Genomic DNA, 144,179 nt, shown 5'->3' with positions numbered 1-144,179 from the left:
TTCCTCATAGGGAAGGTGCTCTAACTGCCTAATCCTCTTGGTTGCACTCTTTTGTACGTTTTCCAGCTTTGCAATTTCTTTTTTGACATACGGTGACTAGAACTGTCCAGAGTATTCCAAGTGAGGCAGCACCATAGATAGATAGAGAGAGAGAGAGAGAGAGAGAGGGAGAGAGGGAGAGAGGGAGGGGGGGCATAAGCCCTTTGGGGGTTGGGCGGTATATAAGTTTAAAAAATAAGTTTAAAAAATAATAAGTTTAATAATAAAATAATAAATTTAATAATAAGTTTAATAAGTTTTAAAAATAAATAAATAAATAATATTGGGCATTTTATTTTCAATCCTTTTCCCAATAAATCCTAATTTAATTTTCTTAATAAATCCTAATTTAGAGTTTGCCATTTTCACTGCTGCACCACACTAGGTTGACACTTTCATTCTACTACAACCCCAAGCTCTTTTCCCCTCTCAGTCTCAGCAATTCGGGATTTTTTTGTTCCAATATTCATCCGTTTCATTTACCAATATTGAACTTCATTTGCCACATTGTTCTCCACTCACCCTATTTGTGAATATCCTCTCAGAAGTCTTCTCAGTCAGGCTTAGTTTTCACTGTCCTGAATAATTTTCTGTCGTCTGTAAACTTGGCAACTACACTACTCACCCCTAGTTCCAGATCACTTATGAACAAATTAAATAGTACGAGCCCCAATACTAATCCTTGTGAGATCCCATTGCTTACTTCCATAATGAGAACTCTTTCTCCTGCTCTTGGCTTACTATAATTTAACCAGTTTTTAATACAGAAAATAACCTGTGCTCATTCTTAAACCAGGAATGACTAAAGCATAGATTAATACAGAAATAATCCTGATCTAAGAAGTAGTGTAGATTACACAGTACACGAAACTGATAGCCAGTGTACTGTAATGGTTAAGAGTGTTGAACTAATATCTAAAAGACTCAGGTTCCCTGAGTACCATAGAAACTCACTGGGTGATCTTGGGCTAGTCATACTTTATTTATTTATTTATTTATTTATTTATTTATTTATTTATTAAATTTATTTATTTATTCAATTTGATAAACCGTCTTACCCTACCTCACACATCATTGTGTCTGCGTGGTGGGGAGAGTGGGCGCCTGATCGCTACGTGCCCAAAGAACGGAGCAGACCAGCCAGACCTACCTCACACATCATTGAGAGGATAAAATGGAGGAAAGAGAATTATGTAAGCTGCTTTGGGCCCCCATTGGGGGGAAAAGGCAGGGTACTGAACAAACAAACAAATGAATGAATAAATGTACCCCCAGATAATTATGACATCTGCTTCTCAAAAAGCAGAAAAGAATCTAGGAATACTCCTTAGTCCCAGAACAGACCCCACCCAGACTCCACCACAACTGCCCCAAACCCCACCAGCTTTCCCTATCCCAGAGGCACTGAGGTAGGATACAAAACCCACATAAACAAAAATTGGGAACCTGGACGATCGATGCCAGTTTGGAATCACTTTTTTAAAAAGTGGCTTTAATTTGAGATGTGAAAAAAGGTGAGAATATATGTATGTAGAACATTTTGATCCAATTTTGATTGTTTAAAAAACAGTCCAACATTTTTCCCCCCAAGTCTTAAACGTTCTTTGCAGGAAGTTTGATTTTCTTCCATCACAACCATGGCTTTGACAGGAGTGGATTTGTGGCTGTGAAAAAGGGCAGAACTGTTTTCTTTGGACAGGATTTTTCTGTGGGGTCAGCATGTACTGTGTATCGGCTTTAGTTTCACATTGTTGGGATTAGAATCATTATGTTTAGAGTTAATAGCATGTTTTATTTTATTTTATTGTCTTTTAAACCTTTTTGACTTGCCCAAAGCCTGAAGGATCAGACTGGATAAAAATTCAAATATATACATAATGAACCAGTTCAGATTTATTAAATAAATGCACATTTTGTTACTGATTTCAGTGATACGTAGATTATGCTGTAAAACCGTAGAGAATGTAATGAAGTTTCTTGTAATAGTTTCTAGTAAGTAATTTCCAGTAGCTTTGAATATCTAATAGTCCTGAATATTGAATTTGACTGAGTGGGGGATTACCTCAGATCAATTTCAGTGAAACCTTTTAGTAAGCAGCTATGTTTCAAGTTATATAATACCCCGGTTGCTTTTCTGGTTTAGTACTTATTACAAATATTTGATTTAGAAAAACCTGATAACACTGGTAGGATAATAAAGCCGACTAAAGAAAAGGAAGTGTCCTTCATGGTAAATGCATATTAGATCTGTTCCTGCTTTCAAATACCCATGAAATAAAACTCCAATAAGGACAAACTTAGCTCCCCTCCACACAGCAAATGTATAACAGGTTGTAGTCGGAATAAAGTAACTTGTTTTTCCTGTTTTCATGTTCACATGCAGCCATGCAGGCAGGTTGAAGCTGGGTTGCTGTCATGTCTTCCCATAGAGACACTTCTCTTCTTTTTAATTTGCTTCCCACCAATGCGTAGCTACATGCACAGATGGACCCCCACAGCCATGCTGATGTCTCACGCTACGACCATCTGCACCTGCAGATGTAAGTTGCTTCTTTTTTTTTTAAGGAAAATGGCCATTCGCTCTTCAACCCAGGATTTTTGAAAAGACTCGCTGATAGCACGATTCTCAAAAAGACCCTGTTTGGGGAAAATAACACTGTGCAGACTCATTTTAGGGGCGGGATCTGTGTGAAGTCTCCTTCCCAAAACAGGTGTCTTGGGCCAGCTTGTGGACAGTTACCTGCACTCTGAGGACTCAGCACCTGCTAGCGCTGGGCACTCAGAAGTGGCTCTGCATGAGGAAGCAGAAGCTGACCACACTGTTCAACCAGAGAGGCTGTTTGTGAGGAACTTCAGGGAGCAGAGTCAGCTACCAGCCCTTCCTCACCTAACACCACGCAGCTGAGGGAACCTGCACAGTCCTCCATCGAGCCCTGAGATGAGCCAGCTGTGCAAAGGAGGCTGAATGTCAAGCGCCGGATCTGTAACAAATCAGACTCTGCAACTTGAAGGTTTAGAAGTCTTTACTGGCAGACATCAGTGGCTGGGAGGGAAAAGCCAATTCTGCTGGCACATTCAAACAACTCCAATATATCAACCCCTGTTCGCCTCCCCCCTCCCTTTTCCCTGATTCTATCCCACACTACAGGAGGTGCAAAAGACAGGCATGCAGGATGGACTCAAGGTCAGAAGACTGAGATAAAGCCACCTGACCCTGGGTGCCTTTACTTGATTACCTAGGAAAAGTGAAAGCAATTTTCCATCACCCTGCTCATTCCCCATCCACCTGGTGCTTCTCTGCTTGATGCCAGGCTCCTGCCTGACAAGGAGACAGCAGCGGCGGCAGCAGAGTCAAAGGAAGCATGCTAATTTCTCTGCAAAGCCTGCATCAGAGGAAGACAAACTCCTTGCAGGATCTCTGCTGTAGCAATCAAGCTTCTCCATATAAGCCTTACTTTGAGCTTGGTTCTGCCTGGGTGCAATGAGTGCACTTCCTGCTGTATCTTCCAGTGCTTGCTGTAGCTCCCAGTCTGCCTGCCTGTGCTCTGGACCTGGGACTGTCTGCCCCCACCTGCATAGCTGACAGCTGCACAAGGGTTTTTTTACTGTCCTACACCCAAATTTATTGGCCCGTGCAGAACGAGCCTTAAAGACTCAACAGGAAAAACCAGGGGCATGAAACTGAAGAAGGGGGTCAGGATCAGGTATGATAAACATTCAGAAAACAGTTTCAGGTCAGTAGCTGTGTTGTCTAGTAGTTAACATGAGTCCAGTAGCACCTTAGAGACTAACATAATTTTCCAAGGGATTTGTGAGTCAAAGCTCACTTGGACCAATACAAAGTCACTCAGTAAAATAGTGTTGGTCTTGAAGGTGCTACTGGATTCAAATTTTATTCAAAAAACAGATAATAAACCCACCAGAACCAGTTGAATCCGGCCGTGAAAGCCTTCAACAAGATATTGGAAAGTTTCACTAAAATTTGCCTCTCTATCAGAGGACTGGTAAGTAGTTATTGTTAACAGCAATTTTTATAGAGAGATCCAAGAGATACCCAGACAATTACATGGGTGTTAGATTGTCCCAACTGAATTGATGAGAAGGATTATCAATGATAGAATTATGAAAGCAATAGAACAATAACTCTTGCTGGAAAAGAATAAAGACACCCATGAAAAGGGAAGTCCTACCTAACCAATAATTTGAAAATATCAGCAAATATGTAGATGGAACAACCCAGCAGACAAAGTACAACTGAATCTCCATAAAGCCTTTGACTCAACCATTCATCAAAGGCTCTTGAGTCTATTCAGCACACTTAGGATGAGATAGTGGGTCTTTTTAATAGAATGGAAAGTGGTTAAAGACCAGGAAGATGATGACAAAAATCAGTTTCTGATAGCTGCTAGGAATAACTGGGATACCTGTATGGACTATCCATTTGTACAGTTGTGCCTCCCCATCTGGCACAGTGGTGAGTTCCAGCGAAAAAAGCACCTGCTTCCCAGTGACATGCTGTATGTTTCATGTACTAACAACAGTCAACCACAGTACCCATATTTAAATAAACCATAGTTGGTTTTTAAGCCCATTGCTTGATGTATAGCATAATATCTAAGAGAATAAGTTATAAATTGGGAGGTTCAAATCTCACCTTGCCGGAAAATCACTGTGGTCCTAAGCATTAATCCCCTGTTGAGAATATTGGGCAGGGGAGAGGATACTGGCCTACCTTACAGAACTGTTTAAGGATGAACAGTTAATTGTGTGAAGCACTTTGAACACTAAATTAATGCAGTATATGAATGCTGATTACAAAGGAGCAAGGCCAACTGATTTCCAAGAAACTTGCTTCCAACAAATGCTTTCAGAATCTAAGATTATTTAAATGGTCAGGCATAAGCATTGTTGCATGACTTCTTAGCACCTGTGTCTCAGTCATGGAAAGATGTTAGGGAATGCTGGCGACAAAGTAGTTATCATACTGGGCTAGTGAGATAATACAGAGCAGTGTTTTATTACATGACAAAAAGGGGCAGGATCCACATCAACAATAACAGCTGTCAGTGCAAAGCCTCTGAGTAATGCAAAGAATGCCAAACATGCTGCCCAGTGTTTATATTTTTAAGAGCTGGGTTTAAAGGGGCTATCTCTTCGAATCTTGGGGCACAAGTATATCCAGACAAACACTGCCATTATAATGACAAATATTCTCACTATACAGTGAAGATTTATGCACTGTGCTTCCATAGTATTCATCAGGCTGCATTGCTTCACATCAGATTGCTTCTCTTTGGACAGGAATGTTTTGTTTTGGCATGGTCCTTGCACCAGGGGCATAGCTACAGAAAATGGCACCCAGGGCAAGCACGGAAATTCTACCCCCTCCAACTCCCATCTATTAGATAACTGTACAATAAAATTGGCTTATTTCTCACTTCTTCAAATATTCCCAATGCTGAGGCAGTGTTGTGTAATGGTTAAAGTGCAGAATTAGGAATGGATCTCTGGATCTCCAGTCTGCCATAAAACTTGCCAAGTTACCTTGGTTCTGTCACTCCACCAGACTAGCATACATTCACAGGCTGGCTTTGAGGATAAAATGGAGAGAAGAAGAACAGATGTTGAGGTCTGTGTTGACATATGGCCAATTATTTTGCTGCATTTAATTTCAAGGCTTTAAAAATTGTTTTATTTTGGTTATGAACATTCCCAGGAGAAACACAATGTACATGTGGATTCATCAACCAAACTTAGGTCTTTATTCCAATCCCCCCACCCCCCACGATATGGGAGAGAAAAATGGAGGAAAGGGAGATAAAGGGGGGAAAGAGAGATAAAGGGGGGAGAAAGAGGGAGGGAAGAGAGAAATGGGGAAAGAGAGAGAAAGGGGGAAGAGAGGGAAAGGGGGAGGAGAGAATTTTGGCAGTGATGAGAAGAAGGTTGCTTCCATCTCCATCCTCCCACCACTGCTACAAAAAAGCCTCTGGTTGTTTTAAAATTAACTAACTTTCAGGCGAATGGCACTGCATCTGGGAGGAGACTGGGGGCAGGCACAGTCTCCTCCTGGCTGCAGTGCCACTCGTAAGTAAGTTAATGTGGCAATCAAGAGGGGAACATGGGCCATTTTTCTTTCCCCCACTCCCACAGCTCCCCCCCCTCCCCGGTCCTCACAACAAAAGCCTCTGGTTGATTTAAAGTTAAGATTAATTTATTTCCAGGCGGCAAGGTCAGGCTAGAACAATCAGGGTGGGACCTCTTCCTGCTCCTCCCAAGGAGCCCCTGGGGCTTGGTCCCCCCCCCCATCCCAGTTGCGTGTCTGCTTCCTACAACTCTGGCAACAAAAGCATAGCAGCAGTTGGATGCACAGCCTCAGGAACAGACAAACTGAGTGGAGTTGCAGAGCAACAAGAAGGAGGCATTTCGTTGTTCCAAGAGGATAAATTAAATTAGGCTAGCCTAATTTTTACCTCATTAAGTCTCAGAAGCTAAGCAGGATTGACCCTGGTTAGTATTTGGCTATAAGACTACCAAGGAATACTAAGGTCACTATGCAGAGGCAGGCAATAGTAAACCCTTTTGAATGCTTCATGCCTTAAAAACCTATGGGGTTGCCATATCAGCTATGACTTGACAACAAACAAATTAAATCATGCAGTGGGGAGTGGCTTGCCTTTGGCACTCCAAGGCAGCCAAGCACACTTACAGAGAGGGCCTAAAGAGATGTTTAGCACCAAAAAAAGGAAGGCATAATTGTGTTGCAGGCCCAGATTTTATGTTGTACCTCCAGGAAGGCAGATTTGCAGAGGAAGTGCAGAAGAAGGTAATGTTATACATGCACTCCTAGGAGCTCTATGTCTGAAGCCTTATAAATACAATGGTCATAGAATGGTATTTGATAATGCCAGAAAGACATACAGTAGAGCAAAGTTCCTGCCATATTTTTATCATAGGTGCTTTATGATGCAAATTATGTATGGCTCAATGTGGTGGCAGCAGCAGATTTTTTAAATTTTTATTTAGAATGTTTTTATGCCACTTTTTAACCTGATCAGGATCTCCAAGATGACACACAGAAAACCATTAAAACATTTAAGACATTAAAAACATTAAAAATTATTAAACAATTCAATTAAAACACATAAAACAAACAATACTAGAATCAGGGAGGAGGGCTAATAATTGTTACTGGGGGTATGCCAAATTAAACAAAAAAGTCTTTACCTACTGGCAGAAGAAACCAGTAAGAGAAGAGAGATGAATTTCCCTGGGGAGGGAGTTTCAATGTTTTGGTGCCATGACCAAGAAAACCCTTTCTTGGGTCACTACCCATTTAGTTTCAAATAATAGTGCAGCCGAAGCAGGGCCTCTGAACATGACTGGAGTAAATGGGTAGGTTCATATGGGAGAAGGTGGTCCTTCAGATATGTTGGTTTCAAGTAGTATCAACCTTTAAAGGTTGATACTAGCACCTTGAATTGAGCCCAAAAGGAAATTGGAAGATGGAACAAGTCTTGTCGATGGAACAAGACTGGAGTGATACGGTCCATTCAATCCACTCTGGTTGCAACATTCAGTACTAGCTGCAGCTTCTGGACATCTTCAAAGGCAGTCCCACACAAAACACATAGCAGTAATCTAATCTAGACCTTACCATGGCATATAGTGGCAACATCTGTTCCATTCAGGAAGGACCTCAGTTGACATTCCAGTCAAAGCTGGTAAAGGGCAATCCTTGCCATTCCTGCCACCTGTTTATTCAACAGGAGGCCTCGGTCCAGGAGCACCCCTAAACTATGAACCTGCTTCTTTAGGGAGAGCACAAACCAGCCCAGAACAGGGAATAACCCATTTCCTGGATCAGGCTTTCTGCCCACTAGTAGCACTTCTATTTTGTTGGGATTGAGTTTCAGCTTGTTAGCTCTCATCCATTCCAAAAATGTTTCCAGGCACCTATTCACAGTTTCCACAGCCTCTCTGAAATCCTTTGGTAGCACAAAATAGAGCAGAGTATCATCTGAATATTGGAAGCAACTCAGTCCAAATTTCTGGATGATCTGTCCCAGTAGCTTTACATAGATGTTGAAAAGAATGGGTAACAAGATGATATCTCGGGGAATTCTGTAGACAAGAGGTCAAGGGGCACAGCAGCAGACTCCAAACACCTATTCTAAAAACTACCCTTCAGGCTGGACTACTGAAGAACAATGCTTCCCAATCCCAAAAGGAGAGCCAGAAGAACAGCATGATTGATGATATCAAAAGCTACCCAGAAGTCCATGATAACTGACAGGGTTGCACTCTTCCTGTACCTCCTCTGGTGCATGTCATCCATTAGGGCAACCAATGCCATTTCAGTCCCATAATCAGGCCTGAAAACAGATTGGACTGGATCCAAACAATCTACTTCATTCAGGACTCTGAAGTTGATCAGCCACCACTCATGCAATGATTTTGCTCAAGAATGGTCCATTTGAAACTGCACAGTAATTATTCAATTCTCCTGGGTCCAGAGTTGGTTTCTTTCGAAGTGGATGCACCACTGACCACTTTAAGGCAGGAGTGACCACCCCCTCTCTCAGGGAGGTGTTTACTGTCTCCAAGACCTAATCTGTCAGCTCTCTCTCTTCTGGGCAGATTTAAGCAACCAAAAGGAACAAGGGTCATGGAAGGTCTCAAGCCAACAGGAATCCTGCTCACATCTTCAGATGGCATAAACTGAAAGCTATCCCACACAACAGAACAAATTGGCACCTCTTGCTGCTAATGTAGAATCCAACTTGGAATGGATGTGATATATTTTATCTGCAAGGTATTTAGCAAAATGACTGCCACAGACTGGGGAGCAGCCCACCTTCTTGTGTCAGCCAGAACCCAATAAGTCCCTGAACATAGTGTGGATGCAATGGTGGTGGAGAAATATTGTTTCTTTGCAATCACTGCCACAGAGTAGGTTTTTAAATGAGATATGCCTTGTTTGATTTGTCCTGATTCTTTCTCCACTATCAGTCTAGCTGTTTCCCCGTCTTTTCATTATTTGCAGCCCCTTGGTAAAAGCAGAGGAATATGTGTTTATACTTGGAACATCTTAACTTTTCGACTTGAATAGAAGCCAACAAGCAGATTGTCCTGGGAGTTAGTCATGCCCAACACAATGGTGTTCCTGGTATTGATCAGCAAGGTATGTGCCTGGAGAAAACAAGTCCTCATCTTCATGGATTTCCTTAACAGCATTCCACTAGCTCCATTCGGCCCGGGATTCTTTTCATAAAAGAGAGATGAGGTAACTAGGGTTCTCCATTTAGGCTTCAAAACAGTGATGTAATGCTACTTGAGACTTTGTACAGACCCAAAAGTGTGTAGAATTTGGCACTAGCTATGGGATGCAGGAAACTAATTTGCATTTAGCAGTGGACTGAAGGCTTTAAAAAAAAAGGCATTTCCAGCACAGAAACATTTCAAAATATCTGCCTGGTATATTGGATATGCTTCATATGAAACTTGCAGAAATGAATGCAATCTATTTAAATATGCCCTTTGAAACAGTGTGTTTTTGTGACTTGGATGGTAAGATGGTAGAAGATGGGGTTCTTGTACAGAATCTCTTTCTTGTTCAGACTCATGGAAGCCCTTTTTGCATATTTTATATCTTGAACTATAGACTGCCATTACATGAATAGATATCTGCCTTCAGACAAAAGCTACAGAATATTGTTGTATTATAAATTAGTAGAGAGCTATTTAACAGCATTTTTGAAGGATAGATATGCACTCAGTCAGCATATAGCAATGACATCATACTTCCCTGTCCATGCTGTAGGTAGCAGTGGACATGGGAGTAACATGGACTGTATGGGATATATGCCAAAAGATGCATCCAATAGCAGTAGGAAGTAAATTTTGCAAGTACCTATTTTGCTGGCTTCCGACAGCTTTAATGTATAAGCACAAAGCTGATGTCTCAGTGTATCATTGGTGCAATAATTATTTTGGAATTCAAAATTATCAATAGTTTTTAATATACAAATGTGCTGTCCAATCAGAGCCTTGCTGTCAGATTTCATCCTTCCCTGTTAATAGCGTAGTCCAAGAGACACCTGAGACTGTGTCATGTTGGTTATGCTACTGACCAGGCATGCTACTGAGGTATTTAAGAAGCCATAACTCTTGTCAATCAAATGAAGATCTAAAGGGCTGACTGACTGTCTCTTCAGATCTCCATTGTGTCAGGAGACAAATATTCCTTAGATGTATTTAGACTGGTTGCCTCACTGATATCATCCAGTGTGTCACTAAGAACCAGTTCTCTTGGTTATGGCATTATTAGAGGACAATATTGAAGCCTTCTCATTGATATAGATATCAATTAAAACATCAGTTCTAGGTATTATAGGTACTTCATTATTATAGATTTTACAGGATAGTCATCAATAGATACCTTACCTGGATGACTCAGGTTAGGCTGATCTCATCAGATCTTAGAAACTAAGCAGGGTCAGTTACTTGGTTAGGAGACCACCAAGGAGTAACAGGGTTACTATGCAGAGGAAAGCAGTGGCAAACCACCTCTATCATTATTCTCCTTTGGGTTAGTGTCCTGGTGGGTTGCCATAAGTCAAGTGCAACTTTATGGCATTTTACACACATACATAAATGTATGTGCATACACATCTAAAGGCAATGAAATAGATATGTTGTGCCTTTTCTGTATAGCTGGACAGCTCAGGCTTTGTAGAACTGAATATGAAGTAGAAAAGATTAGGATCCATGAGCATCCAAATGTGATATGTTAGGGAAAAATCTACGTCATCAATATGATTTATTTTACAGGTCAATACATTCCATGGTGCAAGTGCGTGTCAGTGCATCATTCTTACTAGTACAGTGATAGCAACATTCCTTCATGCCATGCTCTGTTGAATGTGTGAAGGCCAGGGAAAGGTTGGTGTATGCCTGACTGAAGATTTTCTAGTGGGAAAACATGAGGTCAGCTTTTCTTCACCAGCATTTTCAGCCTACATCCCTGTCCTTCAAAACTGCCTGATAATGCAAGGTATTGAATTTGATATCGTAGACAGCTTCATCAACATAAAGAAGGAATATTTTTCTATATACTGTTACAGATTTTAGATTATTAGCAGTGGGCTCATGTTCAAGAGGTTCAGTGATTAAAGAAGTTTTTTAATGTTATCGGACATATTCATATTAAAGCTCTTTCTTGCAATTGCAAGTTCAGAGAATTGAAGGCAAAAGCTCACATGAACATCTCCTACCCACACAAAGCTTAATTTGTAGAAAATGTAATGCCAGTGATCATATTTGCTTGGAAAGAAGATCTTCTGATTTAACAGGATTTTTTTTAAAAAAACCATAATCCTAAATCTGCAAGTATTCAGTAATAAAGGACTGCATTCTGAATCTACTCAAGAGGTATCAAATTATTGAATCTCATAATGGATGTGGCTTCCCTCTCTCCCTACATTGCTAAACCATTCCTGAGCAAATTAGGTAGGCCCTGTCAGTTAATGACATGTCAAAATGGTCTTTGGCCAATGATCTATTTATTTATATTCCACCTTTCCATCTCTGGAGGAAAGACCCTTAAGATGACTACTACATAATAAAAATGATGATCCATCATTAATCATAGACCAACTATAAATGCAGGATAACCTTTCCTATCAAAAGATAAAAAATTATCAGAAAAGCTAGCCAGCTGACAAAAACAAGTAAATTGCCATACAAACCAAACTTAGGCTGAAACCATGGCAGTTGTAAAACAGCAATCAAAGCCAACTGACCACCAGAATCGAGTTCTGCTGAGTACAATAACCAAAGAACCTCTACCCACTGAATTCAGCTGTCATAATTCAGACAATGAAACTCAGCCCAAGGACTTGAAAAAGTTAGGATCATATAGTTAGGATCATAAAGATGGAAGCCACCATAGGATCATATAGATGGAAGCTACCAATGACATAATCAGACTCCAAACCATTTAAGGTTTTAAAAGTTAGATGCAGTCTGCTCTTTAGAGGTTCTATTGATAACCATTACTATAATCTTAAAACCTAATCTTAAAACCTAATCTGCACTCCATTTCATTATGTAAGAGAACTATTGCCACTTCTTAGCTGTATTAACAGCAAAAGCAAATTTAGTATTAATACAGCACATTTTCCTCAAAATCCCTTTCTCTTTGTCCTCCTCATCTCCTTGCCAGTTTTGCCCTTTTTCATGTCCAGTTTTGCCCATTTCATGTCCTTCCAGCTTATTTTCTTTCATAACTCATAACTGAATTCTATCTCTTAGTTTCCCTGCATCCTATGCCCTTCTTGTTAGTGAGCTTCCATACCTCACCCTCTTTGCCTGCCAACTGTCCCTTTGTCTGCTCCTTTGTTGGCAATGCATGCAATGTTTTCCCACTCAAAACAGTTCATTTGTGAAAATGTTATAGTGGCAAGGCAGCTATTGTATGGTCGGCACCATACAATCATTAAGAAAAACTTGAACACTGACTCATGACTAGTATTCTTACTGACTTCAAAAACTTCTGAGAATTGGTGTCTGAATTGGCCATAGTAGATTCCATTCTGTGCAAATTCATTAGAAGCCCAGATGATATTTGTTATATTTTCTCGAAAGCTCCATAAAAATCATCTGCATATTCCATTAAAATCATCAAGTTATCAATTCCCCCATTTAAAGTCCATTCCTACCTCATTTAAATTTTATAGAACTGATATAACCACATACACACCCCACTAACTTAGTATGTATCATAAAACATCAGTGACAGACATCAAATGGGTATTTAATTCCAGCCATTAAATAAGACATTGTCTTCACTATTCTGCTGTAGACTATGTGTGTGTGTAAAGTGTCACCAAGTCACAGCCAATTTATGGTTACACCATAGGGTTTTCAAGGCAAGAGACATTCAGGGGTGATTTGCCATTGCTTGCCTCCATATCACTAGTATTCCTTAAGAGATCTTCCATCCAAATATTTGTCAGGGTTAAGACTGAAAGTGTGTGATTGACTCAAGATCATCTAGCAAGTTTCCATGGCAGAGTGGGAATTCAAACCTGGATTTCCCAGATCCTACTCTGACATCTGGCTCTTACATTCTCCTGTAGCACATCTCTATAAGCCAAGCCACAGTCTGCCATGAATAGAAAGCAGGTGCATCAAATAAGTTGTCTGTTCTTTACACTGTGATGTGCACAAAACATCTGTTTAAGAATGCATGAAAATGATAAATGAAACATTTGATGGACTTCTCTTTTTCTGATTTGTGATACTCATCTGAAGTAGATCGGATTTAATAAAGTTGGACACATGGGATAAAGATTACTAGATCTTGACATTTATTTTATAGGTTGATTGTAATCCAGTTGTAAATGTGACTTTTTAAAGTCCTCTATGGACTCATTAACATTTAAAGCTCATCATTAATTAATTAACCCAATGACATAATTTCTTTATGTGCATTTTTATACAACCCTCAGCTCAGATTCTTCAAAAGTCAAACTCCTTTGAAGTTACCCAGGATACTGTATTTGATCCTAAACCTTTCTTTTCTTTCTCTGTCTTTCAATGCCCCATTAACAAAAGCACAAGATGGGTGGTACATGAGGGTCAGGGGGTGTGTTTGGGAGTGACATCAACTGAGACAATAAAAGGGCTCCTTAGCTACTTAGAAGTTCTATTTTAAAGTTACATTTAAGGAGTCCTCTAGATCAATTAAACAGACTTTAAGTCAACTGCTGCTGGAACCTACCTGGGAAACTCTTTGGTAAGAGCCTTCTATTTTATTTCAGAAAATCAGAAGCAAGAACCTGCCTGGAAAACTCTTTGGTAAGAGCCTTCTATTTTATTTCAGAAAATGACCTTTATAAGTGCCTGCTTTATGCAGAATTAAATTGTAGTAGTCAAACATTGCTTGAAAACAATTGTATACCAGAGTCTAAATTGTTCATTAAGCTGGTGAGCTCTTTAAAGCTAGCTGGAAAATGACTAAATGTATGATTGGAATAGTGATCCCAATTGTCTAATGGAACAAAAATTGGGAATATGAAATTGTATTTGGATGAGGTTCATATAAGAATGTAAAGCATCTTCAGTAGTTATTTTATGCTGCAACTGTGAAAATAATACATAGCACAGGGTTTATTTAAAATGCTAGTGTTTCATTCAGCAATGTCACTCCATATTTAAATATGCTGAATACTTTTAACTGAAGACTGTAGGTAGTTTTTGATTTCATGATACAACATATAAGAATTGGGATCAAAATTAACATTGTTTTGCTTTCTGCTGCATCACTAGCAGTAACATTGATCACTGTGCAAATATTCAAACTGCTCTGTCAGTGAAACTTACGATGATAGCAATGGGCTTCCGTTAGCAGAGTTATTTCAAGACTGGAATTTCTGTGCCAATAACTTTAGTAAAGCAAAATGAAATTAATTTCCCCTACAGCTATGGTGTTAGAAGTTCGAGGGGGTGGAAAGGAAAAAAGAGACCCATTTTTACTTATGTCTCATTGTATCTGTATGCTAAGGGAGGTGTGAACAAACTGGACTAAGGATAAAGCAGGGCCTTTAGTTTGTCCTGCCATAGAAGAGAAAGATAAACTAATAACATGAGGCACAATCCAGCCGAAATTAAGAATGTTTATATCCCATTGATTTAACTGAAGGAGTCAAACAAACATTCAGTTCTCTCCTGGTAAAATCAATGGAACTTTTTAGTATGTAACCAATTATTTTAAAGCTAATTTACAGGTGAAGAGTTAGCCAATTCTAAAAGTTTGTATTAACAATATTCTAAGATCCAAAGTCACCTGATCAAACTGGTAGGTAGACAACAGAATCCGAACGGATCTAAGCAGATTTCAGCATATAGTGGCTTTCCCATATGATGTTCATTCACAACTGGAATAGGATGTTTGAGAACAGTCTATTTCAATCCACGCATTTCATACACCCACAAATTTGCTGAAGGGAACTGAGCAATTGTGTGGTAGACATAAATTGGGGTGCAAGCTGTGCAAGTGATGAAATTTCACAGTTAACTCAGCTCTGAGCAGCTTCACTCAGCCCATATTCTTAACACATTACTATCTTTGTGTCAATAAGACCTTACATAGGCTTGTCCACAAAATTATTGGTAGTATGTTCAGGACAGATAAAAAAAATCATTCAGCAAGTATTTCTTCATACAACACAATCATTGAACAGTGGTGGGCGAGACTGGCCAGGGCAAAGAAAATTGACAGAAACGTTATATGTGAGGGAAAGGTTCACTTATAATTAGCTTTCAGAAAAAAACTGGGGTAAACGTGGACTCAAAAGAACTGGAAAAAAATCAGGGGAAAACCGCAAAAAAGTGAAGTAAAACTAAAGGGGCAAAACTATGTGTGGAAATCAGGGGATACATGGGTGCAGTAAGGGGCCAGAACTAATGAAAAAAACAACTCAAGTGGAAAAGCTGATAATTAAGTTCCAGACTTTACAAGATCTGGTGATGGCTTAGATGGCTTTAAAAGGGGATTAGTGAAATTGCTGGAGAAAAGGGGTGAAAACTAGACAAAAAGTCCACATTCAAAGGTTCTGTACATCTGAATACCAGGTGCTTGGAGGAAACAGTAGTGGAGGGTTACTGCCTCTATGGCCTTCAGTGTGGACTTTGCAGAGGCATCTTCCTTGGCATTGTTGGACACAGAACACAGGACCAGTTGGATTGTTGCTCTGAGTCAGCAGTACAATTGTATTCTTAAGCATCTTCATGTAAGTCACTTTATGAATGACTTTATTACAAGCCAGTGGGGTACAATACATCATCACTGTTGTCATGCCTGCTGCGCTTCAAGATACATCACGAAGGGCTAAAATAAACATAATGCATACTTACATATAACCTAATGTGACAGAATGGTGATTATGAAATATAACAATAATATATTAGTTGGAGCTATGGAAAAAATCACTATATTTGGTTGCTGAACCATTTGCTGTGCAGGAATAAGGAAATACACGGTACACAGAACATGACTAGAAACATTTATGCTGGATAAAACCTGTTTGTAATCTTGTTGCTTGTATCAGATAAAGTGCATTTACACAATGACATCAAGGCTATATATTGCTATCCTCAAAACATGGAAGATGAGGCAGATGTTAAAGGACTTGGTCAAGGTACAACAAAAAATCAACCTGTTCTTTATTGTGATACTTATATCACTAAAAACTTTCCTTTGTCTAACCCAATACCACCAAGAGTTCACAGAATAATGCGTTTCTTTCCACCCTTACAGTTGGCATGACTTCAACCAGAGACATGGCTAATATAGTGATCATTTTATGGGCAGTCTGCTTATTTGCCAGTTCTGATGGGAAAGCCATGATGTAAGTGGAGAACATTGCTATTTATTTTTTAGGAATCTGAAAACATTAAAATTATATCTGAATCTCTATTGTTGGATTACTTTTCTAATTTCTGACAATTTCTAATTTTTAATAATCTCTAATTTCTAACAAAGACTAGAATCATGGGTGAAAAACATATTTTCAAGATTAGCCAGTGAATAGTTTATGTTTACTTATCTGGAAGAGGCCTCATTAAAATGCAATAAGCCTTTCCTCAGAGTAAACCTGCATAACTTAAATAACCAGAAGTTTGGGTACAATGGTATGCTGTGTTTAAAATAATACTAATCAGGTATTTTTTGTTTTGAGAGGTTAGGCAGCCTGGTCTAACCCAATGTCATCAAACTTTGGAAGTTAAGGAGGGTCAGTATTTTGGGAAACCACTAAGGAAGATTCTACAGAGGAAGACAATGGCAAACTACCTTTGTTTCTCACTTACCTTGAAAGCCCCATGCTGGGTTTGCCAAAATTGGGTGCAACTTGACGGCACTTTACATATACAGTTTGCTTTGTTGTGGCTTTAGACTGCTCTTGTGCATTCTTTCTCTGCAATATCTGAAAGCATAAAGCCACAGAAATGCAATCTTATATTCTGTCCCTGGACTAAAGTTTCTTGAAATGTATCTCTCCAATCATGCACATGATACATATGTGATAAAAATCAAGCCCATGTTAAATTTTAATTTTTGAGAATACAGGGCTCCTGCTCTTTAATACTATGTAGGACAGCTCTTTGCTTTGGGGAAGAGATACTGTTTGGTTTCAGTTACTAGAGAAAGGGGAGGGTTTGCTTCCTGCAGAGGCACAGGGAGAGGCTGCTGTGCACATAGTCTAAGAAATTCTGCTTCTGTTGCGAAGGCAAGGCATATGGCTGTGTTGTACCTGATGAAGCTCAGCACTTTGCTGGTCAAGTCAGCAGGTAGGACAAAATGTGAGACTTTCCAAGAATGCAAGTGAATACCGGGAAACTAATGAGCAGGCACCACAATCCCAGGGTCATGCTGGGGACTGCTGATTTAGATTATCCTCTCCTTATCATCACACATGATAAATGAAAGTCTCTGTACATTAAATATAAGTCCCCAACATAACTGTGAAAATCTCCATGCGATCTGTTAACAACACAAGGGACAGGCCAAACATTTTATCATGCTATTCAGTAAAAGTAGACTATTAAAAGCTATAATCCCACCTCAACCATTTTCTTTACAGGAAGAGGTCTGTGAGTGAAATGCAGATCATGCACAATTTTGGGGAACACCTTCATTCGGCTGACAGGCAAAACTGGCTCCTTGAGAAACTACAGACTCTACACCATGATGGCCAGCCTGCTGAAGAAGCAGCAGCAGTGGACGCTAAGCCTCGTGAAGTCAGAAGTTGGAGACTGATGCCTGATCACCTGCAGACAAAGATGCAGAAGAAGCAAAATGATTGGAACAAGGCTTATAGAGGTGTCACACTCAAAGCTAAGCCCCAGTGAAAAGAGCCATAATGTTGTGTTGCCAATTAAGGACATATAGTAGTGAGCAGATAGGGCATTTTATTATTTATAACTGCTGAGATGATGTCCAAGGGCATATTCACGCAATACTACTTATTGGGGATTGGGTATGCTTACATTGCACATCTTATATTCATAGCCTACATATGGTGGGGACTTTGATTCATGCTGCTTTTTGATTTGTCCTCAAGGTTGACAGGGTGAATTATAAGACTAAAGGATACCATGCAGTCTTTATTATTGGCTTCCTGGTGCAGAGGTAGATTGTCAAGGATATATCTCTTTCTTAGAGGGATTGCATCCACTTTGAGCTATGCGATGCTACTGAACCTGATACATTGGTAGCTGCTAGAATGACAAGCCCATATAAATCTTAAGACCAAGACCCACTTCATGCATTACTATCAATAATGAGATGGATAGAACCAATGTCCTGATGCTGCTTAGGTGACTCATCCTGACTTCTGGATGATACACATAGTTCTTTCCAGTAGACAAAACAGGATACAGCAGCAGGGGATTGGTCTGGCACAGGGGTCTGCAACTTGAAACTCTCCAGATGTTCATGAACTACAATTCTCATCAGCCCCTGCCAGCATAGCCAGGGGCTGATGGGATTTGTAGTCCATGAACATCTGGAGAGCCGCAGGTTGCAGACCCCTAGTCTGGCTCTGGCAATACCCAACAACTGGAAAGGCAAAGAGGTGCCAAGAATAATCCTTACTGATCTCGTCTTGATTGCTGAAAAAAGGTGGCAGGTAATCTTCTCCTGGAAGCCAGGAAAAGTGGAGACATAGATTGATTTAGGCATTCTCACCCCTCACAAGAGGACGTGAATGCCAGGACTGAATACCAGTTGTTTTGACTCCTGAAAATGGCAGCCCTCTGCTGACCCTCATGATAATGAGTGGCAGCAGCCATGAAAGATTGATTCTACTCATCCCTTCTTTAAGACCTAACATGTATCAGCCATATGGAACAAGAAGCAGTAATAAATGTCAAATATCCTTTGGAATTGCCCCTCCATGACAGCCTAGATATTTGTTTAAATTGACAACTGTAACCCATAAAATAAAAATGTGTAGCAGTTGTACAGGACATAATTCTAATTATTCTAAAATAAGTGTTCTATGGATTGTTGCCCTGTAAACCATTTACTGTAAATTTTTGACAGCTTATGTGTCTGTACATATATCTAAAGGTTTGGGGGAACTGCTATAGGATAACATTCAGACAATCAGAAATACTATTAACGAAGAACTTTTTTTGGTGGTGGAGGGAAGAACATGAGATGCAAAGAATAGTTTGGAAGTTTATTTCAGAGCTCAGAAAAGTATTTAGGAATTAGGAAAAGTGATTTAAAGATCACAGTTCCTTGGATTGTACAGGGGGAGGGGAGGAACAGAATAGTTAAACTGTTATATGCTATATATGTTACATCAGGCCTAAGAATTGCAACAGCAGATGAGACTGGAGTTCAGTGCAAGCATGCCTTGTTTTCTTAATGCTGAGTAAAACTCTGTGCACATTTTCTGCTGCACTTATAGAAACTTCCCCATTCAATTGAATAGGACAGCCTTTGCTCATGAAGAGCTCCAAATGTTTATTGAAACACCTGTGTGCCGATTAAAGCCAAAGAACTTGGGCTAAAGGCAAAAATACCAGCTGCTGTGAGGTCAAGGCAGGTAATGTATGTATGATTTGATATAAATGCAGTCTCTGGTGCCTTTTCAAAAACACTATTTTCGAAAATAATGGAAAACAACATACCTGAATTTGATTACTCATAGCATGTATACAGAAAATGTAATCATTCAAAAATATAATATCTCAATCACTGTGAATTTAAGACAAGAAACTAGGGAGGAAAATCTGGGACAGATTCTCTGGAAGATAAATGTATAGGATGTCACATTTGCTACATTTTGATGTTGCATTTCAAAGACAAAAATGCCCAACACAATCATGAGAATATTTTTCAAAATGTAAATAATGTGACAAACAGCTTGATGATTCAGTACTAAATCCTATTAAATAATACTGCTTGTTTCAATAGACATTTTATTTCAATGTGCTTGGAATCAATCTGAAACCAGACACTTTTCTGAGTAAACATGTATAAGATCAGGCTGACAGCAGGGATCAATATGACCTCAGCTGGGGCTAAGCTACGAAAGGAGGTACAGACCATCGTCAACATTTACTCAGTAGTGAGGAGCCAGATGTTATCTGGGACAGAACCCTACATTTATCCTGTGGATCAATTGTCATATTATAGAAGACACAGCTGTAAATAGTGTCACAAACTGGACTTGTCAGTGATTAAAATATTAGTGCATAGGGGAAAAAAGGACTAAGGTGAAGGGCAAAAACCATTGTTTTGGACATAAACATGTTTCCAACTGCTATTGTACATTTTTAAAAATTTGTCTGGGAAAGATCAGAACACATTACTACTTTTGATAGTAATTTAATCCTGTCTGGATAATTCTATGTTCTTGTGTCATGTTTTCCTGCCACTCCATTAATTGTGAACAGCAATATAATTAATAAAACCATTAAAATGCATTCACCTTATTGTGAATTAGAAAAGTATGTGCAAGTACTAAGTGGAAATTCTTTGTTTGTGAAGACCAAGGGAAATTCTGTCTCTGTAAATCCCATTGGTGGTCAGAATATATTGTTGATGTAATGTAATAGACATGATCCTTCAGACAGGCATTACACTGATGCAAACCCTTGAAACCACAGACAACTGCATTCTATTAAGATTGTGCGATGTGTCATGTGCAAACAAAGGTCTGAGATGACATAGGGTATGTTTGGGGAATTACAACCTTAAAATGCACTTTCTATTTATTCTTTTGTTGTATGTTTATGTCCAACTTACAAAAATGCAGCTTTATTTCTTTGGGTGTGTGTGTGTGTTTGTCTTGCTTATACCTTGCCAAATAAAATGGACCAAATAGCTCTTAAAACAGTAGTGGTTGAAAAGCAAATATTCTGGTCTTCCTGTTATTATTTACATGGGTATTTTCCACTTTGCTCAAGATGATGAAACCATTGTCTTTTAGTATATATCAACACAACACAATCAATTTATGTTGGCTTAGAAATACCAATGATCCTAGAAGAACATTGGGAGAGGGGAGAAGGTACTAACAGTTCATCCTGTGCAGAGTTACACCCTTCTTAATTAATCTGCTTCAGTTCTAACTGTGGCTAACCACTAATGGCGAAAATGGTGCTCTGCTAGAGACAACTATGTAACCTCAAGCCCAGTTCAATCTTCGTTATTTTTGCCTCCAATATCAAGTTTACCAGAATTGTTCCTAATGCAGACCCTGTGAAAGAGTCATTCCCTCCTATCCCCTCCTCCTGATGCTTTTGCCTGAAAGTTGAAGACGAATAAGGGCTTGTGCTACATGGTCCCTTCCCTCTCCTATATGCTCCCTTTCCCTCTCATCACTGAGGTTGTGTCCTTCCCTTTTCTATCCATGGTTTGTAGCACATCTATTTGAGAGGTGTGTGTCTGTGTACTGTCCAACCTAATCTCCCTGGCCAGCTGTCTGTAGCCCTGTCAGGAGTTTTTATCTATTCATGGAATCAGTGATCAGGCTCCTGGGTAAGATATTTGACAGTATGAGATATTTAAAAGGAAAAGCTCTATCTACCAAAATACATTCTCATATCACTAGAGCATATGGACATTGGAAAACTATATCAAAATGCTACAAGGTGTTAAGGAAATAAGAAAAGTAAACAAAACATATGAGGCTAACAGTCCAATCCAGGTTGGGGGGGGGGGTGCGTTGTGGGAGAGGCAGGGGTCCACACTGGCAAGTTTTATTTATTTATAAACATTTATACCCTGCCTTATACCAGCATCTCTAGGTGGCTTACAGAGGTTAAAAACAATTTTTAAAACACAATTAAAATAAATAAGATATAACAATTAAAACTGCAATAAAAATAGCATTAAAATAGCCCCACTCCAATCACCCAGACCAGCAGCTGTAGAACAGGTTTCCAAGACAGGCTAGCCAAATGCCTACACAAAGAGAAAGGTTTTCACCATGTGACCCAAACCATAAAGGGTAAGCACATGACTATTCTTCAAGGGAAGACTATACCACAGAGAAAGCCCTCCTGTGTGCCCCACTTCTTGCCCCTCAGTGGGGAAGGTATCACCAGGAGTGCCTCCTCCTATGATCTCAGTGCCCAGGCAGGTACATAAGGGCATAGACACTCCTTTAGGTATGCAAGGCCCAAGCCAATTAGGGCTTTGTGCATCAACACCTTGAATTGGGCCTGGGAGTGAATTGGGAGCCTGTGTAGTTCTTTAAGAACTGGCGTGATGTGCATCTGGCCAGATGTACTGGCTAACAGACTAGCTGCCACATACTGCACTATCTCCCACTTCTGGACTGTCTTCAAGGATAGCCTCATATAAAACATATTACAGTAGTCCAATCAAGAGGTTATCAGAGCATGTGGTACTGTGACCAGGTCTCCTTTGTCTAAAAATGGGTGGAGATAGTGAACCAATCAGAGCTGGTTCTCATCAAAGAATGGGCTCTCATCAAAGTCCAGCCAGATCCACAATGTGATTTCCACCACCTGCACTTAAGCCATTATCCTTCCTGCTTCATTGCCCTCAGATCCCCAGTACACCATGGGGCCTCTGCCAGCAGGTCAAGGATGCTCAGGAGTGATCATGTTGATGGCCCTCCTGATCTCACCATTCCATAGCACTGGCCATGTCACCAGGAAAACCCCCCAGAGTTCTCAGGAATCCTTGAGATTCCATCCTCCTCTGGACCATCTTAATGTTTGCCCACCATTCTGGCGTAAGTAGTACTGACTGTCCCTGGCTGCCTTGCACTCTGGATTGGGCTGTAAGTTATATAGTCACCTTGGCATTCCCTTCTTTGGAGTGGATGCAAGCCCAAAAGAACTTTGAAATTAGGGGATGGTCAAGGCAGATTTCACTCCATTTGCTGCCTTTGTTCCCTGGAACTTTGCTTGCACACTTCTGACAGGGCATCCAGAATTTTTAACCTAACTGTCCCAGCTGGGAGGGTTAATTTTAACCTATCATGTAATTTGGAGTGAATCCCGACATGTACCTTTTTCTCTAGCCAAATTAAGGTACACAGCCGAAACCTCTTAAGACCCACTTACTATATCCAGATAACCATCTATCTTGCTTTTTGCTGGCAGTTAGACAAACGATTATATCATTCTGAATATTTGTTTTCACAAAGGAAACTAATCTCCTCTTAACTAGCAATCACAGACATTTATAGTTCCATATCCAGAGAAAGTATATTTTCTCTGAGATCAGGACTTCCCTGAGTGTTAACTGAGGTATCTCTGTCACATCTCTTGAGCCACAACAGACTGCACTGATACTAGGCATGGAATATTTTGTTTAAAGCTTATTTTATGCACATATTCCTGGAACAGGAATAAGCTGAGCTGGGAAGTTCTATCAGATCTCTACTGAAAATGATTTACCAAGGCCTGTTGAGGTCAGTAAATGTTTATTTAAATTGACTGAAAAATAACTTCTAGCATGTGATTGAGGGAGGATACCCCTCCATGAGATGCCAGCTTTTGTTAAAATGATCTCCATGGTTCTTTAGTATTTCCACACATTCCTGTTTTACATATGGGAGGAGTTCATATTTGGGAAATGACAGTGCCATGAAACTGTATTTGAAGATGATGGGGATGGTTGTCTAGATTTTGTTTTAGAAGGCTTCTTGGATAGTGATAGTTAAAATGAACAGATGTCCCATCAATGAATAGTAGATGTGGCCACTGTGATCTTCTGACAGCTTGACTTTAGCATTTTGCCATGTTGCCCATCATACTATTATTCATTCGACAACTCAAGGTGCCCACATTCATGAAGATGTTTCATATTAAACTAGTGATATTTGTAGTTTAAAGAAAATAAAATGAAGCTCTCATATACCCTGTTTCCCCGAATATAAGACATCCCCTAAAATAAGACATAGTAGAGGTTTTGCTGAAGTGCGAAATATAAGGCATCTCCCGAAAGTAAGACATAGCAAAGTTTTTGTTTGGAAGCATGCCCGATGAACAGAACACAGAAAAATAAGACATCCCCTGAAAATAAGACATAGCGCATCTTTGGGAGCAAAAATTAATATAAGACACTGTCTTATATTCGGGGAAACACGGTAGTATATAATACAAGTTCTGCATTTCAGTCAATGGTTACTAGGTTGTTGAATGCTTCCATGGCCAGAATCAATTGGCTGTTGTGGGTTTTCTGGGCTCTGTGGCTGTGGTCTGGTAGTTTTAGCTCCTAACGTTTTGCTCACATCTATGGCTGGCATCTTCAAAGGTACTTCAAAGGTATATTGCTATGACATACCTCTAAAGATGCCAGCCGTGGATGCAGATGAAAAATACCAGACTATGGCTGCACAGCCTGGAATACCCACAACAGCTAGTTCTTAAAAGCAAAACAGATTCTGCAATGATTATTAGTAAGCTACAATAAATGTAACATGAACAAATGAAGAAGCTTTATCCTGAATCAGACTACTGGTCCATCAAAGTCAGAATCGTCGACTCTGGCTGGCAGCAGTTCACCAAGACCACAAGCAGAGGTCTGTTAAGACAGCTACCCTAATCCCTTCAGCTGGAGATGTTGGTGATTGAACCTGGGATCTTATTCATGCAAAGCAGATGCTCTAACACTGAGCTATGGCCCCTCCCTATGTCCCTGGATATTACTGAAAGGGGGCATTAAAAAGAATTATTCTATCACACTTATTTTGACCAACTATCTGTGAGGTACTCCATCAGGCAGATGGAGTATAGCTATCACCAATGCCTTCCTTCATTTCACCCTTACCTAGCTATATGTGATCTACTTTTATGATGGATGTGAAAATTTGACTTAATTTGGAATAATCTAGTTTATCTTCTCCTGACAAATTTTAGAAAGGAAAAAAGAATCACAAAAAATAATAATCATGCCACCAGAGGGGGCTATTAGAGTTTGCAAAACCCAAATCCAAGCTAACATGTGGTACTGGATCAGTAGGTGTTCAAAAAGTCATGAGATTCGGCTGGCTTGGCTATATGAGATATAGCAGATGTGTATTCATCTGTGATATACTGGTGTGGATTAATCTGCACTCTCTTGCAGTATGTTTGGGGTTTCATAGGTCCTTGGCTTTGTAAATAAACTGCTCCACTTCAGTGGCGTATCTGCCTGGGAAAAGAGGTACCCCTTGTCCCTGGGTGCCACTAATCTGGTCACATGGGGGTTACAAAATTGGGGGGCCCCTAGGTCTGGCGCAAAGACAACGAGGCAGCAGGAAGTCCTGCTGCTTCATTGTCTTTGGGCTCCCTCAGCCCTGCCCACATCATCATTAACGTGGGCAGGGCCAAGAATGCTGCCCTCTCTCCCCTGGAGCCCAGTTTCTATCCTCCCCTCTGGGGAGAGTAGAAGAGACTGCGGTCCTCTGAGAGATGCTTTTATAGTCACTGAGGCCGGGGGCAGGGCTTGGGGGCATGGCCCCAGAGGGAAGGGCAGAAGCAGGGCGGAGTCTGGGGGGGGACTCCGGGGCGGTGATAAATTGTCTCCTGGCACCATCTCCCCCCTCCCCATACGCCTCTGTTCCCCTTACTCCTTTGTTTCAGTTTGATTGGTAGAGTATCCATCTTTAATTCTGGTACACATCTTGATATTTCGAGCTCTTTACATGGGGCTTTTTTGTTGTTTAGAATTTTGATTATATCTGTCATTATCAACCCAAAGCAGGCTCGAACTCTGAAATCCTATACACGTTTATGTGGGAGGAAACCCTGCTGAAATGCTAGGGTACATAGGCTTGAACTGTAAACTATATACTTTTTAAAGAAAGCAAACAAACCAGTGTACTGCACACCAAGGGCAGTCAAGGTGACGCTGAATGAATGGATGCTGGCGATTAGGGCGTGCCTTGTGTGACTTGTGAATGAGACATCACAGCCCTGTCCACAGAAGCAACTCGTCACCTTAACCTAATACTCTCACGTGCACAAAGGCACTTCCATCTCCCCACAAAGGCTTAGACAACATTTAAGGAAATAACAGGAAAAATAAGTAAAAACAAAAGCGCCCTCTCCCATTGATAACCAGGGGACCGGAGAGGAGCACCACCGAAGGCTGGACAGAAGGGGCAAGCGTGAGGATGACGCCGCAGCCGCACCACCCCAGCCTGACTGGGACGGGAGCGAGCCGGAAGGGATCGCCGCCGTCGGACCCATCTCTGCCCGCTTTCCGCCTGGCTCGGGCTGACCGGGCCGCCTTGGGAGCGAAACCGATATCCGCTCTAGTCAAGTGAGTAGCTTTCATGCCCAGCACTATGTTCTTCCCCTCTGTGAGCCGAAGTATCGCGAGGTTCTCTACTTTTCCTTCCTTCCCACGGCCAGGATTACGTTCTCGCGAGAACAGGAACTAGGGGTTGACGGGGCCTAGTAGGCGCAGTTACCGATAGAGGCGGGGGAGCGGAAGCCCCGGCGTTGGGCGCAGCAGGTGAGGTTTAGCAGTGGTGCGTTGCGCGGTGGAAGGGCAGGGGAGGTGAGACCCAGAGGCCCGCGAAGCGAAGGGCGGCGGATGACGACGGTTAGTTTTGCCCTGCGAACTGGTATGTGGAGTAAGGCTGCGTAGGAGGCACGGAGCGGCTGCGGGACCCCTCGTTAGAAGGCGCCTGTGCGGGCGGTGGCCTCTGCTGTTAGTGAAGGGGGCAGTTAAGCAAGAAGATCCGGTGCTGGTTCTGGGGCCGTGGGGATACAGAGGATGGTGTGTGGCGTCGGATGGTATGTGTTTGGCTAATGCTCAGCTCCTTGGTACAAATGACAGATTCCCCACTGCTTTTGAGAAAAAGGAGGTCCAAGTAACTGAACGTGTGAGGGTGATAATAAAGGGTGGACGAAAAAACAGCGTCGATGGAAGAAGCTCTCTGCTACGTCAGAGGATTTGTGGCATTTATTAGGAGGAATTCTTCTCGCTTCGCACACCTGGTTGCAGTAGGCAGCCTTAAAAGGCTTTGTCGTGTCGGCATGCCTTCCGATGAGTAACTCGCTCTCCTTGCGACATCATGCTGTCTTTCGAAGGGGGACACACATGTGTTGCCCCGTGAAACCCTAGTCTGGGACTGTTTACACACTGCTACAGTCAATGTAGTGGATGTGCAATTACTGGTAGGAATGGTACAATATATTGGTGTGTAGTCAAAGCAATAGGCCGTTTCAAGCTGCAAATGTGCTAGCTTCTTCTGATGATTGATGCCTTCAGAACATCAATATGACAGCAGGTTTTAACTCTTTCAGAGAGCCAGCATGGTATAATAGTTAAAAGGGGCAGACTCTAATCTGGAGAATCGGGTTTCATTCCTGACTCCTCCACATGAAATCTTCTGGGTGATCTCGGGCTAGTCACAGTCCTCTCAAAACTCTCTCAGCCCCACCTGCCTCAGAAGGTGCCTCAGAGGGAGAAAAGCAGATAAAAACCACCTCTTCTTCTTAATTGGAAACATGCCATTACTCTTATTTCCTTGCTGTCATTTTTCTGTCTGTTTTCTGTTGTATTTCTTAATGCCTGAGTAATTCTTGCAACTCTCTTTAGCTGCCCTTTGTTTGTACTTGACTGTTCTTGAAGAATTCTATCTGGTACTTCTGATGTCACCTCTTTACTTAATTCTGCCGAGATGGAACAGTACTTCTCTAGTAGATGATACTGACTCAGTCCCTATATATCTGAAGCTTTTATTTTGCAGTCTAAAAACGTTTTAAATAGTAAACATTTTAAAAGTACATAAACAAGTTGTAAACTCTTCTGTACTCTTATCCTGTAATACAATACGAGATGTTAGAATTTTGTCTGAGTTGGTAATGTTCAAAGAAATTTTCGTATTCATATAGTCTGTCAATAAATAGTAGATTGTGTTTCGGTTTCTGTCTGTCTCGAAAGTTTATACAAAGCTAGATGCCTGATTTCTGAAAATTCTGACAAAATGAGACTCCATTGTATCCTCTCTACTGCTAAAGTCTAGTAAACAGATTCAGAGCATGTATTCTTTTTCTAGCAGTTTTATACAAGAAGTCTTCATGTTTAATCATTTTGTTACTTCCTCAAAACTAGTACTATCTTTCTTTAAAAGACTTAAGGGTAGACTGGCTAATAGTGTCTTATGGTTCCTTAAAGACTGAGAGGGGGGAAAAACAAATGGTGCAGAAGGAAACAGATCCTCTAATAATTGTTACAACCCCTATGGGTTTTGCATGCAGCTTTGTCAGGGGGAATCTTTTTAGTACATCCCCAAGTGTGCATTAAGACAGAAAATGTAGGAATTGTAAAAACCATTCAAGATTTCTTTCCCCTTTGCACCATTTGTTTCTTTGTATTCATTTTAGATTTGAATGCCCCCCACTTTTTGCTTCTTTAAATACTAAACAAAAAAAAATACTATAAGTCTTCATAGACTTCATCAGACGTGTGAAGTGGATTCTAAGTCATTAAGATTTTTATATACGATGAGGACGATGTGCAGGTGAATGAGCCCCTCATTACTAGGCCCTAAAATAGTGATGCACTGTTGCCTGAGTGATGGAATTGGCATATGAGCTTGTTGCGAGGTCTGGACACTGTCTTTGTTGAGTAATGCATGTTGCTGGTGATTAACCTGAGATTAAGAGTTGTGTGGAGGTAGCTTTAACTCTGCCACCCTAGACTTGTTTGAGAGAAGTATCACTGTCAACAATGGTCTATGGATAATGACATCTTAGAGTAATTGGGAGATGGAAGTGACAAAAAAATGTTATTTCACTCATGTGAAATCTGTCAATAATGCCCTTCTGCAGTTTGCATAGCCATAGGGCATAAAGGTCTGTCATTATGCAAAAGAATAGGACACAAATCTGAGAGACAATGGAAATATTCAGAAACCTCTGCGAGAGCTTCTTATTCTTCCAGGACACTCTGTTGCTAACTTGTAAGTTGTTACTCTTCAACAAAGTAAGGGAGGGTGCACTGGAAAACTGCTGGATTGGAATTCCTCAGTAGTTAGTATTATTAGACAATGTTGTTCAACCTATTGGCGTTAAATGGTATAATTAAGTAGATTATAATCACCATTTAGAATTAGCACTGTGTTTTTCTATATGCTGTGGAAGCTTGTGTAAAAAAGTGAGTTGGGAGAATACTGCTTTCTGCATAGTTTACTGCTTTCTGTATAGTTTACAAAGTTATCACATGAACCACTGAGTGCTAGCTTGGGATAAATCTATGAAACATCTTGAAAGTTTATCATATTTTAGAACATTGAGAACTCTGTGACTAATTGAAATATTAACAGTCAGCCAAACACCATCTGTGCTGAATTTTGAAAACATCTTAATATCTGTAAATAAAACCTTTCTTATTAACAATATTCCCTCCTATCCTATTCCATTGCAGTGTTTAATTAAATTCTACTATGTATTTGTTGAACTTTGAAACAGAGAGAGAGAGAAAGAGGGGGTGGGAATCACTTTGGTTCCCTAATCTGGTTCAGATATACCTTTCTTTTAAAGATGTACAGGGTGGAATGACTGAAGAGAACCCCCAGAAAGATATATAGTTATATAGTAGAGCTGACCAGCTGCAAAAATCATAAAAAAAGAAGACCTTAGGAGAACTGGGGAACATTCTTTGCCTTTGGGTATAAGGGAGGTGGGGATTTAACCTCTTGTTATCCCCTGCCTTCAAACTTAAGAGAGAAGCCAGCTTTAGGGAATTTTACAGTTCAGTGTTCTCTGATTCTGTGCAGGTGTTAGCCACCCCCTCCCCCAATGTACTGGTGGTTGGTCATCAAGGCCATCTAATCAGGCCTGTTAATTCTCACATTTCAACTGTGAACCTGACAGGAGAGGGAGAACTCATTCTCATTCTATACTCTTTGTCACCAAGGATTACAAGAGATTTGTGAATTAATCTACCATTTCCTGGACCTTCTTTGTTCTCGAATGCTCCCTTCGGGTCCTAGTGTTTACCTAGTTCTGTCTCCAAAACACTAGGACCCAAGTGGAATATTTGAGAACAAAGAAAGTCCAGGAAATAGTGGATTAATTCACAAATCGGTCATCTTTTGGTGAGAAAGTGTTTAGAAAATCTGATGGATATTGCCCAGTGACTGGTTGAGGAAGTCAGGAGGTTATGGTCAGAGTTTTTCTATATGTTTAGCAGAAGAAGAATCCTTATCCTCTTTACCCTTTTCTTCTCTTCCCTACTTGTTTCCAAGATGGGGTATGTGTGTGTGTAAAATGTTATGATGTTTCAGAACTTATGCTTTAAGAACCAGCTACACTGCGTTAGGACTTCAGTAAGCAATATGGCTAGTCAGTTTTGATATTTTGTACATTTCACAGCTACTAAACTATATGCCAGTGATGGTGAACCTTTTCGAGACCGAGTGCCCAAACTGCAACCCCAAACCCACTTATTTATCTCAAAGTGCCAACACGGCAATTTAACCTGAATACTGAGGTTTTAGTTTTGAAAAAACGGTTGGTTCCAAGGCATGCATTACTTGGGAGTAAGCAACTGTACAACTCTTCCAATGGGTGAATCACGACCCTAGGAGGGTTTACTCAGAAGCAAGCCCCATTGCCAGCAACTGAGCTTACTCCCAGATAAAGGATCACATTTTAGTTCTTCCCATGAAAATCAGTGGGGCTTAACAGCGCTTAACAGGGTTACCTACACTGCTTCCCCAAAACTAGGTCTTGGGTTTAATGCTAGTAGAGCCCAGCAACCCAGGCCAGCCTAGATGTGTGTGTGGGAGGGGGGGGGGGACTCTGTTTGCACGTGCCCACAGAGAGGGCTCTGAGTGCTACCTCTGGCACTCATGCCATAGGTTCGCCACCACTGCTATATGCCATGTTTTATATATTTTTTAAAAAATTCATCAGTAAAGCCTTGTTTTGCTTTATGGTATGTGTTACTTAGGGAGTAACTGAGTTCAAAGCCAGGTACATCTTGGTTATGTTACTGCCCCAAGACAGGGGTAGCCTTGACAATACTTGCATAAAATAGCTAGACTGGCTGCTACTGGCAGATCCCTACTTTTTCCAAGTGTTAGACAATGAAGTTTTGTAAACAGTGTGGCATTTATTTCTTCTAGATTAAAAAAAAACTAAGTTAATCTAAATGAAGCTTTGGTAAAGTTGTAAAATGAGATCATATAGGGTGCCACTGACTACACGCTGTAGTCTTTGTCAGGAAATCAGAATTCCAGACTTGTCTCCTTACTTGATTTGTTTTTCCCAGTTGCTGTCAGTGCAGTTTTCACTTTACTTTCTAAAACTGTAGGTTCCTTTACAGAAGACTCTTCTTGGTAGGAATCTATCATCTTTTCATCTCTTCTGTATAGTTCTTTAGTATATTGTTCCCACCTTTTCTTTATATTGTCCTGTTCAATTAATATATTTCCATGTTGATCTTTCAATATGCCTAACCATGCTTTAAATTTTCCTTTGATTCTTGGATCTTGTGGAACAAAGCTCTTGTTCTTTCTTTTTTGTTCTCTTCTATGCTTTTACACTGGCTATTATAATTGTTGTCTTTGCATCTGAACTGGAACACTGCAGTTAGACTTTTGATTCTGTTTCTGTCACCTTTTACTTTTGTTTCTTGTCTCTAGCAATTTTAAGGTTTTCCTTAGTCATCCATTGAGGCTTTTCATTTCTTTTTGCTACAGGAATAGTCTTTGTGCATTCTTCTCTGATAATATTTGTAGTTTCAACACATAGGTTTTCTGGTTTGCATTCACTTGAACTTAGTAATTCAAATCTGGAGTTTTAAACTTTATTCTAACTTTTCGATATTAACAATTCATGGTCTTTACCACAGTCAGCTCATGACCTTGTGTTAGCAGAGAGAATAGAGCTTTTCCATCTTCTGCTTCAAATTACTAGTCGTACAGTGGTGTCCAAGTGTACAATTGTCTGTTTGGTTGTTTGAAATGTGTTTTCAATGGACAAATTGTTGTCCTCACAAAATTCTATGAATTGTTCTCCTGTTTCACTTCTTGGTCCTAGCCCAGATCTGCCAACAATTCTTAATTCTGCTTTGTTTTCTACTTTTGTATTTTAGTCACCTATGATTATCAGTACATCTTGTTTAAATGTGCGATCAGTTTCCTCCTGTACCCTTGCATAAGAGTTGCATAAGAGTTTTCAATTTCTTTCTCAACAGCACCTGTAGTTGAGGCATAAACATGAATGATATTGTTTTTCATAAGCTTTCTCTGACATTTGATTCATATTTAGTCAGACTTTGCATTATAACTCCTAACTGCCTGTGCAACATCCCACCTCACTTTTAAAGCAATTACTGTTTTTGCCATTCCCTGAGTAAACCATTTCTGACTGAAATGTTATCCAATCCATTTTAGTTCACTCCCAGTATTGAAATGTTTAAACCTGTCTGTTCTCTTCCACTGATGTGGCCATTGATCCCTGTGGGGGATGGATGTATCTTAATATGGTGTCTCAGCTGTGACAGTTTCATCTGGAGTGTCTCAGCTAGGAGTTTAGCCTCTTGACTGAGTCTAGAATCCTTATGATACTGCCCCCAACTTTGCTGACACATAACTCCCCTTACCATGGTAAAGTGTGCATTAAAGTTATATACTGAGTTATGAATTTGGTATTTTATATTATTGAAGCACAAAATTTGTTTAGATGTGGTAGTAATTATTGCATGCATTTCAGTTTTCCCCAGATTTCTGTATTTCTGGGGAAAGCCCATTTTTTTAATAGCTTAAAAATGTCTGGAAAAGTTACATTAATCTGGAAATGTTATTTATGCCCTGCCCTCATCTCTGTGATCACATTTTCTACACCAAGAGGCAGGTGCCGGGGGAAAAGAGAGATGAAGGAGATTCACCAGTGCTTTCTGTCAAGCGCTGCATAAAGCTATCCTGACAATGTAACTATTACTTTCATGGGGTTTTTATTAAAAATATACTTCTTCTACCTGTACTTGTTTATAACCTGTTATCTAAAACTAGAGATAACCATACAAGGCCATGTCATATTTGTCAGCGTAACTGTACTGTGGGATTCAACGCTCAACTTGCTGTGTTGGTAACTCAAAATATACTGGGGTTAGTCCACAGTTCTAAAAATATGAGGCTAACCTACCTTTTTGGTGTGTGGGCATTTGCTCGTAGATGTGCCACCCTTTGCAGAACAGCTTTGTGCCTTCTACATAAGACAAAATGTAGGTTTGCTATTTGACTGGTCAACATTCTCCTTTCTGTTAGTTAAATATGGTCCAGTACTTAATTCTTTCCAGCAGAAAAAAATTGAGAGAATTGTGCTAGTTAAAAAATTGGACATGACCTTCCAGACACTTCACAGAGCTATGTGCCAGGTCACATATAAAGGTCCTCATTCCTAAATGCTTAATAGTATTTGTACTTTTGGAAATATTTCTGGACTTCCAATTTTACTTCAGTTCTTGATCCCTCCTTTGCTGTATTTCTTTTACTGCTTCTTTATTTTGTCTAACATTGTTTACTCCTCTGTGGATCAAGCACATGTCTGTTTGGTGAATGCACAGAGTACATTTGGTCATGGTGGTTTGGTATAATTGCCATGATTAAGCTAATTCATTTTTATCATCAAGTCACAGCTGACCTTTGATGACCCCATAGGGTTTTCAAGTAAAATGACATTCAGAGGTGGTTTGCCATTGCCGTCACATCACGATCCTGGTATTCTTTGGAAGTATTCCATCCAACTGTTAACTTCTGAGATCCGATGAGATCAGACTAACTTGGGCTATTCAGGTCAGTAGCTGTTTGAAAATGGGCAACATATTTCTGATTGGTTAGCTTCAACAGTAATCAGTCACGCTCCTGCATTTCTGACCAACTGCAGTTTCCAGTTACAGTAATTCAACTACACATTTACAGAACATGGATCAGCGTGGCCAGATTGGCTGAGTCTAAGAAATCAGAGACTTGGGGAACCAGGTCAAAGAAGCTCTTGGATGCTGTGCTAACCTGCTTTTCAAACTGCAAGGTTGGGTCCATGAGCATCCCTAAGCATTTAGCCCTACTCTACAGAATCTAACTCCATTCTACCTCGGCCAGTAAACATCAGCTTTCTTGACCAGATTACTTCTGTCTTTTCTGGATTCAGCTTCAGCTTGTTCTTCCTCAGTAACCTGTTATGTTAGATTTCATACATCATAGTGATTCAGCCTAATTGCCTAATATGATTCCAGCTTCCTGTGTGGATTTAAAGAGAAAAGCATGTAACTCTCTTGGACTGATAATATGTAGGGAGGGGACTCTGTGCTTATTAGCCACCCCTTATTATTTCTGTACATATAGAAACTAGGTTGTTGGAAAGAATTCCTTGACTTTCAGCTTCTAATATACAGAGTTCCATTTGCTTTTTTTCCCCAAAATATCAAAATTGGTTTACTGTGTATGTAGAGAAATCTTTCTGATTTCCACAACTCCCCCCACCCCCACCCCCAGTGTCTCTTGGACTTCCAGCAGTGAAAAGAAATGTTTTCTTCATAATCAGGTATGAAATCTGTTGTGCTTCTGGACTGCTGATGTCAGCTGTGTTTTGTGGGGAAGAAATTAACAAGCACTTCTAATATTGCATCTGTTTGTTTTGCATGGCATGTTTAAAGGTCAATATTGCTCTTTTAATGTAGGTTATGAGTGCTGGCTGTATGCTTTTCAGAGCAATAGTGTGAGGAAGCTTGAAGTGGAATGGCAGGACGGCCTCATCCTTATGACAGTAACTCCAGTGATCCAGAGAATTGTGATCGAAAATTGCATAATAGACCCCGTAAACTTTATAAGCATTCAAGGTAGGTAGTGCATATGATGTCTAGCATCCCTAGGCTTTCAGTAAAATGCATTCTGAAAGTACTATATTGTGGATAGTTCTGTTCTGAAAGCAGATGGTATCCTCTGAAAGTAATGGGAAATTTCTTGAATGAGTGTCTTTCTTTAGATAACACTTTTGGATTTGTTAATTTCAGTTCCTGTTTGCTAAGTTTAGAGTACAATCCTAAACAGAGCAAAGCCCTTCTAAACTCATTGACTTCACTGGTTTATAAGAATTTAATTTTGCATATAGTTTCAATGCTAGTCACTAGAAAACATAAAATTTAAAACTGAGTTGACTTTGATTACTGCTGTATGTTATAGTGGCTTCTTCCTAGACGGATAGAATGAGTTTACATGGAACACATTCCTCACCATGTCATAACTGTATGCATCAAGTCGGTTTTGTACATTTAATCTATTTTTAAAACATTTTGCATTTACTCTGGATTGTTAGATGTCTGACAAACTTTTTTGGTCACAATTCTTCTTTTAATGTGACTTTGCTGTTATTAAAAATTTACACATTCATATTTGAAGGCATTTGATGACAGCAATCAATGCTTCATAGCACATTGTATATGTAAAAGTTGCTAAGCAAAGTAATCTCATATTTAGACTGCCTACTTCATCTTAGCATGTAATGTCTTTTGGTCATGAATTTCACTGTGCTTCAAAGTGAACTTTCCTGCTTAACATACTTGTTGCAGAGATGGAAAAATAAGGATAGGATGTAACTAACTTATCAAGTATCGCCTGAATGATAAATGTGAGACTAGAATTTATAATGTCCTATTTTATCCTGAGCACTGTAACATCATTACTTCAGTACTCCAGGAAAACCCATTAGTACAAGATTCTTGTACAATTAGTACAAGATTCAGCTTGAGCCACCATATTATAGAAACTGCTTTGTTTGCATTTCATCTAGCTGGCCCAGGCCAGCTGGAAATGGCCTTTCAATCAAGTTTACTTTGTATTAAAGTAAAAATTTATCAAACACAGATGATGATGACAGTGGAGAATGTTCTCCAGGTTGGGAATTTGCTATTTCTAGAAAAGTCCATTGATTTCTGAGACTAAAAGTGATTTAAGCTTGATTTAAGCATGGTTTCAGCTACTGGAGATAGGTATGGTGATCTGGGATCACCCAAGTTTTTTGGTATTTTGTTAGCATTTTAGACACAGTCAAATTGTTATTGCCCTGAGTCTAAGGAATAGGGAAAATTGCATTTTTCAAGTTTTTAGTGCTTATGCATTTTAAAGCAAATGTTAGACATTTGTCAGTTATTATATTTCAGCCATTTGCTAGAACTGTTGAATCGTACTCTACTATGTCAGATGCAAAATTGACATGTATTAAATTTTGATTTAACATTATTGTTTTTCCTTCAGAGATATTTTAACATAAAAAGAAAGTTGAACTTTTGATATCTATGCTTGAAACAAATGATGCGCTGGGAGGGCCATGATTGGATTTTTGTAGTATCTGTAAACTGTATTATATCTGTTCAGACCCCAGTTTGAATCAGCAAGTAGAGGGAAAGGGTTTTAACCCTTCTACTGCTATATGGTTTTACTAATTCCCGCTCCCCATGTGAATCTGCAAAACAATGAGCAAGTTGCCATGTTAAGTTCTGATGTGTCTCTAACTGAGCTTAAAGGATGCTGAAGGATTTGCAGTCTCCGTGTCTAGCTACATTCTGAATATCATGCATATTGTTGCGCAGCTTAGTGGGAAACTTCATGCCTCCTTTAGTGGCCAAGTACAGGCATTAGGTCAGTGATTTTCTAACAGAATCTAAGATATTAGAATGTTTTTCATTGAGGCTTCTCTCTTGTCAGAGCCATGTGTTTATTTCTGCATCCATGAGAACCAGCTACATGGAATGCTTTCATTCAAATTAAAGCTCATATTTTTCAGATTTCAATATATACCCTATTGTGTGCTAAAGGCCATGGTGTATGGAGAAGTGTGACTGTATGTGCATTTCTGCTTAGTCTGCGGAAGGTTCCAGGTTCAGGAAGTAAATATGAAAGATCTCATCCTGAGACCATGGAGAGCCATTGCCAGTCTGAGTAGACAGTACTGACGGGTGGACCAATGGTCTGATTCATTATAAGGCAGCTTCTGTGTGGCTTTGGATCCTGCACATGTATAAGCAATTGCAATAATTTATTGATGATTTTCAGAATAGAATAGAATAGAATCTTTATTGGCCAAGTGTGATTGGACACACAAGGAATTTGTCTCCGGTGCATATGCTCTCAGTGTACATAAAAGAAAAATACATTTGTCAAGAATCATAAGGTACAGCACTTAATGATTGTCATATAGGTCTAGTAAGCAATCAGGAAACAATCAATAGTAATGAAAGCATAAAATGTAAAATCTTAAAATAAGATAAAATGTCAGCACAGGCTATAGTCATACAGTCATAAGTGGGAGGAGATGGGTAATAGGAATGATGAAAAAAGTAGTGCAGTAATTATATAATAAATATATAATAAATAGTTTGACATTATCGAGGGAATTATTTGTTTAACAGAGTGATGGCATTCGGGAAAAAACTGTTCTTATGTCTAGTTGTCTTGGTGTGCAGTGCTCTGTAGCGACGTTTAGAGGGTAAGAGTTGAAACAGTTTATGTCCAGGATGCGAGGGGTCAGTAAATATTTTCACAGCCCTTTTTTTGACCCGTGCAGTATACAGGTCCTCAACGGAAGGCAGATTAGCAGCAATTGTTTTTTCTGCAGTTCTGATTATTCTCTGAAGTCTGTGTCGATCTTGTTGGGTTGCAGAACCAAACCACACAGTTATAGAGGTGCAGATGACAGACTCAATGATTCCTCTGTAGAACTGTATCAGCAGCTCCTTGGGCAGTTTGAGCTTCCTGAGTTGGCGCAGAAAGAACATTCTTTGTTGTGCTTTTTTGATGACATTTTTGATATTAGGTGACCATTTTAGGTCATGAGATATGATGGAGCCTAGAAATTTAAAGGTCTCTACTGTTGATACTGTGTTGTCTAGTATTGTGAGAGGAGGTAGGATGGGAGGGTTTCTCCTGAAATCTACCACCATTTCTACGGTTTTAAGTGTGTTCAGTTCTAGATTGTTCCAGTGGCACCACGAGGCTAGTTGTTCAACCTCCCGTCTGTATGCAGTTTCATCGTTGTCTCGAATGAGACCAATCACTGTTGTATCATTGTAACATTATTACATCATGGATCATAAAGTTAAGTATTGTATGTTCCTGCCTTCTTGGTGCATGATTTAGTTTACATATAGTATTTGAAATAGAAAGGAGATGTCAAAAGTGTTTTGTATTTTCTTCTACCAGTTTCATAAATCTTTTTGAATTTGCATATAAAAATAAGCTACTGCTTTCATGAGATTATCAAATGCCTCCTTTTTTTTAATACAAAGAAAGTAGTTTTTCTATGTTTGCATATAAAGGAAGCCTCTTGGATTAAAATCTGCAACCATGCTACTGATCAGAAATCTGCCTCTGACCAATACGGGCAATGCCACAAAACTTGGAGGAAAGGTCCCCCCCTTTCAAATCTGGGTGTGCAGCTATCCCTTCATCCCTCTCCCGATACATCCTGGAATTTAGCAAAACAGAGAAAGAGAATGAACCCCCTCCTAGAAAGCTGTACTTTAAAAAGGGGAAAGATGCAAAAAAGGGGGTGGGAAAGGAAGAGATAGAGAGGATTTGGGAATGGGAGTTTGTATATGTGTGAATGACAGAGAAAGAGGGAGGCAGACAGGGAGAGCAAAAGCAAATTATCAATCTTTGGCCAAGGGGGGAAGAAAGATAGGAGGAATTACCCTCCTCAGTGGGTGCCTTTAACCTACCAACAGTTTTCTAGAGCCCATTGTGTTTCTTTGTTCAATGGGCTTTACTGCTAGTTTTAAAAATATTTGGTTCAAAAAATTGTTAAAGTGAGACTTTTGCAAGTATATCAAAAGTTCTTCATGAAGCAGGCAGACTAAGGCCATTTTTGCATAGTGGCAAGAAACTGCTCTCTGCCAGCATAATTCATGCCGGTGGACGCAAGAGACCGTTCACACAGTCTTGTGCAGGCAGCGCCGAGGCTGCTGTGATTCGCAGAGCTGCCCGCAAGTCGTCCCGTTCACCTATCTCTCCTCCCTGCGCAGCTCTGGACAGCTGGAGGGACACGCCCACACTGTCCTCTGACTCTCCAGGGAGGAGAGGTAGGTGAACGGGAAATTGGACTGGCCAAAAGTGGCACCCTCACGCCGGTGTGCTTCGCACCGCACTGGTGGGAAGATGCCACTTTTGAAAAACCTCGCTCAGGGAGTGAGTTTCAAAAGCGGCATCTTTGCACCGCTTGGAGGGGGGGCGAGCACAGTGCTGTGCAAACAGTGCCCCAGGGATGGTATTTTTACTGTCCCTGGGGCGCTGTTTTCTGCCTGTGCAGAAACAGCCTAAGAGTACAAAAGCTAAATATGGTAGGTGGAGAATATTTGTTGTTTATCTAAGTAATGAGCACATAGTAGAGAAATGCTTTCAGTTTAGGGAAAATGTTCCTGGATTTAATATCTTATTTCCATAGTTCCTTTTCTTTCTTACACTGTCTGAGGTAGGAAATATGCCCTGTACTTTCAGTCTTTCTTTTTAAAGACTTTTAAGGTATGCCTTTATGAATAATCTTTTAATAGTAAGGGACTGTATAGGTTGTTTGCTGAAAAGTTGTACACTGTATGGATATTTTTTAGTTTTATGTGTTCAAAATTTACTGACTCATGTAGCCATCTCAAATTGAAATCTTATTGTAAAGATAAGCTTTTATATACTGCAGCACAGGTGTTGCAGTTAGTTCAGGAATAACTAAATGTTCATTAAGTTTTGTTCTCTTCTGTAATCAGTGACCTAGATCAGGGGCTGATGGGAATTGTAGTCCATAACATCTGGAGTGCCAAAGGTTTGCCACCACATGTGGTAGTGTAATCAAAACACTGTAATCAAAACACTGCCATGCTCAGAACATATATAGCTGCCCCTGCTTGTTTACACATGCAGTTTTAAGAGTTGATTGTATTTATCTTATTTTGTTTTAAATAGTAATGGCTGAGCAATTTATTAAAAGTGTTTAGGTGTAAAATACCCAGAAGGTAATCTATAGAATGCTAAACGAAGACCTGTCTTGAATGGCCATAAAGTTAGGCAGGAAAGATATGTGACAGAAGAAACCGTTTTCAGATGTTGTGTTAGTTTATTGAAACATGACAAGCTGGCAGGACTAGAAATAGCTTCGCAGATGGCACTTGGCAATACACCAAGTAGATCTCCTCTTATGCATTCCTTATACTGTCCATCAACTACGTTAGCCAATAGCTGCTGAGAGATGAGAAGATGGTGAGCATGAATTCAGCATACAAGAGGCTGTGAGGTCAGACGTCAGTACAGCACGGCTGAGTCAGTGGCTGTAAAAAAATGAATTGAATTAATATCTAGGGGGCTTGTGTCTCTGGGCCTTTAATAGACTGAATAGCCATGGGAACTGATGCTAGAAAGTGAAGCTGGCTAACGGTGCAATGGAATACTGGGAGGAGGATGAAAATAGCAAATATGCTGAACTTAGCAAGTAATGCCAAAGGATGCTGAGCTGGCTTCCGAATCTGTCGCCTGGAAAGGAGCAGATTTCCTTTGTACTTTGGTCTCAATATTTTCCCCATGTTTTTGCATTTCTTCCCTACTCTACACAAAAAGCAGGTGCGTAACGGGTAATAATCTTTTAATCTAGGCACTGTTTAATGGGGCAGGAGTACATCTGTTCTTTGTGTAGCTTGATTAGTTGAAATATCGGACAAAGAGCAGATGTAATGTAATTTTTTTGTGTACAATAAGTGACTGTAATGTAAGCACAATCGTTTAGACTTTATTGTGTTTTCCAATAGATTGAACTGACAGGAATGTAAACTTTTAAATGAATTCAGCTTCTCAGAAGGAGGTCGGTTTTAGTTAACTGCTGGCTTTCTTAGCAAAAAGAAGAAAATTATTACATCATTTGAAAGGTTTATAGGTGAAGCTTTTATAGGTGCAACATTAATTTATAATTACTTTATCAGGAAAAAATGGCTATGTTGAGTTTTTTTAAGTGATCGTACATTTAAACTGATCATTTGCAATTCTTCTCAGTCACTGACAATTAAAATAAAGGTTTTTGCTTCAGATCTGATATTTTGGCAGATACTGCTTTTTTCCCTTTTATCTGGTTGGTAAATTATGGTTGATCTGTAGAACTGGGTTTTCATTCTTGTAATTTAAGCCTTAGTTATTATTTCATAGTGAAAAGCATGATAGCGGTAGTCGGACATGCTGAGAAATTAAATATATTTTCATACAAAAATAACTTGAGATGAAGCCAAGCCTTTCAAAGTTCTGATTAGTTTGAAACTTGGGCCCTCCCTGTGTTATTGTCATGAAGAGACCTTGAAGTTGATTGTGTTGTCTGTTTAGGAACATTGAAGTGATTGTGTATAGTTGGTCACTAAGTGGTTCCATTATGACTACACTATTTACCATCATTCTGACACACTGACTACCTTGCTGTCTGTTGGTGTGCTTTAGTGTGGAGATGAGCAGTCATCATTCGATGTGGCAAGTTAATGCACATGAATGGCTTATAGCTTGGAACAGCTGACACATGAAAATAATTTGAAAGGATTCTCTGGCATTTGGACTTTGCGAGTTGTTTTAGGTTCATGTTGTGGACCTTTTTTACTACTTGCAAAGGACAGTGGGCTTGGAGGGTGAGAGTGTTACAATGATTTTATTCTTTTCTGTCTGATGATGTTCAGAGTATTGTAACTTTTTTTAGCTTGGATTTGTGTTTTCCTCCATTTTATCCAGCTTTTATGTGAAGCCTCTTGTTGAAATCGTCTGTTCCTTTTTTGGAGCTGAGTGCTGTCAATGTCAGTAACCCATCGCTATACATCTTTTTATCAAAGGTGGTCATCAACAAAAGCACTGCATTAGGGCGATTTGATAATTCTGTGCCGCCTGCATTTTCTCTCCCGGTTCAAATAAACACACCAAAGCCATAAAGTAAGCTGGCTCCCACATGCTAAAAGTCCTGGGATTTCTTTGGAGCTGCCAAGCCCACCTCTCACTCAAAACCTGTTGGCTTCAATTGAAGAGGTAGGTGGGAAAGGAAGCCTGGAGCAGGAGAAAAGAGATTCGCCAAATCTGTGGCTCCCAACTATAGCTGTGCAGTTCCTAACCCATTCCAGGCTTTCTTTCCCACCTCTCTGCTTAGTCTCTTCTCTTTTGGTGCAATTAAGTGTGCTAAGAGCACTCCACCTACCCGCCATCCCTCTTTTAACTTTGGGAGAGGCTCAGAATTGAAAGGTGCACAATCTGCATTGTATGTGCTTGGCCCTTCTTAGCCCAGAAAGAACATTCCCAGACTGTGTGCATGCCACCTTATTATTGCCATTGCCTTCTCTGCCACCATCTCCTTTACTTCCTTTTATCTTTTGACCTGTTTTATAACAAATGTAAGTGGCCCTGTTTATAACAAACTGCTTTTGCTACAGTTAATTGGAAAGTGTATTCAGTAAAACAAGTGCTGGTTATTAGGCAAAACAAATGGATTTTACTTTTTTTTATTTCTAACCTTTGGGGATTTCTAATGATTTTTAACCTGCTGGTAAAAATGTGTGTGTGTGTAATGTACCATCGAGTTGCAACCAACTTATGGCAAACTAATAGGGGTTTCAAGACAAGTGACTAACAGAAGTGATTTGCCATTGCCTTTCTACTGGGGGCGGGGAAGACATCTTGAAGTGAGATATGCTCTTCACCACTTGCAGGGAGGTAGGAACCAATTAGAATTCTTTGCCGTCACTTCCTGTGTGGGGCTTCTGGGTTATCTTCCTTCAGTATTTGTTCCTACCTTGCAGGGTGTGCAGCGTCTGAGCTGAGCTCCTCTTGCGCCATTGTTATATGTGTGCTGTGAGTTCCTTTCCTACCCGTCCAGTCTAAAGTGCTAGTAATTGTTGTCTCCCAGTGTGAATTTCTGTGTGTCAGTTAGTGGTGTGTATTTTGTGTGCTCCTTAGTGTGTGTCTGTATTTTAAAAAGCGGCAGGAAAGGAGCACCATGTCCTCGGGTTCCTTCACCCCCCCCAAGGGAAAACTTCTCCAGCTCGGCAGCTGAGAGGACCAGAACAAAAAGCAAAAAACAGGCTGAGCGCTTCTCTCCCGAACGGAGAACCACGGGACAGCAAGCGCAAGAGAAAAACGCGGCAGGGCGCAAGGAGGGACCTCCCGCTCCCAAGAAGAAGAAGAAAACAGCAAAAATGTCGCGTGGGAGCTGTGTGCCTTCCCAGGGCGCTGCCGCACCGGCCGGCTCCCAGCCGAGCACCTCCAACCCTTCGCAGGATTTGGAGTGCTTGGCAGAAGGACCGACGGGCCAGGAGGGGGAAGGAAGCGGACCGCAAGGCGCCCGTCCGACCAGGCAAGTCCCCAGGCCAGATCCTATCTCAGGGAGGGAGGAGGAAACATCGCTGCAAGCCGGTAATGAGCACTTAGCAATCATCAACCCGGGCTCCTCCCTGAGAGAAAACGCGGTTCCCGCCAATTCAGCAGTCTCAGCCTGGCAAGCGGCTCCCCCTGCTGCCTTTGCTGAGGTACTGCGGGTGGAGATAGAAAAAGTCTTCAAGGCTAGGGAACGCAGGCTGGTGCATCACAGAGAAGCAGCACCTTCTCAAAGCTCCCTAAATCAACCCACAACCAACCCAACCAGAGGGGCTCGGGTGGGACGCCACAGGGACCCCATTGAGTTCCCAGAGGAGGAGGATGACGGGTCAGAAGGGGAAAATGAAGAGGAAATGGGAAGATTCTCAGAGGGCGAGGAAACCTCAGAAGAGGCCTCTGACCAATCTACCAAACTGTTTAAAAATGAGGATTTGCAAATGCTAATAAGCAAAACTGTCTCAGCCTTAGATCTGAAAGATAAAGCAGATGCTGAAGACCCAGATGACCCAATGGGGGAGGGCACCTCAAATAAAACTATCAAGGGCTTCCCTAAAGGGAAGGATAATTATTTCCCAAAAGATTCTGAGGGGGAAAAGTTTTTCCCAGTTCCTGAGTATTATGTTAACCGCATTAAGAGGGAATGGCTTAATCCAGCGGGCAGGAAGGCACTCCCCGCCTCCTTCAAAAAGACATACCTACTACCCAACCCCTTCCATCACATGTTGCGGAACCCGCCGGTGGATGCTCCAGTAGTCACTCTCCACTCTGGGGGGCTGGTAGCCAAGGAAGGAGAGGGATCCATTAAGGACCCTCTGGACCGCAGATCAGAAGCGGCGCTGCGCAGATCACATGATTGGCTAGCAGCAATAATTAAATCCTTAATCCCGTCCTCCACAGTTTCCAGGGCGTCAATGGAATGGCTCAAAAGAATTTTAGAGAGGCTAGAGGAAACGGCCCTGAGGGAGGGAGTAGAGAGAGTCTTAATAGCCAATGCATTCATAGCAGATGCCACCATGGATGCCATAGCCCTAGTGGCCAGGACAATAGCTTCCAACATGGTGGCAAGAAGAAACGCCTGGCTCCGCCCCTGGCAGGCAGACACAAATACAAAACATGTAGTAGCAGCCTATTCTTATTTCGGGAGAGCACTATTTGGGAAAGAGCTAGACCAAGTGCTTGTGGAGACCAAGGACAAAAAGAAGGCTATGCCCAAGGTTGTCAAACCAGAAAGGTCTCAGGGATTTCAGAGAACAACATTCAGATCCCATAGAACCCTCCCTAGAGCTCCCAGGGACAGTCCACGCCAAAATTGGCAAAACCAGAGCTCCTTTCGGAACAAGCAAAACTTTCGCCCCTTCAACAAACAAAACAAAAACTTCAAAACAGACCACAACAAACAATGACGATTTGGACCCGCCTGTAGGGGGTCGCCTTGCCAAATTCAGTCACCATTGGCAGGGCACACATGTGGACAGATGGGTGCAACAAGCAGTACAGGATGGTTACACAATAGAACTGGTAAAAATACCAAAACCACACTTCGTCCACTCTCCACTGTCAAAAGACCCCCAAAAGGCAAAAAGAACCCTAAAAGCAATAGAACACCTGATACAAATTCAGGCTGTAGAGGTAGTGCCGATGCAGGAGAGATCGTCAGGAATTTATTCACATTTCTTTACGGTCCCCAAAAAATCAGGGGACTGCAGAGCAGTACTGAATCTAAGGTTCCTTAACAAATTTGTCAAAGTACCAAAATTCAAGATGGAGACACTGAAATCCATATCGCTGGCACTACACCATGGGGACTTTCTCACGTCATTGGACCTAAAAGAAGCGTACCTACACATTATGATTCACCCAACACACAGAAGGTTCCTCAGATTCGCAGTGGGGAGAAGACACATGCAGTACAGAACTCTCCCGTTTGGGCTGGCAACGGCCCCGAGAAGATCTCAAAGATCCTTCTGGCACCTATAATACTGCTCAGGGAGACGGGGATACACATCTACCCCTACCTAGACGACCTGCTGATATGTTCCAAGTCCCTACAGCAGGGGACCAAAGACGTGGAAATAGTACAAGAAGTGTTACAACGACACGGGTTCCTCATAAACCTAGAGAAAAGCTCGCTTACTCCAGTGCAACGGTTAGATCACTTAGGGGCCTCTATAGATACTCTAGAGGAAGCACTGTTTATTCCAGAAGAGAAAATAGCAAAAATCCAGCAAGCAACCAGGAAAATACTTGCATCACGCCAACACTACCTGCTACAACTGGCGAGCTTGCTGGGGATGTACATATCAGTGATAGACCTGTCCCAATGGGCAAGATTTCACGCCCGATCACTACAACTATTCCTGAGACGATTCCAGACAGACATCATCCTGAAGAAGGACAAGAGAGTGATTCTACCTATAGCTGTCAAGAACAGCCTACACTGGTGGATGTCAAGAAAAAATCTTATGAAGGGAAAACGGTATCTGCATACACAGAGACCGCAAATCTACACAGATGCCAGCCTCTCGGGCTGGGGGGCAACCCTGGACCAACAATTCGTACAGGAAAACTGGTCGCAACAGGAATCAAAACTGCCAATAAACCTCCTAGAAACAAGGGCGATCTCCCTGGCACTGAGACACTTCCAGACAAAGTTAAAACAAAAACACGTGGTCGTGAGAACGGACAACGTCGCGGCAAAAATGTACATAAACAATCAAGGAGGGTCAAGGTCTCGACAACTACACCAGGAAGCCTCCAAAATACTTCAGTGAGCAGTAGAGAACCTGCTTTCCCTCGAAGCGCGTCATATCAAAGGGAAACAGAACAAGAAAGCAGATTGGCTGAGCAGACAGCAGATCCAGGAAGGAGAGTGGCAGCTGAACCCACGAACTTTCAGACAGATTACAGAAATCCTAGGTCAACCGATGGTGGACTTATTTGCGAACCCGAGCAACACTCAGGTGGAGCTGTTCATGTCCAGATTCTACAACAGCAGAGCAATAGACACAGATGCCCTGACAGCACCATGGCCGCCGGGACTGTTGTATGCATTCCCACCATTTCCCCTACTCCCCAGAGTGCTAAAGAAAATAAGGGAAGAAAGAGCTATGGTGATTCTGATTGCGCCTCGCTGGCCCAGGAGACCCTGGTTCTCGTCGCTCCAAGAAATGAAGATAGCACCTCCAATTCCCTTGGACCCAGAGCCCGATCTCCTACGACAGGGCCCGATCAGTTTCCCAGATCCAGAATGTCTGCAGCTGACCACGTGGCTTGTGAAAGGAGAAGACTAATGGGCAAAGGATTCTCTGCAAAAGTAACCAACACTATCTTAGCCGCGCGAAAACGGTCCACGATTAATATCTATAACTCGTCATGGAAGGCATTTGTGAGGTGGAGCAACGCACATTCAGTGAACCCAGAACACCCTTCTCTACAGAACGTTCTGGAATTCCTACAACGTGGCTTCGATTTAGGCCTTAGAAGCTCCACCTTGAAGAGACAGTTGGAGGCCATAGCAACGGTTTGTCCATACATAGACGGTTCCCCTATTACTAGGCAAAAGGACATTATGAACTTCCTTAGGGGGGTCAAGTTGTCTCAGCCATCAACAATACACAGATTCCCATCGTGGAGGTTACACGCGGTACTAACAGCACTCACAAGACAACCGTTCGAACCAATTCAATCGGCAAATCTAAAATGGGTGAGAATGAAAGTGCTATTCCTTATCGCCATTACGTCAGCAAGGAGAGTCTCAGAACTGCAAGCCCTATCCACGAACCCAAAATTGTGTATCTTCCACAAGGATAGAGTTACACTGAGACTAGACCCAGCATTCATCCCTAAAATAAACTCGCATTTCCATCGGAAACAGGACATCACGATCCCAAATTTTATGCCAAATCCTAGACACCCAAAAGAGCAATGATGGCATACGCTGGATGTCAGAAGGGCACTAAAAGCCTTCCTCATGAGGTCAGAACCCCTAAGGAAATCAGAAGCTCTATTTGTAAACATTCAACCACCAAAAACGGGGTTTCCAATGTCTAAGGCAGCCATCAGCTCGAACCTGAAGGCAACGATCATAGAAGCCTACAAGGCTAGCGGGCTGCCCATACCTTCAGGCATCTCTGCGCACTCAATCAGAAGCGCGGCAACAAACGCAGCATTAAGAAACCACGCTTCAGTGGAGGAGATTTGCAAAGCAGCAACGTGGGCGTCAATATCCTCCTTTGTAAGACACCAGACTCAATTCCATTGCGGCATCAGAAGCGGCATTTGGTAAAAGAGTTCTGAAAACAATCATTGGAGATTAAAGAGACCCACCCTAATTAGGGGACACTGCTCGGGGAGGTCCCATTTCAAGATGTCTTCCCCCCCCCCCCCAGTAGAAGAGTCCATTGGATACTCACCGTGAAGGGCTTTTCTACTGGAGGGGAGGGAAGACATCTTGGCCCTCCCTGGTCTCTATTTATCTCCAATGACGTTCTTACAGTTCAAGAATGTATACAGAAAAGGGTAGGATGGATTCAGAAATTAAGTCAGCTCAGGTTATGTTCAATGTTGTTACAGTTGTGTTACTTGTTTTACGTTGAGTCTGTTATTCCTGGGGGGCCTCTTTCTCTTACTGCTGAGTCAGAAGGGATACTGAAGGAAGATAACCCAGAAGCCCCACACAGGAAGTGACGGCAAAGAATTCTAATTGGTTCCTACCTCCCTGCAAGTGGTGAAGAGCATATCTCACTTCAAGATGTCTTCCCTCCCCTCCAGTAGAAAAGCCCTTCACCGTGAGTATCCAATGGACTCTTCTCCCTCTGAACTTGAGGACACGTGATTCCTACTGCTTGTTATGAAGGCAGGAACAAGAATTCTTTTTCCTGTTTCCTGTGGGGATTGCCATCCTCTCAGGGTTTTTCCTGCCTGTAGGGAGACCAGACATCTTTGTGACTGTGCTGTCTATCCTTATTAACATTCTATTTTACCATTAATTTATTCTTCTACCAATCTTTTAACATTGACTCTAAAGTCTCTTATTTCTTTTTGCTGTTCTGAGGCTTAGGGAAAGAGAGGGGGAGGGGCACAGAGCTTCAATTCAGATGGAAAAAGAGAGAACGACTGTGGCTAGTCCTAGCCATGAGGGATTCTTTTCAGAGGAAGATCATAGAAGCTCCTATGGTCCCGGAAGGGACAAAAATGGCAATTCCAGCAGGCTCGACTCACAGGACTGCCTTAGCCAAGGAAAAGGACCTCTGGCCACCATTTTCTGCCACTATAGGGAAGCACGCAAGATAGACAGCATCCCCCAAATGGTGGCTGAATTTGTTCCCACAATTGCTCAAGCAACTGGGGAAAAGAGCTGCTTGCAGAATGAGATGGGGAAACAGGGTGATCAGTTGGCTCCTGGTGGTTCCCTGTTCATTGGCAGTCAGCTTGCTGCATTATTTATATTTATTTATTTATTTATTGGTTAGGTTTATATACCGCCCTCCCCCGGAGGGCTCAGGGCAGTGAACAATAAAATAGAGCACATATGCCAACTTTAAAATCTGTTCAGTATCAAATAATATAGGCTCTAATAAAATAAACCCACCCCATTAATGCAGCATTATTAAAATCCACATAAAAGATGGCGGCTACTATCAAATCCCCTTTAAAACCAGAGGGAAGGGGCGGCAGGATCCATTTGATATTATAAGGAGGGAGACTGGTATTAGACTGGTAACTGGCATTAGACTGGTAACTTTTCTATGAGGGGGTCCTTTACTCTTCCCATTGACTTCGTGGATTTTATTAAGGAGACCATGGTACAATGGATGAAAACATTTTGCAAACAGAGGGGGATAGGAACTGAGATGAGGAACCCTGTATATCCATCTTCCATTTCTAGAATTTTTTGAACAAAACAATTGAAGGTGGAATGGGAAAAAAAACCTATTGCCAGCCATCAATTTCCAGGTTTTATTTAAAAACTCTATGCTATACCTGGCTATGTAAATGAGAATTACAGGTACCATTAATGGATGCTCCAATCATGGCCCTACAGTCATCCAGACTAGTGACAGAAGATAGAAGGGTCACGTCAGAGATGTCCTTGACAGAATCGCAGACCAGGTCACCAAGAAGGTGCATTAGGCCATGGCCTTGGTGATCAAAGAGACAACTTCTGTCTCTTGTTTCCACTCATTGTTTCCAGAGTGTCAATCATATGTGCCAGAAAGATGACTCAACTTTTATCAGACTCCAACTGCAGACTTTAGGAAGGAGCCAATTGTCTTCTCAAAATGGTTTCCTTTATGGCAGATGTTACATTGGATTCTTTGTTGTTTTCATCCAGAGCTCTAGTATAACAGCTGCCACCTGTCATCTCTTGTGGTTGAGATTGCGGGTGGTTACAGCCTATAACTTTCAAGGAAACAAGCTTTTTGGTGAGGTTCTTACCAAGATCCTGGCAGAAAAAAAAGATAAATCAAAGGTGATGCCTAGATATCTCAGAAAAATAGGATATTCCAGAGCAATCCTTCCTTTCACTCCCAACATATGCTACCGAGATTCCACTTGGATTTTCATAAAAACAACTGGTCCCAGTCATGACAATCCTTCAAGAAAAAAGTCATTTAGTAGGAGATTCCAAGCTAAAGGTGATTAACCTGATACCTACAACATCAAACAAAGCATGACTTGGACACTCCACCAGTGGGGGGTGGCGACTGTACCTCTTTAGAAACTCATGGATTCAGTCTCACACAGACAGTTGGGCATTAGAAGTGGTGTCAATACATTATTTCATACAGTTCAGCACCCTCCCACTGTAACGGATAATTTCCCCTCAAAATTAAAAAATATACTAAAGAGAGAATGGACCTTAAAAGTTGTACAACATCTTCTAAAGATTCAAACCATAGAATCAGTATCCAAAGAAGAACAAGGAAGAAGAATATACTCTGATTATTCCAGTTCACCTGCAATAGCTACAATTTTGAGTGGAAGGCAGGAATGTTAAATTCTGAGCTCTACTTCTTGGACTCTGCCCCCAGGGTGTTATTCAAGATGTTCGTCAGTCAAGTGGTGTGACTAAGAGAACAGAGTGTGCATGTACACCCCTACTTAGATGGCATATTAGTGAGAACCAAATCATGGAAGCAAGCTGAAGGATACTGGCGTGTCTACAGGACCATAGCTTTATTGTAAACACACCAAAACGTCTATTCACCCCATCCCAGAGGATAGAACACCTGGGAACCATTATAGGTACCAGACTTAACAGCCTAATTGTATCAGAGAAAAAGGCAAAGAAAATCAAAGAGCTGGTGACAACTGTTATATGCAGCAAAACATCCACATTACTGACTCTGTCCAGCCTATTGGGACTGCTAATATTCAATTTAGATGTGATCCAGTGGGCAAGACTTCACTTGGCAAAACTGCAACTGATTCACCCATGACAGATTCGAATCTCCAGAGGAGAAATCTTCTCTGTTTCAGTTCCCAAAGATGTGAAATGCAGCCTAGTGTGGTGGACCAAAGCAAAGAACATTGCACAGGGCACTATCTGATCCAGTCATGTCATCAAATCATAACAGATGCCAGTCTGTCAGGTTGAGGACCAGTGCTGAATAACCTACCAGTTTATGGGAAATGGTCAAGAAAAGAAACAGAGCTACTTAAAAATCTACTGGAGCTGGGAGAAAACTAGCTTTCAAACATTTCCAGAAGATATGCAGATCCCACAAATTGGTTTGCCTGAACAATATTGCAGCCAAAGCTTAGATAAAAAACAGGGAAGTTTAAAGTTGTAGGCCCTACACAAGGGAGTGCTTCTACTTCTGATGTTACTGCAGAACACATCAGAGGGGTGAACAACACCCAAGCATGTTGGTTAAGGCAACAAGCCGTTCAACAGGGCAAATGGCAGTTGATCATCACTGAACTAGGCCATCCACTTGTGGACTTATTCACATCCTCTAAGAACCACCAACTCAAAAGGTTTTTCTCTTGTTACCCCTGCCAAACAGCACAGACAATAGATGCTCTGACATCCAGTTGGCTGAGAGGATTGATGTATTAGTTTCCTCTGATTCCAGTTATCCCCAAGCTTCGGAGAAAGATGTGATGGCTCTGTTCTGGCTGCATTGCCTGTAGTTTTCCACCCTACAACAATGGTTATCAGCCCCTCTGATTCAGCTACTACCTGTAAGGGACCTACTTTTTCAGGGTCCAATTTGGCATTTAGAACTAGAGCGATTACATTTGACTGCCTAAAAATTGAATGGAAACATCTCATAGAAGCTCTGACATGATCAGTGCTATGTTGGCAGCTAGAAAGGTCTCTACTAACCACATCTACAATTCAACTTGGAAGGCCTTTATAAGATGCTGTAGGAGGAAGAAAGGTGATCCATTACACCCAAAGGTATCAGACTTACTGGAATTTCTGCAGGATGGAATTAGGACAAATCTTTGATCAGCATCCTTGAGAAGACAGATTGCAGCCATAGCTAACTACTGTGGTTCCAAGAATAGAAAAATGGAGAACAACCGAACATCCTCATACAATATGATTCCTCAAGGGTCCTACCTGCAAGTCCACAGATTTTCTCCTGCATCCTAAATGCCCTTACAAAGTATCCATTTAAACCCATCAGCGAGATTCCACTGAAATTCCTGAGGATGGAAACAATAGTCTTGGTCACTTCAGCTCAAAGAATTTCAGAGCCTGAAGCTTTATCAATCGCCTCATCACTATGTAATTTGCACAAGAACAAGGTAGTACTGAGAACTGACTCAACATTGGTGCCTAAAAAAAATTCTACCTCTCATAGGCAACAGGAAATTTGTTTACCATCGTTATGTCTTCAGCCAAATCATCCAAAGGAAATAACGTGGCATATCCTTGACATCAGATGTGCATACTCAGAACTCATTCAGTTAGAAATCTGAAGCAGCGTTTATTGCAGTCTCACCTCCTAACATGGAACACAAAATCTCTAATGCCACAATCAGCAGATGCCTCAAAAGCTGTTGTCATCAAGACATATAAACACAGAAGCTGGAGTCTCCAGCAGGCATTACGGCACACTCTATGAGGAGTATGGCTATCAATGCAGCACTAGCCAGGAATGCTTCTATTGAAGAGATTTATAAAGCAGCCACTTGGTCCTCGGTGTCAGCATTTATAAGGCACTATAAGATCAATACCTACAGCTCAGCAGATGCTGCATTTGGATGGAGCATGCTTCAGCATGTACTAGAGTTGGACAAAAAATATGGATACTGCTATGGGAGGTCCCAAAGATGTCCTCAAGCTCAGAGTGAAACAGTCATTGGTTACTTACCTGTGAGTGGTCCTTCTCCTCTAAGCAGAGGACATCTTGCCCTCCCTTGTCATCACTGATACTATGAGTGATTATTCCTGCCTCTTTCTGTACTTATTCCGTTTCTAACTATTGTTGAATTCCTTTCTAATTTAGGTGTTTGCATAGTGTTTTCTTAATTTCTGGCTAGAATTCTGCAACTGAGAGAAAGAGGGTGATCCCCACAGGAAACAGGAAGGAGAAGTTCTTGTTCCTTCCTCTAAGTGGTGGAAATCACCAAAGATGTCCTCATTTGCTCAGAGGAAAAGGACCTTTCACAGGTAAGTAACCAGTGGTTACACTCTGCATAGCAACCTTGGTATTCTTTGGTGGTTTCTATCTATCTAAGTACTAACAAAGACCAATCCTATTTAGCATCTGAGATCTGAGGAGATCAAATCCAACCAGAAATTGTCCCCTGTTTCCTCATGCAGACTTGCCTATGTCAGGACTTTTTCTGTGGCACTGTCTTCATTATAGAGTGGTATCTTCTGATGATGCTGGAAGACTTTATTTCTTTTTCATTTCAAGTTATATAAGGCTGAGCTATTTTGAGCAGACCTTTAACTGTAGACAAGATTATGTTGTGCAGCAGTGTTTGCTGACCAGGTCATGTTTTCATTGACTTCAATTCTTTGGAGCTGACTATGGCTAGCTATGTCTTCATCCATTAATTCTAACCACAAATAACAAGCATACCCTGGATTAAAACTGGCTTGGCATCATCTTGCTATCATTAATATTGATATTATCATGTAGCTAACTGTATGTTTCCAAAAGAGAGAGGGAGAAAAGTGCATCAACTTTTGTTCTCCCAACTGAAATTGTCTTAGGTTATAAGCATTCCTCCTAGGGGCAGTACTTTTCTGGTCGTCCTGCTAATGCATCCTTCATATGGATTTATATCATTTTACTCTTCCGCAATTAAAAACCAGACCTCCTTGGTGCAGTATCTGTTATTCTCACCTTCCTGGCCAGACTGAACAGAGCTGGCCATGTCTAGTGGAATTCTCTGTAGCCTGTCATTATTATGCTACTATTACACCTTCTCACTGAAGTGTGATTGGGACTTCAGCGGGGCCTGGTAGTAGTCAGTAGCAAACATGAGGCAGCGAGAATTCTGCAACTATATCAGAGTTGATTCTCACTTGGGGGAAAAGGCAAGAGAAAAGAGCCAAAAGGTGGAGTGGTTAAGAGTGGTGGACTCTAATCTGGAGAACCAGGTTTGATTCCCCACTTCTCCACTGAGTGGACAACTCTTATCAGGAAAACTGGGTTCGATTCCCCACTCATCCATATGAAGCCTCCTGGATGACTTTGGGCCAGTCACAGCTATCTCAGAATTCTCTCAGCCCAAGTGGAGGCAGGCAATGGCAAACCACCTCCAAATGTTCTCTTGCCTTGAAAACCCAATGGGATCATTATAAGTCAGCTGTAACATGACAGTAAAACCACTCTCACACACACTTTTGTGGAGGTTGAGTAGGAATTTAGCAAAAGGAAGAGAGTCTCAGATGGGGACTAGTCTTATAGGCTGGGATCAAACAAGGGAGAGGAACTGAACGACACATTTGCCCTAGCTTCAGTTTAGTACCATTGTCGTTAATATTCTTTGCATGTTAGGATTATTTCTGGAACATTTTCCACAGTTATCATTTTGATACTTAAGCTGTAGTTCTTGGAGTGGAATCAACAAATGTGTCAATTTTAGGGAATAAATTAGTTTGAAGGCTTAGCTTCTAGTTGCGATATCTTTTTTATTTTGTTCAGGAGGGAGTTCTAGTAGCACATCTAAAACTTTTTGTTACCCAAAAAACTTGTCAGACATGCTTCCTTTTAACACTTAAAAAAAAAGAACTATCGATTCCTCCATGTTTTTAATGTGTGTGAATTTTGCTTGTTTTTGAACATTACTGAATAGATTGGCATCTTGAGGGTTGTTTGTGTAATGCTTCTGAGCAGGGATATCTTTCTTTTTCTAATTCTGAAAGTTGTTCCAGAGCCTTGCCTTGCACATTCATGAAATCGTATTTTCCCTTTGATCAAATACTGTATTTCTACATCCTTCATGTTCAGCAATCTAGAGTTGGAGACATTCTTCCTTCATGTACATTCACTATTCGTTCAAAGCAGCTTATAGATTTGGAAAATGACTTTCAGAGAAGCAGCTTAATGGATAGTGCTGGGATGGGCAATAACAGTCATAAGTAAAATGGGAGAGCCAGCATTTTTCCTTGGCCCAGAATCTACTGATACAGGATTGTCAAGAGAGCTAAAATGAGTTCCAGAAGAAATGGGATGTTAGGGGAAATGGAGTATAAGTTAAAAATCAAAGCAGGTGATGGTGGTAAATTAGCTTTTCATGTTTAAAATACAAGCTGATATGTATAAATACACTTCTGTTATTAGTTATGTTAATATGATTACAATAAATAAGCATGTAGTTAAGTCATAGATAATCGAGTATGGAGGAAAATTATATTAGAAAATTTTCAGTTTTTTATCATTTTAAACCAAGTGATTCTGCTATTAATGGCACTAGAATCAATTAGGCTGTAATTGCAACAGGGGGCAGGGCACATGGTGAGCTCCGGAGCAGTAAGCATGCGTGCTCTGGGCCGGCTGGGTGGCCGAGCCACAATCGGCCTGATCGTGCGATGCACACAAGTTCAAGGGGTGGAGCACGCTCCCTATATATTAGGCAGCACTCGGTTGCTCCGGCCTTCTTCGACGCCTGGTGCAAACTGACCCACCCACCCTCCCTATTTTAAAGGGAAGGGTTTGCTGCTCTATTTGTTGCAGCCTCGGCGGTTTGGGCGGAGGAGCGCATCCTTGTGGGGAGGCCGAGCTTGCGAGCAGGACCCCCACGGTTGGGGGCCTTCATAAGAGGCTTGGGGTGGGGCAGACTCATGGCACATGCCGCGGAGGTCTCTGCAATTCGAGCCTGACACCCCAGCAGTTAGGGGGCCACAAAAGGTAGGCACCCCAGTGGCCCAGTACCTCTCTGTCCTCCCCAATAGGGATTGGGGTTGTTGCTGGGGTCAGCCAGGGGTGCTGACTGGCTGCTAAACGGATGTGCTCCTCTTGCTTGCCCAGCTTCTGCCTTAATAATAAAAAGGGCTGCAGCCCATTTTAATTCCAAGACATGTCCTGTGGTTATTCACCAGATGAAATCTCTGCACATCTGGGCAAAATACATATTAAATTGGATAGAACATTAGAGGTGTAGTCACATGTTGTTAATGTTGATATTGTCATTATGTGTAATCATTATGCATAATGTTTCACAATACAAGAAGGTTTGACCTTGCTCCAAAGAGCTTAAAAATTAACAAAAGCCAGCATAGTGGGGATCTCTCTGTGGAGTAGTGATAAATGGGGAAAGATTATGCATTCATTCCAGTCATGTGCTTAAGCTTTGTTTCACTGTGAAAGAATGTGTTTTTGTGCTAAGAGATTCATGGAAGGTGAATTAGTTTGGCATCAGAGTATTGGATAAATGTGGTAGGGTTGGGGTTGGGGATCTGACATTAGAAGACCCAGTAGGAGGAGATGGCTAGCTGAAACAAAGGGATTACCACCATTTTTTGCTGAGTGGTAGAAAAGAAGGGCCATGTCTGTTCAGTTCTATAAAGGAAGCAGTGATATGACTTCGTGACCAACAACGCGGTAAAAGAGGAGAGTTAAATCAAGGTTTTGTGCTTTTTCTAATGGATGGCAGTATTGTCAGTGGATGTGACTTGGGTAAAGGTGAAGAAATGTCAGATATTCTGTGAGTGAGGATATTAAATTTGATATGGCAATAAGACATCCAAACACATATATTAGATATGCTATCTGATCTTTGAAGTTGATCTTTCCGCTGATCTTTGAAGTCGATCACCAAGCACTCTTTGATGTCAAGACTTGAGGAAGCTGCCTTTGCTTCACCACATCTACATCATTATCCAGAGGACAGTCTTCCTTCAGGCTTGGAATCAAAGTCTGAGGACATGTTGATGCTTTCCCTAGAGAACAATATCAGGGATCCTGCACGGGTCTCACTGTAGAAGGTCTTAAACTCTAAGAGCAACTAATCTGGATGGCAAAGACCCTGGACATTTACTATGCTCAGGTGGATCCAAAGGCTTTGGGATTGATAATGAGTGTGTTATAAGGGGCCAGTTGACCTCACTTTAATCAATATATATCTGAGTGCATGTGGGTTAGGCCATCTTCTAGCCAAGCTTCCAGCAAAAAAGTGAAGAATTTGTATAAGATAAACCAGAAAGGGTCAGAATTCCTCTTCCACCATCCCATGCCCAATGTGATGGCCATTGTGGTACTCCCTGTATGTTACAGATCTGGATCCTATTCCTTCCCTATGGATAAAGAGGGAAGGAAATTAGACACTTCCAGGAGAAAAGTATATTCTTCTGGTTCTCTTGACCGTAGAGCATCCGATTTTATTGCTGAGATTAAATGTTATCAAATTTTCCTTTGGGATCACATGACACCATGTATTGATTCCTTACCAGTGGACAAAAAGACTTTGGGTAAGGAATCAGATTGGGTAAACAGCAACTAAACACTGCAAGACATAGGCTGACAGTTCTAGCAGTACCAAGGCATCTGGAATTGTCTTGAGAAGACATGTTTGTCTCAGGACTTCCTCCCTACCCCCCTGAAGACCTTTCCTTTGAAGGCAATACTCTCCTCAGTAAGGAGACTGATGTTGTCCAACAATTCCATCAACTTGAGGGGTTCAGATCCAATACTTTCCCCAGCAACGCAGGAGATGTTCCCAGTATAGACAGGAGGAGAGACAGGGAAGTCAGTCTCCCAGGGATCTGCCGTCCAGGAGAAAGCAGGTGGTGTGACAACAGACACTGAAAGCCATTTTCTTGACAGATGTTGTAGTTCAACAATCAGTAGGTTCTTTCTATAATGGAGTTGGTTACTGTTTTCAATTTAAATCTATACCTGCTTGTTTGAATGCCCCACCTCTTTCCAGGTTTTTCTCACTTGTATTAGCAGCTGCTGGATTTTATTCCAGATATTTTCTTGTTGATAAGAAGGGTGGCTGTAAGAAAGTGGATTTCAGACTTCTCAACGTTCCCAAATTTAGGATGCTGTTGCTTTCAAACATCCTCCCTTTTATTTTTGAAGACATCTCATTTGCCTCCTGGGGATGCCTATCAATGGCTTGATACCCCTTCATTTGCATTAGCTCTGGGAGCTATACTGATAGAGGCAAGTGATGATGGAATTGTTGATGATTAATTCAAGATCCTTGATTACTCTATCTCAGTGGTATTTACTCCACGACTCACAGAGAACTGCATTCTCAATTGTCATCAACCAAAACAGCCACATTTACTTCCCTTGCATGATGCCTACGGCTTAAGGAGGCTTGCCACATACCCATTCCTCTGGTGACATCTGTTTGAAGGTGGAGACCCTCTGCCAAACACAAGCCCAGCTGGACAGTGGCCTCTCTCACTTTCCTGGAACATAGTGCTCAGAAGAGCCACAGGTGTCTTCTGAGCTGCTAAGTATTACTGCCCTAGCTGATAGTTTGGCATTTTGAAAATTTGCTAAATATGTTGCCGGTTATGCTGGCCATCCTGTTAGTTTGGATTTGTGGTGAACTCATACAATCACAAGACAAGCCTTTAGGTAGGGGTTACACAGTGTCCTAGTTGCTGCCTCTTAAAAATCATTTTATTTGGGTTCATTGCCTACAATTAAAGTTCCTTGGTCTTGCTAAAAGGGTATCCCATGTCATCTCTGGTCATCCCTTTTTCTGTTTCACATATTAAAGAATGAACCTGTGGGAACAGGGATGTGTAGGAATATCAAGCAGATCAATTTACTGACAGGCTAGGGTGGGAGGGGAAGAGATGGGCCTGTTCCTTAATCTTTCTTTTCCTTTCCTGGAAAACTGTCAGTTGTATTTAGAATATCCAAAACACGCTGTGCTTAAAGTAACACACATTTATATAAATACCTGATTCAATTAGTGTTTAAATTCGTATGTTTGTATCTAGTACAATATTTGAGTAGTTTCCTTCTTTATAGGAAGAGAGCTTTTTCATAACTTCAGTGCATCTGACTAATTTACTGACAATCAGGAAGTGAAGTTCATGGTGTTAGCTTAATATGAAGGGGCTTTCTTTTTTTAGGCCTTGAATTATACTAATATTGATTGGGACCTCTTCAGAAACTTCATGCAACTGCCATATCTGGTTTGAAAATAAGGGCAGGGTTGGGAAGGGAGTATTGTGTTCTGTGTTTACTGACTGTTGATCTTTTGGGAAGAAAAATGTTTGCAAGAGGAAGAAACAAATTACAGGTCAGCATATTAAGGTATGAATGGCACCTGCTTATGAAGTTTTTTGAAATAGTCCTAGTACATAATGTCCAGGCATGCAAATAAGCTTGGAGGGATTGTTGGGTCTGTTACTGATGTCACAATTGCTGCAACTGAGAATGGAGCTAGGAGAGCAGTGAATCTTGAGCTCTTTAGCACTTGTATATGCCAGATGCCAAGGCACTTGAAGGGAAGGGTAAAGTGCATTTTGCTATTACCTTTCCTGGTGCATTTTGTTTGCTGGATGAAGCCACACTGACTTATTTGAAGTTTTGCATCTGCACAGTTCTATATAGTCATTGTAACACTTCAGTTTTGACTATCTTTTCACTTTGAAAAAGCTGGTGAGCTCCTTATTTGTAATGGTTCAGTTTTGACTTCAGTTTAGAAGTGTATTTTCTGTTTTCTTTGGTATAGTATTGTAGCATTTTAGTGCCAAACAATAGAGAAAAATGTTGGGGAAGGTTTTTTTTAAAAACTAAGTCTCAAAAATCTTGAACTTCCCTTAGCTAACTGAATTAAAGCTGGCATGTTTTAGAAGTAGTAGTAAATTTTATTGTATTTAGCCAATGGCCTAGAAAGGCATGTTTTAATAACAAACATTTCATATCTTAATGTGTTATAAACACTGAACACTTTGTTTACGTGCCTTGATAAAAGTGGATGTGCTTCAGAATTTTATTTGAACATGTTATTGTAAGTTTTAAAGATCGTAGCAACATAATAATCTTGCCACTAAAAATAAACTTTTCCTTAGTCAGTATGTTTCTCTCTAAACTGATATTCAGATGCAGCAATTGATAATGGAATGTTACTTTGTTTGGAAAAGATGCTTATCCTACAAAATTGGACTAAAGTATTAATAATTCACGTACCACTGTATATTGGAATAAGTTTGATTGGTGCTTAAATATGGATCAGAATGTGACCTTATTTTTTCTATCTTTCTAGTACTTCTCCTCGCATTGCTAAAGGAGATTGCAGCAGAATGAGTCTCCATGGTGCTAGTGGTGGACACGAAAGGTCACGAGACAGACGTCGATCAAGTGACCGATCACGTGACTCATCACATGAGAGACTGGAGTCTCAGCTCACTCCATGTATCAGAAATGTCACTTCACCAACAAGACAACATCAGGGAGGTATGTACTGAGAGAGTTTTGCCTTAGAAATATGGTCTTGTACCTTTTAGTACCTTTTAGATGAGGCAAACATTCCTTATATGTTTAGTAAATGTTATGTGTTTCATAGATGACGCTTATGATGCTGTATTGTGTTGACTAAAGTGACATTACAAATACTGCTTCACTTTCTGTTGTGTAAGAACCATCAGAAGTCAACATAAATTCCCCTTGAGAAGCTTAAAGGCCGATGTGAAAAACCTTATTATTTTTTTCCTGTGTTTGTGATGCAATGTAGTTTGCTTTTAGGGGGCTTCTGAATGGCAAATAGGCTTGTGTTTCTAGAACTGGAGCCCTTCTGTGGGCATGCAGCCTTATAGGACAGCAACCCACTGGGATTTTTGCTGATAAAGTGTATGATGAATCAGTCTCTAGAATACTTTAGTAGAATCATGGAAGATGCCTCCACATATATATCTTCCTTTATGAAGGAGTAGGTGTGCTGCCAGGTCACATATGTCAGATTATAACATACAGTGTGGTTCCAGTCAACTCAGTACTTTTCTTTCAACACTTTCTCCTGTCATATACTATGGTTATCTTGCCTAATGTTGAATTGAACACTCTTGTGGCCATAACTTGATACCAGAAGATAGTAACAGATTAAATCAAATAGCACATACCTCTTGCAAAAAGGTAACTGTTAAGTATTTTTTTTAAATGAATATACTTGTGTTGCTTCCAGAGAATGTGGTAATTAAAAACAAACCCTCAGAGTTGATATTTTTGAACCAACTTTTAGAAGCTTTCCAGTGGTTTGCTAGTGAACTGACTATAGTTCTCCTGGAGGTGGAGGACATCTCGCTGGGTAGTTCTCTATTCAGGAGGCAGGAACTTCACTGATTTTTCCCCTCACTTCCTCTTGGCTTGGGTCACTTCCTCCTGGTTGCCAGTATTGTTCCTGCCTTTAACAGAAGAGCACGACTTCTTAATCGTTCCATGGCTGAGTGCTTGAGTGACGAGTGAGTGCGTTTTCGTCTTTTTCCCTCTTGTGGTTTTTGTTCTTATTAGTCTGCGGTTGTTTGCGTTGTGGTCTTCCCGATTGCGTGCTTTTTTGTGGTCTGTGTGTCTGCGGAGATCAAGGGAGGCTGCGGAACGGCCAAGAAAGCTGCAGGCGCCATTTTAAACAGCTTTTGGGGCCAAAAGCAGACAAAATGGCCGATAGGTCTTTTTCTCCCGCCAGGGAGACATTCGCCTGGTTCTCTGTGGAGGCCACAAGGGCCAGAATGGCCAGGGCTTCCTCACCCAGGAAGCAGTCCAGGAAGACCCAGGAGAGGGGGCAAACAATCACCTGACCCTTCCAGGGTCAGCGAGCATTGCTGGAAAGCAAAAGCAAACCAAGAAGGGAGCCAAAAATAGTTCAAAGCGCAAGAAGTCCCCCCCCTCCACCTCGCAAGCAGAAAGAACACCGCAGAACCAGCGCTGCGCTGGAAGACGCAGCCACCCACATTACAATTCCAATGGTGGAAAACAGGCAAGATCCTTCTGATACTGTTCAGGCTAGGGGCAGGGGTAAAGGGTCTCAATTCCCCCCCCCCCCCAATTAATTCTATGTTACTTTCAAGTGATTTCAATGTTTGGAGCAGTATTTCCCTTTTTGAGTTTGCACAATTTCTCACCCAGTCTATCAGGCCAGAATTTTCCATGTCCCAACAGGGACAGATTCCCCATAGTAATCAGTCCACTGTTCCTCCAGTAATGGCTCACAGGGGAGATCATCATTCCTCACATACTTCCATGGAGGAGGAAGACCCGAGTGAGGGCAAGTGCATAGATGATGCAACTCAGTTTTCTGATTCTGAGGAAATCCTCATGGAAGAGACTGATCATGCCCCCAGATTCTTTAAAGCTGAGGACCTATCATTACTCATGACAAAAACAATATCAGCTTTGGATCTTCATGATCCTGCTGACGCTGAAGACCCAACAGGTCAAACCCAGGGAAAACCTACTAAAGGCTACCCCAAAGGGAACCAACGTTACTTTCCTGAGGCAGGGGACCCTTTGAAATTTTTTTCCAATACCAGAGTCTTTTGAAAAGAAAATCAAAAGGGAATGGCAGTAAAGCAGTTCCCCCAGCTAGCAAGAGATTTTACCCAGTGCCGGGTTATGTTCATAGTCTACTGCAGATCCCCATGGTAGATGCCCCAGTAGTCAATTTACAGTTGAGAAACCTGGTTTCTAAGGATGGGGAAGGAAATGTTAGGGACTTCTGAGAGAACAGAACACACTGATCCTAGTTGCACCCTTCTGGCCCAGGAGGCCATGGTTCTCCACCATCAGAGAGCTGGCCCAGGAGGAACCATTTCACCTGCAGAACAGTCCAGACCTATTGTTACAAGGCCCAATTTGGCATCCAGAACCAGAACACCTACAGCTGACTGCCTGGCTCTTGAGCAGTCAAAACTGAAAGCCAAGGGTTATTCAGAGGACGTCGTAACAACACTTTTAGCTTCCAGTTGAGGATCCATTAACTGCATCTACAGTTACACCTGGAAGGTTTTTGTCAACTGGTGTAATCAAAAGGACCCAGATCCAGAGATTCCTCAAATAGGTGACATCTTGAAGTTTCTCCAGGACGGTTTTAAGTCAGTGCTTTTTCAAGAAAAGTTTTTGGATTCTCGGGTTGATTCAGAATGTTAAAATATTAATATAGTTATTGTATGAGTATGTGTTTGTACTGTGTGGTCATTCTGGTACTGGCAACTGGGAGGAAGTGGCCCAAGCCAAGAGGAAATGAGTGAAGTTCCTGCCTCCTGAATAAAGGAAGAGAACTACCCAGTGAGATGCCCTCCGGCCTACCAGGAGAAAGGCCCTTCAGGGTAAGTACCAATGGACCGTTTTCATGCTATTTAAAAAGGTATACAATAAGATGCTCTCATTGAGATAGTGAATGTTACTTAGCAATTCCCTAGCACCAGAGGGGAAACGGTTCTCTGTGCTGAGGTGATTACAGAGAGTTTGGGACAGCAGTAGAGATCATCCAGCTAATAGTGGAAGATCCTCATCTGTGACAGTAGTAGTGTCTACTGATGTCTGTGTTTCTAGTCTGTAGAAGTGGTGCACAGAAACATCTACCACTGTTCAGGCTGCAGTATCCCACTTCCAAGCCATCACTGGCAATATAGGGATGGTTTCCTCCTCTCCACAAGGACATATATTGAGCATTTGCTGCCACCATATCAAACCCATTAGTACTGTGAAATCCTTGGGTCCATCTGGCTTAGCACAGTGACACCCATTTTATTCTATTCTTAATAATACAGTAACATGTAAAACCTTTCTTTCGTTGCAGAGAAAGATCACAGTTCATCTCGGCCAAGTAGCCCTCGTCCTCAGAAAACCTCTCCAAATGGTTCCAGTTGTAGTCTTGGGAACAGCAGTAGAAACAGTAGCCAGTCAAGCTCAGATGGGAATTGCAAGAATGCTGGAGAAATGGTTTTTGTGTATGAAAATGCCAAAGAGGGAGCTCGGAACATAAGGACCTCAGAGAGAGTAACTCTGATAGTGGACAACACTCGATTTGTTGTAGATCCTTCTGTATTTACTGCACAGCCAAATACAATGTTGGGCAGGTCAGCATGGTTTTTGCATAGTTTGAAGACTCTCTCAATCACTGTTTAAGGACCGATGTTTTCAGTTTCATATGTTTTTCTTTTGTTCTACTTAAAAACATCCCTTTGCTATGATAACAATATTGTGAACCTTGTATCCTGTCAGACATTTTAGCCCATTTTCCAGGGACAGGTCCTACACAGAATTCTACTAATGGCTGTTAAAATTGTGCTGTTAGTCTTTTAAGATAGTTTTTGTTTCTGATTAATGGAAATTAGTTACCTGTTTTTTAAATCCTAAACAAGTATGCCGTTGGTTCAGTTTATTTAGAGGAAAACCCGCTTTTGACTGTTTCTCTTCCCCAGTTATATTTTAATGTATGCTTCTGCCAGTGTCAATTTGAGTATACTACCCATGATACTATAGTTTTATACTGAATTGCCAGATTTACTCTTGGGTAGTGTTTGGTAGTGGGGATACAGATAGTGCATCACATGTACCTACTGCTTTACGTTACTCTTCAGCAAGCCTGGGAAAACACTGTATTTATGTGTTTTCCCCATAACACATGTACCCAGTTTGGCTTCCATTGACTTTTATATCGGCAGTTTATCTCTTGCATCATCAATATAAAGGCCATTAAGTGCTTCCTTCAGCTCTCAGTCTTCAAGAGGTCTCTGTCTTGGCCTACATTTGTGAGACATTTGAACTATAGTTTTATTAGGATGATAGCAAGATCAGGTCTGGAAATCATAAGCTGAAATGTCTATTCTCTGACTTTCATTTTTAAAAATGTTGTAACAGCCTGATGAAGAGCCAGAAAACCTTGTTGCTAGATCCTAATGAAAGAGATTACATGATTTTTCTCTTGCTGCACTACAAGATAGCTTTTAAGATAATTTAATGGAAATTCTTAGCAAGGTTGGAAACAATCAGACTAAGGAAAGAAGCAAAGTGTTTGTATTGTTAGAAGATATCAGTAATTTAACTGAAGGCATGAATCCATCTGTGGAATTTGTTGTAGATCAAAATGATTATGTCCTAGGAGAGTTCAGTTAATTCTCCTGCACAGTCTGCTTGGAAATATTTCCATTTATTAGTAGAGATGCACAAATTCTTTCTAAATAGATGGATTTAAAGTTCCAAAGGAGGGTGAAAGACTTATCCATTTTCTTCACAGATCCAGTTTGCTAACTGAAATGTTATCATATGCACCTAATTTTTTATATAGGATGTTTGGATCAGGAAGAGAGCATAATTTCACACGGCCCAATGAGAAAGGAGAGTATGAAGTGGCTGAAGGAATTGGCTCCACTGTGTTTCGTGCTATTCTGGTGAGATAATATTACATGCAGTTTCCACTGAGTTCACAATTCAGTATACATGAGAGGTTTTTAATTTTTTGTGGGCTGAACATTGTTCTCATCATTTTCTGAGTCTCTGCAGGTTCGTAATGGAGTCTAAATGAGGATTTTTCTGCAGGGCAGTGCTTTGTTGTGGATGGCATCCCTCGGTTTCATTCTTATATAAATTGAATGACCTTTTCTGTAATTGGGAAATTCTTTTATAGTTCAGTTACGGTTCCATCTGTGTATGCAGAGGGCTTAGTGAAATACACGGGATATAAAATATTGTATTTATTTTAAAATTTGTTTGGTTGATTTTAATGATAAAGATCCTATGTACGAGCTTATTTTTATGTGCCTTTTGTGAGACAATGTAGCAATTGAAATAACTTCTTTCAAAGTATTTTGTTCCATATCCCAGTGTTGAGAGCACTGACTCCAGGACAGCGGTTTTCTAACTTCTTGTATTGCATTGGCTCCCAGAAAGCTCATGGCACAGTTTCCTGGCAAGCGTTCTGAAGTGCACATAGTTCATGAGTGGGTGGGGAGTAGTACTGGTCAGGCCTATTGGATCTCATTGTTGCCCTGCATGAGTTGTCAGTATCCTAGAGTGAACTCAGTGCTCTTGTGGCTGTCTCTTGTGTGGGAAATACAGCAAGCGTGATCAGAATTTCTGCAGAAAGCCTGTCTGCCACTATAGATAAATAATAAGATTTCTGCTTACCTGCAGAGACTTAGGCATCCAGTTGGTTTCCAGAATGCACTGCAGGATCTGATACCTTCTAATGGTTCATTAGATCCACTGCCGGATGACTGGCACTGCCAGCTTTCTGAAGCCATCAGTGAAATTGCTCTGGGATTTCTCCTTGCCTTCATTCCATATTAACCCCATGGCATACTGTGGGACTAAGGGTGGAAAAAACAAGAACATAAACATCTAGAGTGAGCTTGGTGGTGTGCTCACAATGAAGCTACAGGAACATCTTATAAAGCAACTATGAGGTCATGAAGGTCATGAAGAAAGCCTTTTACTTGGCCTACATTGCATCTGATAGGACTCTCCAAGCTCAGTTATTTAGGTTGATTAGATCTCTCATGCCTCTTTCTGGGGACTTTCAAAATGCTTGCATTCTGGCTAATCCTGTGAGACTTTTGCAAACTATTTTGTGGATAAAATCTTGTTAAGCTATCGCTATTTCCCCCAAATTTTCCAATAATGTGGCAGTGAGTTCCACAATGAAACCATTTGCTGTGTGAAAACTATAGTAGTATGTATGGCCAGAGAGAGCCAAAGAAGAGAATCTGAGAAAGGAAGAGGGGCACGCACATTGAATAGGGAGAGACCTTAAAACAGGAGCCCTGTACTAGAGCATAGGGTTTAATTGTGAGTCCTGGGTGTACAAAGTTGACTGCTACTATATGCTGTTTTATTTATGTGAGAAACAAGAATTATCAAAGAGGTTAACTAATGGTGAAATTTCATTTAAACACAGTCGATGTTTTAAAATGACTCAAAATCCTCATCTTGATGGCAGACAGCTCATGTGGGTTACCCACAAAGGTACACAGGCCACAGAAATTTAGGTCTTGTAAGCTGACTACAACTCTTTGCATTACTCTTGACGCTAAATATCTAGTGTAGTCAGCATAGCCAGTAGTCACAGGAGAGGGCTACTACATCCTGGATTGGCTTAAATTACTGGATGTTTTCCAAAGAGAGGACCATATGCAGGTGTAATAGTAACATGGGGTTGGGTGCAGTGAATACATCTTGCTAGCAGTGAAGCCTTCTGCTGGTGCAGGGTGCCTTGCTCTGGTGGAAGATGCATATTGTAACGCAAGATGGATTTGCTGTGGTGGAAATGATTATAGGATTTGACCTCTAGTTTTGTTGCTAAGCCACAGGCCAATATTAGGATTTGGAAAACTAAAAATGCACTCAATACAGGATAGAAGTGGTTTCCCCAGTTTTATCGTCGTAACTTATCACCATTTCTGTTATTTATTTATTTTTTAGGATTACTACAAAACTGGGGTGATACGTTGTCCAGATGGAATATCAATTCCTGAACTAAGAGAAGCTTGCGACTATCTCTGTATTTCTTTTGATTATAGTACTATCAAATGTAGAGATCTCAGTAAGTATTGTGCATCAATTGATGTTATATGTTCACATACTTAAAATATTTATCTGTAACTAAAATACATGCAATACATTACCTTTTTATTAGGGTTTAAAATACCTGTGAAAAATAATTGTAAAGCTTTATAAGCTGTGATCTAACAAGTACTTATTTCAGTCATGAGCTAGTTAGCTTTCATTTTTACATTGTGTGAAGTTCCTTGTGAATTTTTAATATGCCCACATATGTACATTTGATTTTTTAAATGAGAAAAATTTCAGTAATCATATTCCTCCTTTTCTCCTACAGCAGCACCTATGCTGCAATACAGACCAATGAGTAAAAGAATAGTAAAGCCTTTCAAAGTGATTTTCTGTGTCTGTCTTGACACCGGGCTTGATTCTTGCTTCCCTATATTTATTTGAAGAAATGGGTGATTTCTTGAGCAGTCAGCTCCTTAGGCTTCCACACAATGCTTCCAAGGATATTCTCTCCTTTCTCAAGCTTTCTATAATAATGAGTTGATGCCTATGATTTCAGGTGCTCTTATGCATGAATTATCAAATGATGGTGCTCGGAAACAGTTTGAATTTTATCTTGAAGAAATGATACTCCCTTTGATGGTAGCCAGTGCTCAAAGTGGAGAAAGAGAATGTCATATTGTAGTTCTCACTGATGACGATGTGGTTGATTGGGATGAAGAGTACCCTCCACAAATGGGAGAGGAATATTCACAAAGTAAGTTAACTAATACTCTTGAAAATGAATTTGGGGTACTTTCCATGGATATCGCTACAAACGGCGTTCATTTTCGTTTTTAAAAAGCTACTGCAAAGTTGCTAATAAGCAATTACTTCCACAATGGAATACTAGTTGAATTATGTGGGTGGATTCTGAACGTGTAAGAATCCTGTTCTGTATAGAAAATCTTGAGCTAAAGATTTTACGCTTTCATAATTTCTTTGATCCCTTTTAACTTTTATATTTAAGCCATTGATTCAGTCTTTTTCTAAATTCTGTCAGCTAATTTAGAAGATTAATTTAAATTGTAGAGTACTTCGGTGGTTCTGTACAATCAACAGTGAAAAAGTTGGGAAGATTTCAGTCCTTGAAGGGGGACATCAAGAATACTTTCCAGATTCTATGCAATTAATAATTAATCAGTGATTTAAATGCTCTTTATTTTGCTCTGACCAGTTAACACAAAGTATGAGGGTTCAAAGAAAATGGAAGGAAGTGTGATAACAAAGCTTTTCACAGTTCAAATTATCATTTATATTTGTGTGCTATTTTTAAAACACTGGATGGATATAAGAGAGATTCTTCTAATTCGCTGATATGCAACACAGCAAGCATTTTATGTCTTATGCTGAACGTTTTGTTGATAATTTTTCTTGTGGAAACAGGATTAAAGGCTAGAGTACACATACTCAATAAATGTATTCTTTTCCAGTTATTTATAGTACAAAGTTGTACAGATTTTTCAAATACATCGAAAACAGAGATGTCGCCAAATCAGTCCTGAAGGAAAGGGGTCTTAAGAAGATCCGATTAGGTATAGAAGGTAAGGAATTTAGATTTGCTTCTCGAACCAAGCTCCTGGGAAATTGTGTTCTTCCTCTGCACAACTGAAACAAGGGGTGATGTGGAAAATTTTTATCCATGTGAACAATTATTATGAAAAGCTCAATTCATTACAATAAATTTCTTTGGGAGCAACAAAGCCTGATCTTTTGTGTGGATGTTTATCCAGAAGGTTCTTTCTGGGACTAGTACGTGGCAAGCAACTCCATCCAAATGGTCAGGCATTCAGCCATGGTGCCGCATCTGTGGTGCCCTGCCACTCCCAGAGAGACATCCTGGTGGCATGGTGAGACTTACAAAGAGAAAAAGCTTTCTTGCCACCAAGAAGCCTTTATGGGGCTGTATAGCCTTATGCTGCCTTTCTCCTGGAAGCGGAGGACATCTTGTGTGGGTGATTTCACACCCCTTTCTCAGGGAGGCAGGAACTAGCTTTTCTCACTTCCTGTCCTTCGACTCTATTTTGCCACACTATTTTTCCTGCCTCTGAAGGAGGAGCATAGACTTTGAGTGACTCCTTAGCTTGTGCATTAGTTGTGTGATTGCCAGCTGTTTAGTCCTCCTTGCCCCTTCAGTTCCCCCCCCCCAGTCAGTCAGGGTTGGGGAGAGAGAGAGAGTCAGTTGGGGCTGAAAGAAAATTCCTGCCTTTTTCAAACTCCGAGATGGTGGCTCGCACCTTTTCGCCGGAGAGAGAAGTTTTCACAAAAACGACAGCAGAAGGAACTCAAGCTGCAGCCTGTGGAGAGAAGGAACACCTGTCAGGATGCCACCAGGTTGACCCAAAGGTGGGCAATGGGTCCCACCTGGGAAGCCACCAGGCTGACCCAAGGCTGGGAAAGAAGGCTCTGGAACTCAAAAAGAGGCGCATGGAGGAGCAACGTAAGGTGGCTGTTCCTGAGCACCCTGCTTCATGGAGCTCGGTTGCAGAGAGCATCCCGCTTCATTGCAACCCAGTAGAAGGGACGGACCTTGATTGCTCCAGCAGGCAAGATCCAGATGGACCCGGGGGGCGGGGGGAGAGGGGAACACTCGGGCTCCAATCCCCAACCCAGCTTACTTGGAAGCACCCCCATGGATTGGCAGGGTTTTTCTCCCAGGGACCTGGCAGCCATTAAGGAACTGGCTCATTACTCCACAATGGCCAGAGCTACGTCTGGCTTAGACGTATCTTGAAAATGCTACCCGCTGAGGAGCAGGGCATTAGAGAGGAGATAGAATGGGTCCAGATAGGAATGTCATTCCTTGCTGATGCTATCTTTGACTGCCTGCACCATGGCCGCAGCAGTAGCAGCTAGAAGAAATGCCTGGCTCCGGGCATGGCAGGTGGACGCACATTCTAAGGTAGTGGTGATAGGGGTATGCATTTCAGGGGAACATGCTGTTCAGTAAGGAGTTGGAGCAGATACTAGTACCGTGGTGGCGAACCTTTGGAACTCCAGAAGTTATGGACTACAATTCCCATCAGTTCCTGCCAGCATGGCCAATTGGCCATGCTAGCAGGGGCTGATGGGGATTGTAGTGCATAACATCTGGAGTGCCAAAGGTTTGCCACCACTGTTCTAGTAGAAACCAAGGCTAAGAAGAAATCCTGAACCAGATTCATCAGATCCAACCGCCAGCAAACATCTTCCAGACCTGTCTGTAGAATGCACAGGGTCCTTCCTTGTACATCCCAGGATGGCAGAAGACTGACATGGCAACCACAGGAGCCTTTTCGTAGATGAGGAAATTTTCATCCCTCAGGGAAACCCAACAAGTTCCTCAGGGTAGACAAAAACCCCAGTGCATGACTCGGGGTCGCTCCCGGTTGGAGGTCGCCTTTTTCACTTCCAAGGTCATTGGATAGGTAGCAAAATGTAGATGGCTGGACCAAGGAGGTATTCTCCAACAGATACACCATAGAATTTTCCCATCTCCCTAGGCCACACTTCATCCTATCCCCGCTGAGCTCATAACCAGACAAGGTAAGCAGAACCGCCTCAGCAATCGATCATCTCTTGGAAATAGCGGCAATAGAACCAGCGCCAACACTAGAGAAGTTCTGCGGTGTCTATTCACACTTCCTCACAGTGCCCAAAAAGAACAGGGACTAGAGAGCCATATTGAACCTGCAGTTCATGAACCAGAGTTGTACTACGGACTGATCCTATATTTAAGCCTACGGCCAGCTCCTCATTTCACCTAAGTCAGAAAATCGAGCTGCCTACCTTCTGCCCTCGGGTCTTCGCATCCCAGGGAAAGACTTTGGCACAACCTGGACGTACGACGGGCCCTCAAGGCATTTATTGTAAGAACTCAGGACATTAGGCAAACAGAAAGTCTCTTTATTAATGTGGCACCACCAAACCTGGGTTGCCAAATGTCTAAAGCAGCAATCAGCTCTACACTCAAGGCTTGTATCATTGAGGCACATAAGGCAAACAACGTATCAGTGCCTGCAGGAGTTACGACACATTCCATATGAAATGCTTCTACAAACGTGGCACTCGGGAATCATGCATCAGTAGAGGAGATATGCAAAACGGCGATTTGGTCGTCACCCTCCTCATTCATCAAGCATTACAAGCTGCAGACCTGGGCAGCAGCTGAGAATTCCTTTGGTAAGAAGGTCTTAAAGCACAACTGGGAAGAACAATGAGGACACCCCCCTCCCCTCCCCATATTAAGAGGACACTGTTCTGGGAGGTCCCACACAAGATGTTCTCCACCTCCAGAAGAATGGTCCATTGGATACCCACCGTGAAGTGCCTGTCATGGGGTTTTTATCGCCATCTGTTCTATATTATTGCTCTGCCTTTTTTTTTTGTAGTTTTAACTGGTGCTGCTGTTTTGTCTATACTGGTTTATATTGCATTGTATTGTTTTATATGTTTTTATTCTGCTGTTTGCCGCCCTGAGCCCTGTCGGGAAGGGTGGGATATAAATCTTAAAAATAAATAAATAAATACTGAAAAATCATGCTAGGGCTTATTTTCAGGCAAACACAGTATATTCTCTCTTGGATGGTTGATGGCAAAAAATTTAAGATCACCTTAGACTATTTCTTTTACTTTTTCAGGTTACCCCACATATAAGGAAAAGGTCAAGAAGCGGCCTGGTGGGAGGCCAGAGGTCATCTACAATTATGTCCAAAGACCTTTCATACGGATGTCATGGGAGAAGGAGGAAGGGAAAAGTCGGCATGTTGATTTCCAGTGTGTAAAAAGTAAATCTATTACCAATCTGGCAGCAGCTGCAGCAGACATTCCTCAGGATCAGCTAGTCGTGATGCATCCGACACCCCAGGTGGACGAGCTGGATATTCTGCCCATCCATCCTCAGCCCGGCAGCAATGATGTGGATCCGGATCCTGGACAGAACCTGCCACTCTGATTCAGCTGCTTGTTTGAACAAAAGCATGAAGATGAAGATCTGTATTGAGCTCATACTGCACTGCAATTCCAGCTTCCCTCCATTGTGTAATGAACATAAAATGTATTAGGATATTGCAGTATGGACTTAACAAAAGACCAAAGTGGGATCAGATTATGGCTTTTAGGAGTACAGGAGTAACATTGTGAGGTTTGGGTATATACCTGCATTTGTTTACTAGTAGGTTTTGTGGTATTGGTTACTTATATGTGGACTGTTCTCATCCCAAGGCTCTCTCAGAAATAGCAGGTGTCAGCAGCTACTGTTCATTCAGTATTTTGTTACACAGTGGGCAAACCTAAAATTAATAGTGGCACTTTATAAATGGTGAACAAACAGAATTCTCAAAGCCATTTTTATAGTCATGCACAATGTTGACTCTAACAGAGTGCTTCTATCAGACTTCCTATTCAGCTAAATGTACATAGTTTGTTCTGAATAGAAGTGATGAATCTACTTAACTTTGTTCTCTTATGAATGAGCACAAAATTAATTCTTGCCACTTGGGTTTTATAGATTGTGAGGCTGCAATTCAACAACCTTTTTTTGAACTTCCCCAGTAAAGGCTTTTTTCATGTATGATGTGAACCATGTTCAAGGGTCAAGAGCAACTGCTAGGGACTTTATCTAAATATTTTGCCTTACCTTAAATCTGTTCACAGAAATATTTATTTACTGAGGGGTTTTTTTCATAAGTGTCATGGAATAGGAAAATGCAAACTGTTCACTCTGCATTTATTAGCTGATTGCAAACTCAAGTTTTTCATTCAAATAAAAATTTCCATTATTTTAATATTATCTGTGGAAAACATATTTTATATATACTCTTAATATAATTGAGTGTTCATGACTGTGCATTTTGAACCTTATGTCAAACCAAACCCTGGGAATGAATGAGATTACTAGGGGAAAGTGAGGAGGAGGAGGAGGAAGGTCTCCAGCTCCTCTGCTGTGTCCTTTTTTCACAGCAGAGAAGATGGAACTTAGAGACTCCCAGTTCACAAGTTTGTGTCCTGAGACATGTCTATGTCATGACACATTTTTGTTTCTACAGGCAAAAATTTGGGACTGACTCAGGCATAAGACTTTGGGGGTTTATTTTCTCTTCCCAAACATTGCCACACTCAGTTCTGCCCATTTGCTGTAACTATATTTAAAAAGCTGATACATCAAAATTTTTAGACATCTGTGTTGTACAGGTCTGTAATGTATTTGTATACAGGCAAATCCAGCACACGTTTCCATTTCCCTGGGCTTCTGCGTTACCAAGATGCTAAACTATCAAGGATTGTAGTAGGTGCAAAAAATCATCCAAAGGCACAAAATGAGGTGGAGAAATATTAAGTGAAGAGACAAATATCAGTTACTGTGCAGTAATAAGCAAGGAAGACAAGTAGGTTCTTCTCAGCTTGCTTTCTGCTTGTATTGGCCATCTATCCAGGATTAATAAACACTCTAAAAGCATGAATGAATTTGGAACAGTTTTAACCGTTCTATCTCTTCTGGAAGAAATTAACTGAATGTAGATGGAATTAGGTGGTCCCCAGCCTTGTCTTAGATTAAATGTGTGCCATCTATTGCCAGAAGAGAGAAAGCAATCTCTGATCAGTGCAGGGAGAAATTAAACCTTGGAAATAAGGTCTATAAAGTGAGATCCCGTCACATAACATGAAATGTTGCACTGTGCTATTTTCTGCTCATGATCTGTTGCCAAACTTTTCTCTCTCTCTCTCTCCCCGCCCCCTCTCTCACACAGAGAGAGAGAGAGTACTTATATTTTGCCAAATCCCATGCTCCTACATTCTGCTTGTTACAGACATCAATCATTTGAGCATACTGGGAAAGAGGATGGAGCTTCCAAGCCAACTTCATTCTATCCCTTTGTGAAAAAACTTGTGAATTCCATATTACCAACATTTTAAAAAATCCAGGCATGGCATTGCTGCTGCTGTATTTGCAAAGTGAGCTTGGGACGGCTGGTGCTGAATATTGCAGCAATTGTGATATCTGCTTAGTGATCTAAGACAGGCATGGTGGCTGGGTCATATGGACCTGCTATACAACTGTGTTTTTGATGGGAAAAATCAAACATTGTTTAGCAATGGTTCAGACCAAAGATGTCCTTTCCACTTGAGAGCCAGTGTGGTGTAGTGGTTAAGAGCAGGTGGATTCTAGTCTGGAGAACCAGGTTTGATTCTCCACTCCTCTACCTTAGTGGCAAGGCTTATCTGGTTAACCAGATGTATTTCCGCACTCCTACATTCCTACTGGGCGACCTTGGGCTAATCACAGTTCTTTGGAACTCTCTCAGCCCCAACTACCTCACAAGGTGTCTGTTGTGGGGAGAGGAAGGGAAAGGAGCTTGTAAGCCACCTTGAGTCTCCTTAACAGTAGAGAAAAATGGTGTATAAATGCAAAACTCTTCTTCTCTTGTGTCTGTAAAGCTGGACGGGATCATGTCATCCTTCCAGAATGTGATAACTTTTTTCCTCAGTGGAATGTGTCTTCTCTTATTTTGAAGAGAATCAATCACATGAGTGTGTGGTTTTCCTATGAAACTGTAAGGCAGACTGAGCGAGTGAGTTCAACTCAGTGATGATGGACCAGCGGAATAGGAAAGGTCAGAACTGTGGCAGCAGCAATTTCATGACTGTTGCCCCGTGTAAGAAATTAGACATTTGTGAGGGTACTATCACAGAAGCCTTCGGATGCAGTAGACTGCTGGGGGCCAGGAGCTATGAGCTGTGTATAGCAACTGTGCCTGACAGGTAATTATAAATATTTTATCTAGACTTGACTGCCCAGAATGGGTTTTTGTTTAGATTTTTTGCATTTGCTGCTATTTCCAATCTCATTTTTGAACTTTGTTCAGTATCTAGCTTTCACTCACACATAAATCAGAATTTAGAACAAGGGAAAATATTTTATTTTAAAAATATTCAACTGTCTAATACATTACACTTCAACAATATTTATAGTAAAGGATCTTACAAGAAACAGCTTTATGATACATTAGTATAAGAATATCCATTATCCACATGGGACCTCTTCTGTAGTGTAAAAACACACCATACAGCTGAAATGACTTTGCATAAAAAAAGCTACCAGTGATGCCAGTGCTTGGTTTGCACAGTGATTTTTAAGTCAACACAAGAACAGAATTCAAAATATACAATTAGTGCAAGCTATACACAGGCTAACCAAATCAATGATGTGGGAACATTGTAGCAGGTTGAGCTCCACTTGGTCTGAAATTACGCATAGAAGAATGACTGTTCTCTTGATATGGCTTTTATGAAATTAAAACATCAAGGCAATTCAACAAACTTCACAGATTGGAGAACTCCACCAATAATGCAAATGAATATATCCAGATGTCAAAGGTATTGGGCAGTATTTACAAGGGCCATGGCAAGTCACTAAAGTCTACAGGGCCCCCAAGACCTGCATCAGCTTCCAGAAGACTCATGATAACTGCCATTGCTGCCTCATCATTGCTGGGGCTGCTGGAGCCTTGGTCATTGTCTATCATATCGATGCCTATATGAGAGTTTTCTCCTGCAAAGAGAGCAGAAATGCTAAAGATATAAAAAGAACTGAATTTTCGATACTTTTGAGAGCTGCTGCACCTATTCAATCATGCAAATTTAAAGATTTATAAGAAGAGGAGACAGGAATTTCCCATTGTCTTCTCCCAATGCAAATCCTCCTCTTTGTCCCCTATATTCCACTATTTTCCCCAAGAATAAAACCTCGGTGGGCTGAAGCAGGAGGGGCAAGTCTTACTCCATGAAGTCTGCAGATTGTAGGAAATGTAATGGAATGCTTAAATTGATGACTGAGAAACACACAAACTAAGGAGAATTTATTGGCAACCATTCCCTCCTGACAGCTGGGTATGTTATATTTCAAGAAAATGACAGTGTTGTGTTTTATCCATAACTACCTTAACTCATGAACACCTAAATGTTGCAATCCATTTCTTTAAGGCAAAAGATGGCTGATTTTTATGGCTGCCCAATGCTGATCATGACAGTCACTGCTGTCTTGTGAGGTATATGAAGCCAGGTAATAATTTCTTATCAATATATTCAATTCTCAACATAACCCCATCTTAAATCCAAAGACTGGGGCCATGAACAAAGACAGATCTTCCTAAAAACCCGAGAAAGCCCAGACCTTGCAGAAATATTTCAAATCTATGAAAAAAAATTAAATTTGGGGATTAACTCCCAAAATAATAGAAGCAGTATAGTTGTTCAGTGCTTGTTGCTAGGAAATCACAATAGTACTGCCAGGCTTCAAGCTTGGTAGGGTTTTTTCCCAGCAAAAGATAGGGCTCTTTCCAGGGTTATTGGCTTTTGAATGAGGCCAGATCACCAGTGGTAGTACTACAAGGGGACGTGAGGGTGCGCCGTGCACCAGGCGCATGCCTGGGTGTATGTGGAAAATCACCTCAGGCCCCTCCCCCTTCTCCCCGTGGCCCCCCCTTCCCACATTTACCTTAGTTCTTTTCCTTTCCCTAGAACTTTTTCAGGCTGAAAAAAGGCCAGTTCACAGGACAGGAACTACAGTTTCCAGGAGACCTTGGGGCTCACAAGGTCTTCTGGGAAGTATAGTTCCCATCAGGCCGTTTTTAAGACTGAACTATGAATAGGCCTTTCTTTCAGCCTGAAAAAGTTCTAGGAAAAGGAAAGGAACTAAGGTAAATGTGGGAAGGGGGGACGCTGCGGAGGAGGGGCGCCGCGGTGGTGTGTGTGTGTGGAAAATATAGATTGCGCACCTGGCGCAGTTTGGTCCAGCTACGCCTCTGCTGATCACAACGATAGGACTCTTGATACCACACAATCTGTACAACTCACTCAGGCTCAGCAGCTTGCTACTGTTCAACAGAAGCCCCTCCACAAGTTTCTGTACTCCCATGGTGAACACTGGGTGATCTAGTGCAAGTCAAGGGTAAAATGGAAAAGAGGAGGTAATGTGAAGTTCCCCTCTGTGGAGCTAGACTTTAAGGTTCCCAAGTCCTAAGTAGCAGATGCTGACTGGAAAGGACTCTATATTATTTTAATCCTCTGTAATCTCTCTGCCTACTTTCTTTCCATGGTTCTACTTACCAAGAATAGAGGAGTTATCAGAATATGGATAGCCTGGATTGTCTTGAATCTGTCCAGATAGTAAACTGGCTGGAGGAATGTCTGGAGTTCCACCATTCAAAATCTAGGAAGAAATGCAGGAAATCTATTTAGTTATCAGAATAATTGCTATAGTATAGTAGCCAGCAGTTCTGATGTAATGCAGTTCAGAGGATGACTTTTGGGACAATTCCTGTGGAGGTCTATATAGAGAATGTGCCTATTGTCCATTCATCTGACTGAAATTTCATTCCCTTATTTTGTAGGTCTGTTTTTGAACAAAATGTAAGGACAGTTAATTCAGAGGAAATGTTTGTGTTTACATAATATGGGGAAATAATTTCAAAAGTTCTCCTACAGATGCCAAACATTTAATTTGAGCAGTGTTTTGCTTTCAAACAGACATTGCACCCTTAATTTAACATATCACATTTTCATTCCAAGAAAACTGAAGGTGCTAACTTCTCCATTTCCCTTTTTTTGATGCCAGCATGATTAAGGTGCGTGAAGTTTAATACTCTTCAACAGCAAGAATTTAGCAATGCTCCACTATTCTAACACCACTGAATGGGGTTTTTTGGTCACCAGATTTTTTAAAAAAGAGACAAGGGGGAGTGTTTCTGTTAGCTCTTATATGGTGATTATTGAAAACACTTGTATCCTCTTTCCCACAGCTTACAGTAATATACAGTAAACACACTGCAACAGAACTACCAGGCATTAAAATATAAGAAAAGTTTCATATATATTTGAATTAGACAAGCCACTCAACTAGATTTTTCTTTACAAGTGATTCAACGCCTATTCACAGATTGATCTAGTCATCACAAGGGAGATTTCCTCTCAATGAAGGCAGCTGATCTTAAGAAAGGGAAGATTTGACAACTTCAAATTAGTATGCTTATCTTAATAACCACAGTCATCTTTTATACTATCAACTTTGGCATGTTTAACAGCTGTCCTATGATACTATTAAGATGCTCTGCGTACACTGAATTTTTGTGGCAGTCTTAAGTTGGTTATAAGACTCATGCTTAAGGAATGGAACTTATCCTCTCTGTCCCATGGTTCAGGGGCCTACAATGAGGGCAAGAGCAGCAAAAATAACACCCCCACACAGTGTAAGAAGTGTTTTTCCACTGGTGAAAAATCAGGCATCCAAAATGATCCAAAAGATAAAATCAGAGATTCTTTCAGTGTTTCCACATTTTCTCAGTTTCCACTAGAAAGATCAAGAAATTTCTCAGACTTTTCCATTTTGAGTATGAAAAACCTTGTCTTAAGAAGAATTTGACTCATCCTAAATGAGACAATATTTCACAGGAGTTTTTCAGCATGCCCTCTGACTCCCCTTTCAGCTGTTCCTGAGGCTTTCTTCACCTAAACATAGCATTTTAGGAGGCATTTTAGGCTGCCATATGAAGGGAGAAGGGAGGAATTCCTGCTTCACAAATTCTGGTGAATTCCAAGCCACTCCCTGGGGGAATTCATGGCTTGTTTTGCATGTTATTGTACTCAAACTATAGTCACAAATCCTCTGTAGAAGCATGTAGGATGATATTGGCTACTTTTTAGTTAATGAAGGACATAATTATCAGTTACACACTCCACATTACAATGCACTAGTACATATTTTAGACTCGTGGTGGGTTACACATTAAATGAAACACAGCTCCACTAAATGCCACAGCAGAAATAAATGTACACCAGTAGATGGCACAAGAGGGTCTCAGAAATAATTTCCCATCAGTAAAATAGATTAACTTGATCTACTGCACTACAACCTACTGCAGACAGATCATCTGTTTCATGTGATATTTTTTATGGCTTAACAACAAATGTACGTTGCCATTAAAATGTTCTTTAAAAGCATAAACACACACCCTAGAAATCCAGCCAAAGTAACTCCTCCATGTCAGGCCTGCTTTACAACTCGTCTACTATTAATTGCAGGTTTTTATGGCGGACAAAAAGTGATGTTATATCAAATTGACCACTAGAGGGAGCAAAACATAACAGAAAACAACCCCACCCCCCAAACCAAACCCCATAGAACACACAAGTGAGGAAAATGAGAATGTAGAAAACCCCCATGATATGACTAAAGTACAAAAGTCTCAGTTTGGTTATTTTAGCCATTATAATTATATCTGAATCTAGACTACCAGTTAGTATGCTACTTACTGAGAGATGGTTTGGGAAAAGTCTAGCTCCCCCATCAAAAACGCCAACAAAGCACATAAGCAACAAGTGTGGATGTCAGGATGAGCCAATATATAATGGATTAATGCTTCAAAATTATTTGTAAGTAGTCTGTGTTACAGCTCATATGACACCAGTTCAGAACCTCTGATTTTCCTTGGACTCCAACACTGTATCCTTTAAATTGCGGTTGGCCATGAGTCAACTGAAGTTACTAATTAGCTTCATAGCTTTTTAGTTTTAATGAAGCCATACTATTGGCTTCATTAATCTACTTTCAGTCACAATTAGAAAGGTAGACTAACATAAATAAACAATTCTGTAAATTAGATTTAATCTTTCAACTTTGTTGAACACTAGGAAGTGATAAGGCGGCCTATAAATTTAATAAATAAATAAATAAAATAATAAAGCAAGAAAAGGTTGAAGGTGCTCACAGAGCTATCACCTTACCTTTTTTCCTCCTGGTGAGGAAGTGTCAGGGGGAGGAGTGCTGGTCATATTCAATGGGCTAGACCCACAGCTTGACGGCGAAGAGCCCCTTATCCTAGCACAGCAAGAATACCCAGATTAAAAAGGTCACACAAAACAATGCGACTGGTCTTGAGGCTTCACAACTCAGGACTAAAGACTCCAAAAATTATGTGTAAGAAAACCAAACATATTTTTCTTTGGCCCTGAAGAGGGTGGGTTCATATATCAGGTTTTTCACTAATCGTCTTAACACGGTGCCAACAGTAGGAAATCCTTCTTTGTACGATGGTGAGAGTCAGCATCACCACACTTAGTTAAAAACACAGTGAAATCCAGAGTTCTAGAATTCTAGAGCTCTAGAAATCCAGAACTCTTCTGGTTTATGGAGCTCTGGTGTTCTCATTGACATCCCTTCATGGCCAGAAGCAGCAAAAGAAACACGAGGAATTTCTCAATGACTACCTATTGGTTTGCTCTCATGTGGATGGCCCAGAGTAACTTGATTTTGTCAGATCTCAGAAATTAAGCAGGATAGGCCCTGGTCAGTAATTGGGTGGGTGACTACCAAGTATTCCAGGGTCTTTATGCAGAGGAAAGCAACTGCTAACCATCTCTGTAAATCTTTTGCCTTGAAAACTCTGCAGGGTTCCCACACATCAACTGTGATTTGACACATTTTATACACACACAACTATTCGGTTGGATCCATCAGGAGAGTTTATGAAAGGTGTTGGTACAGCATATCTTTCCCTGCCTTACCCTTACTGAGAAGCCCACCATTTAGTCCTGGATCTCTTCTCTTAGGACTGGCAGAACTTCACAAACAAAATGAGCCATAGAACAGGTGTGTGCAGCCATGAGGGAGGATCAAATAAAACTTCCTCTCTCATGGTTCTGCAGACTCAAATGTGAATGGAAGAGAGAAAAGGAGATGAGTTTATTCCATCTCAGGGTTGCACCCCTTGTCCTGCAACACATTTTACTTGCAAGACTACCCTCCCCACCCCCCCACTACACACACACTGTCTAAAGTGGAACGTTTAGTGCCTAACTCTAGAATATGAAGATACTGCCTCTCTAAGACCCAGCATGGGTACTTTCTGCAGCTGAGGGACGTCTTCCAGTTCCCACTGAGAACATGTGAAGAAGCCACTTTCCATTGTGTCCTGAAACCATTTTATATTAATGCCTAAAGTGTCTTGTTTCAGAGCCATCCTGCAATGTGTTGGCGCCACACCATATGACAGTCACTCTGCTGCACGTTTTTTGGATTTTGATCTGGGACCAGTAGACAACTTTTGCCTACTTAGGAAATATATGAATTCAGCTGAGAATAATATTTTCACTGGAGGAAAATCACCTGGCAAGAGATTACACAATTTGGTTTTGACTACACCTCATGCATAACAATCTGCAAAATTGTTAATACAACTATCAGGGAATTCATTTACTTTTGGCCTTATATAGGATCTGTGCATCTAGTTCCGTGTCTGAAATATCAAAGGAAGTTTGTTTTTATTTTGCAGCATCTAGATGAGTTCCAGTGAACTTGAAAGCTTGCTCATTCTTTGGTCCTAAATAAAAAACAATTACAGGGATTGTGGTTTGCTCTTGAATTTTGATTTTGAACCATTAGGACTGGAAAGAACTTCTGCATGTATTAGGCATTGAAAACCCTACTACGAAAGGACATTTTCATGTATTACTCATTAAAATGCCTTATTGAGCCCCTCTTAAAAAATAGCTTCAGTATTATATTCTTCTGAGAAGGTCAGGCCACATTCATATATTTCCCATCCCCCTGTGAGGCAAGTTAGGCTAAGAGAAAAGGTAAACAACTAGGCTTTAGTCACTAAGAAAGAAGAATAAAAAGTGGGCCGAAAGCTATAGCCTTATTAGCCTGGTTGTTACTCTGGCTCTGGATGGACGGATAAATTGTTTCTTTATAGCCTAACTTGTTCTAGTCTGACAAATGAGCATCTCTTCTGTTTCTCATATGGCTTATGGTGCTAGCACAGCAACTCAGTTCATCTGGAAATTTACTGAATAACTACACTTTCTGAACAAGGTGTTCCACAAATATACCTGCAAACATTATATGTTATATCCTTTTAGTTTATTAATAAATGACTGTTTTGATTTGCTGCCTTGATATATAATTGGCACAACAGAGCAAGAGTTTCCTTACCTATGAATCTCCATAATTTCTTCAGCAATCATCCTACCAATTTTACCAGCTCCAGCTCTTGTTCCACCTGGAATTCCAGGAACTGTTGGGAGGGCACGCTTTGGGCCACCTTAAAAAAAGAAAGGGAGAGACAGAATATGGTAAAAGAAGACAGTGAAAGAGAGATAACAAGGGAATAGGGATAACGGTTATTATCAGTGGCAATTTTCACAGATTTAGGTCTTTTCTTCCATCTGCAAGGTGGCAGTAACACTCATTTACCTAATTGCTTGTGTTGTGCACTGAACATTCCAGTGCTATATAAGTTACCTGTTAAAATGTTTTGAAATGTGTTCTGTACCTGTCTATACACTTAAAGGGTTTACAAACACTGTAGTAACTCAAAATAGATAACACTAACCATCCAAGTATCTAATTTTAAACATGGCCTCATTTGTGAAATGAAGTGCTCCCAAGTCCTTGGAGGTTCCCTGCTTGTATAATAGTTAAACCAAATTAAAAACTTGCATGAGTTTTTTTCTCTTCTAAATCCTCACAGATTCCACTGGACCTTTCTAGAATTATTTTATTCTACCATATCACAGCCACCACATGGTGGGGGGACCAGAGAGATTAACAAGGGGCTCTCTCCAAGCTCTCACAAGGATTGGCTCCTAGGTTTCCATTCTGCTCAAAGAAGACCCTACCACTGCACCCCTCCCCATTTTACCTTCATAATGCTCCCAGCAGTCTACTAATCTACAGAGGCACAATTTCAGGGGGCACAGAAGTCTGCAGCAAGCAGGGGAGTGGGGAAAACTGCTATTTCCATACTGCAGCTCTGCTCACACTGCACAGGAGGTTCAAATACACTTTTTCTTTTCTTTGATGAAAAACATTAGATGCCAGAAATGCATGAGCATGATTCAAATTGAATGGACTACAGATTTTTGCATCTTCTCCAGTCCCCTCTCCCAAAACACCCATCCTTGTTTGTCCATCCATGCAATTTAGTGATGTGACATTATGTGACTTCAATAATCATTGTCATAAATTATTGCAATATGAAAAAGAGAAATTTGGAAGTTCCCCTCTAACAAGTTATGTTAATATCTGTTCACTTCATTATACACTGTGTCCACTTTTTGTGTGTGCGTGTATAAATACACAAACTCACTTCAAAAACAAAGTGTACATTTTAATTAATCATATGATGAAGCAAGAAGTTTGCTGAGTGAAGCAATTATTTGCGGGATAGCTTCAGAAATGGTAAGAGCTATGTCTTTAAAGACAGCTACTGCCAGACCCAGAAAAAGAGAAAAGTCATTAAGCTCCATTTCCATCAGTAACAAAAGCAAGTCAGCCAGTCAGCTTTCAACTTGGAAGGAACTTTAGGCTGGGGCTCCGTGTCCAAATGACCACTAATGAGTACCTGCACAAGAGGCTATACCCAAAGATTTCCTGCAGACACTCTGAACATACCTGTTCCATAAACAACCTAACTAAAGCTATAGCCTTCACTCAGGCAAAAAAGGCAGGATATAAATGTTTTAGAAAAATAATTTGTCTGAAGACATTCCCCAGCCACCTTTATCAGCATCTCCAAATTAAATGGCATCACTACAGAGGTGAACCTCCTACTCCTCAGCAGCTCCATACATGTATGTGGACAAAGGACTGAAAGATGCTACTATGAGTCCCAGTATGGGAAATGCAGAGATCATGTCCCTGCCTTCCCATGCATTATAGAACACAGGCTTGATTCACCATATCAGTAACTTTTATGTCAGTGAGCGTCGGTTAGTCAAGCTTCTATGAGCTTTCAGCTTATTATCTGTAATCAGCCTGAAGTGAAAAAGAGATCAATTTCATGACATGCTAAGTAGGACACCCCAAGTGGGATAATCCATAGTTACCAAATGAAAGCTAGCCCATCTGGTCTGCTGTAAATACCTGTTAGGGTAAATTAAATGCACTTAAATCCTGAATAGCTTTTTATGTTTTTGATTCTACGTTGCTTTCTGCTGCTATTCAATCAAACTGATACTTAAAGATGGCACTTTCTGAAAAGTAAAAACCAAAAAAGAAAAATATGGTGTGCCTAGAACAAACAAACCCAAGGGAAAATTCCCCAAAAACACTACACTCAGGCCACACAGTCATAATATATTCACACACGTGAATATATTATCAAACAAGAGCATAGCCCTCCATAAAAGTCTAACACTGAAATTGCAATTTCAGTATTAGAAACTGTGTTCATAGCCTAACAGATATGGGACACATCTATTAATGATAGCTCAGCATTGTGGAAAAATACCAGAAGATAAAGAGCTCAAAACAAACCCCCACAAAGTGTAAGAAGTGTTTTTCCATTGGTGGAAAATAAGGCATGGATCAACATGTACAACATGTACAATTTTATACACCGATTATTAATGATGTATTTTATGTTGTTGAATAAGGAACCTCAAAGGACTCGAAATATAGCAACTGATTTCAGTTCTTTTATTTCATAAACTTCAACGATCACAATACACGCAATGCGGATTCTGACTTTCCCGGGCTTGAGGTGTCGCTTAGACAAACAATCGAGCCCCTCCCCGAACTCCCAAGCGCAATTCCCACGGCAGAGCGAAAAACAAGCTTCAAAAGCATAAGATAAGTGCAAGAAATGAAGGGTTAAGAAGACAGTAACCAGCTCCGAGCACGCAGCCCAGAACGTGGAATTCGCCAAGGTCAGGAGAGCGGAGCAGAAACTAACCCCCAACCTTACACTCCGCCTCTCCCACGAAAGCTCCCTCCCCACCTGGCTTATGAGGAAAAGCTTTATGGAAGGCAGAAATCGGAAGGGGGGGGGGCGTCAATATTTTCCACATACACCCATTGATTATGGCCAGAGGGATATCCTGCACCCAGGAAACCAAAATATTGTACAAGCGCTTTGCGAATATAGCGAGAGTCCAGAATAGCATTGATTTACATGAACGTTTGTAATATCAGCCCATGATCACCGGCGGGGGTGCCTCCGTTTAGATGGGTACGTGCATTATGAGCATCCTGAATCTGGAGGCCCGCCAGGCAAGCTAGAATGAAATACAGGATGAATGTTACTGAAGCCAATTTGGTAATTCCCTAAGCTGAGAAAGCAGTTACAATCCATTGATCTACCCTGGGTGAATCCGAAAGCTGACCCTATGAATTTCTTTGCCTAGCTTAGGAGTACTTGGTGCGCACATTCCTAAGGTTTTCTGGCGGACAAATGAAACCCCATTCCCCTACTCTGCAGGGGAAGAGTCAATTCTACGTTTACGTCCGGCCTGATTTTTCTGGCGCTTCCTGCTAAACTTTGGCGCAGCTGGTGTGAAGAAACGGATTTCCAGCCTTCAGCTAGAGACCTGATCCAGTCACCAAAATTGGGGGGTTGAAGCGCGCCATGATTCTGGGAGTTGGGGCAACGGGCGGAAACGAATCGCCCGGACGCTACCACCCTCAAAATGGTGTTTTGTTGGTGCTATTATGAACCGCGCTTGTTATAGGCGTACTCAGCGAAGGGAAGAAGTTCAACCCAGTTATCTTGGATGATAGTTGGTGTAACAAGCGTAGGTACCTGATCAAAGCGTTCTGTTGGTCCGAGTTCGGGTCTGGCCGTCACTTAAATGCACGTGAGTAATGAGAGCAGCGACAGCCGATGCGGTTCCCAGAATCTCCAGGAATGCTTTCCAAAACTTAGATATGAACTGGGGGGTCGCGGGTCGGGAAGATCACTTTCTCTCCGGCGGTAGCGGTGCAAATGATAGACATGCTGAATGAACAATTTGGCTAATTTGGGCGCACAGGGGATGGTGGGACACGGGACAAAATGCGCCTGTTTGGAGAACAGATCCACCACCACCCATAAAACTGTATTCCCGTGACTGTCGGGGAGGTCTGTGATGAAGTCCATGGATATCACTTGCCAGGGTCTGGCAGCCAGGGGAATAGGGTGTAACAATCCGTGGGGCTTACCAGGGATGCCCTTAGCCTCCGCGCATGTCGGGCACCCTTTGAGGTACGCTTCAATGTCCTTGCGCATAGTGCGCCACCAGAACTGTCGCCGAAGCAAATGGAGCGTTTTTAAAAATCCGAAGTGTCCCGCTTGGCGAGCGTCATGGCCCGCCTGGAGAACCTGCTTACGTAGGGTCGGCGGGACGTACCAACAGTCACCCCGCCTCCAGACTCCCCCTTGCAATTGCAAGAGGGGGTCGGATTCCTCCTTTGGAACGTCCTGTCGTCCCGCCTCCTCCAAGTGACGTAAAAATGGGGATACAACGTCCAGAACACTTGTTGGGGGTGGTGCCGGGGAAGCGGCTGTCTGGGATCGGGTCACCGCCAATCCCAACTGGGCGGGCAAAAGGATGGTGCGGGGAGTTGTGCGTAAGGAGGTATCCGTCCCCTTAGGCAGGCGGGACAAGGCATCAGCCAACTTGTTGCTATTGCCAGGGAAAAAATGGACTGTGAAGTTGAACCTGGAGAAGAAATCAGCCCATCTCAGCACGGTTTAGCCGACATGTTTGAGTGGAGTAGACCAAGGCAGCTAAGTTTTTATGGTCTGGACCAAACTTGAAAGAAGGGACGGGCAGTGCACCTTCCAGCCAATGCCACCATCGTACTAAGGGGCCTCCCTCTGATGGCGGCTGCTTCCTTGTCACCAACAGTCCAGTTAAGTTCAGGGACCCGATAGTTTTTTTTGATAAATAAGAACACAGCACAAGTTTATTATTTTTATTTTTCGTGCAAGAGAGCTGCTCCTAAGGCTTTGGTCCCAAGCATCGACATACGTACGCATGAAGGGCAAGAAGCAATGGATCTGGGTGTTTTCAATATGGGTTCTGTAGTGAAGGTAGTCTTTAGAGCTTGAAACTTGCATTCTTGGCACTCCGGAGACCAGGAAAGGGAAGCTCCGGGCTTAAGATGATGCCTGAGGGGCTTTTCCCTTGGTGCGTAGCAAATCTGTAAGCTGTAGGGCAATTTTACGGCAAACTGGGGATGGAAAATCTCACGATAGAAATTGTGCAAAACCCCAAAAGGATTAGAGTTCGCCTAGCGGGTGAAGGTGGGGACAGGGCCAATTCACAACCGCTGCCACCACTTTGGCAGGATCCATCTCCAGACCCTCTGGAGAGATCCGATAGCCCAGGTAGTCTAAGGGGAAGTCTGGATGGAAGGCACATTTGGACAGTTTTACAAAGAGGGAATTGTCGAGCAGATCGCTATGCAACACTGCCCTGACCAGTCGTTCATGCTCCTCCACTGTTTGAGAATAAATGAGGACGCCACCTAAATACACCCCCACCCCTTTGAACAGAAAGTCCTGAAAGACATCATTGATAAGTGACCTGAAAGCCCCTGGGGCTCGGATAACCCAAAAGGGCATTACACAGTATTCATATTGACCAAATTTCAGTATTGAACACTGTTAAGTATTTAAAATCCTTCAGCGATTCGTACTGGGTAATATGCTTCTCCTCAGATCCAGCTTGGTGAAGATAATGCCCTTCCCAATGCATCGAGTAAGTCGTCTTTTGATAAAGGGGCAAAGTACTTATCTCGAAGGAGAGACAGCTGTTTAAACCACCGATATTAGATCGAGTACAAAGTCAGAAGCGGACCCATCCTTCTTTTTTCACAAACAGAACAGGGGATCGCGTGGGTGCTCTTGGTGGCCCGTCGAATAAACTCTCATGAGAGCCAGGTTCTAACTTATCGAGAAAGGCTCGAAGCTCCTTCTCCTTGAGGTGGGGCTCATCCGGTATATTCTAATTCGCTTCGGAAGTTGTGCCCCGGGGACCAAGAGGATTTTACAGTCACAATGTGTCCCGGATGATGGGGAAGTTGATCAGACTCTCGCTCTTCAAAGACCTTTTGGCTAAATCCCAGTACTCGTTTAGGAACTCGCGGTCAACTCCGGGCAAGGGAGGCAATGTCGAGGAGCCATTGGCTAGGGTTCCTCGAAGGGTTTTCTTTGAATTCACCGGTGGCTCTCCTTCGTGCATGTGATCCCCACAAGGAGGAATCGGTGAACGGACTATACCGCTATTCCCCTAGAAGATGAGTGGGTTCATGGGAGAGGATGCCAGGGCATTCCCAACACTATGGGATGTTTGGCGACTGGAGCCAGGATGAAGCCTACATATGCCTTTCCCAGTGCGTTCCGCCGCATTGCTTAGGAGCACTGGCGTTTGGGTCTTTGCCAAACTGGGCCGGGCCGGCCAGTACCCTCAACAGGGCTGCTTACCATCCATTTGGGTGAAGGGGATGGATTTGTGCCAATGCTATACGTTCAAGCCCTAATTGCTCTCTGCCACCTGAAGGCCTCATAAGGCAGTGGGAGCAACCTGAATCCACGAAAGTGCTCGTGCATAGAATAATGAAGTGTGCTTGGACGTATTGGTTACGAGTGGTCATAATAGTAATGGAGCTCCCCCTTCACTCACCGCATCTGGCGCTGGGATCTCCTCCGCGGGGCCAGAGGGAAAGGCGTCCACTCCTCTCAAGGTTCGCGTGTCATGTCGACCTCTCCTCGGTTTCGTCCTCACGAGGCGGTTTTTCCATAGCTCCCTGGGGATTCCCGGGGTCCTGAAGTTTCTACGTGGGGTTACCGTGCATTCGACTCATGCTAGGAGCCAGGACGGGCGCCTTTTGTTTTGGGCGAATTGGCAGCCATGCGGGCCCGGTCCCCCGCAATATAACGCATAATCCGAGGCGGCGACGACGCTTCGGAGGTGGGACTCAGTTGCAGGAGAGTCCTGCACCTGCCTTCTAACCGGCAAGGGCGTGACGGCAGCCGCTGCAGGCTTGGGAGGAGGACTTGCCGGTGGCAAGGAATTTCCGTCTTGGATCCGGGTAAGTCAGCGAGGCCGCGCCAATAAAGGTTGCCAGTTATGTAATCCACTCCAGCAATGGTTTGTGGTACCACGCGACCATATCTGCCCAGGTGCAAATTTCCGGGTCGATAGCATCGTGGGAAGTATTCGCACTTCATCGCGTTGAGCCAGAATCTACCAGGGGAGTTTGCTCGCTGGCTAACGGAATTCTCGAAGGCAAATTCTCGCGAAGAGTTTTGTTACCCTGGCTTGAGGGTTTTAATAGTCTTAATGGCCTTGTTCACCTCCCTCCATCCGGATCCTGAAGAAAGCTGTAATCAAGAGGCCTTGGGAGGTAAAAGGCCATGCCTTCACGCTTTGCTGAAGTTCGAGGGGCCCTCCCAGTTCATGTAATTCCGCAAACCTACCATTCCGCAGCATCCCCATCCAACCACTTACCGGATCCGGATGTCTCACCGCACTTTCTCGGCTTCGGATTGATAAAGATCATCAAATTCGAAGGCATGTAAAAGTGCGTCCAGTTGTAGAGATAAAATAAAGGCAATCTAGGAAAATACCGGGTTCCACCTCAAATCGCGCGGGGATGTCGTCGGGCGATTATAGCCCCTACGACTATTGGCGCCACTTTCAGCGGAGCCGGGGCGAGGAACCTGTCCCGGTGGTGAGATATTACATTGCCACAGGCGGCGGAGGTTGCACACTTACCCGGAGTGGAAGGAGGGGGTGGTTGCACCCGGGAGTAGGACTCTACGTTGTTAAGCTGCAAGGGGGCCTCCGATTCAAGGCGAACGGGATGCCGAACTAGGGGCAACGCGGGTGATTGGCGCCGAGGCGAGCTGGGCTTTGCCCGCTAATTACGCTGGTGGAACTAGCCGTAGGGTTCGCTTCCGAGGCTCTTCTTCGACCTCCCTCCAGAGCAACGGCAACGCTTCTCTTGCCGCCGCTCCCCTCTCCCGGCGGGTGAGTGCTTCCCGGTCCGCGCTTTGCAGTCTATCAGCGTTCTCTACGTTGAAGTGCTAGCTTCGATTTCTCCCTTCTTGACTTCTCGGCAGTGCTTTCCAGGCACTTTCAGCGTTGGCAGCTTGGAGCTCGAGTCTGGAGTGTTCCAAAACATGATCACGGGAAGTGAGGTCTTTGATAAATTGTTCTCTAAGAACACCCTTTTCACGGGACAACTCCGCTTCCACGGCTCGGCGCTGCTGTTCACACTCACGTTCGAAAGCTAGTCGCTCACTTTTGAGGGCTTCTCGCTCCTGCTCCCGTTCAAGTTCTAGGGCTTCACGCTCTCTTTCGAGGGCTTCCCGCTCCTGTTCCCAGTCACGTTTGGCCCTCACAAGGGACTCGAGCTGTTCCCAAAGATCCGAAAGGGGGGGGCGCCGCTCATCCATGGCAGGCAGGGCAGTCGCCCCCTCAAGTCCATGCATGTCTGGAGAATCCCGGCCACCCTCGACGGGTAGGGCAGTCGCCCCCTCGAAGTCTCTTAAGTCCGTAGGGTCGCGGGCGGGGGCATCTTCCGCAAAGGTAAGTCTGACTCTGGAACCTTTAGGTAAATCCAAAACATCCTCCCCAGAGTCCCGGGGTGGAGGAGGACGCGAGCCCTTCGGGCGCGCTCCGGTGCTCTGCCAGTGGTCTTCGGGAGGAGGGTCTTCGAAGCATTGGTCCAGAAATCTTTCCAAGGATTCCTGGGTATCTCCATGGATGGTCGATACCCCGATTTCTTCCCTCACCGTTCACATCACCGGTTTGTAATCCACATGTTGGCGGGTGGTGAAATGCCGCTCCTGGGGAGCACGGTCCATCGACACTCCGCCACCAGGATCGTAATATTCCTGACGCACTTCCAGACGTCCGGTCGAGACCGTCATCGAGCCATCAAGGGGGCTTCTTCCATTTGCTCGTGCAGTTGGAGGAATGCTAAGCTCCGGCTGAGCCGGGGCCTGGAGAGGGTCACCAGGGAAATTGATTCCGCTGGTTCCTCCACAGAGGCTGTCATGTGGAAGGAAGAGAGGGAACCCTCTTTGGGGGCTACCACAGTCTCTTCGCCTTCCAAAGGCAACGCGCTCTCAGTAGTCAATCCCTGCATGCTGGTAGACATCAGGGATCCACAAAACGGATGAAGGATGGTACTGGACCACGATCAAACCGAAGATAGAATAATGAGAATCCGCATAATGTAAGGAACCTCAAAGGACTCGAAATATAGCAACTGATTTCAGTTCTTTTATTTCATAAACTTCAACGATCACAATACACGCAATGCGGATTCTGACTTTCCCGGGCTTGAGGTGTCGCTTATACGGACAATCCAGCCCCTCCCCGAACTCCCAAGCGCAATTCCCACGGCAGAGCGAAAAACAAGCTTCAAACGCATAAGATAAGTGCAGCGAGGTTAAAGACAGCAACCATCCCGGGCACGCAGCCCAGAACGTGGAATTCGCCAAGGTCAGGAGAGCGGAGCAGAAACTAACCCCCAACCTTACAATCAGCACAGTTTGCGTATATTTCACTGTTTTCAGATTTCCTGTTTGTTTTCCCTCAAGGCTTCAAAATTTCCAAAAATGTTACTTCTTTGGGATGGCAAGACAGAAATAAACTGCTGAAGAAGTGGATTAAATTCCATGAAATAGGAGTACACTGGGATACTTGCCCTATTTACATGAAATATTTGCTGAATGTCACCACTCCATTATGGACTTTCAGGACATTTACTGTTGCCCTATATTTGAGTGAGACCAGTTGGCAATTTTAATTCCTGTTCAAAAAATTTTTTACCAAGCAAACCAACTGCCTAGTAATTAGTGCATATAGTGGTTAACAGTTCTTCCTCTTTTCCAAGGTTTTTGTTGTGAATTGTAATGACTAAACTCTTTGCCCATGCAGGATTTTAGATTCTACAAGAACCTCTTTGGCTCAGAGGTATAGCACCTCCTCCACATATGTTGAAGTCCCAAATTTCATACTCTGCATGATGAAGCTGAAATGTCACAGCTGGACAAGACTTCCACCAGTCAGAGCAAATCATTCTAGGCTGGACGGAGCATTGTTCTTGCACAGAGGCTCAGTTTATGTCAACTCTAGCTTTTGGCCTATCATAATCTGAGTTATTCTAAGAACACACCAAAGAAACAGAAGACAGGAAAGTGGTTTAGGATGGAAAGGGATACGGTAGACGGCAACCCAGGCTTCAGCTGGAAAGGATGGCATATTAACAACAACAATAACATTGACACATAATACACCAGACATCACAGTGATAAAGGAAAAGAAAGTGACCATCATCAACATAACAATACCTGGTGATAACAGGTTTGTTGGGAAAAAAACTTGAGGAGGTCATTAAATATCACAATTTGAAAATCGAGATCCAGTGACTATGGCACAAACCAGCTGAGGTTGTCCCAGTGATAATCAGCTCCCTGGACGCCATTCTGAGAACACTAGAGCAGCATTTGAAATATCTTCAAATTGACAAAATCAAAATTAGTCCGATTCAGAAGGCAGTCCTACTGGGATCTGCACAAATACTACGCTTATACATTACAATGTGTTAGGCCTCTGGATGATTCTGTAATTCAATTTGTTGTCAAATCCCTGGACTGCAGACAGTGTATATGTATTTGGGAATATACACATCTGTATTATTCAGAGTGTGTTTTGGACTTATGCATTAAATGAGGATTATTGACACACACACACACACACACACACACACACACACACACACACACACACACACAGAGGGGAGGGGGAGCACCTCCCATGATGAGGCCTGGAAAAATCTTACTTGGTCTTAAGTAAACTGATCCCATACAGCATAGTTCCAACTCTCCAATGAACAATTTGCCCTGTAGAGTACAAGGATTAGTGGGCTTGTGTGACATGGAGGAATGAAAGTGGTTTAGGATTTCTAAGGTTACACAACACAGCTGCTGTCGGAGGATGTCTGGAAAAAATTGAAAAGGGCTTTGCTGGCTTTTTAAAGGCCCTGCTATCAAGATTTGCAGAGGGTGAATTCTTATTTTCTTGCTTCTGCCCCTTCTCTGATATTTTAAAGTGTTTATGGATTTTTGAAGAAGCCTTTGAAAGTGCTCCACTGCAAATAGTCTGGAAGAATTTTTCCTAGACTCTTCCTTATCCCCCAACCATTCACCTTCCTCTCTATCTGAGTCCATTGCTTAGGATCTAGTAGAGCATGATTCTTCAAGATCTACTTCAGAGTCACAAGGAAATGGCAAGTCTTTCCTAAAGCCTTTTTACCGGAGAAAGGTTGAATGAGATGAACTGGAGTCCTCCTGATCACTGTCTGAAGGAGAAGAGGAAGGACGATCTGTGGCTTCTCTTGTCAGCTCTTGATCTTGTTCTCCCTCGTGCCTCTGGATACAAGGCTTCTTCTTGCATGGGAGGAAGGGCAGACAGCCCTGCTTTTGTCTGCTGTGCTAAAAACAGCCTTGTTGTAGGCAAAGTATCAGCACCCCCCGCCCCCCCGAAGGGCCTGCTGGAGTAGGGATGCCAAGATCGAAGGGATAACCCTAGAATTTGCTGCAAATTCGGGGGGGCACACCTGCTGCTTCCTGCTCTGGCCTTTCCTGCTAAAAACGCAGCCTGTAGGCCACTCTGCCAATTTGTTATCTTTATGGTGTTTGGTCAGGGCTCCATTCCCCCATTTCCCCAAATGTGCCCCACCTGGAAAAGCTGGAGTTGATTATAGTTGGATTTCATTCTGGCAGTTGCAGTATCTCTGTGGTTTAATTCTTATACTGTTGGAGTTGAAGGGCCTGGGAGGTCCACAACCATCTTCGATATGATCACAGGCAAATTGATAGGGCTTAAGTTTGGCTCCAGTGTACTAGTGTGATCTGCCCTAGCCCCCTCTGTGATATCTTTTTGGCCTGATGCTCCAGGCTTAGGGGACTTAACCTTGATCCTCTTCTCTTTTTTGCCCTATGAAGCTCCCAAAGGAACTGACACCAATGACGAGGCAGCCTTCTGATCCAACAGGATCAGATAAGTTCTTTTTATCTTTTTGTTCAGTAGAGTACTGATTCAAATGACCAGTCTGAACTGAAAGGCTATCAGAGCCAGCCCCTACAGTCCAGAAGACTAGCAAAATTTGCATAGCCCTGCCTGAACAGTTGGAGGTGTGACCTAACCAGCCAGGATGACGAAGTCCCACTGAAGGAGAAGCATAATGTGAATCTTGTTAAGACACAGGTGATACTGGTCAGAAACACTGAGGTCATGTAGAGTATTGTGATTTCCACATTTGAGATTTTCAGGGGACCCTTACTTATATTTAAGCGTCTAGGGCTTATACTGGACCCAACATTATTGCTAGAGAAGCAAGATAATTTATTTGCAAAAATGCTTTCATTTGTCTTTGCTTAGTTTGGAAGATATGCTCTTTTTTGTGACCTGGCTGATGGGCCTCAGAGATCTGTAACCTTGAGGTTAGAATACTGTAATATTAAATGGGCATGCCTCTGAAGTCAATACAGAAATTTCAGCTGATACAGGATGCTGCAGCTCTTTTATTATTGGCAACTAGGTGGAATATGACTATTACTCTTATTCTGAAGTCATTCCATGGTTACCAGTTAGAAGGTTCAATTCAAAGTAGTTATCATCTGGGGCCAGTCACAAACTCTCAACCTAACCTGCTTCAAAGAGTTGTTATGACGATAAAATGGAGGAGAGGATAACGATATACACCATCTTGGGTCCCCACTGGAGAGAAAGGTGGGGCATAAAATAAATAAATAAAAATACATACTATACTGTATTATTGCATCATTCTGATCTTGTAATCTTGTATGCACCGAACAGTTTTAGTGCATTGTTTAATTTTCTGTTCTACTTTTATTGTATTATACAGTTCTTATTTCATAGTTTTTAACTGTGTGATGAACAAATAGTGAGAAAGGTAGACTATAAATAAAATAAATAAATATGAAGCAATGAAGGCCTGGACTAGAACTACATCAATTTAGTCTTGCAAAAAAGTTAAACATGTAGCTGAACTGTTGGTGTAACTTCCATTGGATTCTATTGAAGGGGGAGGGGGGATTTCTTCATGATAGTATCAAGAAATGTTGATGTTCCAAGTCTACTTCCTTCCAAAAGAGATGATGGTGATTTATATTAAGTATTTAGTTGTTCAAAGTTCTTCACATACCTTCAGACTGGTTTAATATTATCCTAAACATTGCATAAGGAAAGATGAGTGATTTGCCTAAGGCAATGCTGATGAATCAATAACAAATGCTTCTTAACTTGTAACTCACTTTTTCAGCCACATACTACCCCAGCTCCATATGCACTCTTGCAAAATGTTCTTGAAATGTGCCAAGTTATTTTCTCTCATCTAGAAGAGCCCTTAAAAACCACAGACTTCAAGTAAGTACCAAGGCTTCACTCACCGAAGTGCAACGCCAATCTTGCAGAAGAAGAAAGTACAAAACAAATCACTTTATAAAAATGTTTTCCTTACCTTCTCCTGCCTGGAGTACGCTGTCCATGCTATGTGGCGAAGCAGCAAGTTGTGGAAAAGTGGCATCTGCACCATCAAGTACATTGGTACTGGAGATTCAAAGAAACAGAAAAACAAATGAAACATTCACCTGAATGTGCCTAGTCAAGTTTATTAAAGGCATGCTTCCACCTTTAATATCACTGAGATAGATCCAACCATCTTTTCTGCTGATGAAAAAGGGAATAAGGATTCCCAAAGACCAGTCAAAGAGGGAATGACAGGGAATCCTGGGACCTACATGTACAAAAGCCATGTAGGTCAGGGGCTGTAGTAAGGAGAGGAACTGGATTGAGTGAAAAAGTTGATTGAATCCAAGTTGGTTAGTTGGATGGAAGTGATTGCAATGAATAAGACACAAATAAATTATATATTTTGGATTAAAACTTTGAGAGCCAGAACAAATATTACAGAAAAGCAGGGAAGCAGAAGTTATTGTAAAGTAATGTATCAGCAATACAGCATGTGTCATTTCTGTTATAAAATGTATAGGGTTACTCTCAGATCTCATCCTTGGCAAGGCTCACTAACTCAGACCTCAGTAGGGCTGAAATCCATGAAATCCATGAGGAGTGTCCCCAAAATGGGGTAGGTCGTCAGATTAGCACTCTAGAATGTGTTGGAGAACCTTCTGGCAGCAGGCCACATCTCCTGAACCAAATATGTTACATTTGTAACATATAAAAAATATGTTACATGTGTAAACTAAATTTCTAGTTCTATCTCTGCTTTTAAATGTTTAACTGTTTTTATATTGTCATTTTATATGCTGTACACGGCCCAGAGCCCTTCGGGGATGGGGCGGTATAAAAGCCTAATAAATAAATAAATAAATAAATAAAAATTTGTAGTGTTTAACAAATGTGGAAATAGCTTCCCAGGTAGCTGCCTTACATATTTCATCAACCATTGTATATTTTGACAAGGCTGCATTAGTGGCTGCACTATGAGTTGAATGGGCCATTACACTGGTAGGATTGGGGGTTTGTAAGCCTCTACAATGCAGAATTTTGAGGTGGAGCTGATAGCTGCCTTGGACACTGCTCTCCCTAAATTGGGGGGACTGATCAAAATTAATAGGAAATAGGATTGCCTGATATTTGGGGTTCTTTTAAGGAAAATTCTCAGTGCCCTCCTAACATCTAGAGTGTGTGCCATGCTCTTTCTCTTGGATAAGAAGGGTGTGGAGAGAACATCAAGAGACATAGCTCTTGAGAGATATGACATTTTGCAGCTGCTTTTGGTTTGAAGGTTGGATCAGTCCTCAGGACCACCTTGTCCTGATGAAACATGTAGAAGCCTCGTTTGATGGATAGTGCCCTGAGTCCAATGCACGTCTGGCCGAAGTTACTGTCACTAAGAAGATGGTCTTCATTCTGAGTTATTTTAGACCTATCTCGCAAATTGGTTCAAAGGAGGTTTGGTTGAAGCTGTTAGGACTGTACGCAGTTTCCATGAGGGAAAATGGTGTATAGGTGGTGGATCAATCTGGGATACATCTTTGAGGAACCACAGCACATAAGAATGTTTTGCGATGCTGTCCCCTCTATGCAGTGGTAGTACTGTCCCCAGGACTGCTGTTAGTCTTCGCAAGGTGTTGCCACCTAAACCTGTAGCATGTCCCGTTTGTACAAATTCTAGGACCACAATGATGGAAGGTATATGAGTGTCTATCTTCTTCCTTCTGGACCAGTTTATGAAGGCCTTTCAGCTGGTATTATAAATCCTATTAGAAGAAGGTCTACAAGAGGCCAAAACAGTGTCAATTACTTGTATTGAATACTTTAGTTTCTAGAGTTTGGACTTCTCACTTTCCATGCAAGTTGAACCACTGCGGATCTGGGTGGAGTATTTGTGCCTGCTGGAGAATTGGTTGGAAGGTGCAGGGAGGGCTCCAGGGACATTTCCTTGAGAGACGAGAACCATGGGCCAGTATGGAGGTACTACAATGACTGTGGCATCCAACAAGCTGATTCTTTTCAGTAGTTTTGGCAACACCAGCACTGATGGGAAGACATATAAGAGACCTTTGGGCCACAGGGAGGTAAGGGCATCTGTTGCTTCCACCTGTGGTGGTAACATCTGGTGAAGAAGCTGCTGATCTGTTTGTTCTCTGGAGAGGCAAAGAGGTCCAGGCTCGGCTGCCCATAGTGGTCTGTAATCAATTTGAATAGAGACTTGTGGAGAGACCATTTCAACTCTAGTACATCCCTTCAACTCAACCAATCCACAATGATGTTGAGAACTCCTTTCATGTGCTCCACTGGAAGGGATAGTAGGTTGTTTTCAGCCCTGTAGTCCCCTTCATTGTTCACATACATTCTTGTAGACATGTTGTCCATCCTTGCAAGGAGATGACTATGGCAAATGAGGTTTTGGAAGTGAATCATAGTGTCGAAGTTGACTCTGACCTCCAGCTGATTAATGGGGAGTTTGGATTCTGAAGGTGACCATTTTCTCTGAGTGTATTGGTTGTCCAACAATGCTCCCCAGTCTAAGAGACTTGCATCTGTGAACATTAGGATTTGAGGGTGAATGTGGAAGACTGTCTCCTTCCATAGATGGTTCCGACACGTCCACCATCATAGGGGCTCCTTGATTCCCTTACGAATGTAAATGGACTGAAAACCCCACCCGCAATACAACGCAGTGAACCACACCTTTGCATAGCAAGTTCCACCCAAACACTTACTGACTGATTCCTCACCCTGGGACATGGACAATATACCCCACTAAACTTTCTCTTCTCACTAGACACAGTGTGAAACAGCCTTCTCTCTCTGTGATACACCTCTGAAGCAGTCACAGATGCAGGTGAAATGTTAGAAACAAGTTCTACCAGACCACGGCCACACAGCCCAAAAAGCCCACAACAACCAGTTGGAAAATATTCCTTGTTTTGTTGCTTAGGCAGCAACAGGGTAATCAATGCCCCCCTCCCCCATCTGTTTGGGGTGGCAGAAATCAACATCTTTCAGAATATCAAAAGTCTAAAAATGGAGTGTTTACTGCGAGTAGATTCTTTTCAGTCTTTATAAACCTTCATAAAGCTATTAATCTAATTTTTAAAATTTGAAACAAGAGCTATTTTTGGAGCCAAAACCACTGGAAAAGTCAACATAAAACTATTAGTTTTTAAGAAAAAACATCTAACATTATAAGTTGGCAGAGCTTCACAAGCAAAATGAGCCACAGAACAGGCACCTGCTGCCTACTCAGAGAATAATATCCCCCAATGGTGAGGCAAATGTTGTCTAGCCCTCTGTTTGTCCCATCCCAATGACAACTATAATCACTTCACTTCTGTACTGGACTAGTTTCCTTTCGAAATCCCTACTCTTTACCTCAATATGAGACTAGACTGGGGTAAAATCAATAGATTGGAGAAAATGTTTAATAGCTTCTTTACTACACAGTGTAAGTGGTTGTACTTTGGAGATGTGGTTTACTAATGTACCATAACAATATCCTATAAGAAAAAGGTTGTAGAGCCACCTTATACATTGGGGGGGGGGGGCACTTTTGCAAATTTCACCCCAGAATACCGATACATGATTTAAAGTCCAAGTGCACCTGTTAACAACAACACTTACGAAACCACTGTGTTCGTTGAGACAATGTATTCTACTTCTTTGGTCCATGGGTTCATGAAACTGAACCAACAACTCTTCAGTGTAATAAAAGATCCATCTTTGACTTTAAACTTGTAACAATTAGTATTAATTTTTTCTCTCGACTGTAAAACTGAAAGAGAAGAAAAATCAGTACATCCATGTGGTTTCCTAACAGTCATGTGAGCTATTGTCTAGGCTTGCATGTTAATTTACTTCTGAACCTTCACAGTATGTCAGATTTCTTAAAGAATCATCTACTGTTACAATTAAACTGCTAAGGTACAGGTTTTTCCCATTTTCAATCTATACATGGAATTTTAACCTAATCAAAAGTACCCTAAGGGTGAAAAATAGATTTGATACTGATTTGACACTTACAGGATAATTGTTTGCCATAAAACATCTTACCTTGGCGATGACATTCTGCCAGATGTCCTATATCATCTTGATGGAAATATTCATAACAGGAAGTACCTAGAAGTTCTTGTGGTAAGTATGCCAAAATGGCAGTTGCCCTAAAATGAGTAAAAAAGCTGTTGATTTTTTATTGCAAAACTCTAAAATATTCAACTATAAAATAAATAAATACACATGTCGTGCTCCTGTGGCTTTAAGAGCACATGAGGCAAAGCTTTTCATGTGTTACCACTTTCTAGATTCTACAGATCAAGTTGTTGTTAAAGAAGTAGAACCAGCAGTCCTATACATACGTGCACACACATAAAGTTAACAGCTTTGTTATCAAGAATGGCCAATGAATCTGCCTTACTCAGAAGGCAATCTCCTCTCTCTCAGCCACCAAATCCCTGTATCTTACTCCCCACTCTCCAGCCAGCCTTCAGCAACTGCCATGCTTCTGACAGCCAGTGTTGACAGCTGACATCATCTTCAGGTATCTTCCTCCTGCTCAGCCTGCCTTGAGCTGTTGGGAGTCAGCTGTGCTGGAGGACTCACAGAGCAGCTGGCCTTCTAGTCTGTGGAGAGGGTCCTGCCAGGCATGGGGACTCGTGCCATGATATTTCCCATGGCATGGGGTTTGGTTGCTGTGGATTCCTCATGGTAGAGCCACAGCAAAGCAATATACTTGAGTATCTGATACATTTGATTAACTGGGAAGCACTTCCCCTTAAGTGCCAGATTTTTAAAAAATTATGGTATAAAGTAAGATTTTACAGTATATGTGGAAGTTACATATTCCATATTTCATTCTAAAGATCAATTTAAAAATATATCATGCCTAAATCAAAGAGCACATATTGGAACTGTAATTTGGCAGAAAAGGTCACAGCAGCACTACCTGTAACACTTCCCAGCATATCTTTTGACAACCCCACCCATGCTCAGTACAGCCCCAATTATGATGCAAAGTCTGATTAATTTTCATTGCCAATTCTTGAGGTATGACTGATAAATCCAACTAATACAAATGAGAAATATATATTCTACGTACACTGAAAGTAAGGAATGGGCTTTTAAGCTCATGCTCCTGGTCCATTTATACATAGGGCATCAAATGTGAACTGCGCTCTGGGCAAACAGGGCCACCTACTTAAATTTTTGTGGGGCAGGAGAACATCAATGAGAAGTACTCTAAATGCAGCCACAGGACTAAAGCCTTACACCCACACTCTTACTAAAGGTATGTGGGAACCAGCCTTTGCTAATGTTACACAATTGATGAAAGAGATAAAATAAAATTTGTTTCAACTGAAATAAATTTTCTGAAATTGATACTTATTTGTTGGATAATATGCTATTGATTTTAGCTTTGGGGGAGACTTTTTGTATTTTTTTTCCTTTTCTTGTCAAGTAACAGCTGGCAATACCAGTAAACCTAGTAAAGTGGTATTAAGTATTTTTAAATCTTCCTGTTAAAAATCAATACTAAGATTCTTTGAGCAAAGGAGGAATCAAAAAGGGCTGGTCACTCATATGTTACCCTTCTCCTCTCTAAACCTCATTTTCAACCCCCTAGCCCAGGGGTAGGGAACCTGCGGCTCTCCAGATGTTCAGGAACTACAATTCCCATCAGCCTCTGTCAGCATGGCCAACTGGCCATGCTGGTAGGGGCTGATGGGAATTGTAGTTCCTGAACATCTGGAGAGCCGCAGGTTCCCTACCCCTGCCCTAGCCCTACCAAAAGGCATTATCAACTCCAATGATTTGATCATTTGATGATTATATGGAAAGAAACAAGTTCAGAGGAGGGGTCAGATAGGTGGAATCAAAATGTATCCCCAATACAGATATGAAATAACATATAGCACATGACCACTTATTTCATGGCCATAAATGCAATTCACAGTGTCCTGCATTTTAGACACTATTTATATTTAGCCCATTCAAACACTTATGAAATTAATTTTATGTATGCATGTGTTGCCTCCCTTCTTTGCCCTCCAATTTGCTTTTCCACTGCCAGAACTATGTGTTGGCATGAAAATGTCTTCCATGCGAATATGCTTATATCAGTAGGTTTTTGGGTACCATCTGCTTTAGCAGCTGTATTTCAGATAATTCTGGAGAGGCTTTGCTAAGTATTTTCAGTTTAGCTACTGGCATAATACTTCAACTCATTTATGAAATTGCTCAAGGAAATAAAGAACAAGATATGCATCCCAGAGGTTTAAAGATTTGAGGTTTAAAGCTTCTGTCTTTCACTAAATCTGAATTAGTTGCTATGGCTGAATTCATTGTAGGCCAGAAAATAGGTACATTCTCAGTGCTATTGTAAATGATACAGCACCCCAGGACTATGAGACAAGCAATGTAGAGTATATAGGCACTTACAACACGTGCTGGTCTTCAGCACTGACTGACTAATTCTCATATAGCACTGGCATGGGTCAAACTGTAAATGCTATCAAGCAACAGCAAGTACAGTAATTCTCCAGTATTTAGATATTTACAGACACAAAGAGCTACAAATAACCTTTTTTTTGTTTTTACACAGAACTCTCTTGAGATTGTGGGTGATTTCATTACGCATTCACTAAAACACACCCACTCACTTTGTTGGAGGAAGTAACCCCCAACAGGCTAAGAACATTAACTGCCATGTTAAAGCACAGAACTTCTGTTAAAATCTCAAATTTCCAAGTAAGGAATTGCCATGGAATGGATTCAACAACACATCAGCAAAAAGTACTGAAGTGGACCTTTCCTTTGATCTCTTCCCACAGCAAGTCCTCTTTTGCCCTGGGAAAGTAAATTCCTAGGGTCATAAGACTAACAACCACACAGGCTGAGAGGTTGTGCTGAGAAAGTGGGATGGGTAGAAAATGCCTAGAAACATTTGTGTGTGTGTGTGTGGGGGGGGGGGGGGGGATCATTTCTCCCTCTGCACCCAGCATTTTATTTTTCCAGTGGAAAAAAACCAGAAATGTTGGTTAACACTACAAAAAAAACCTCTATGAAATATTTTATCTTTGGGGATGACAGAAATGTTTTTTAAGATCTTTGCATAGATCTTGTACTACATACAAGAGTTTGTTATCCAAATGCAATTTGTCTTTCTGTGAACATGAGGCTGCTTCTGCCCATATAATATACTTAGTGTACAGTAAAACTTTTATTTTCTATTTTAACTACTAATTTTTCTATTTTTTTTTTTTACTATCTTGTAAATGGCAAAAACAAAGATACACACAGTAAGGGTGCAACAGCTGGCACCTTTCAAGTACTGGTTATAGTTGCAATTTTGCATACAGTAAAAATAAAACCTATATCAAAGAGTAGACTGTTATATTCTAAATTATAAATGATGCATTTTAAGTTGTTAAGTTAAAGCATTAAATAAGTTTAGGGTGGATAAGAAAATAATCAATGCATTCATTTCAATTCCCTGGCCCCCAAATTTTGAACCAAGAAAAAAACAAAAAGAAAAAGAAAGAAAAAAACAAAAAAAAGGAAACTTCTGGTTTTTATTTCAAGATTTCAACATTTCTGGAAATCCCACATCTCCGGGGAAGGATGCAAATCACCATCTTATCTCTTTGACAGTTATATGAGTCAAAGACAGAAAGGTTTCATTTCTTTACCTACCAGAATTTCGTGTGTTTTTAAATTTCCCTTTCCTTTCCTAAGACTAGGCAATAGATGTTTCTTCATCAGTCCTCTTTGGTGACCACCTCCATTCAAAATTCACATATTCATTTTGTCTCCACAGTAATAGAGGACAAGGGCTAACACATTTGATTCTGGAACACTGTGGGCTTAATCTAACAGGGTACCGTAGCTTTGAAGCTCCTGGGAGAGGCCAAAACAGTTTATGCTATGTTGGCTAGGGGAGAAGGAATGTGAAGCTAGGCTGTGGTAACCTAATGTTTTGAACAAAATTATAAGATAATTATACAACCAACAATGTGTCAGTATTGTAAAGCAACCATTAAATGTTGTATCATAGTATTAAAATTTAGAGTAATAAATATGCATCATGAATGGCACACAAATATGCAGTTCTAGTACACATATTTCATAGAAACCTAATTTCTGCTTTGAACCAACTATCTTGCAGGCTACAGAATAAACATCAGCACCAAACTGTTGCCCTTGGTACCATAAAGGAAAGATGCCATTCTTACCTCTGATCTACAAATACAAATTTCCCATCAATTGCATGTCGAGAAACATATTCTGTCGGCTTAACCCTTATCTCTCCATTCACTGGCTGAGGAACTACATGAGGATGCAACCGTCCAATTGCAACGAGACAGCTTAAGTTACAGCCTTCATTATCAGGCTCATTGTCTTCGTCTAGTCCCATTTTTGTTGGTGGCCAGCTTTTTAAATATCCTGTGCTATGGATGGTGCAAAAGCTTTTTCGGTCTGCTACAAAAGGGGGAAAAAGGTTTTTGTTATTAGTACTGCATTGAAAAGGGGAAAGCTTGAGAGGCTCATTACATAAAATCCCCCCAAGGGACATTGCAAGCATCCAAAGAAACCTTATTAGGTTGGATCCAGCAAGAGGCGTAGCTGGGCCAAACTGTGCCCGGTGCACAGTCTATTTTTTCCGCCCCCCATGCCTCCCCCGTGGCACCCCCCTTCCCCCACTTACCTTGGTTCCTTTTCTTTTCCTAGAACTTTTTCAGGCTAGAAAAAAGGTCTATTCGCAGTTCAGGCTTAAAAACGGCCTGATGGGAACTATACTTCCCAGGAGACCTTGTGAGTCCCAAGGTCTCCTGGGAATTCTACTGTGAACAGGGCTTTTTTTCAGCCTGAAAAAGTTCTAGGAAAAGGAAAGGAACTAAGGTAAGTGTGGGAAGGGGGGTGGGAGTGGGACGCTGCAAGGGGAGTGGGGGAGGGGCCTGGAGGCGATTTTCCACCCCCCCAGGCTTGCGCCCGGTGCATGGCCCCCCCTTCCCCCTTGTAGCTCCGCCACTGGATCCAGCAATACCTGGTGACAAGGATGACAACTTTTTCCCAAGCTTCCCTCCCCCCCGAAGTCCTTTTAAACACTGGGGAAGTTAATACCCAGGCTCACATTGCCCTTGTTTAGTATACAGTTATATGAGTCAGAAGTTTGCAGTAGGGAAGAGGTGCAATCCTTCCTTCCTCCTCTTATATATTATTTATTTAACAATCTGAGAAATGGCTTAAGTCAGGGTTTTTTTTCAGACATATGGAGCTGCATCTTTACAATAACTTATTAGAGATTAAATAAACATTTTATTGACAGAAATGCTATTGGTACCTTTCTTCTTAGAACAGGTAGAAGAAAAGTCTTTGTCTTCTACTTTCACGGATGGTCTATTGCATTTCATCCTACAAAAGAATGAGCGTCTTGCTCCAGAGCACAGCCGTGATGGCCCAGGTGTTATATCTGTCTTAACTGGAAGCCCAGCTGCATGAAAAAAATGCAAAATGGTAAATATATTCTCATGTACACATGCACATATACCAAGGCACAAATCATAGAAGCACTTCACATGCTCACTTTTTGCATCAATGAGCCTTTCCCGGGGCGCAGTATCAGAAGACGAAAGCTGCTCCTTAACTTTGGCAATGTCCTTAGGATGAAGGTAGTCAAACAAACTTTGACCAATCAGATCATTCTGTTCAGAGAGTTATAAAACACAAGTTACATTATTACAGTGTAAGATGTATGTACTGCGTTTTCTGGTGCTTTAAATAATGAACTGACAACAGAATAAGACTGCTCTTTATCCAACAAAATTTTTTACTTTACTCCACACCCTCCAAAAAATCAAATAGAAAAGAATGACTGTGCAATTCAAAGGGGGAGGATGTGAAGCCCCATTGGAAGCAGTGAAAGAAGTGTGCTGGCTCCTGTCACACCAGTGCCATGCAAGGTGGCATGGATGGCAGCACAGAGAGACTTACCCCGATGGCAGGGCATTGCTGAACAGGAACAACATTGTTCCTGTGCTGCAGGAGGTTGCACCATCATTCTGGACCTGGAGCTAAGTTTAGTTGGATCTCAAAGGACTTTCAGCCCAGGAACACTTCCTACGCTGGCAGCCGCCTTGCACCACCAAAAAGTGTAGCATGCGTCAGTCTTCCTTATGTGATTTTTCAGGCAACTGTGAGGGGGTTCTGTTTTTACCCCTTCCCATGTCACCTGAAACCCCACTGGAGCCATCGTGGGTATGCTGCTGCACCACCTTCCCCAGCCACCACTATACCTCCCACATCCCTTTGGCATGGGCTGTCTGTTCAAACACAGCTTCTATGTTCACCATTTATCAAAACAACACACTTCTTAAAAGGATCCGATCTTTTATCATTCACTTGTCCAGGAAAAATACCTGACTGTAGTTGAGAATCTTGAAAACCGATTCTGAAACAAACAGTATCTTTCCTCTGTCACAACCCACAACAAAGAGAAAGCCATCTGCTGCCTAATTGGGAGACAGAAGGTAACTGTTTAATTACATATATTTAAAATTTGTAACATGCATTATAATCTGCATTTGAGCTTAACTGGGTTAGCATGTGATAAAATAAATAAAAATTACCTTCTGTTGGACTCCTGATTACCTTGACTGTAGGAATAATGCAAAGATGAATTCACTGGGTGTCTTCATTAAATTTCTAATCTGACATGATTACATTTAGACACCTACAATATGTTTACTTAAAGTGGGCAATTATGCTTGGCTTTATATTCATTTTTTTAATTTCCCTCACAAAAGCAGATTCAAAAGCTATGGAAAATCTGGGGATTGGGGGGTGGGGGAGAAGAAAAATAGAGGTCAATTCACAAAATAAGGGCAATTGGTTGGATCCAACCAGCTTTTCCACTGGTAAAAATGGGAATGGGAGGTCACCTTTCATTATGAAAAAGGGCTGTGCTGGGAATCATGAGACCTGCATTGCCAAAATTCATATACTGGAGATGTAATAATGAGGAGAAATGGGTAAGACTGAGCAAAAATGCTGGCTAAATCTAAACCAATTCTTCTCTCCTTAATGCAAGGGCATTCTGATACCTGCCCCCCTCTTCCCCCACCCAATTATCTCCCACATGGCTGGAATTGTTCATAGTAGCAATGGCTGGGCAGAGATTAACAGTCAGACAAATCAATGGTCAGTTCTGACAAAAACAGAAAGATTCCTAATCTTTCAGTTTGGAGGAACACATTTGTACCCCTCAAAACACAAGTCATCTAGCTACTTTTTTGTGGTCATTGTTCTGGAAGTCCTCTTCCAGTGTAAGGAGTTTTTCTCCAGCTTAAGTGGTTCTTTGTTCCTTCCACTTAAGTTGGCTTTGATCATGGAAGGTACCTATGGATCTTTATCCCCTACTCCACTCCAGCCCCGTGACCTTTGAAAAGCGGGTGCTGTAGACTGACAGAATGTATATAGAAAGTGGCCAAGTAGCACAGAATAAGGAAAGGGAATCAGGTAAGACTATCTTTCTAGCTTGCTTTGCCATGCTTCCTCTGACAATAGAAGAGGAAGGTGGGACAAGTAATTCCAATCAATTCTTCCCCTATTCATTGCAGCTCCCACCATCGAATGGTATTCTGGCCATAGGACTCTCCTGATTTCCAGCACCAGATTTACAGTAGTCACAAGGAGACACTGAAGAGAACGTAGGAATGATATGTCTTTACAAGTCCTGATGTGCTTGCAGTTGTAGGATCCAAGTCATGGTACTGGGAAGCCTATTCAATTCTTAGACTGGTACTGTTAACATATGTGCTTATTACAGACAGTTATACAGAAGAGACCCATAACTAGAAAAGGGTAAGGTCTTTCCTTGTAATAACTACCTTTTAAGTTGAAGAAACTGTTGGTCAATGTCACATACAAGGAAATCGTTCTGTGCATAAAAGAATCTTTCTTCACTCTACAATTTACACACTCATACCTGCCCTGAAACTTTCTATGGTTATCTTTTAAAATTAACACATACCCTAAGTATAAGATGTTTTAATTCATCATCTGATAGAAAAGCAGGTTTGTAGTTTGCTTCAGTATATGGGTTTGTGGCACCTTAAACAGGGGGAGAAAGTTAAATTAAATAATGTTATATGCAATGTATGTCATTCTCATGTGTACAGTCATTTTCAGGCTGCTTAGACCACTGTGTTTTAATGCTCAGAATAATGCATCACAGAGCCCTTTGGGGATGGGGCGGTATAAAAATCCAAATAAATAAATAAATAAATTATCAGCACTACGTCTAATAGTAAAATTGGTGCTTATACCTATCACAAAAACAGCAAAATGTCACCCACAAACTGAAGAGAGTCCAAAAATATGACCCCTGTACCTTACAAAAAGGAAAAAGAAGTCCCCTCATGGTCTGATGAGGATGGAGCATATTCCAAAGGCATGAAATGTTGACACAGCTGAAAGTTATTCCAATGTATTTCTTTTTTAATTTGCCCAATAAATGTTTAACACATCCTTTCTCTGTCCTTACAACCACCCTCGAAGGGATGTTACACTGAGAAAGAATGACTGGCCCAAGTTTGCCCAGTGAATTTCACGACAAGCAGGAATTTGAAACTAGGTGTCACTTGGCCTAGTGCAGCACTGCAACTACTATACCACTCTTGAAAATACTGGGTTGTATCCACTTAGCTAAGAATGGGACATTCCTTCGCTGTAAGGAGACTTGGAAGGGAAGGGGTGGTAGGATACAACCCATTATCTCGGTAATTCACACACAGGTCTTTGAACTCTCAAAATATTAAGTATTCACCCTAATAGCAGTAACAGCTCCTTTAACACTTACCACGTAATGTCTTCATATGCTGAACAGCCATTCTCAGTACTGTAAGCTTATCTAATTTTCTGGACATAGCGTTGCAAGTCGGCACTAAAGAGGCCAGTTCATCAATAAAACTGTTCATTTTATCACGTCGTCTTTTTTCAATTTGACTATGAGCCTCCCTAAATGAGAATGAAAGCAAAACAAACATAAAAGATAAAAATCTAGTTGCCCAGTGATTCATTGAAGACCTCAACTGGATGCATAAAGGTCTGTTTATGAGATAGCCATTCATTTAACTGGCTTTGGATGTGATCTGAAATTAATTAGGAAGAAGAGAACTCTGGGTGACCTGATGATCTTGATTATGTTCCAGCTAATGTGGGGGGAAGGGCAGTTGACATACAAGCCATGATATAATCTGAAGTAGGAAATAGCCTTTGAAATAAGTTTCAGAGGAGCTATGGAGGGCACCGGATGTATTAATATAGTCTAGAATTCCCTATTCCTGTTAATATATTAGTTCACACACCAGGGACCATTGACCTCTGAAAGAACTTCACCAGCTGCAAAGTAAAATGGAAATCAAGTGGCACTGTTAAGACTAATCATGTTCATTTCAGCTTTTGTGAGTTCAGACCATACTTTCTTAGGTACATCAGCAAAATGAAGCATACCACCTTCCTTTCTAGCAAGTTAGAAGTCACTCCTCATTTTCTGCCACATTTTATATTGAAGGAATGCTGAAGTGGTCTTGACAGCTTCTGAACTGTATTTTCACAAACTGTGGAAGAGGCCTGGACCATATGGATGTTGACTGACGGTTCAGGGAATGGTGAGATTGAAAGAATATATAATGTATCTCAGTTGAACGGTCATCTTCTTACCTGTTTCCTGGATAACAGCTGTCACAGTCATCAGGCATAACATTAACCCTGTGTCTTAATGTACTCTAAAGCTGTGGTACAGTCCCTTAATAAACTGCTCTGTAATATGGCTCTCCATTGTATTATCCCTCCTCTGTAAAGGTATTCTACTCCTAATCTTTGGGCTTGTTTTTTGTTAAATAGCAGCTCACCCGTGATACTGGAGATGGTTGCAGAATTCTTGGGAAAGGTTCTGGTACGCTGATCCTCCCCTGAACTTCAGATTTTTGAACCATTTGTTTGTTTTCGATTCTGTATTTTATTAATGCCTATTAAAGGTTTACTATTATTATTATTATAAGTATAAAATATGGCTCTCAATTGATATTTACACTTTATATTTAGCCTAAAAATCACTGCCTTCTCTGACACCTTGAGTCTCTTTATCCTACATGTAAAGTTGGAAACAGCAAGAAGAGACAAGTAGCCTGGGTTGCTCAACACCCTTTAAGTAGAAGCTGCCAGAAGTGAACACAACTTGTGCTGGAAGAATGCAAAGTCAGATATGTTATAATATCTAGTTTCATGCAGGTGAAAGAACCAAATGATGCAAAATGCTCGCATTCTATTTAAAATACAAATACATCCCATGGGTGTAAAGTCACTGAATTGGATCTAGGGCCCTTTCCGCACAGGCGGTAAAGAGCGCCCCAGGGACGCGAAAAATAGCGTCCCTGGGGAGGGGTTCGCATGGCCGCCACCGCTGCATGGCAGCAGCGCCAGCCTTGCAACCCCCGAGCGGCGCGAAGACGCTGCTTCCAAACCTCGCTCCCCCAGCGAGGTTTTTCAGAAGCAGTGTCTTCCAACCGGTCTGCGACTCCAGAGCCGTCGCTCCAGCCTGCGGGGGCGTGTCCCCTGGCCTCTGCGACGAGCTGGAAGCCAGGAGACAAAATAAGTGTTCAGCGATGGCGCAGCCTGTGCAAAGGCTGCGCCGCTGCCTGCCGCCCTCCTGGGACCGTCCGTGCAAATGGTCCTAGAGGGGGTGTCGGCATTGTATATGCCGACACCCCCCCTCACCGTTGCAGTGCAGAAAGGGCCTAGGATTCCACTGACAGAAAACAAGTGTTAGATCCAATCTACAGCTTCCCAATGAAAATAAACTGAAGACATTCCATTTTGGGCACACATCCAAAAAGGCTGAACATATCTCATTTAAAACCCAGCCCGTCCCTGTTAATTGAATTATTTTTTAAAAAAAATCATAAATATTTTACCTGGCATTTTTAATTCTACCTTGCTGATCTGTATACTCCAACCTAGTGAAGAGCAAAATGACATCAGTCAAGCCTTCATAACAATTAACTTCATAACAATTCTAGAATATCTCCATTTATTCATATAAATCTAATGCAACATTAAGTTTAGAGCATTAAGTTTTTTACATGCACTGACAGGGAATCCAAACAGCTCAAAAACCTGTGCAAGTCCCGTGGGATTTTTAATTTTTTTTCTTTCAGCAACACTTCCTAATGACATCCCACAATCCTTTAGTTTCAAAACCAATTTGTCATGTGGCACAGGGGATTGTTGTTGAAGAAACTTAAATTAAAAACCCTTGGACATTCAAAACTGGATATGATGTTCTTTGGATTCCAGCCATTAAACACTTAAATTTCAGAAGGCTCACAATTGAGTATTTTCTCATCAAGATTAGCATTGTTCCCACATAAAAGATCAGATCCTTTACTGGGATTATCCTGGCTCTTATATTCCTTGGATTCTCACAGACTTCTGTTATACAAAGTACACTCAGAACTAGCAGAATTTACACTTTTATTTCTGAAATACAGTGAGTTAAACAATAAATACCTTCCATGTTGATCATCTTTGTCTGTATCCATACCTTCCCTAGAAAAAACAACAACAAAAGTCAATAGGTAGAAGTGAATAAGAAAGTGATATACTTATCACTTTTCAAGCCATAAGCAGTTAATCAAACAGACGTAACAGTTACTTCCAGAAATAAACAGGACTGACTTGCCAGGTACAGCTATCTTCACTAAAATGCTCTTGTACACACACACAGAAACACAATCCATGTCTGAACCAGGCTATTTTTAATCCACTGATCCTTAAAGAAAATGGACCAGAATGAAAATTCAGTAAGGGTCAAAGTACATAGTATAACCAACACATGGCAACATCTGCACATCTCATTTCCTTTCCATAATGTCTAATCTAGCTATTAAGGTACATACTGCATAAAAATTTCAACAGACGGGAACAGTGAACATTTCTCTTCTTTAGTTTGAATTACTGTGTGTGCTACAACTCCCAAACTTCACCCTTAAGTTGAAATCTGTCTTGTTTTGCTGATGGACATGGACTTGTGCAAGACTTCTATTTCCATGGGTTCAGTGACCCCCATCCCACCCCCAAACAGGATTACAAGAGTGTAGCAGGCTGCAGTGGAAAGAGAGGAGTGGGAAAATTCTTCAGTGATCATAGTACATAGGATTCAACCCTAAGTTCCAGCAACTCACCTACCATTTTAGATGTACAGGACTTCCTAAGTACTTTTTGTCAGCACCCCACACTGAACTACACTGTCAGATATGTCTTATATAAAACCAGGGTAACGGATTCCACAGCCAATTAACGTCTCCCTCCCTGAGTCCTTGGTGTCGGAGAGAAAGAACTGAAGGGAACAGTCTCCACTTTGGAGATGTGGCAGCCAGTTATCCCAGTTTTACATCTAGAGTACATGTGAGAAATTAACTGATGCAGTTAATAATTTTTGACAGAATACATGCCGTGTGGTGTGCAGTGCAAAAAAGGTGAATGAATTAATTCTACATTGGCCACTTTTACTTTTTAAGGGGCCAATGTAGAATTAATTCATTCACCTCTTCTTTTTTGCACTGCACATCACACGGCATGTATTCTGTCAAAAATTATTAACTGCATCAGTTAATTTTTCAAGAAGAAGAAAAACAGATGAAAAAGAGCCCGAGGCAGGTATTATTTTTACTTCTTCACTTTGAATAGTGTTAAGAGTTCATTGATGATAGGACAACCTAGCGTACAGTGCAACTTAAGCACTCTTCTCAGTCTACTTAAGTAACTTTTAGGATGGATTTGGGGAGACAATACTGAGATTTTGAGGTTAATTTTTGAGTTTATATTATCAATGTCCCTCTATATGTAAATGTTGGTTATGTAACCTGCCTTGTTATTTTTATTTCTTTGTATTCAAAACAGAAATACAGAAAAAAAGCAAACCACTGCTGAAGATACATTCATTGACCCACAGTCAAAGAAAAGAGAAGGAACTCTTAAGCTTTTCCTCAGGGAACACTACGGTGATTCTCCAGTGTGTGGAAGAAGACAGGAATCTATTCACCCTCAAATTTCCTCATTTCATAAGTGTTCATTTATCACTATATCTAATACTGAACTGAGAGGACTATGCCAATCACAGAAACCGCAAAACCAGGTCACACATAGGAAATGAAGTTTTCAAAATACATCCTTGGAAGACTCCCTAGAGATGGAAGCAAATATGACTGTAAACTAATACAAAGAAAGGAGGAGTGGCTGGAGAACCAAAATGGTCTGATGAAGACTAAGTAATGTTTAGAGACATAGAATGCTGAGATCAGCTGCCATTCATTTAAATGAAGGTGGGAAATGAAAGTCTGCATGGAAATGCATCAAAGTGCTCAAGCCCCTGAGAGGTGAAAGAAAGGGTGTGTTTTTCTCATTGCAACTTCTAAAAGTTGCAATGAGAAAAACACACCCTTTGGTGTGTTTTGGGGTGTGTTTTTCTCATTGCAACTTCTAAAAAGTTCCCCAGCTTCTGTCCTCATAATTTGCAATTTCTCCATCATCTTAAACAATTCCACACCACAGAATTGCGGGATACCAAACAAAAGACAGCAGGTTGGAGCCAAAAAAGAAAAAAGGAGAAGGCACTCACTTTCTTCTCCCTCCTCCCAGCAACCATCTCTGAAAAGCTGATGCTGGCAATCACCAGATCTACATGGACAAATAGCCATATACCCAAGTAGGTTGCAGTAAAGAGAGGAACACACTGACACTGCCCAGTGAAACCTCTTGCAACAACACCAACAGTCTCCTGCACTAACAGAAATGCTATCATCCAACGATGAAGATGTGCCAATTTTGACAACTCTCCCTCCTCATAAAGCCCCCTGGGCTGTGAAGTCCTTTGTTAACATGGATCCCATGACTTTCAGCATGAGCTTTCCACAGGTCTGAAGGGATGTGACCATGCATAAGGTGTCTTAATGAGTCATCTTATGATAAATCAAAGTGACTACAATATGTAGAGACTTATGAAGTTTTTATTGCTACCCTTCCCCTACAAAGTTCTTCAGGGGTTGAAATAACATTAGAAGGAAACACTACAGAAAAATATGGCAACTGGAAACGTGAAAATTTGAGGTTTCTTTAAAGCACCCCCACCCCCCACCCCCAATACAACTGGTAGGACTCAAAAGTGATTTCTCTAAGGAGGACTTCTCCCAGCACAATGGAACTTTCCCTCACCTCCCTTCCAGCTACTGCCAGCAACAAAAGATTAAACAGCCCTTTATTGGGAATAATGGTGTGCCCACATTTGGAATCCTGCATATAATTCTGGTCATTGCATATCAAATTGGTATTGCAGAGCTGGAAGAGGCACAGAAGAGGGCAACCAAGTTGGTTCACGTAGTGGAGCACCTTTTCTGTGTGGAAAAACTAAAGAGTCTAGGACATATAAGGTAGAAAAAAAGATCACTTATGACATTTTGCATGGGATAAAAAAGGCAGAGAAAACTATTTCTCTCTTCCCCATAATATTACCGCTCAGGACACTCAATAAAACTGATGGGCAATAGATTCAGGTCAGAAACAAGGAAATACTTCTTTACAAGTAGTTAAGTTGTGGAACTCACTGCCAGTGGATGTAATGATGGCCACAGCATGGATGGCTTTAAAAGGGGATTAGCCAGATTCTTGTATAACAAGAATCACTGGCTTCAGCCATAGTGGGTGAAGGGAAACCTCCTATACAGAGGCAGTAAACTATAATACCTACTGCTAGGAGCAAACATTAGGGAAAGGCCTCTACCTCTACACCTTATTTGTTGGCTCTCCAGGACAGTTGGATGGTCAGTGTGTGATAAAGGATGCTAGACTAGTTGGACCACTTATACTTGACCACTGAACTCCCAGGACACTACTTTTGGAAACCAAGAACTCTCAGGAACAAAAAGTACATGTGAAACATTTGGGATGGAGTGGATCTGCAGTGTGTGGCATGTTTGCAAGTGTGAAAAATGATAAAAAAAAATCCAACCTACCCCTTCAACTGGTGAAAAATAACCCTAGGATTTAATACAACTAATTAAAATATCCAACTATTCTCTAAAACTAACCTACATGATAAAGAACATAAGAACCACCATACTGGTTCAAAGCAAAGGCCCATCAAATTCAACTATCTATTCACACAATGTCCAAACAGTTAACTCTAGGAAGTTCATGAACTTGAGACAATATTCTACAAGATTATGGTAAAATTAAGAGAAACTGTTAACAAAGATATCTTTGCATACCTCTGCCAAAGGTGATATGAACACTCAACTCCTCTCTCTACCATCAAACGGATGTGTTGGAAGTGATGTGTAGGAACTTATACCCCTCCCCCCACTCCAAAAGAAAGAGGAAATTAAGAGGTGTAAGGGCTCCATGTTCATGACTGTACTCAGAACTCTCTGGATATAACTTGGACTGCTGAACTCCAGGGATTTCCAACAATTACAGCTTCCATATCTGTGGAAGCCTATTTTCAACGTTGAGATTGTTCACTACTATAATGTGAGGCAGATTTGAAACAGCAGGATGCACAATATTTTACAGTATTTGCTTAAAGTAATTGCATAACTTTTAAGCATATTTTCCCAAGTACTTTAAAAATGTATTTTATCTGTTTATGCCCTTTACAGCCCCAACCAAGGGGGCGGGGGTGTCTGCTGCTGGAGGCATCACAGGGCTGCACACTGTGCCCAGGCCACATCCATGGTGGGTGGCTGCCCAGCCCTCCTTGGCACTCGAACATAGCGCACAGCACTGCACCAGCATTCCTGTGCCCCTGCCGCTGGTGAAGTGGGGGCAGTCTGGAGGCATGGTCAGGGGAGAACCCAACACTAGTCAGCTTTCACCTGGCCACTGTCTCATCAACACTGTCGGCCAGGCTTTAGGATTTATACCACCCTTTTAGTGGCACAAGTCCTTTAAGCCCAATGGGGGTTTTCTAGCGGCAGGGAGGCTTTTTTGTGTTTTTTGCCTCCCCGCGCCGCTGGAAAGACCGCTTGGGAATGGCAGGGCGGAGAGGCCATGGTGCCATGCCCAGATGCTCGGTCCTTTGGATGGGGCTGCCCGTCCATTAACTAATCAAATAGCATTTAATAAACTGAAGCATGATCTCTTGAGTTGTTTGTATATAGTCAAGCACTTTAATAGAATTTTTTATCCCAATTTTTGTACTTACTCAAAAGAAAAGCCATCAAGTCTGAAAAGAGAGAAAATATTATGCTGTATTTACAAAGGAAAGACAATGGTTCATTATACATTTTAAATTCTACTGATCAAGTATACTGTTACCCTGTCTTTTTGACAAATATCTCAGGGTTGTCCTAATGATAACTTGTCCTAATGATATCTACAGCATGATTCAATTTATCTGACTTGACACTCAAACTTGTTAAGAGGAAGCATGGCTTTCTCACATACTATACAGTAACAGGTTTACCACTAAGTGGAATCAGACAAGCAGCAGCATCCATCCCCAGCTTTAGAGTGCTGGTGATTGTATTTGCATTCTACATTTTCCAATGTAATGACATTTAAAATGTGTAATTTGAATAGACAATTCTGATTTCAAAATATGTCTAGAACAGAGAATGAAGAAATGCATTTTATTTTCATTTTAGCATATTAATAAACAGTCACACATTTTTTCCTAATAAAGGCAAATGTGGAGGGAGGAGGGAGAATCGCAATAATTTTCACCAAACAAGCAAGTTATGTGCAAAGTGTGTTCATTTTTACCTGAAACCCAACTCTCTCCAAACAAGGATGTTATATTTGTGATTACCATGGGTTAATAGTCCATCATGCCACTTTTTACAAGTTAAGTAAGACTTTCCACTTCTACTAAAAAAACATAGGGTTGGATCCCATGCTTCTTTTCTGCTAGAGAAAGAGGCCTTCCACCTGCAGTAGAGGTTTTGCTGATACAAGAAACAGAAGGGGGAATTTCAACTGCTTCTTCCTCCTCACTGCAGCACCCATTTTGCTTAGATTTTGGTTCATCAACTTCTCTGGCATCAGTTCTTCAGGTCTCACAGCAAGCTACTGGGAGAAAGCAGGAAAAATCTACCACTGCCTTCCGCTAGCATGATCTAGCATCCAACCCACAGAATAAGTAAAGTAATCCTGCAATATGAAGAAAAATATTGGAAGGGTCATATTAATGGGTAATTACTTACTGATAATCAGTAGAACTTCCTTTCCTTTTCCTATTATAATCCATTCCTGAAGTACTAAGAGAACTAGAGATTATGTCAGTAGGACCTGGTGACATAAAATCACTGATTGTAGAAGAAATATCCATCCTTTGGTCAGCCATTTGATTGCCTATAATTACCAGGAGAGAAAAAAATCATGGCTGTTAATTTACTGAATTAATTACCAAAAGCAAAACAAACAACACATTTATTTGTTCATTCTCTTCTATTCCAAAGGTTCAACATGAGTTACAGCCATTCTTTGCTTCATCCTCACAACAGGATTTTGTTCAGGAAGCAATTTGGTTCTTAGTCTATCTAAAGGGATTGAAAAGAAATATCACACTACATTAGACCTAAGATCCAGCCAAATGCTCATAGGAAGCTCAGAAACAAAGCAAAATGCAAAGGGCCATCTTCCCCAGAAGATGGCAACCTGACATAATATGAACTCTCCATACCAGAGTTCCATTATTGTTACCAAAAATGTTGGCAGAGTTATCATTCATACATTTTTCTAACTCCTTTTTAAAAATCACAGTGCCCAGAGAACTTGTCCAAAGACACCTAATGACTCCATTCTTGAACTTGTGACCTGGTCCCCAAGTCCACCTTACTGCTGTAATTGCAAAACTTGATTATTATTAAAAAGAAAGGTGAATCAAAATTAAGATTTCAACAGTTATATACTAACGCTGTAAAAGAATAAATTATTGCTTTGAAAACCAGATGATCATGCAAAGTTATGACATGGAATCACAGAATCAGGGTTGGAAGAGACCACAAGGCCCATCAAGACTGCTGGACATATTTACATTCCCATGGCTATACACAAGGTTTCAAGCTACCTGATGCCTAAAAATGGATAGGATGGGTTCTCATTTGAGGACAAGGTACAAGAAATACAAGAAAAATATACAGAAAACAAGAAAATGGCATCACAGTTTAACAGGAAACAAATATAAGTTTTATTTTTAAAAAACAATTGGAAAACATTCAAAGAGCTTAACAAAAAAAGAAGTGGGTATAATGCAATTAAGCTTAATTATTTTATTTATTATTTTATTAAATTTTTATCCCACATCTCCCTCAGAATGGGGCTTAGAGAAGCTAACCTCATAAAAGTACAATAACAATAAAACCGGTGGTCTATTTAATAATAATAATAATAATAATAATAATAATAATAATAATAGTAATAGTAATAGTAATAGTAATAGTAATAGTAATAGTAATAGTAATAATAATAATAATAATAATAATAATAATAATAATAATAATAATAATAATAATAATAATAATAATAATAATAATAAATCCACTTAACACATAGCTTTTGACCAAAAAATCAACAGTGATGATGGTGGAATCCACCAAAATTACATTAGTGAAATGCCAGATGGAATTAACTCTAGCTTAAATGCCCTGCAGAGCTAAGATAAGTCCCGCAAGGCACAAGTTTCCTCAGACAAAGCTTCTCACCAGGTCGGGGTCATGCTGGAAAAGGCTCTCGCCCTAGTGACACTCAAATGGGCAAACAGAGGGCCAGCCACCACCATGTGTCAACCTGCTCCTAAGCATCATGGACATCACCCACCACCTATGTAAACAGGGGCTTATGGTGGGAGAGGTGATTCTTTAGATATGGCAGTCCCAGACCATTTTGGGTTAATTATGGTTTAAGTAATATGAATTTTGGAGGTCCCCCCTTGGAAAACAGTTAAATCATAAAGGAATGCAGCAGAAAAACTTGTAAGACACAATACATGTCCTTACCTGAAACCTTGATCTCTGGAATCCTAGATCCACTTTGCAAAGAACAGCGGCTAACTGCTGCTAATGCCTAAGCAGCCAGTCACCTTAACCCTCTTTTCATGTCCTCCAGTCTTGACATCGAAACACCTTCAAAAGTCTGAGTCAGGGGCGAGAAGGGAAATGTCAAACTGTCAGTTGTATTCTACCAAACCACTGTAAATTAGTTTGACCTTTATTTTTTTAATTAGAACTTCAACATATCTGAATTAGGATAGTGCATGTGTTCAAAGATAAAACCTAAAACTTAAGCTTTACCTATTTGGAATCATACGATTGCTATTAGTTTAGAATGTAGTCTAGAATATTTGTGCCTTTCTGCCAGTCTTGAACCCTCAATATCACTTCTCTTCAAGAAAATAAGGAATAATGAAATCAGTGTTACAGAAGAGAACCGCCTATTTATAGCATCTTACCCAAGCCAGTCCCTCACAACTCACAACGTCATTCTGATGATAGCTATCAGTGGTTCAGGCTCAAATGTCACAGAAAAATAATTACAATTACAGAAGATGACTAGCCTGGCTTCAAATGCTGCGCAAACATAGATCAGATGTACACATATAGCTGCATAAGCCTCTTCATTAATTTAAAAGAAGTGAAATGTTAGAGGGATCTTCTATGAATGGGAAAATGAATTTGTCAAGTCCGCACAACTTCTGACAACCATGCTTGTTTACAGATGCCCCATTTAGGGCATGACCATAGCTTCAAAACTTTTTTTTTTTTAATCACCATGTTTTGCAAATTCCAAAGGCTTCTCAGCTGGTTACCTATGGAGTGACAATACATGTGACACAGCAACTAGTTTTTTACTAACGTGATGCAGCAGCAAGTATTGGAACACAGATGGGGTTCCAGAATGATGGTACACATTTTGAAATGGAATGGTCTGGCAAAATATTTACTTTTTGATCACCTCAAAAATAAATATCTAACAAAGAATAAACACTAGGCTGCAGTTATGTAACCAAGAAATCTTTTGACTTATTTATTTACTCAATCTATATCCCTTTTGCAATATTATACAGTGCTAGTAATTAAAGCCATTGTACAAAAAAAATACAGCAGGCTCTAAAAAACTAATCCTCCCAGGGCAAGAGATGTGGACAGGAAATATCTATAGGAAATGGTGCCTGCTGCAAATACTGCAATTGTGCCCCCCCCTCAACTTGGGTGCCTGTGAAAATGGGGAGAGTTCTCCCCATCTTCATAGGCACCCCCACCATTTGCAAAGCTGGAATTTGGCTTTGCAAAGCAAGGGGGAGCCAGCAGGGTAGCTGTGAAGATAGAGAGAGTTCTCCCCATCTCCCTGTTGGTAGACAGTTCCCTTGCCACTGGAGATAAAAAAAAGCTTGAATGGAGACAAAAAAAACTTGGGTCCTCCTCATTCTCAAACAAAGAGAATCTTCACAGTAAGACCAATGTTCCATTTTGTCTTAAACAAACAGGATATACTGTCATATTTGGGAAATTACAGTCCAATGGGAGCATCCCAAGCTGCCAACCACAGACACAGGCCTCTCTACACCAGAATCTTTTAACTAAAGGATACATCTGCTCCTGCCATGGTATCCATTTTGTAATTCCTGACAAACACTAGATTGTAATTTTGTAATTCCTGACTTCCACTGGATTGGAAGTTCAAGTTGTTCCTTTGCATATATTTTCCACTGAGGCATTTGTACAGAAGGCTGCTTTGGTAGATGCACTACGGTAGAATGTACCATGATTCCTTCAGGCAGCACGAGGCCTTGTTATGAGTAGGGCTACTGATATCAGAGGTGTATCTAGGGAACATTGAGCCTGGGGCAAAATCTGAGTTTTCCCACCCCATCCCTGCTCTATTTTCCCTAGAGTGAACGCCCGCTGGGGGGAGGACAAGAAAGCAGGCAGCGAAGGAAGGGAGAGCTGAGGGAGAGAAGGAAGGAAGCCTGGAACAGAGAAAGGCAGAAAAGCTAGCTGGAGCCCCTGCCTGCCTACCTTACCTGGCTCAAGAGGCTTGGAACTGGTCCCCAACTGCTGCTCCACCTCCATGTGCCCAGGTGGGCTGGAGGAGAGTACTGCGTCTGGCCCAGCCCCTCTTCTGTCCCGTAATTCCTCTGCAGATTGCCCTGGCTGGTAAAACACTCAGGCGCATCTCCCCAAGGGCCCCAGTTCGGCCACCAGGAAGGAACTCCTGTCCCTGCGCTCTCAGAGGCGCCAGCCTACCACACCTCTGCTGCCGAGGCTGGCTGGCCTTCCCTCCCGACTCCCCTCTCACATCAGGGACTGGGCAGGCACACGGTGTGTGGCTGCGTGGGGGGCAATTTTCTGGCATGCGCCTGTGGGCATGTGACCCCACATATTCCCATGAGCACTCTGCCTCTGATTGATATGCACTCTTTCGGCCACTTGCTAACAGTAGTTCCAAAGAAACTTCTTTGGCTCATGCTTCTGGGTGATATGGTACAGACAAGGCAATTGACTTTCTGGTTGGTTTAGTTCTTCTAATGTGTATAGGCAAGGCCTTGCACAGATCCAGTTAAACCCTTTTTTTCTTTTGGATGTAATGGACTAAGATAGTAGGATGGTAATTCCATTTTCAATTCAATTTTATTATGGACCAAGACCAGTAAAATACAATAATAAAATACCACATCGTGTCCATATTCCATTTACGTAGTGTAAAATAACATAAGCAAAGTGACACAAAATTTGCTAAAACCACCCCTCCAAAATTTAACATCCATATCAACTTACATAATATAAAAAGTGAAAAATAAATTACATAAAATAAAATAAAATAGATAGTTTCTAATGCCACCCATTATTTAAAACTTTGTCATTTAAAATTTTAGGTTGACATCAATAAATGAGATTTCTTTCCATCTTACAATCTCAATATTCTGTTTTGGTTAGATTACAGATCTTAAGCATACAGACTGAATAGCTTCCTATGTTTCTTTATACAAGGAATTGTACTTGAGCTATCAGTAGTAATTATTTAAAATCTGTAACAATTATGACATATATCCCCTCCTATTTATGTTTCTTAATAATAAAGGCACTAAATTTGGCAACTGTTCTTGTCCGGCTTGGATTGTCGTCTTCTAATAGTTAAATAGCACCTTTTCTAAGGAAGATAAGCCATTCAATAAAATTGGATCATATGATGTATTAGAGGAGATAATACAAAGAAAAGAAGATCACTTAATTAAAAGATTTATGAATTATGTTTAAAATTAGAGACCGAAGATGAAATCATTAAAGAATATATGATTAACTGGGCGCAAGATTTCGGACATACTATAATGTTAACAGACTGGAAAAGATTATGGCACTCAGGTCTTTACTACTAGTAACTATATTAAAGAGAATTATTACAAAATATGGTTTAGGTGGTATCTGACACCTGTTGTTTTAGCTAAATAGAAGTATAAATCTAATCTATGTTGGAAATGTGGGAGAGAAGTGGGAACTCTCTACCATCAATTATGGACTTGTGGAAAAGTTAAAAAATGTTGGTTATCAATACACCAAGAGATACAAAATTTTTTAAAGATACCAGTAAAGTGTATATCAGAATTATATTTAATAGGGTTTCGAAATCTTAGAAACCAAAGAAAAATATTTGGAACAATGGAAACAATGGTTTATGTATAACAATCAGAAATATGTTATGTTGGAGCTATTATAAAATAATTATAGATGATAGTATGAAGAATACATGTATTTTGAATGAATTGCAATATTGACTGATAGGAAAAGCGCACCTGTAGAATCCCACCGCTATATGGTTTTGTTATATGTTGTTTGGTGGTTGTTGTCTTCTCTATGTAGTTGTCTTTGTTTGGTGATTAATTAGGTATTTATGTAGATCAATGTGATATATATGTGGTCTTTCATGTTCTGTATACGTATTTGTTTGTCAATAAAGCATTTTGAAAAGAAAAAAATAAAAGTTTCTCTCTCTCTCTCTCTCTCTTCTGGAGCACATCCTATTTTATTTAATATGGGGTCCAGAAGTTTAGATCTCATATCTTTGAAGAGCAAACAGTGAAAAACAGTTTGGGCTACAGTGTCCCTTTCAGCTAGCTCGCATGAGCAGATTCTTTCTTCTTTGGGGATATTTGATTTGGATTTTTAAATTATTTTTTATTTTCTTCCTTATATCCCTCCCTCCTTGCTTGCTTATCGCACTTTAAGCCTGACTGCAATTTGGGTGGGGGGAAGAATACAATTCTTTTTTTAAAAAGTGACCAGTCCTCAGGTGAGCTACGAATGGAACAAGGCCTTTCATATGTATTCTGGGAGCAAATGCCACACGAAAAGGTGTGGTCTTGCATTGGAAATGGCAATTTCCAAAGGTGAACCTGAGGAAGTGTTAGTATGCTGAAAAAATCACTACATGGATATTTGCCTCTGTCGAGTCTATTAATGTCATAAACTCTCCTTTCTGTGGCAGCTCTACAATAATTCTCAATGTCTTCATCTTGAAGTGATGACACCTCACAAATCTGTCCAACATTTTTAGATCCAAAACTGTTCTTCATCCTACATTTTCCTTTCAAATTGTGAAAAAATGAGCAAATTCCTGAGAACCTTTGTGACAAAGGTACTGGCTCTATTACATCTATGCCCAGAAGATAATTTATTGTACTGAGGGTAGGCTGTCATTTTAGAGAGCAGTTTGAGATTGCAGGAAGCAACTGGGTGGAGAAGCAGTAAACTCAATGAGGTAGCCATCTGAGATTTTTTTCTTCCACCCTCCTGCCTGAAATTACTGAAATCTTTCCTCTATTGGAATGGCTCTGGATTGTTGGTTTTGTTGCTTCACATTCTTGTTGATTCCAGCTGACAATCCAGACTGGACACTGGAGCAATTGGTTTATCGGAACTTGGTCCAAGAATTTCTTCTGAAGTCTTCTGTGAATCCAGGTAGAGTTCTATTGGACTGAAAGTGCTGTGTTTTTGTCGTCTTATCTGTAGGTGAAAGGCATAGCTCTTTTCTTGTCCTTTGGGGATGCCCCCAAAGAGTTTGACTCCAATGAATGGCCACATGACCACAAGAGATTTAGAGAGAGTATTCACTTCCCAGGACTTAAGCCACAAGTACCTATGCATCACCATACTGGACAGTGTAGTCCTTCCTGAGAATTTCATGGGTGTGGCATCAGCCATAAGGGCAGCTGTTCTCTCCCCACAATGAAGATAGGTAGGACCTTCTTGTTCAAGTTAGGAAACTCTCAGGAACTTTCAGAGCTACAGTGAAGTTGCAGCCACTGCTCTGATAGACAGAGTTATGGCTTCACGTGATTTGCACAGAACTGCCTCATTTCTATCAGTGGCATCCTTCAGTTTGCCTTTCCCTTCTGTAGGAAGTGGTATTTATCATCTCTGGTTTAGTGACAGCTGGCCTCAACCAGGGTCAGAGCATTTTCGACCCCTGTCTCAGCCTGCTGGAACGCTCTGTCTGATGAGACCTGCGTCCTGTGGGATTTGATGCAACTCCACAGGGTGTGTAAGACTGAGCTGTTCCACCAGGCCTATGGTTGTGGCAGCAGTGGTTTACCATCCCTCGCTCCAACCCTTTTTGCCTTCCTATTTTCTTCTCTTTACAGGCAATAAGAACTTCTTGGAACTAAAATGTGATCTTCAGGCCACCATCTGGGTTTTTTAAAATAGGGTAGTTGTCAGTTTTAATCTTTAATTTTTAATGCATTAATTATATGTTGGCAGCTGCCCTGACCCTGTATGGGGAATGGTGGCATACATACAAATAAACACATTTTTTGTTTGATGAGCCTCTCTGCAGGAATCAGGATCAAAGATTCCTGATCACTCACCCCTCCATGCACTTAGGAAATCTACAGGGAGCTAGCATTTTAGCACCAATGTGTTCTTCATCTCCCTCACTGCTTTGAAGAGTTTCAAGGCTTACAGTTCCACCTGGAGCTCTAGCATGGCATGGGGTTGTGGCAAGACCTTTTGCAGTGCCCTTCTGCTATACTGGCCAGGAAGAACAATCCCCGTGTCTCACTGTGAAGATACTGCTGCTAAGAAGGGGCTCAGGGTGGTCTTAGCCTTCCATTCTTCCGTTGGTAAACTAAGTATCCAGTTTATTGGAAGTAAAGTATAGATGAATGGGCAAACCTTGTAAACAAAGCCTGCCTGGTAAATGTCATGATGTAATGTCACTCCATGTGCTTGAACAGAGTCACCTTTACACACACACACACACAAATCGAACCTACAGTCAAGTCACTCTGTGAGAACTGATGTCCCACAAAGTTCAAAGAATCCATGCACTCTCTGAGGAGACAGGAAAAGAACTAAAGAGGGCAGCCACATGAGGGGAGGGGTGGAAAGAGCAATCTAGTTCTGCCTCCTAGGATGATGGTAAGAGGAGTACCCAAATGTGCCAGGATGTTTTCCTTGTCAACCAAGGAAAATAACCATCAATGAATAGGAGCTATACAGTAAAAGAAACGCACTGCATACTAAACAAGATGATTCATTCCAAAATAGTGTGTGACATTATTCATTTATATATGTAGACTATGAACTATATCCAACAACATCATTCAGGACTTATAACTTCTTGTTCCTGACAAACATTGTGCATATTTTTGTTATGCTTTCCCTTTAAGAAGATCGGAGTCCGCTCCTTCAGGTTTTACAGACGAACAGAGAATCTGAAGTGGAGGTAGACTCAGTACAAAATGCAGAATCTGTTAAGGGATCATGCGTACAAATGGGAATATTGTGCTATATGGACATGTATATATGTTTATCATGTCACAGCATTATGGTGTAGCACTTTTGCACTGTGATCACTTTTGTATGTCTTTATTCATGTATGGTTTTTGCAAATACACTTAGTAAACAGTTGAGCAGCAGAGTGCAGAATGTTCTGTATTCAATAACAAAAATAATTAATCAAAGAATCGTGCACATAAATAACTGCTTTCAAACTTCTTGAATTTGGACACTGTAAGATCTTTATGTGCCACAACATGCATCCTACTGTCAAAGACACATAAAAAATAGATGCTTTCTAAAGGTCATTTTAGCAGAATTGTAATGCAAACCTCCCCACCTCAATCTCTAGCATAAGGACAAGTTCTAAGCATTGCCCTAACTTCAGGAACAGAAAAGCTCCTTTCTCTAGCTGCTAATTGCAGAATTCTTGCTTAGAGTCTTAGAGCCAAAGGACCTCTCCTTCCACCACTGCCTGTGTGCATGTAGAACACTATTTCCCAGATTCCAACTCTGCAGTGTCTCATGATCACACTAAGGGTCCTGCCTACCATATGAGAACCTAGGATATATGCAACAAGCATGGTCAAATAATTAAATCCTTCCCTAAAGTATTCCAAGATGAAAATTTCATATAGGCAACTGTATTAGTTTATTACTGCAGAAAATTTGAGACGTGACATTTACTCAGTCGATCATAAGGTTCTGTATGTTAGAGCTTACTTCATCAGATACAGAAGGCTGATTTAGACAAACAGAAAGAGGTGGATGGGTGGATATCACAAAGAGCCCAGTTCAAAAACAATCGAAGCAGTAATCAGTTCACTCAGAGTGGGTGCAAGGTGCTCCCAGTTGTTATCTGATAGGCAAAATCTAAAACCTAGTGCCTAACAACAGTTTCACCAACACCCACTCTGAGTGAACTGATACGTCTTTGGGTCACATCTCATTTTGAATCTGCCTCTCTCTTTAGTATCCCCTCCTTCTGATATGTATATAAATTGACTTCATGACTTGTACCTCATGAAACTGATAAGTGAACTCTTGACTCATGAAAGGTTACAAAAGAATAAACTTGTTAGTATTCAAATTGTAACTAGACTCCTGTTCTATTCCTTCAAGCAGGAGTACCATAACATACTATTACATAAACATTCACTTCACATTTCACTTAAGGTGCAACCTCTAGTTGCAAAATAAAAGTTCATAAAATAAAAGTTCAGCAGAATACTGTGCGCACACTCATTTACCCAAGACTGAAAACAATAACCACTTTATAAAATCCCTGACCCGGAGGTTGCACTAAAAGGTAGTCAGGGTGTTCAATCAATTACCGTATATACTCATGTATAAGTGGAATTTTTCAGCACATTTTTAATGCTGAAAAAGCTCCCCTCGACTTATATGCGGGTCATTAAAAATTTTTGTGTTTTTTTACTTTGCCGGCCAGCAGGGGGCGCAGTTCTTATGCTAGCGACACCAAATTTTCAGGGTACCCTCGGAAGACACCCCTGATGATACCAGCCAAGTTTGGTAAAGTTTGGTTCAGGGGGTCCAAAGTTATGGACCCCAAAAGAGATGCCCCCATTCCCCATTGTTTTCAATGGGAGCTATTAGTAGATGGGGCTACCCTTTTGAGGGTCCATAACTTTGGACCCTCTGAACCAAACTTCACCAAACCTGGCTGGTCTCATCAGAAGAGTCTCTTTATGATACCAGCCAGGTTTGGAGAAGTTTGGGTCAGGGGATCCAAAGTTATTGATCCCCAAAAGGGTGCCCCATCCCCCATTGTTTACAATGGAAGCTAATAGTAGATTTTCCATTTCTGATAATATCCCTCTTAAAATCTAAATTGAGTTACATTTGGACATACAGATGAGGAGGAGGAATCCAGTTTTGAAGGATTTTAACTCTTGTGTTTTAGCTTGGTTGCTGATTGAGCTAAGGTTTTTGTACTTTTAAAGTTATTGTTGATACCATATTGTTCTTGTTGACCCTCTTTTCCACTTACAGAGCCAGTTTACTGTTTTTCTTTGAAATAAATATTCAAAAACATTTAACCTACTGATGCCTCAATTGATGTAATTTTATTGGTATGTATGTTTATTTTTGAAATTTACCAGCAGCTGCTGCATATCCCACCCTCGACTTATACGCGAGTCAATAAGTTTTCCCAACTTTTTGTGGTGAAATTAGGTGCCTCGACTTATATGCGGGTCGACTTATACACGAATATATATGGTATTCATTTACGGTCACTGACCAGCAAGGTACAAAAGAATTAAAATCACAAAAATTGCAGAAATTACAAAATACAAATTAAAATAGATAATAAAATGCAGCTAATAGGCATCAGAAAATTCAAGACATAAGCACAAATTAATGAATAGAATGTCCAAATAATAATAAATAAAAATTAGCTGGCAGAGCCAGTGGAGCAATGTCGGGCTTTCCTGATTTTACTAGATATCCAGGCAAACTTGGCAACAAAGTGTGTTAGATGTTTATTTGTATCACATAGTAGTATTTTAATCTTTTCTTTCTTAGCTAAAAAGGAGTTTGCCTGGTCATGGGGAAGAAGCATCCAACGTATATCATCATAATATGAGCATTCAAATAGTATATGTTCTGTATTTTCAATGCCTCCTATTTGACAGCTACAAATTCTGCCCTCAATTGGTACTTTATTATTGGTGTAGTACAAATTATTGGTGTAGCACAATTTGTACTACACCAATAATAAAGTACAATTGGTGTAGTAAGGCGAGAGGGCATTATAATGAAGTAGGCTGCAGGCTCTACGATAGTTAACATTAAACAGAGAATAAGATAAGGCATTATTGAGAGTCTGTCTAGATTTAGTTTACTAAAAATTGGGTTTTTAAATTTATTGAGGCCGTGTTGCCGCTCAACATCTATAATTCTGAGTAGTCAGGGTGTTATTTCTAAGCTGTTCTGTAACATTATTTTAAAACTGTCAGAAGGCAGTTATTCATTTCATTAAAAAGCCATAAAAGAGAACAGTGACAATAATTTTTCCTGTCTTCAGCCACGCCACAGCCACATTCTATAAAGTAATGCTGCCCTGCTACACCCACATTCTGAACATCCACGGCCACAAACGAATTGAGATTCTTCATATTGTAACTCCCTCAAGCCGGTTGCCAAGTTACTTCAAGGACTTATTTGAAAGAATGGCATTTAGGTCACTTCCTGATTAGGGTCCTGGTAGAAAAGAACTGAGGTGTGTTGATGCTCCTTCGCCATTTACGCCACTGTCCTTTCAGTATTTCTTCTTAAGCAATAAGTTGTTTTATCTGAGTTACAAGAAAAACAAGCAGGAACAAGCACGAGAGAGAGATATATTGTCTTTAAAACCCTGCATTTTGAATTGGAGCTTTGCTTTTTGGACTGCCAGTTGTCACATGATCTGCAGTGTGATTAAGCCAATCAGATCACGAGTGCATAAACACCTCAGCTAGCAAATCAAGGTCAGAGCACACATTTAAAAGTAGGTCAACTTTAGATGTCTGCCGAGGCACCCATCTGGGAGGCAAGAGCTCAACTTGCAAAGCGCTGCCAGCTCCCACACGGCCTACAGGAAAATTCAGTGTCACCATCAAACAAACACTTCCTTTCCAATGAAGCATAACTCTTCACTGAGTGAATCACAAACACATTCACACATAAAGGCACTATTTCTCTATTACCAACAAAGTGGGAGAGATTTTCATGATGATAGTGAGAGATGCTTCTGTTTATATTATGTGCAATTGAACATAAATGCAATTATACAACAGGGACTTTTGCTTCATATTGTCTCATGAAAGAAGTTAGTCCATTATTGCTTCTTTAATGGACAGGCAAATGTTAACAAATGTAGAAAAATACAATACAAGGGGAGGGAGGGAGGGAGGGAGGGAGGGAGGGAGGGAGGGAGGGAGGGAGGGAGGAAGGAAGGAAGGAAGGAAGGAAGGAAGGAAGGAAGGAAGGAAGGAAGGAAGGAAGGAAGGAAGGAAGGAAGGAAGGAAGGAAGGAAGGAAGGAAGGAAGGAAGGAAGGAAGGAAGGAAATCAAGGAGAGACAACAGTGGCGAAGTGAGAGGAAAAATTAGAAGGTCACAGAAGAAAAATATGGGGGGCAAGGAAACCATGTCTCGATTCTAAGACACCTTTCTTTGCGGGGAGCATACAATATTTCATATGTCTTTGGATTCAGCAGAAAACTGATTTCCCCTTCCTGTGGCATACCTGCTAGTCCCCCTGATGTGCTCAACTAGCCCCCCTGGGTGATCAACTAGATGACAGTAATGGGGAATACAAGTAATCACACTCAGCTGAAGGAAATTCTTTCTGTCAGGAGTCTGAACCATATATGATCCAAGGTTTCTCTATTTTTCATCCAAGTAGGAAGGTATTTGGCTTCATTCTATGGTATTACGTGAACAAAACAAAAAGAAGAGCAGACGTCTCCTGAATCCATAAATCACATTTAGGAGCCGATGTGTCTTCCAGAGTTTGTAATATTAGTCTCTAGTTAACCACTGAGGTAAACTTGGTGAGGTTAATATTACTATCATTTTGTTTTCACAATTGAGAAACAAATCTTAGTATTATATGAGACGTTGTAGAGAAAAAGCAATGTTCAACACCATGTTTAAATTTCTGTAAGCCTCTAGCCGTAATGGTTGTATTACCAGACACAGTCAGAACATATCAATGAAAATGCCTACCTATTATGCCTTTGCCAAACTTCTAACAGATGTGACTCATTCACACATTCTTTTTATATAGTCTGAATAAGAGCCAATAAATTCTCTACAGCAAGGCTCTCCAACCTTTTTGATCCTCTAAGTACCTTCAGAATTCTCAGGCCGAGTGGCAAGTGCCACCCCAAATCAGCTGCAGCAGGAGGCACAGCCACACACAATGCGTTCCTCCTTGACTTACAAAAGAATTGTTGAGGAAGAATAATTTTTTAAAAAATAAGATCTGGAGGGGTGGGAGGCAGAAACAGAGGAATAAAAAGAAGGTCCAGAGGGGGAATGGAACCATACACTAAGTAAAGCCTGGGTGCTCAACAGTTCTCTTGATCTCCCAGTGGCTGTGGATACTACTGTACCAATGAAAAAACCTTGCTTTGAACAAGGACAGAGAACAAGCCCTGCTTTATAACTGTCTGTTCACTTTCTGAACAGCTCCCTGGGTGCCAGGGAAAGCACTGGTGGGCGCCACACTGGGGAAACTTGCTCCAGAGTAACTTTTGATATGTCATCTATCAGTAGCTATAAAAAATAGATTTCTGTTTTTTGTATATAACACCCACCTTTCTTCCTGCATTGACCTCGACCCAAAATATATAAGGTTCCCATTAGGTTTCATATTCAGGCTCTGACTTAGTTTGAGCAAAGCTGCTCTACCATATGCCCTCTAAGCATCCCCTGGGACTTAGCCCATGTTACTGTCAGCTCTTTCTTCAGTTGGTTGAGATCCTATCACTCCATTCCCCTGGCAGCATAACATTTCTGCAGAACAAAGAATCTTCCACCATCAAAACACTGCTGAAGAACTCCTTGCACAAGAGGAACCCGCCACTGTTCCATTTTTATGTCTTACTAATATGATTCTGTACTTCACTTACACTCTGCCTCTGTCTCCAATGGGGTCTGCATACAGCTTACATCATTTCCTTCTCTTCCGTTTTATCCACACAACAACCTTACAAAGCTGAGAGTGACTTGCCCAAAATCACCTAGAACACTCCCAAGGCAGAGTGGGGATTCAACTCTGGGTCTTTTCGATCCTAGTTCAACTGCTACACCACAACAGCTTTAGTGAATTATACTACTTGTCCTCTTGGGGAGGATCTCAGAATTCCAACATCCCAGCGAGAGATAGGAGTTGCAAGATGTTAGGCATCAGATACAAACCATAAAGAAAGCAAATATATGATCTGAATGTACTGTTTGTGACCTGACAAAAGAAAGCCATCTTGTTGCTGTCGTCCTGTAAATTCTAAGAATAGCTGATCTGGCCCAAATAAAAATTCTGCTATAGACCCATATTTTCGATATAATGGATTTACCTAGGTAAATCTCTAGATCTGTACTGCCCCAGATGGTATATTTAGAATGATTAAATGAATCACTGAAAGTTTCCAGTCTGAGATGGTATAATCTAGTAGCAGCTACTACAGGAATTGTCACAACTGTTCTCTGACCTAAACTGATTATCAGAGAGTTCAGTAAACTTTTTTTTGTAGAGGTTACATATACAAGATAGGCAGTACCATACAAAAGGGGTGGGGATTAGAAGGGCTTGAGAGAGTGGAATGGCCTTGTGCCAGCACAACTGCTTTCCCTGGAGCACCTATCCCAGCAGAGGGAGCAGATGTGTCAGTGGCAATGTGTTCCACAGTCCCACCTCTGCAAAACCTGGAAGTGGGGATACTGTGCTAGTGTCCTGCAAGCTGGGGCATTCCTAGGGGTGGAGTAGACATTAGTTAGCTCTACCCAGGGTTGAGGGCTAGTCCCTTTTTGGCGGCATATGTCCTTCAAACCATATGGGGCTTTCTGGTGGTGGGAGAATTTTAGGGCTTTCCCAAACTCCCTGAGCCACTGGAAAGCCCTATTGGAGGTGGCAGGACGGCACCACATTGACCCCATGTTCTGCTGCCTAGGGTTTGGATGGGGCTGAAAAACATTCTCAATTATTTGTATTGCTTACACGGCCAGAATCACTGGGGTGCTGTGTGGTTTCCGGGCTGTATGGCCGTGTTCTAGCAGCATTCTCTCCTGGCGTTTCGCCTGCATCTGTGGCTGGCATCTTCAGAGGATCAGATCCAGAGGGGCTCACACGTCACATCCAGGCCCAGCCAGGTCAGAAGTGTGGAGGGCATGCACACATCACACCCAGTCAGGCCAAAAGTGTGGGGGGGCAATTTTCCAAAAAAAACCCCCACATGACTCAACAGAGACCGCCCCACGTGACTTGACGGGGACCACCTGGGACATTTGTCCCCAGATGTCCCCATTGTAGCTACGTCACTGGGCATATAGTGCCATTTATTTCAATGCAAAAGCCTTTCATTCAAGGCAAAGGGATTTCAGGAACTGAATGGACTGAATGATTTCTCTTTGCAGGCTGGAAAAAGCCCACAGTGAAAACAGTTAGTACTAAGTGAATGGGAAAAATATTGATCAAAAAGATTCCTTTTCTATAGATGCATTTCAGCATAAGTGTTACTTCCCACATTAACATTTGTATTTGCCCAATTACCTCAACAAGCTTCTACTACTCATCTGAAGGACATCAGTGGTCTAGAAGTAAATGAAAAGAAAACAATGTGGTGGCAAAGCAGACATCTTCCACACAGAAGGTTGGACAGCTACAGTCACCCATGGTCATTTTTGTGGTTATGGCCCAAAAGGGTTTTATGTTTTGGCAAGCAATACTTCTACATTATTAAACAAATAATTAGAGTTGTCTGGCATTAGTGGAGGGGTTGGCACTTAAAGACAGTACAAGCATTCTGTATATATAAGTTCGATCTTTTGTGTCAGAAAAGTATTTAGAATTGATTTAAAGCAATATATACATACATATATTTAGCAAAGAACAAAAGCTTTGCATTCTAGAAAAGAGAATATAGCCACCAAAGGGGAAAACGTACTGCTCAACAACCGCTTGTTCTAAATTAATATCTGTACTATTGTATGGCTTTATGGCTCATTAAAATAGCTAATCAGCAGCTTCAATCATTAGTGACACTTAGTGCTTACTTAACTCACAATTTTGTTCAGAAGTTACGCCATACCGATCCCTGCATGCAGTTCTCACCTGCTACTCTGAAGGCCAAGCAGGCACCCAAAGCAGCGGGAGCAGCCAGCAGAGCTGCATACAGGGGGCAGCTCAGTCAGTCTCTGCATCCGGCTCAGTGGCTTAGAATTTTGGATTTGGCTTTTAAAAATAACCCAAAATTTGAAAAAGCCAATAAAGCTGGAATGAGGGTTCAGATTTTTTGAAAATGTCCAGGTCTTTCAAAGTCAAACTCCATCACTCAAAAACTGAAAAAAATTGTGCACACCCCTATTCTCTATTCCTCTACAGGAAGCCTGCTAGATGACCCTGGGTCAGTCACAGTTCATTCAGAATTCTCTCAGACTTTATAGATTGCTATTATAATTCATGCCAATATATACAGAAATATCACGGAACTCCTGGTGGTGTTCATGTCATATTATAATTCATGTCAATATATACAGAAATTTCATGGAACGCCTCGTGGTTTTCAATAACATCAGTCATGGAATTTTTCTGAACCACTTTTCCGAATAAGGTGTACTGTTTTGTTCCTTTCTGGGGAGTGGTTCTAGATAACTACTGATCTTCCCTGTGGGGACTGACCCATGCTTTTTAACATCTACATAAAATCATGGGTTTTCTCCTACCAGCCTCTCTGAAGCTCTGTCTTGGAATGCCTGGAGCTAATCCTCTTCCCACTGTAGATTCTTCACACACACACCCGCCCCACACACACACACAAAAAAATCAGGGATGATATGTTCGAATCTGGCTGATGAGGCAAAAGAATTTATGTTACCGTGTTTCCCCGAAAATAAGACAGTGTCTTATATTAATTTTTGCTCAAAAAAAATGTGCTATGTCTTATTTTCAGGGGATGTCTTATTTTTCTGCGTTCTGTTTGTCAGGCATGCTTCCAAACAAAAACTTTGCTATGTCTTACTTTCGGGGGATGCCTTATATTTTGCACTTCAGCAAAACCTCTACTATGTCTTATTTTCAGGGGATGTCTTATATTCAGGGAAACAGGGTAAAGATAGACAACAGTCAGAAGGTCCCTTTTGATTAAGTTCAAGACTGAACTGCAAACAGAGTAATATATTGTAAATTCATTGGTTGTGGTTGTTTTTAATTCCTTACATAAATAACATTACCATTGGTACTGAAAGTCGGTTGTCTAGTTTTGACAAAGGGGCATGCACTTTTGGCATAGATCCCTAGCATGTAGGCCCACTTTATTGTTTGTAACTGTTGTTCAGAAAGTTTTTGAAGTAGGACCCACTTCTAAGCTTATTGCAGTGTTTGGGACCTAGTTGTAAAGCAGCACCATGCTACTTTCCTCCCACTCCAACATAAGACACAGGAAACTTGTATCAATTAACACTGAGCAAGTTTATATTATATTTCGCAAGCTTAGTATTTATAAATCTACAGCACTGCTGAGCAATAGACTTAATTTATGACTATTCTGCACTTATGCAGAGTGGCAAACCCCAGCCTCACAGATTCTCCCTGTCCAGCTCCCCCTGTTCTTCCTCAGCTCACCCTGTTCTTCCTCCTCCCTTCTTGCCTCTCAATCTCCACTCCCACCAGCAAAATATTCACAACCAACTTTTGTGACCCACAGTCTGAAAAGTATCGACATATAATAATTTCTCCTTCAAGGTTCCTTTTACACCTTTTTAAGTGGCACAGTTTGCTGATTTTTGTTTTGGTGCTGTAGCCTCCATCAGCCATTCTCCCTCTCCTCTGCTGAGGCTTCTGGAGGTCACGTCATCATCTTGCGGAGAAGAGGACAGTAGACCGCTGTCTGCACAGTAGTCTGCACCCACTTCTGAAAAACTCCCATCCTCCACAAGGCTCCCCTTAAGCCTCAAACTCTGCCATGAAGAAAAAGGGGAGGGAAAGAAACAAACACATAGCCTAAAACATGAGGTGCACAGAACATGCAAAGGGAAGGCAGAAGATTGAAGCTTTCTCTTTAGCTAGGGTTAGTGAAATAATTCTTAGATGAAAGGGAGATTTAATCAGACAAAAAGGATAGCTGCTGTGGAGCTCTAATCCTCAGCTGCTCTCCCTGTGCGAGGCAAAAAGTAAACTGAGCTCAGGAGATTCCTTACTGGGAAACAGAAAGTGGCAATTTAGTCCTACCTCTCTGAACAGCTGGTCAAAATCGCCCAAGATCAAGATGGCCTCTTCCTCAGAGAGAGAAAATTAAGTGCCCCACCACCTCTTTCCCTCAATCCAATATGAAACGTTTTAAGGGGTGCTATCAGTAGAAGGTAAAAAAGGACACACGTATCTGCATGTCATATCTAGTTTGTAGTCTCAGCAAACCACAATTTGCATGTGCCTACTGATTACTCTCTATCAGCTATTACAAAAAGAGGCACAATTAAAAAAAAACAATAATGGTTACACTGCAGCCCAGCAACCATTACAGAGTAATCCAGTGAATATTCTCTGAGACTTTTGTTCTACTTACACTAATCTGAGACTAGTACCATTAACCCCAGTATGACTGACTCAGAAATTAACATGTTTTAAGGCTAAGGTACAAACAGTTCTTAAGGCACCATGAATGAGAGCTTCAAAATAGGGCATGGTATTCATTGCTAAAATGTAAGTGAATGATATGGTTCCCTCTCAGAGCAGCTCACTACAATAATTCCTACTAGAATTTAACCCAGCATACTGGAGTGTGGCATGAGCCCAATATTACAAGTTGTTCCAGCTTCCTCAGCTGACTTGGAAACATTTCTGATGTAAAGAAGCTTAATACCAAGCTTCTCAAATAGCATGAGGCTCAAAAGGTTACCAAGTCTGTGTGTGCCAACTAACACTCATTGAAGTTGTATGTGAGAAAAGATGGTGTGGAAGTTAATGTTATTGTTTTTTTTTTTAAAAAAATATATCTTTCTGGCAAACTGACTGGGACAGTCTTCATCTCAGTAACGTAAATGAGTGAAAGAGATTTTAATAATTGTGTTGCTACTGTCCTACCGTTTAGTCTCCATTGTTGAAGAACTGCCAAGAGTCTGACAGTGTTAATAGAGTTCAAAGCTAGCTTTAGGTATTACTTATTGCCCAAAGCAGTGGAAAGAGGGATGAGGCTCTCCTTTAGACTTATAGCAAAGGTCGCAAACACTTTGCTTTTCTTAGTCAATCTCAGGTTTCAAGCTGATTATTATTATTTTTTAAATTTAATATGCCACCCCACCCCTTATTTGCTTTTAACTTATGAAGTGACCAGTTTCCAAAGGGAAAACATCATCACATGCAATTCCCATCTTTCCTCTAAACATAATTAACTTTTTAAGACAAATGTAGATGAGAAGATACAATGATTCTGTCACATTGTGAAGCTGCAAGCCACACTTGTCAATATGTTCTGCTCTAAAAGCTGTTCTGAGGGTAGAGGCCTTTTCTACTTCTGTTATCCAAGATCTCAAATACTATGAAGTAAATTCAAGACCTTTTATTTACAAAGCGTGTGCTCAGCCACTGACCTATAGATCAGAGCCTGCATAAATGCCATAAGGTGTAAAAAGGGCCCAGTTTAGCTCCCTAAGGCTTGTTAACTTCAAGTCACTTTACAAAGTCAATCCCCCAATATACTTCCACAACTTATCCAACAGGTGTTCTTCAACTACAACTATTTTTGTAAAATGACATAATCACTATTTCAGATAGAAATGAACTTGCTATAATTCCACTTTTCTTAATAAGTCTGTGTGAACCACACTGTGCTACCATAATTGGTGGTTCTCTGGCTAAGGGTATCTAACAAAGATACACTTTGCAGCAAGGAGAAGCAAAGAACAGACAGCATAATCTCACTACAGAGCTGCAGAAGAGTTGGGATTGAAAAACAAGAAATGAAACTTATTTTGGGGAGGTCTATACATAAAGAAGGGACAGATATCAGCATATACCTATATACAATCAATGGCTGGGAACTGGAATAATGCTAATTTTTGTTCACATCTCTGTGCGAGTGAGCTTTTTGAAGCAATTAATGTGAAAAAATTCCCTGGAAGCATATCACTTATGCACCTCTTATGAATCATCAGAGTCTCAACCTATGCTAGAGACTGCTTTGAACTGTTCCCTCTAGAACAATAATCTTTTATACAACAGGAAGAGTTCACTAGAGGATTCACAGGGGAAATAAGATTTCTTTCTGTAGTCTCCATACACCAATTCATGACACAATGTATGACAGTAGAGTGGGACAAATGTTTCCAATAACCATGTAAATGAAGAAAGTGAAGGTCTCTAAGAGATATGCATTTAGACACTCAAACTGCATTGCTACACATTATAATTGATTTGGAATACTAGACTTTTATGGAATGTCTGCACATACCATCCTTTGAAGGTACCATTCTGCAAATGGGTAAGATCAACAGTTGCCCATATTTGAGTATTGTCTGTTATGGCTCCCACTTGGTGAAATGGCCTCCCCAACAAGATCAGGCTCCTATCATTCTGTAGTGTATAGAAGTGAATTTTCAGGAAGGCATTTTTATAAGGGAAAAACGTTGTGCCTTTAATGTCTCTGGAAATTACATACAGTTTATATCAGTGGTGGCGAACCTATAGCACGTGTGCCAGAGGTGGCACTCAGAGCCCTCTCTGTGGGCACGCGCGCACAGAGTTCGTCATGTAGGGGGAGCAGAAAATCACACACACACCCCACACACACACATCTAGGCTAGCCTTGCTTCTGAGTAAACCCTCCTAGGGTCGTGATTCACCCATTCAAAGTGTTGCACAGTTGCTTCACCAAGCTCACTCCCAAGTAACGCACACCTTGGAGCAAACTGTTTTTTCTAAACTAAAACCTCAGTATTCAGGTTAAATTGCCATGTTGGCACTTTGCGATAAATAAGTGGGTTTTGCGTTGCAATTTGGGCACTCGGTCTCGAAAAGGTTCGTCATCACTGGTTTATATTAACAACCCTTTGGGAAACAGAGCATCAATCATCTAACTATATGGCATTACATGTTCATGCTGCACCATGAGCAACAATGAAAAAGGATCAATATGCAAAGAAGTTAGCTACTGTTCATAGTCCAATGTCATTGCTAAAGCTGTTCACAGCATTGTCATAACAATCTCTTATCTTATTCAAATATCACACAACAGCATATAAAACAAAAATTTACCAGAAGTTTAACCATGACCTTGAGGCACTGAAATTTCCCCGATTTGAGCTAGCACTTGACAACTCAAGTGCTCTGAGGAGAGTTTTAATCACATACATTTTTCAGATTGATCATGACAGAATTTCTGAGCTGGTGCAGCCTCTCAAATCAATGCATGTTTTAGGACCAATAAAGCAACAGCAACTAGCATTGTATAGCCGTAACGCCAGAAATATCCTTGAGCATTTACACTCCAGTCCCAACTGTGCTTCCCTTTAAGTCTTTATCGCTGATTTCAGTGAATTCAGCACAATATATCTGCAGCGCATTTGTCATATCAGATCCAGGCACCTAACCTTGAGATAATATTGCAGAAATACTGTTGTTTTCTGAGCACACTGACCCAAATGTCATGTACAGCTACGTGCTCTTCTTCCTCATAGGCATATCCACTGTTACTGCAACTACCGTGTGAGACATAGTTATGTGAGTGTGACAGACTACAAATGGAGATGCCTCTCCCATATTATCCCCTCCCATGCTATTTTTGGAATGTTACAATGGCACTGTGTGAGTTTGTTTAAAAACAAAAAGGTTCCCTGGTTGATTTGTACTTCCCTTTGTGCTACCAAAGATGGTTGATCTAGCACATTTTCATTTTTTATTTGTTTTAAGTTCAAAAAGCAGCAACCCCATATCTCCTTTTTCCTCACACTGTCCTAAAAATCTAAACTTGTTTCCTAACATAATCCTACAGAAATAAGTCCTACAGAGTTCAATGGGAAAATCAAGGGTGCACATACTCCTGCTAGAATCATAATTCTCTCCCCCCCCCCCACCGCCCCCGCGAGCATCACACAATTTAAACCAGCCTTATTTACAATCCATCCCCGGCAGTATGGTTCTATGGCATGTGCGCCCTCTTCACATAGGAACTGATCTCGCTTTGAGGGCTCATATGTATCTACCGGTAAATGAAAACATTAAAAATGCAACCCTGGGAAAGCAAACACTCATATAACGACTGCAAATCATAGTAATGGCACTAGATTGGAGCTAGTAGGAGTACCCTGCTAAGGATATATATTTTTATTACTAAGAAAAGCCATATTGCCAACTATGTCTATATTTCTAAACACATTTGCTTTCATATAAGCACCTGAGTTCAACAGGATGTGCATTCAAGTAAGTATGTATAGCAGTGCAGCCTGAATAAACTATAATTTGTCAAACACAACTAAATCTACTCAGTAGTCACACTACACCTAGGATATATACCTAAATCGATTGCATTATTCAAGAAAGAGAAATTAATTTTTGGCCTCTGTGTAGCCTCAGTTGGCAACTACTTTTTGTCTTGGGATCTAAGGGCAAATAAGATGTTAGGAACCAAGAAAGACAAAAATACTTGACACATATCATTCTCCATATTTTTGTTGGTCCTTCATCTCAAGTCTGTTCTGTCAGATAAGGGTCTTCAGATGTATCCACTGACCAATACCCTCCATCACACAATAACCAATCAGAAGAACTTCCTGGCCCTCAACATCCATAGGACTGAAACCACACCAGGAAGAGATTATACATCAAAATGTACCGGGGAAAGGAAAATTGTGTTCCTGCTTCTTCCAGCACAAACAATTTGCCCTTCCCTTAATTGACCAGGGACATCTGCTTTCAAGAAGTTACAGTTTGTGAAAGAAAACATAAGGAATATAAAATTGAAAGGCAGTTACAGCTCAGATAGCTGCATTTATTCATAATATGACAGGTCATCAACAACCCAGTTTAAAATTAAGAATGTTTGCTATAATAGTGACATTTTCATGTATACACATATACCATAGTGTTAATGCAGCATAAACATCTTTTTAAGAAGATGAAAACATGTGGAAATCTCCCCCTGTAACATAGTGATCAAATCCTCAGTTTAGATATTTTTGTGATAAACTTACTGGGAGGATTAAGCCAAGACAGCATTTTGTAGTCTCAGCCTCCCCTCTACTCCACAGCATGCATGGAAATAATACCAGTCTTCCACAAGCAGATTCAGTATAGATTTATGTCTTTTAAGTGCTGTGAACCCTAAAAAGTTATATGAATAAAAGATAGCTAGTGCGGTGTAATGTTTACTGCCATACTAGGATCTGGGAGATGCAGTTTTGAACCCATCCCTCTGCCATGGAAATTTGCTTGGTGAACGTGAGCTTGGTGAACATTCTCTCTCAACATAGACTGCCTCACATGGGTTGTTGCTGTGAGGATAAACTAGAGCAGGGGAGAATGATAGTGAAAGCTGTTTCGGATCCCCACTGGACAGATTAGTACAGTATAACTATCTAAAAATTTTAAATCATTATATTGGGCATTACTTTCCCATACCCTAAAACGAAATTCAGAAAAACAGCAAAAAGTATGGTCTGGTAAATAACATTCTAAAAATATTTAAAAGGCTATCTGTTCTTAATATTTATGCCATAATTATTGAAATTCTATACAGATGTTCACTTTTATTATATAAGTAAATCCCTGGTTAAAGTTTGTCACTTTGCACAGGAAATCAAAAAGAAACCACCAGACTGAAAATCCAGAATGAACACCAGTCTTTGCCTAACATTTAACTCCTAATTTATCACCAGCATACTAAATCACCAGGAAAGCCCAGAATCTTCATGCTGAAGTCATAGGACTATATCCTGTTTGGTGGGTAATATAAGGTGCTGACTACACACCAACAGTGGCATACAGAGTTTGATTTACTGTCAATAGATTAACATGTATGAACATTCAGGCAGCACTGTAATAGAAGCTGAATAATCACTACAACAACCTATCAACAACATATTTACCTGACACCTTCCGAACTATATATTTTAATGACCTCTTTCAAACTATCAAGCTCTTCTAACTTTTTTTCATTTCTATTTAACTTTAGCATAAGGCTGGAAAATCCATAAGGATGTCATAAAGAATGCTAATCATTAAAAGGAGTAGCAAAGATAAGATGAACATTTGTTAAAAATGGGCCAAAGCATGGCAGGCTTTTTAAATACATTTAATGGATGTACAAGAAAATGCATTTATAAAAAGGCTCCTTCAATAAACAACCACATTTATTCCATCAGTCCAGAGAACACATTTAAAAAGCCCACACCATTTCCCCTTCTGAAGAAACTGGAACTCAGCAAATGGAACCAAGTTTAAGTATTTGTTTTTAGAAGAAGAATTTTGATTTATACTCCACTTGTCTGTACCTTTAAAAAGTCTCAAAGCGGATTACAAATCCGTCCCTTACTTTCCCCACAACAGACACCTTGTGAGGTAGGTGGGGCTGAAAGTTCTGAGAGAACTAGCCCAAGGTCACTCAGCAGGCTTCATGTGCAGGAGTGGAGGAAAAACCTGGTTCGCCAGATTATAGTCCATCATTCATGTGGAAGAGTGGGGAATGAAGCCTGGTTCTCCAGATTAGAGTCTATCGCTCTTAGCCATTACACCACTCATTCATCTTTTGCTTTTGTGAATCTTTATTAGGTTTCCATGATTTACAATTATATGATATGTATAACATATGTTCCAGAATAAGGAAACTTCAAAGAGAAAGCAGTCAAAATACTGGTCATTCTATTGTGGCCTTCCTAAATGATGAATTACCAGTGACTTTTGTTATCAAGCTAAAGAAAGAACTATGGGTTTGCAGTGTGAATTCCACAGCATTTTGGACAGTGTTCTGGTTGAAATGAATCCTGATAGAATGCCACAAAAATAACAATGTTAAATCCAGTTTTATTTTAAGAACCACCTTGAGCAAATATATTAGATTCTTTGCTCATGAGGAAGAAAGTCTCATTTGATTTCCTTATCATTCCTGAACAAACACTCCAGCAATATAACCTAGAAACAAATGAAGGGACTGTGTATGCCTATTATACCATGTGCATATAACCATAAACACAGACCTTTTCCTCTTGGGTCTCCTTACCTCTCCTGAGTGAAATGCCCCAATGATACAACCTGTAGCTCCAAGAGAGGACAAGGCTCTCAAGACTGTATACGTGTGTTATTAATCATGTGTATATGACAGATCTACACACAAGGTTTACATCTTTTCTACACCTGAGCACTCTCCTCACACTTGGAAATAACCAAATCACAGCCAATACGCAACCCAAAAGGGAATGAGCCCCTTTTACCACCAGATAAGGATCAACTCTCTCCCTCTATCTCCCCGAAAGCATCCACTTCCCATCAGGAATCCCGTCACGGCACTTGGTCATTAAAAAGGAATCTCCTCCACCTTCCCACCCTCCCGCGCCGCCGCCCTTCTCTTCCTTTCGAACCCCAACAATCCTTCCACCGCCACCCCCCAATTCCTCACCGTGTCCGGAAGGGCAGGAGTGGAGCTGAGGGTGACTGGCCCCCACAGCGGCTCGCAGTAAAACGATGGAAGCGACGTCCGGCGCAAGCAACCCCTCTACCTGACCTACTTTTCGCCTGGCTTGCCACTGAACGTCGCACCACTAACCTACTTTCCAGCCAATGGTTACTCCTCCCGCACTAAGGCCCGGCCCGCCTTCCGACCAATCACAGGACAGTTCTACGAAGCGACCAACCAATCGTGTACAAGTAAATGCCAGCCACAGCCCTCCTTCCACCGTACGAACCAATGTCCACTTTAGACTAAGATTGAACTAGTCGAGATGGGATTATCATCGCTCTCTCCCGCTTCAAAGCTAGAATTTGGGGAAGGGAGGGGGAGGAGCCGGAGCTGAGAGAATCGCGCGCGCTCCCGTTTTGCAGCATGTTATTGCTCCTGTTGGTGGTTGCGTAAGCGACTTGTTTAGGCCGGGTGGGACCCGGATATGGCTGCGCCGAGCCTCTCCTGCGCCGTGTGCTGACGTCACAGCAAGGGAGCCAATGGCTGCTACGGAACGCCAGTGTATATTTTCGCTTGTCTTCCCAGTCAGGATTTTGCTGCCTCTGCCTGCTTGGCTGCTTCTTGGGGCGGAGGATTAGTAGCTGGCTGTGTGGGGTGCAACTATAGACCAATCTCTGAGCCAAATGGAGGCCGGCTTTGCTTCTTGCCTGGGAGAAGCTTGAGCTGTCGTCCTCTGCTACAAACAGTTTCATTCGAGACAATCCTGTTTAAGAGTGTATTATTTCCTACCCTATTCGAAGTGGAGTGGGGGAGATATTGCGGAATTAGACTCTTTGGAAAACGTTTCCTTATCCTAAAGTCATGCAAAATGCTCTTCCACTCTCTGGCCTCTACCTGGAGAGAATTCCTTCCCTGCTTGAAATATGGTTAACCTTGTATAAGAACTGATATTTTTAAACCCTTTTCCAGTATGATTTGTCAAAATATTTTCACGATTCAATGGTTAAGAATCCATGAAACAATGAAAGGGAAGATAGTAGGAGTAGTATACAAATATATAGTGGAGGATAAAGAATTTATGATAAGAATGTTGAAACAAAAATGGGAAAAAGATGATTTCTTAGAGGATGAAAAAATAGAAAGAATAATGGATAGTATGAAGAAGATAAAGATTGAAAAATATGGGGAATTAGAAAGAAAGGTTATACTAAAATGGTACAGAACCCCAATACAGCTAGCTTACATGATTAAAGGCCTGAGTCCAAAGTGTTGGCATTGTGGAGAAAATGGAGCATATTATACACATATGTGGATAGAATGTAAAATGGTAAAAAAATTCTGGGAAAATATTTTAAAATATGTAGAACTATTGGTCAAAGTAAAGAT

The 144,179-nt window shown here is 41.3% G+C and overlaps 3 protein-coding genes across 11 annotated transcripts; 2 read left to right on the top strand and 1 right to left on the bottom strand.

The window, feature by feature from the left end:
• Window positions 1–13,762: 13,762 nt before the first annotated feature.
• PTH (parathyroid hormone) lies at window positions 13,763–18,486 on the top strand. 2 transcript variants are annotated; one of them, XM_048486362.1, is made up of 3 exons: window positions 13,763–13,837; window positions 16,361–16,451; window positions 17,685–18,486. In XM_048486362.1, exons 2-3 carry the CDS (start codon window positions 16,366–16,368, stop codon window positions 17,950–17,952), a joined length of 354 nt encoding a protein of 117 aa, XP_048342319.1. In that variant the 5' UTR covers window positions 13,763–13,837; window positions 16,361–16,365; the 3' UTR covers window positions 17,953–18,486. The 2 variants fall into 2 exon arrangements, with proteins under 2 accessions (XP_048342319.1, XP_048342318.1); XM_048486361.1 differs by having other exon boundaries at window positions 13,763–13,899.
• Window positions 18,487–26,454: 7,968 nt separating this feature from the next.
• BTBD10 (BTB domain containing 10) lies at window positions 26,455–73,098 on the top strand. Of its 8 annotated transcripts, none has more exons than XM_048487040.1 (9): window positions 26,456–26,539; window positions 34,724–34,882; window positions 60,060–60,250; window positions 63,585–63,864; window positions 65,076–65,178; window positions 67,208–67,328; window positions 67,854–68,051; window positions 68,767–68,877; window positions 71,953–73,098. In XM_048487040.1, exons 2-9 carry the CDS (start codon window positions 34,782–34,784, stop codon window positions 72,264–72,266), a joined length of 1,419 nt encoding a protein of 472 aa, XP_048342997.1. In that variant the 5' UTR covers window positions 26,456–26,539; window positions 34,724–34,781; the 3' UTR covers window positions 72,267–73,098. The 8 variants fall into 8 exon arrangements, with proteins under 8 accessions (XP_048343002.1, XP_048342997.1, XP_048342998.1 ...); XM_048487041.1 differs by having other exon boundaries at window positions 26,520–26,629; XM_048487042.1 differs by lacking the exon at window positions 26,456–26,539 and adding an exon at window positions 26,540–26,651.
• Window positions 73,099–75,208: 2,110 nt separating this feature from the next.
• ARNTL (aryl hydrocarbon receptor nuclear translocator like) lies at window positions 75,209–142,939 on the bottom strand. The gene is made up of 19 exons (XM_048487037.1): window positions 142,794–142,939; window positions 118,690–118,825; window positions 116,896–117,043; window positions 115,896–115,916; window positions 111,206–111,244; window positions 110,611–110,652; window positions 108,495–108,652; window positions 107,667–107,746; window positions 106,054–106,146; window positions 105,222–105,339; window positions 104,979–105,128; window positions 103,870–104,116; window positions 99,695–99,801; window positions 99,266–99,416; window positions 95,634–95,722; window positions 82,302–82,410; window positions 80,093–80,186; window positions 77,420–77,522; window positions 75,209–75,863 (listed from the first exon to the last, which is right to left on the bottom strand). Exons 3-19 carry the CDS (start codon window positions 117,033–117,035, stop codon window positions 75,703–75,705), a joined length of 1,902 nt encoding a protein of 633 aa, XP_048342994.1. The 5' UTR covers window positions 117,036–117,043; window positions 118,690–118,825; window positions 142,794–142,939; the 3' UTR covers window positions 75,209–75,702.
• Window positions 142,940–144,179: the final 1,240 nt, after the last annotated feature.

The sequence above is a fragment of the Sphaerodactylus townsendi genome, linkage group LG02 (assembly GCF_021028975.2).
Source record: "Sphaerodactylus townsendi isolate TG3544 linkage group LG02, MPM_Stown_v2.3, whole genome shotgun sequence".
Taxonomy (NCBI): Eukaryota; Metazoa; Chordata; class Lepidosauria; order Squamata; family Sphaerodactylidae; genus Sphaerodactylus; species Sphaerodactylus townsendi.
This window is presented reverse-complemented; position numbering and strand designations above follow the sequence as displayed.

Bases quoted from the DNA above. Each gene is read 5' to 3' on its own strand.
- ARNTL (XM_048487037.1), bottom strand. From the start codon at position 117,035: ATGGCTGACCAAAGGATGGATATTTCTTCTACAATCAGTGATTTTATG. The intron at 99,802-103,869 runs GTAAGAATGGCA...TACTCATTTTAG, and splicing joins TTTGTATTTGTAGATCAGAG to GGCAACTGCCATTTTGGCAT. The intron at 75,864-77,419 runs GTAAGTAGAACC...CTCTCTTTGCAG, and splicing joins TGATAACTCCTCTATTCTTG to GAGAAAACTCTCATATAGGC.
- BTBD10 (XM_048487038.1), top strand. From the start codon at position 40,516: ATGCCAAAGGATGCTGAGCTGGCTTCCGAATCTGTCGCCTGGAAAGGA. The intron at 40,641-60,059 runs GTGCGTAACGGG...CTATCTTTCTAG, and splicing joins CTACTCTACACAAAAAGCAG to TACTTCTCCTCGCATTGCTA. The intron at 60,251-63,584 runs GTATGTACTGAG...CTTTCGTTGCAG, and splicing joins AACAAGACAACATCAGGGAG to AGAAAGATCACAGTTCATCT.
- PTH (XM_048486362.1), top strand. From the start codon at position 16,366: ATGACTTCAACCAGAGACATGGCTAATATAGTGATCATTTTATGGGCA. The intron at 16,452-17,684 runs GTAAGTGGAGAA...TTTTCTTTACAG, and splicing joins TCTGATGGGAAAGCCATGAT to GAAGAGGTCTGTGAGTGAAA.